The following is a 144,179-nucleotide window of genomic DNA, read 5'->3' on the forward strand; positions in this document are numbered from 1 at the left end:
GTCATTTCAATATGTATCCTTCTCACATATTGTAGGTACAACTACATTGCTAATACGGTGATCATGATCCTGATATAAAAACTTATTTTTCTATAAGTAGAACATACATGACTACCCAGAAATCATGATCCTGATCCTGATCCTGATCCATATAGTAATTTAATACTAAGAATAAATTAAACACAATCACCAACCTCTTGGTCAAGGCATTCAAATTTCCACACACTCTCACCCTCGTCCGTTATTTCATTCCACCACCTCAAACCAACCAAGATACGCCCGCTCACATTCTTGACTACCCAGAAATCAAGAGCAGCAAGAAGAACAGTGACCACAAAAATGATGACAAAGCTATCAACAAAGAGAGCTGAAAGTATGTAAAATGCCAAAGCTGCTGCCTGCCAAATCAACTAATTGTGATATTACAAAGAAAAATGGAATTACAATGTACACTAGTAAAAGACATAATTAAATAACCCACACCTTGAAGAGCACATGAAAGAAACATATTTGCGGGTTGGCATAGTTTTCCCCTGCATGCTGAGCACAGAAGTAAGGCAAAAATAAGCAATTAAAAAAATATCATAAAGTTCATACCCATTGCGAACAGAAGGGTCCAGGAGAGGTAATAAGAAAGCAACCATCTCCCCATTTAAATTATAAAATAAGAAAATCCATTCACAATAGATAGTTGTTATAGTCCATCGAAACAACCCACTTTAATGTAATGAAAAATCCAGTCCTTTGGACAGTGTAATTATTTTCTCAATACGAGTAAACAAAAAAAGCACCATTTTCCTTTAACTTGTCCCAAAAAAAAAAAAAAAAAAACATTTCCCTGTTTCCATCTCCTACACCACCATGCAAATCCAAAACCTAATTTATTGGCATGACAAGCTGATAGCCCATGCAAATGGAAAAGTAAATCTAAATATCCTTGGCTGAACTGCAATAAAGCAAGAGATGATCCACAAGTTCTTAATCAAAAAAATTTTGATCAAAAAAGAAAAGTTTGGTCAAGTTCCACCAATTCTTAATTACACTAACAAATAAAACATTTATTCAAAATCATCCAAATCATCTAGACATTTATCCACAACTCACTCAGCCCACATGGTACTCTCGGTAGCCAAACATCTAAATCAAGCCACCATCTAAACAGTGTAATCCACATTAGAAAAGAACCACGCATTTATATGAAAAAGACCAGAATCAAACCTATAAAATGATAATATAAAGAAGTGATGTAGAAATAAAACTCTCCAAAAGCCAAACATCATTAATTTGCCCAAGAATGTTATCAAAACAAATTGCATGACCATCTCTCACTTTGCCATTAGATTACTTGCAATATGAGGTTCCAGTACATATCCCACCCTCCTGACCACACAACACACTGACCACTCAGTTGTTATTATTAATTGCAATGGATTATATCTAGAAACTGATTGATGAACTTTTCACCCTCCACTCTCCTATAAAAGAATGTTGCAGAAAATGCCCATAGACTACCACCTAAAGTCACGGTCTACAAGTATAACAAGAATTTGAATAAAGAACATAAAGAAACATTACCTCAATTCCACCAACAAATATAAAGAAACATACACACATACACACATAAAGATGAGTAGATACACACATACATATATAAAGATGAAGAACTACCAGGTTTTTGTTGTTCGAGATGATTTTTTCTTTTCATTTTTGTTCATTCATTAAGGAGTAGATATTGGTTTTTAAAAAGATTACCTTAGAACAACGAAGTCGCATCCTGATTTTCAGAAACTGATGCAGTACCCTGAAATTCAGATTGAATAAAGAAAATGCAATGTAAACATTGAAATTATCACACAACCTAAATCAGTGAAATTAATTGAAATTCTAAAAAAAGCAGTATGAGATCCCAAGTCCAAGGAAAGATAATGAATTCCTTAACTAAGTCAAAATCCCAGAGGATATGTAATTACACAACTTTTCTGACAACAAATACATGTTTTTGAATTCAAATGCATAGAAAAGGATTACCTCAATTCCACTCTGTAATCGATTTACTTGACTGATTATTGACAATAATCAGTCTTTACCATTACCTCAAATTCCACCAACAAATATCGATTTACTTGAAGCATAGAGAAGCATAGAGAGAAAGAGAGAGAGAGGGAGAGAGGTACCGGAGAGCTCCCATGGGGGTTCGAAGCAGAGAGAGAAAGAGAAGACAGCGGCGTCAATGTAGAATTTGAGGAAGCTGATGATGATGACGGTGGCTGTGGTGGTGGAAACCCTAGCCTTCGGTGACCCAATCGAAGCACAGTGTCACGAATCACAATCGGAAACCCTACCTTGCGAGTGGGAGGATTGCGACTTGAAGACACTGAGAGAGAATGGAGGAGAGGCAGAAATTGAGGCCAGCGTCGGGAGCGAGCGCAAGAGGGAGGGTAGGAAAGAAGAACAGAGAGGGAGAGAGAGACAGAGAGAGAATGGGAGGAGACGAGTTAAACCAAATTACCCCAATCTGGGTTCGATTGATGCATCAACAGTGTGTGAAGTAGAAAATTACCCCAATCTGGAATTATTTTAGTGAAATTCAATTCCCGCCCCACGTTTCAAATTTCCCCCAAAATTTTTGGCGACCAAACTCTCAAATTAGTCGCAAAAATAGGTTCTTTTGCCGACAAATTTTTTTAGTCGCCAAATCTCAATCAACGGCGACTAAAATATTAGTCGCTAAAAGTACTAATTTGGCGACTAATTTTTTTTGGTTGCTAAAAATAAGTTTTTCGCGACCAAATTTTTGGTCGCCAAAAAATATGTGACCTTCCACGACCAAATTTGTAGTTGGTCGGCAAAAGTATACCACTTTCTGTGACCAACATATTTTTTGGTCGCCAAAATATAACCTTCTGCGACCAATAAAATTTGGTCGCCAAAATTAATGATCATTCGCGACTAATTAATATTTGGTCGCCAAACGTCATTTTTTTTGCGACCAAAATTTTTTTAGTCGGTAAAAGTGGTTGCAAAATGTGTAAATTCTTGTAGTGACATCATATATACTTATGGATGCATGCATTCAAGATTATGTAAAAATGTCTTTGTTCATGCATGTGTGCTAGTTAGAGTGACTTTGTGCATGAATCCCATTACACATTGAACCTATTATGTATGTTTAGACTTCAATTATCTAGGGAAATCCTACACCCTATCACAATTGACGTAATTTTATCATAAAAATTTGTAATATTAATTACAAAATGAGTAATTTTGCCACAATTGGCATAACAAAAAATATCGTAATTAAACCACAAACTTTTGTTACACGAATCACCAAATTTTGAACATTTTGTTACACTAATTTGTGATGGGATTACAGTTTTTGTAATTGATATTATAAAATTTTATGATAAAGTTATGTCAATTGTGATAAGGTGCATATGGTATACACCCTTAAAAGAGTATGTACAATAGCATTTTCTAATTTTCTATAATCAGGGTTCAATTCCCCTAATTGTGTGAGGTTGGACAAATCTTTTTTTAGTTTTTTCAAAAATCACAAAAAAAAAAAAAAAAAAATAGAGAGGAAAAATTAGGGATACTTACATCCCTCTCTACATGTTTGTATTAAAGTTTGATAATACTAACAATTTGTTTGCTAGTTAAAATTTGTAATTTTTCAAATTATAAAAGTAATAAATGAACCAAACTATCCCTATAGACATTAAAAAAAAATTAAAAAATTAAAAAATCATAAAGCACTTATTTTTTTTTATAGATTTTTCTCTTTCTACTATTTTCTTCTTTGCTCTCTTCTCTTTGTAGCGTTTTCCACCGGTGGCGCCTCAAACGCTATCCACCAATGTTTGATTGTTTCTATCTTTGCTTTTCTCTATGTACCTTTTGTGCTGCATCTACAACGTTTACCAACATCGCCTCAGCATCTACTACCACCACAATCAATCACATCCAGCGCCATTATCGTCTATTTCATTTCACTCAAAATCACCACCGCTCCGCGACCAATCTTTTAGCATTCACCATCATACATCACCAGATATATTCTCTTGAAATAATCATTGTCGTCACTGAGCTATTATATACCAATTCTATTTCTTTCTGTGACACATGTTACAAATCCAAATTCGGACATTGTTTGCCTTCAACGTCATTTCTCACTTCTTTTTTTTTTTCCTCTTTATTTCTCTATTTATTATTTTATATATTCCTTGTTGACAGAGATTTTTTTGTTATTTGTTTTGTTTCACTCTACTCTATATTCTCTCTCTACCCTATCTCATAGTCAATCAAATTTATCTAAGTTTAATCAATTAAGGCCATGTTTATTTGGGCGGACTGGATTAACATTCCCATGACTAATAGTCCTAAGACTACGAATCCGTTGGATTATGTATCCTATCTTAACTAATAGTCAAGTTTAAAATAATTAATCCGTACTTCAATTGTTTAACCAAACATCGGATTAATAATTTTATTGGACTATTAGTCCAATCCCAAGCTCATGTCCACCCAAACAAACATGGCCTAAATTTCTATAGTTAGTAATTTAAAATAAAGGTTAGTGAAATTTTACAGACCTTGTGCAATTTCACTAGTTTTGATTAGTAAAATTTTACAGACTTTGTATTGTTGACTGACCATATTTAATTTGACTGCATTTTGGTTAGTGAAATTTTACTAACTTTACTTTGTGAAATTTCATTTGGCTTTGGTTAGTGAAATTTCACTAACCACTTCCTAAGATAGTGAAAATTCAATTGACTTTCAATTTTGCAATTTTTAACCACTTAGTGAAATTTGATTATCTTCATCTAAAAGTAAAATTTCAATGTCCTAACATAGTAAAATTCAATTGAATTTCAATTTTTGAAAATTTAAGCAGTTAATTGAAAAATTTTCTGTTTTGGAAAATGAAATTTCTTTAGGTTAGCGTAATGAAATTTCACTTCTCTAGAGAGTTTCCAAAAACGATTGCCGAGAAATGTCATTGTGTTAAGTTAGTGAAAAATTTCTTTTTGCTAGAGAGTCGCTAGAAAATGGTTATCGCAACCAATAGTGGTCACTGAAAAGTTGTTGCCAACGACTAATAGGAGTACTGAAATAGTGAAACTAGACTAAGGGTAGTTTTATCTAGAAAAAAAAGTTATTAAGCCTTAAACTAACGTATTTTAGTTGTTTTTGAACTAACATACAATATTTTTGGACAAATTACACCGGTAGTCCTTACATTTTGCTCTGTATCATTTTGGTTTCTCAACTTTCAATTGACTCAATTTTCACCATTAATTTTAAATTTTGTGTCATTTTGAACCAATTGATAATGCCTTTAGTGTTTTTGGCGAAAAATAAGCACTGCTTTAGTTGATTTTTACTCTTTGAATTTAATAAATTTATAATTCTACACTAAAAAATATGACATGTGCCACTTATATGCATATTTTTCACAAAAAAAGTCAAGAATTGTAATAAATTGGATCAAATTGAAACAAAATCATAAACTCAAAGTCAAAATTGAACCAATTGAAATTATAGGGATCAAAATGACACAAAGACTAAAATATAGGGATTACTGTTGCAATTTACACTATTTTTTAGAGAGTTCAATAAAAAAAAATAAATAAATAACCATTTGAAAAAATGCCATGTCAAGCTCTCAAGCTTTAATTGTTTAAAAAAAAAAATATCGTCCAGAACTATCTGACATACCTCATGCCTCTGTTTCAACGCAGGTTAGATCGTTGGTAACTATTGTGACAAATGAATCAACAAGTAAATCAACAAGCAAATCAGCAAGCACATCAACAAGTGCTCAACAAGCAAGATGGTGGCCGGATCCCAGTGGTAAAGCAGACAAGAAGACATACAAATCAAGTTGGGCTGAAGGAAGGTAGGCGAGTAGGGATGTACACTCTTTTTGTGGATAACCTACCAGACTCAATGGATCCAAGGAGCATGTATGCTTTGTTCCTAAAATTTGGCGTAGTTAAGGATGTTTTCATTCCATAAAAGAGGAGGAAAACAACAAACACAAGATTTGGCTTTGTTCGCTTTAACTGTCCTGTTGCAGCCAGTGTAGCAGAACAAAAGGCAAACGGAATATGGGTAGATGACAAAGCCTTGATAGTCCATAGTGCAGTTTATGGAAAAGAAAAAGGAGACCAGATGAGGAGGAAACAAGTACAGAGGAGGCAACTGGAGTTAAGAAGACCATCAGATATAACTGGAGCAAAAAGGTGGAATCAAGGCATTGATGGCAGGTCGTATGTAGAGGTCATCAAAGGAGCCCAACCAAGAGGTCAACACGCTACTACAATCAAAGTCGAAGAAATAGGAAACGACTGGTTGTATGAGAGCATGATTATGAGGCTTAAACCCGATCACTCTGCTATGGAGGTACAAGAAAAACTCAAAGAACAAGGTATGAAGGATGTAAGAGTGAGAGCAGGAGGAGGGCGTGATGTAGTCCTATCTTTCAACTCTGTGGAGGCTCTGAAGAGTACAACCAGTAAGCTTAATGTTTGGTTCCAGCACTGGTGTAAGTACATCACAGAGTGGACAGTAGGTATGCAACTCCAACAAGAGAGGTCTGTTTGGATTAGCTGCTACGGTGTACCTCTGAATCTCTGGAGTTCCAATACCTTCACAAAGATTGGCCATCTTTGAGGGGAAGTGCTACAATTAGATGGAGATATTTGTAAGCCCTCATCTTTCTGTTGTGGGAAGATTAAAATAGTTACAGGTGCTATGGATCTGATCAATACATGTATCAATCTAGAATGCAAAGGTAAAGTATACCCCATAAGAGTTTGTGAGGAACATATTATCAATGAGGTATCATCCTGTGGTAAAGGAATCAACAATGAAGATGGTGAAGAGGGTGTTAGCTCCAATACTAAAAAGGTGTCACAGTCAACTGCAGAGAGCAAGAGGGAGGGAGAAGATGCTGACAAGGATGAGGAGGTGGAGGCTGACATGGCAAAAAAAAAAATCATACGGTAAAAGGTGTTTCTACCTCTAAGCTGAAAGAGGGAAATATGGGGGAGGTAGGTGACAGTTGTATTCAAATATCAGTGGTGAAAGAGACTGAAGAGTGCATAGGGAAATCAACTGAAACAGGTTCAGGCGTGGGTGAAACAATGATGGAAGTGGAAGGTCTACAGCAGCAACAGCTACAAGCGTGCAGTCATGCTTTGGAAAAAGGTGCTGAGATTCAAAAAGAGGAGGGGCAGGCAGCCACAAAAGGCTTTATCAGAAGCTTAAGTGAAACCCAAAAGTTAAGGCCTGGAATTCATTTGGAGGTTGCTTTGGGCCAAGAACATTTAAATTCCCAGCCCATTGAGCTAGTCCATTGCAAGTCCAGTAGTAATGAAGGTGGACTCAAAGGGGAGGGTTACAAATCAAACTCCAATGATACAATTAGTGATTCTATTGGTGGTTCCATCAACAACCAGACTAACCAAGGCCCAAGGTCAGTGACCACAAAAGGAGGGCCTAAATATCCTCTGGCAGTAGGTGGGTTCTCTGGGCTGATTCGGAGAATTGGGCAGAAAAGTGTTGGAGCAAGAAGAAGAAAGGTTCATCAGAAAAAGATGGTGCCCAGATCTAAAGCAGAGCCAAGGCCAAATGCAGTTATCTGTCAGCATTCTTGTGAATCAGATAAATTAATAGAAGCTCAGGCAACAGTACGTTTGGGGAAAAGCTTGGGGATTGACTTTAAAGGCCAAGAAGAAGAAATTATTAATAAAATTACACAACTAGAGGAGGAAGAAAGGGCAAGAGTAGGAGGAGGGACTGATGCAGCCTCGAAAGCAGATATGATGGGAGGCTACAGAGATGAAAAATGTTGCTATGAAGATACTAAGCTGGAATATTAGAGGAGTGGGTAGACTTGAGAAACGGAGAAAGATCAAGACTCTACTGTTTGATAGGAAAATTGATATGGTTTTGATGCAAGAAACAAAAAGGTCAAGCTTGAACAATCTGGTGGCTAGAAGTCTGTGGCCAAGAGAAAAGATGGAAATCATGGCAGTGGATACAATAGGTGTGGCAGGTGGATTGTTATGCATATGGGACCCTGATATTTTTCAACTTTCAGAATGCTGTAGCAACAAAAACTTCATCTTGCTTTCAGGTACCATTCTGAATTCCTTTGATTGTGTTATCTTAAATGTCTATGCCCCAAATGATATTATGAGGAGAGGTAAGTTATGGGAGTCCTTGTTGCATTTAAAGTCCATTTTCCCAAAACCATGGTGTCTTGGTGGTGATTTCAATGAGATCAGAAATTTGGGGGAAAGAATAGGAAGCTCAAGGAGGGATACGGGCATGAAAGAGTTTAATGAGTTCATAGATAGATATGAGGTGAATGATCTGCACATGGTAGGGAGAAAATTTACTTGGTGTAATGCTCATGATGGTCACAAATGGAGTAGAATTGATAGATTCCTTCTTAGCCCTGAGTGGGTTGAAAGATATAGATACAAACTGTGAGGACTGCCTAGGTTGGTTTCAGATCATTGCCCGATAGTGCTTATGGAAGATGAGAGGGACTGGGGTCCTAAACCTTTCAAATTCTTAAATGCCTGGTTATTGCACTCAAAATTTACATCTTTTGTGGAGAATACATGGAAGGAGTTACAAATTCAAGGGACTGCTGGGGTCACTCTGCTAAGGAAATTACAAGCTTTAAAGATGGTACTAAAACAATGGAATAAAGAAGTATATGGTAATACTGCAGCTCAACTAAAAGCATCAGAAGATGAACTGAATGCACTTGATTTAAGGGCTGAGGTAAGACCTCTGGAGGATGCTGAAATCAAACAAAAAAGTGAGGCAAGGAATGAGATGTGGAGATTAAGTAGAATGCTGGAATGGGAATGGCTTCAAAAGTCAAGGCTCGACTGGAATATGAAAGGGGATAGGAATACAAGATATTTTCATGTCATGGCTACTAGTAGACAAAATAGAAATGCCCTCAACTCCATTGTTGTAGGGGAGGTGGCAATTGAGGAACCAAATCAGGTCAAAATTGAGGTATGGTCACATTTTACAAACCAGTTTTCAAAAGAGTGGAGACTTAGACCTGTAATAGGTGGGGAGTTTAAAAGTGTGAGGCAAAGTGATTTATTTCATATACTAGAGTCAGAATTTTCAGCAGTGGAGGTTTGGGAAGCTGTCAAAGACTGTAATGGCAACAAAGCTCCGGGGCCAGATGGTTTCAACTTGCTATTTTTTCAGAAATTCTGGAAGGTGCTCAAAGAAGATGTGATGCTCTTTTTCGCAGATTTTCATGTCAGGGGCAGATTGGCTAGTGGCTTTAACAATTCTTTCATCACCCTTATACCTAAGAAAGTTGATGCAGCCAACTTAAGTGAGTTTAGACCCATTAGTCTTATAGGGAAATACTTTCCAAGGTTCTTGCTAGTAGACTAAAAAAAGTCATGGCAGATGTAATTGGTGAAGCACAATCAGCATTCCTTGGAGGTAGAAACATACTCGATGGGGTTTTGATTGCAAATGAAATAGTGGATGGGTAGAATAAAACCAAGAGAAAAGGGCTGATATTCAAGATTGATTTTGAGAAGGCTTATGATTCCCTCAATTGGGAATTCCTATTCTCAATGCTATTTAGCTTTGGCTTTGGAGCAAAGTGGATCTCTTGGATAAAAAGTTGTCTCTCTTCAGCTAGAATCTCCATCCTCGTTAATGGCTCACCAACTAAGGAGTTTAGTCCTGAAAAAGGTCTCAGACAAGGGGACCCACTATCCCCCTTCCTATTCAACTTGGCTGCAGAAGGATTGAACATGTTACTGATGAGAGCTAGGGAGTTGGGGCTGCTAAAAGGAGTAGTTTTTGGTGATAATAATGTGGTTGTGTCACATCTTCAATTTGCAAATGATTCTTTGTTGTTTTGTGATGCCGTATGGTCAGAAGTGCTTAATTTAAAAAGGATCCTTAGGTGTTTTGAAATTGTTTCAGGGCTTAAAATAAATTACCACAAAAGTGTAATTTGTGGGTTTGGTATCTCTGAATCTGTGCTCCATGAGTTTGCAGGTATGCTAAACTGTAAGGTTAAGTCAGCACCAATCAAGTATCTGGGGTTGCCATTGGGAGCAAGCCCCCATAGAAAGGTGATCTGGAAGCCTGTCTTGGACAGGATAAAGCACAGGCTTGCTGGTTGAAAGAGGAGATTTCTCTCCTTTGCAGGAAGATTAACACTAATTAAATCAGTGTTATCTAGTCTGCCGGTGTACTATCTCTCTCTGTTCAAAATTCCAGAAGGGATAGCAAAAGAAATAGAAAAGTTACAAGCCTCATTCCTGTGGGGTGGAGCTGAACTTAAGAGAAAAGTTCATCTAGTGAGATGGAATGAGGTAACTAAAAGTACTAAGCAAGGGGGATTGGGTGTTAGAAGAATCAGAGACATGAATGTTTGTTTATTAATGAAGTGGTGGTGGAGGTATGCCAATGAGGAACAAGCTCTGTGGAAGCAGGTGTTAGTCTGTAAATACAAAGCTGAAGGTGGAAATTGGCATCCAGATATTCATTCAGGAGTTAGAGTATCCAAGATTTGGGGTGATATATTGGTGACAGCAAATCAAAAAGTCAGCCTTCTGCAATTTTATATTAATAACCTTCAGATTAGAGTGGGTAATGGTTGTAGAGTTTCCTTCTGGCATGATTGCTGGACTGGTGGAGCTAGCCTTAAAGAATCTTTCCCTAGATTGTTTAGGTTGTCAAATGAGAAGGATGGGACTCTCAGGGATTATGCTGATAAAAGGGGTAACTCTGAAAATTGGGTGATTAGCTTTAGAAGGGCCTTATTTCAATGGAAACAAGAAGAGCTCCTCAATTTGAACCTCTATACCAGACCTGGTCCTGTCTTGAATCTGCTTGTGAAAGACAGAGTTTTGTGGTTAGCTTCCAAATCTGGTCAATCTTTTGTCTCAACCTTATACAAGCATACTGATTTTGAGCATGGTGAAGTCAATAACTCTAGCAGATTAGTGTGGATCAAGTACCTTCCACCTAAAGTTCAATTTTTTGGATGGCTCGCATGGAAGCATAAGGTAAAAACTTCAGTGTTCTTGCACAGAATTGGTGTGCTGGAGGATAGTGCTGCCACTGTATGTATTTTCTGCAAAGCTAAACAAGAAACAGTTGAACATGTGCTTATCCGGTGCCCTTCGATCTGGAGAGTCTGGACTGGTCGCCTGCAATGGTGGGGAGCCCTTTGGATAGTGCCTCAAACTGTTGAACGCTTACTGCAGTGGTGGGTTGGAAGCAAGGTCATGAAAGCTGAAAAAATAATTTGGAATGCTATCCCCTTGGTGGCTCTCTGGTCCATTTGGAAGCACCGGAACGAGTGCATCTTCCAAGATACTCAACCTAACATGGAAGAACTTCTTGAAGTTATCATTGTTAGGCTTGCAATTTGGTTAAAATCCACGTCCTCGGATCTTCTTTTTTCTGTAACTGATTTTCTACATAACCTGGAGCAAATCAGATTTTGTTTGGGTAGGAGAATGTAAGGTTGTATTATCTAAAGGGTCTGTTCTGTTCTATTATGATGGCTGCTGTTGGTGGCCTGAAATGGTTTGGTTTTGCCTGGTGCTGCTTTGATCAAGTATGTTATGGTTTGCCTGGGGTTTCTTGTCTGCTGTCTGTTTTGTTCTATTATTGTATGTTGTTATCTGCTAGTGCTTACTGCTGGCAACCTAGTGGTGCTCTGTATGCTCTGGTTGGTTGGTTGTTGTGTGCCCGTCTTGGGTAAATTGGGGAGTGGTCTTGCAGGTGGATGGGTATGGATGGCTGTTATGTCCTGCAGGAGGCTTTCTTATGCCAACTCAAGGAATGTGATGGTCTGAATTGGTGTGTGAGTCATGGGATTGTTTCAGGTAGAACAAAATTCTGTTGGTTGCTTAAGGAGCTCTGTTAATTGGTGATAATAGAGAGAGGTTCGAGAGTGTAATGCTGGGATTGGGTGCTTGCAGTGTCCTTTTTGTATTTTGGTTGTTTCTCGTTGGTCTCTCACCAACTCTAGGGGTGCTAGCAAATGATAGGATGAGCTAGTTGGTGCCAACCTCGTTGGGATGATCTAGCCCATTGTGATGCCTTTGCACCTCCCTCTTGTCTTTATTGATGTAATTCGCTTTGTACTATGTACTGGTTTTATTCCATCAATAAAGTCTTCTTTTTGCTGATCAAAAAACAAAAAAAGATCAACGCAGGTTAGGACCTTCCAGAAAGTAGACTTGCACTGGACTTCTATTCCCATAACACTAATCTTTTCACAGGAAATTTTCTTGAAATTTACTTGCATGTCTTATTAGTTCTGGATTCTATAGTTTGCATATCAGTGAATAATATTTTATTTTTAATTATGTTATTATCACAGCTCAAAGACCAACTTGCTAGTGTAAACAAAAAGGGCAGGCAGAGAGATAGGGAGAGAGCCATTCATAGGTTTGGTATATAAGTCCATGGAACCACAGATTGTCAAACACAAACAAAAGACGGGATTTAGAAAGTTGGTTTTGAAGGTAATAGCAACTATAAAGAGAGAGAGAAATTCTTGAAATATCATCTCTCTCTATCTTTTAGTAGTATGCCCGTTGGGCCGTTGAGGTAATTGTGCTCCACTGCTACCATCCTGCATGCATTAACAAGCAGATGATTAATGTTCAACACGTAAAGAGACAAGTGTTGGTCTCAAAAAAGTAGCCCTCTGGGGCATGTTCAGTGTGCGACATTCCAGATTTTCAAGGAAGACAGCCTATGAAGCACGGGTACTTTAAAAATGGTACCGTCCAAGTATCGAGTATTTACCGAGTGCAGATACGCATACCAGGTACGCCAACTTCATGCCAAGTATAGCAAATACATTTGGGTACGTTATGAGTACGACATGGGTATGGCAGGGTACGGCAAGGTGATTTTTTTTTTTTTTTTGTCAATTGCTAAAATTTATTATAGCCTTTATTATTATTCTTTCAATTTTGAAAATATTAAGTAATTTATTTCCAACACCCTTTACTCATGAGTTACGATTTTACTCTCTTTTGCATCCTGTTTTAGACAATCAAAAAAGAAAAAGAATGAATTATATAACTTTTTAAACAAGCTGTTCTCTTTTTAATTTTGATATTAAAATTTTGATTTGTATGTTAGATGTTTAGCTATAAATTTAAAAAAAATAAAATAAAATTGACATACCCCAGCCATACCTGTACCCTATTTTTTTAAGAATTTACCGTATCAACGTACCCCTTGTTGTATCCATACCAGTATCCGTATCCGCATCCGCACCCGTGCTTTATGGAAGACATCAATGTTAGATCAAGTATCAACCAAGACGGGGATCCCGCATCCGCACCCGTGCTTCATAGAAGACAACAATGTTAGATCAAGTATCAACCAAGACGGGGATCAAAGATCTAATAATTTAACCGGTCCATCACCCTTGCTACACTAAACAATTGTTTCGTCCAACCACAACTTCCAACTCGTAAATACTTATCAAGATCGGCCCAAATCACAAAGAGCCCACAATCAAGGACGTGAGCTCTTTTGCCTCGACAGATTAGTCATACATGTCCGCAGATGTGGATGTGTGTGTGTGTGTGTGTGCGTGTGTGTGTGTGTGTGAGAGAGAGAGAGAGAGAGAGACCTCATATACAGTATAGCTTGTGTAATTCAAAACATAGGAAGGTGGATGGGAACAATGGCGACTCTAGGAATTTAAGTCAGTGGTGTCAATTGAAAGACAAAAATATCTAACGAAAACAAAAAATATATATTGTATTTTATATTATAAAATATTTTAAAGAAAAAAATAAGCCAAGATTAATTTTTATGTAGGTTCAATGTCCCATTTGAAAAAAACATAAAAGTTAGCTTTTAAAATTATGGAGTTTTATATTAATGCTTAAAATGCTTTGAATAAGTTGTAATGCTTTATTTGATTTATTGGAATGAGATAAAATGGAATGTAATGATCATTCATTTAGCTTCCTTATGGAATGATCATCCCCTTACAATAGTGAATAATTATTCCATTTGTAATGTAATTTTCATTAATTATTTAGTCAACCAAACATAGTAATGAATATTTTGATAGAATAATCATTTCATTTCCTCTATGATAGTGTTTGATACAATGTGATAAGTTGAAATTGATTTGTAAATAATTAATAAGCCTAAAAATTTGGGGGTTCAAAGTCACTTTTTTAGTGGGGTCAGTTATGATAACACATTTCTAAAACAACAATTATATGCAAAGTAAAATAAATTTTTTCTTCTATTGAGGGGGTTCAAGTGACACCACAAGCTATGCTGTGGCGTCGCCCATGGGAAGATCTCACAGTAAAAAGATAAACTACCAGTAAAAATTGGAATTATCAGCATACAATACTAGCATTAGCATATATCATATGCCACTCAAATGAGAAAACACTAAAAATGCTGGAGAAACAGATCCACTCAGGCAGGCTAAACAGTAACACACCAGAAAGGGAAAAACCCATGCAAAACCCGAATAGAATGCCATGTAGAGACATTTGTTGTTTAAAGTCATCCGAAAGGAAAGATCACGAATAATAACTGTGCTCCAATTAGAATCCCTGATTGCATCAAACAAGTTCTAATCCAAATAAAAATCGATCTTTCAATTGTGAATTCAAACTTGAAATTCAAATCCTGGTGACCAAAATTTCTTGTGAAAACTCGGGTCCATGTGCTTTGGATGTCATCTTATAATGAATACAAAGTGATTGGTTTTGTCTATTTTCTTACATTATTACATATCTACTTCCCAATTAGGCATCATTTTAAACAAAATTATAAAGAATTATAACAGTAGAAGATAAATTTCTGGTTCTTCCACAGTAACCCCTAATTTTTAGTATTCCCTCCAATTTTTAAAAAGTTCCAACAGGCAAGCTTATGCTTTAGGCAAAAGTAATCATTTCAGGTAATTCAAATCTTACCACATCATTCACACTCCCCACAAAAATCGCTGCAAGCAAACTACTTACTGTTTGACGACTATAATAAAGAAAAAAAACCATTATGGTACTTCCAACTGCATTAAAATTTGACATCCATCAAGAAACTTGGGATCAGATTCTTTTTTCCTTTGTTTTATTTTCTTTTGGTTTTTATTTATATATGTACTTCTTTTGGCAGCTTTTGAGGCCTGAACAAATAAGTCAAGTGACAAATGGATTACCTGCCCCATAAGCAGAGTAACCACTGCCACGGAGATCATGTCCGCCAGCTCTGTCTACAAGACAAGTGACAAGTATATTGATCAAATTAATAAAATTGCAACTCAAAGCGGAACATGAAAATGTGTACGGAAAAAACCTTCTCAGTGCAACGTCATATGGATTGTGACTGTGTTTCCCAACAGACCATTCAAAATATGCTGCATGAGATTGACTTTGTCTTCCAATAGCAGGCTCAAGGTATCCAGCATGAGGTTGGCCACGTGTCCCAAGAGTAGGTTCAAGGTATCCTGCACTAGATATGTTGTGATTTCCTACAGCAGGTACATGGTATCCTGTGTGAGGTTGGCTTTGTGTCCCAACAACACTTTCAAGGTGTCCTGCATGAGGTTGATACTGCATTCCAACAGTAGGTTCAAGGTACCCTGAAAAACTTTGGCTTTGCTTACGAGCAACAGGATCAATATACCCAGCATGCGGCTCCTGGAAAGCAACCATTTCACATGATCAAAACAGAAAATGGATAATTACAAACTAGTGAATGAAAAAGAATGCTACCATATCTGCATGGGACCTTTTAGATCCAGATACAGTGTTGTATGCATGGCTCTGGCAACTAACAGCAGGTGCAGCATATCCTGGTGCATATGGATTTCTGTATTTAATGAAATCTGCACCATAGTTTGGTCCTTTTCTAATATGAGGATCTCTCTGTCTTCTTGAAATTATTGTTTTGCCTTCGCCGCATTTTGCCTGCATATTCATGAAAGAAAAATCTTTCTCCAGAACCTTGTATAAAAGTAGTCAAAAGGGTAACCAATTTAAGCCACTACAGGGTACTTTACTGTGTCTTTTCTTCGTTGGCATTTCATTATGACCATGCTCAGCTCCTATATTTCCATGACCTTTAGCCTTTAAATGTTGATTCTTTCCCTTGCAATTTGTCCTTTCCAACTTGGATGATGCTCGAACAGGTTGACCTTCAGTGACAGTTTTGGGTTTATTTGGTTTACCTCCACCAATTTCTGTCTCAGAAATAGTGTTCCCCTTTTCTTCTGTCACCCGCCCGTTTGGAGTTTGCGGGACCTTTCATCTTTGAAGGTGCAGCTATGTTTTCCGTTTCAGTCTCTTCTTTCATTGAAGGGACTTCACTCTTTTTCTTAACCTTAAATCCCCCACGAGTACCTTGCTTTTGAAGCCAACCCTTAAAATGAGGCTTTGCAATGTTAGCCTTAACCTGAGACTTTTATGACAGGTAAGAATATTGTTTCCCTAAGCAAAGAAAAGAAAGAGAAGGAAAAAAAATAACACTTTACTACCTTGACTTCTTGTCCAATATGAGCATTATTAATCCCCTCCACACAAGCTAGGGCACTTTCTTGAGAAGTAAAAGTAATAAAGCCAAAAATATTTGCGTTTGCTGCCTAGACTCTGAGGTAACTGAACTTCCACAACCTCACCATACTGTGTGCAGATTTCTTTTACTTTCTCTTTATTCCCAGCATCAGTTAAGCCTTCCACATAGACAGTCTTAACCTAACAACAGGAAAATTTAAATTTGTCATTTATACACTTTCAATGATGAAATCAAGTAACTTCAAGCACTATACAGTAGATTCAATGATCTGTTCAGCAAATACAGAAGGCATCTCTTTTGCTGGAAAAAACTGACAAATTTAAAAATATATCAGTTTCCCATACTTCAGTAAGACGCTTAAGAGGCATGAAAGAATTGGACCTAAAAGCTTAATTATCTTATGGAAGTATGCTATCATAATGACTTCTAGCAACCTCTCTAATATCACGAGTGTCACTACTATACACATAAATTCCGGGTCCTGCAACAAAGGCACAAAAAAGTAGCGCACATATTTGATTTTATTAATTAAAAGGTATAGATACAATCCTATATGATCTATCCTATTACAAAAGAACAAATCCTCTGATTTGATCTCGGAAAAGGGCTGCAACCCAACAACTACAGAAAGCTTGTTGAATCGAACCAATTGATGGATTTCTTTAAGTCTTCAAACTGAGAAGCTTGAGGGAAAAGAGACTTTATTGAGGGCTTGAATAGCTTGATCTCAGTCCAAACTTCAAAATAATCTCTAAAATAAGAACTTGAAGTTGTATCTTTGAGAGCCTTGATGCGTAGGGCGTACTTGATATTAGAGAACATGGAAGGATCAACATGTAGTTGAAATGCTTGATGATTCTTCAAGAAAGTATTGAGAATTTTTGGAGATAACTTTAAGAAAAAATATTGACAGAAAGAGTACTTGAGAACTCTTGGCCCAAAGGTACTTGAGAGCCTTGGCAGATAATTGGCCAAAAGGTCCCCTTCTCAATAATAAGAGCCTCTATTTATGGGCTCAAGGAAGGGATGTTAATTTTAGTAACCCCATTAAATTAGCATTTAATTAATTTAAATTTCTAGAAAATGATGAATCTGTACAATTTTGTATTTTGAATTCAAATTTCAACCCAATTTCCAACTTCGTAAAAAATTTTCACAAGTGTCCTTAAGGGACCAGCTTCTCTGGGTTGATTCAATTGTCCGACTCAACTGTCAAAACAGTTGACAATTGTATCTTGGTGTCGACCATATTTTGAAATGGGTTAAGTGCCACAATTTCGAAGGGACCCACATTTCTTAGAAGGCTTTGACCATCTTGACTTTAGTTAATCAAGTAAATTTTACTTATAGTGATTTCGGTTTTGACCTGACCCTTATTGTATTCTGGACTCGGGATTTCATGGCTTCGTATTGTTAGTCATATCTTGCTTCCTTTGTATTTCTTTAAATTTGGCTATTAGGTTGTTGTGGTTGCATTTGGAACAGGTTGGTTACTTAGTTTTCAAACTTTTGTTGTCTAGGATTTTGCTCCTCCGCTTAAGCGTCACTTTTTGCTCTCGAGCAGGCTTTGCAAACTCTCGGTACTTTTTCAGGTCTACAAAACTACTGGGAGAGTGTATTCTACGCTCGAGCGGTGCTTTCTGCGCTCGAATGGTCTTAGCTCGAGCGGCTTTTCTTGCGCTCGAGCGTTGGTTTGTTATCTACAAAACTACTGGAAGTGTGCATTCTGCGCTCAAGCGACACTTCTTGCGCTCAAGAGGATTGTGCATATATCAATTCGAGAAAGTGACATTTTACATCACTTTTTCATATTTTTTCACTCAAAACCCTAAAGTTGAGGCCCTCTCTCTCTAAAATCTACCTTCTCTCTACATTTTCATCTAGATCTAGTGGTTTCTCTACCCTACTCCCTTTGTTAAAAAGGTAAAGCACACCGTGAGCTCTCTTTTCATTCAAACAAAAGTGGTTTCCGTTCATTTATGGTTTCTCCACTCTCTCCTTGATCTCTCGCTTCGAGGTAGGGATTTTCTACATTCTTCTATGAATTTTAACATAGTTATTTGTTGATGTGTAAGAAATATTAGAACTTGAGGTGATTTTGAACAAACCTAGGGTTTTGGTTTAAAATCAAAAGATGAGTTTCCAAATGTATGTGTTGAAATTGGTTATGGGATTAGATGTGAGGTTGTGTTGTGATAAATATGTTGATTTGATACTCGGGATAGGTTTTGGAAGAAAATAGAGTTTTGCCCTAAAATATTTCAAATAGTTATTTTGTATAAATAAATAAAACTGGTATTAAAAATATGAAATTGGAGGAACGTTTATATCAATGGTGGAGTTGGATATATATTACCTCTCACCTATGGAAATTGGATAATTTATCTGTTTAGAAATAACTGTTTTGGGCTATCGGTTGAGGATATCTATGATTGTTGTAGAAATTGCATAAGGATTAGGTGAGTTGAAATTAATCTCTTATTGGTTGTTATTGAATATGACTGTGTTTTAATACATTGTATATGTATGATGTGTGGGAGGAGAAAAGGGGATGTACTCTATGTTTGAGAGGAGAAAGGGAATGGACTCTAGTAAATTAAGTTGGCCTATGTGTCCAGGTGAAAGTCTCAAAAACCACGCGTATGCATGGGTGCCGATTCCGGCAGACTAAATTTCCGTAAAATGGCAAATAGATGTGTTTGTATGATAACTATATGGATTTGAGACCCAATGAGTTGTATCCTTAGTTTGGTTGATTGAATGAAATAGACATGATTAATGAATTGAGACATGAAGCTTGGGATAGCGTAGTTTTGGAAAAGAGTTGTAAATGAGTTTAAATCACGAACATTGTATATGCATATTTGTAGACACCTCATTTTTTACTATCCTCAAGACTTGGACGTCATCGCTTGTGCACTCGATGATTATGATTGCATGTGTTCGTTTTAAGTGCTCAAAGTCCTCGGTGGAGTGCCTTGCCTTTGAACCTTGAAACCTTATCTGTTTTATGCCTTGTTTTGGACCAAAACCTTGGCTTTTGTTGCCTGGAACCTTTTGGTGACCTGTCAGCCACCACCATAGGCTATCGGCCATGGATAATGATTGTCGGCCAGAGGTGTGGTCGGTGTGGCCGACGGCCACTAATGCCTTTTTCCAGATATTTGTTGACAGCTGTGCCAGCTGTTGGCACAATGAGCTGCATCTCCCTACACTTATGTATGGTGGGATGTTTCTAAGCTCAAAGGGTGTTTTTTTTCTATATATAGGGGGGTTCCTCCCCCATTTTGGGAGGTTAGCAATTTTGGAACAAAATTCTCTCTCTCTCTTTAGATTTCTCTCTCTCTCTCTTACAATTTTGTGCTTTGTAGCTAGTTTTCTCTACACTTTTGCATACACTACCTTGATCAAAGTTACTTCTCTTTGAGCTAAGGTTTCTTGAGACTTATTTTGAGCTCTAGCAAGTGGTTTTAGCTTGGGTTTGTGCCTAGAGTTGCTCTTTGCTTCAAGAGGTAGTTTACGTGCTTTGTTCACTTGTTTAGTATACTTGTTTTCTCATCTTTTTAAACTGTTTTGAGGCTGGTTTTGAACTATAAAAACCTCTGTTTTTATGACCTAAAAATGTTAGTTTGAGGCCATTTTCAAGTGGGGGGTGGTTCACCCTTCTTGCTTACTAGTTTGCTAAGCTTTTGTGCCTTTATTCATCACTTTCAAATCAACTTTTTTGGGCCTTTTAAACACTGAATTTCAGAGGTTTTTCAGTGGTAAAAAACTTATTTTGAAGTCCAAAATTGGAGGGGTTAGCCTCCCCTCCTTGTGTCTTGCTTGCATGCCTAGTTAACTTTACATGTTAGCATGTTTTTTTAGCCTAACTTAGCTTAAGTTCAGCATGTTTTAGTCTCTGAAATAACCTGTTTTAGCTTTGTTTTGGGCTGGTTAGTTTGTTTGAGTCTTATTTTTCATAGTTGTAGTGCAACCCCATGCATTAGCTTAATGTTTTGGAATTTCGTGCCTTGAGTCCAGCATGATTTAGGCTATAATTAGGGCTGTTTTGCCTCTATTTTTGGTCATTTGTTTCATTTGAGCCTTGCATGGCATGGTTGTAGTGTCAATTCCTTCACTAGCTTAGCGTTTTAACGCTTTAATTCTCATTGGTTTGAGTTGGTTGCATGTTTTAGTGCTTTTTATCATTCATTTCCAGCACTTGATCACCTCTGCAATCCCCCTCAATTCTTTACTTTTGATTTGCTTTGAAAGTGGTTTCAAACCACTTATTTGCCTAAATATGAAATAGAGATGCTACACCTAATGGTTTAATCCCTTAGGGGGTTCATTACCAACAGTGTAATGCCTCTTTCATACCCAAAGCAACTTGGGGTTTGAGCCCTCTCTCCATTAGAGGACACTCACCAATGGACAATTGGATTAAGGAATGGTTTGGTAATTAAAATGAGTAAACAAAAATTGACAAGTAAAAGAGGCAAGATAAGCACCTTTCGTGTTGCATTGCATGTGCTCGAATCGGACGTTAATTCGAACACAAGGAAAATGGGATATTTCATACTCAAAAGTGATGAAATGTGCCACTTTCCTTGGTCTCCATTGCCCTTGATCATGCATGATAGGGTGATGGACATTTGAGTCTTGTTTTGCATTAATTAAACTTGTATAAACTTGGTTCCTTAGCCATCATGCATGGAAATTGCTTGATTGATGGTTTGAGGGTCAAGAGTTTCTCTCCTTTGAGCTTGTGTGATGATAAGGAAGGTAAACAATACAAACAACCTGTGAGAATACACTGTTTTGCTCTGTTTTGCTCTCTGTTGCAGCATGGAAATGTAAGCCAACAGTGGCCGATAGCCACCATTGGCGGCCGACCGGCCACCATTGGTAGCCGACAGGCCCCTTGTCGGCCATCGGTGATTTTTGCACACTATGATGGTAAGATGAAGCAGAGGTGTTCTGGAAGTTGGCAGGATTTTCAGTGATCAAATGTGCAACAGAGGCTTACAGCAGCGAGGCAGTGGCTTTTCGGGTGTAGAATCGAGCATGCGCATACATATCCATCACTTCCTAGGGGTAAGTAATTGATTACTTAGTTTACTTGCAATTGACTTGTAATCCATTAATTAGCTAAGCAGTTAATTAGATGTGATGTAATTATTTAATTAGTTAACTAGAATAGTTAATTAGTTTTGGTTTGTAATAATTAGTTAGCTTAAATTAGCGCAGCTAGTTAGTTAGCTCTTATTCATTCGGACCCTCCTTCGCGAGGGCGTAATGTTGTAATAAGTGTGCGTGCGTGTATGTCTTCCAACCCCACGTCTTTCTCCCTTTTATTTAATCGCTTTTGATGGTTAGATTAGGAACATCATATTTTAATTAGCATATCGCATGCTTGCATCCATTCATTTGTATTGCATGCACCGAGGCTCGGCGCATCATTCAAACTGCACTGTCATTTCAATAAATCTTTAAATACGTGTTTAATCGCATGTTATTTAAATTGATCCATATGCCATATTAGTAGCCGAGCCTATTAATTGCATATTGCATGTGTTGCATTAGACATCTTGTATAGTTAGGATCATGCATCTTTCTAACTAGTTTCTGTTTTGGCTTGGAGTAATCGGTAAGTCTTTACACTTTAACATACTTCCATGAATGTGAATGATGCCATGATTAGCATACTTGCCATGAGGCTATGTACTTAAATGCTAAACTTCTTGAATGCCTGTAGATGAAGGCTTGTTGTTTGAATTGGAACGATTCAACGAATGTAAGTTTTAAAGCCCATTTTGTTGAATAGCAAATCATGTTTTAAGCCCACTATGTTTGGTGGCAAATCCGCAATCTTTAAGCCCACTTGAGGCGGCAATTTCAAACCATTTTCTCAAAAACAAACATGAGTTGAATTGTTCCAAATTGAGCAAACTAGTTTATACTTGCTTGTGCGCATCACATAGTAAAGCTAGTTTAATAATCGGAACAAGAGCACATAATGTTTATAAAAAAATCATATCATGATTAGTAGAGGCCGATCTTCGATCGGGCGAGCGGGGGTGCCCAATTCATGACCTTCCCCTCTCGTACCTAAGTTCTCGAGCCGAGGCAACTTTGGTGAAGATGGACATGTGGCCTTTGGCACGAGTCAGGGTTTCCTAAATTTTCCCAAAAATGTAATAGTTAGGTGGCGACTCTGTATCTGGCAAAGCAGTCCAATTTTGGCATTATTTGATTTAAAATCGATTTTTCAAAAAGATTTGCTGGATTTGGACTCTTTAGTGTTTATCAATTTCACATTGCACTTGTGAGACTAGATTCAGAACCGCGGGAGTCCGAACTGTGAGACCTTTCTTTCAAACCTTTTCGAAAGGGGGGGGCATGGAAAAAGGCGAGCCCACAGTTTTTGGCGACTCCGTTGGGGACTTAGAGAACTTGACTCAAACTCATGATATGACATTTTATCTACACTTACGTGTTTCTTTGCATTTGCATTTGTATCGGTGCGCCTGAGTCAAAGTGTTTGCTATTTGCTATTCCTGAACGGTTTGCTGGAGGCTCGCTTGGAAAAGCTTGCCAAAAGACTGAACGGTTGTGGCTCTGCCACGATGGGAATCAACCCTTGGATCTGGACTACCGCTATACCGTTTGATCCTCCTTTCACTTCTTGGTGTTAGGTGTGAGAGGTATATTAAGTAGTCTTGTTGAGGTACCCTTTTTGACCAATCGACCTAGTTGCATATCGAAAACCATAGAGATTGTTCCAAACTATGACAAGTTGCTCACCCGAATGCAAGAATTGTGTGAAACCACTTGTTTTGTGTAGAGAACCCGTAGCTCTTGACGAAATTAGGACAGGGTAATCCTACCCCATCATAGGGGTGTTTTGGTTTTCATTTGCTTGATATGTGCTTTTAGAGTGAAACTCTGGAGGAATGTATGTATCAGTTGCAAGTCTGAGTATCATTTTTGAGGCAGAAATCAGTGTTGAGTACAGTTCTGCAGCTTATGATTGCAACTGCATATTGTTTGTGTCTGAGCCGAGGTGCTATACGGTTTCTGATTTTTGTTTCTTTTTGCTTTATTTTCTTTTTGCAATGTAGTTTTTCACCATTACTTTAGACGATTCTGCTACCCCCCAAGCACTTTGGACCCGAGTAAGGCGACTTTACCAATCTAGAGATCTTGTAAGAGGACAGCCAGTGTTTGTTTCCCTCCTACCAGTTACCAAACGGAGGAGGATTAGACAGAATTCGCCAATTCAGCAGTCACCTTTTACCTCGCCTGTGCCTAGTCAAGCCCAATCATCTACTTTTACTCCGGAAAGAGAGTATTCATCAGTTCTGATAACTCAACATCCCTCAGATAGCATGGAAGATATGCTTCGTCAACTCCAACAGACTATTGAGAATATGCAGCTAGATGTTGCCCGCTGAGCTGAGGTTGTAGCTCGCCAAGTAGAACTGATAGATAGGCTTCAGCAACAGCAACCACAACCGGCAGTAGCCTTTGCATCCCGTGCAACCCTAGCAGGAATTCCAACACCAGGGGTCATAATTAATGTCCAGGAAAATGCGGGCATCAGGCAGATCCGATTCGACCTCAGACCTCCAAGGCCCCAGCTTACCAAATGGAGGCGCCGCTTGAATTCGAGGTTGACCCCACTGCACTGAAGGTCAACAAACTAGAAAAGCTCTTCAAACGGGCCCAGGGCGTGAATTCAATCCCTGACATTGAGGATGGCTATACAGATTCCGCAGTAACTTTGTCGGATAGATTCAAGATGCCACACATAGACCGATTTGACGGTTTCGGGAATCCTATAGTCCATCTACAACTGTTCTCTGACATCTTACGATCAATGGGTCTCTCTAGACTACAAAAGTTATCACTTTTTGGCCGGACCTTGTTGGGTATAGCGGCCATCTGGTATGCCAAACTTGAAGACTCTGTGAAAAGAAACTGGGAGGAAATGGGTGAGGCCTTCATAGCACAGTACTCCTACAATACGCAAATCGAGGTCACTACTCATGATATCGAAGCAACTCGCCAGGAGCCAAAGGAGGGCTTCTCAGATTTTGTGACCCGGTGGAAGGCCAAGGCCTCTATGATGGCTACCCGGCCGTCTGAAAAGGACCAGATCAGAATCGTGGTCCGTAACTTGCAAGGAAGATTATTACAGAAGTTGATAGTCTTGCCTTTGTCTACTTTTGCTGAGTTCCACGAAATAGGGGTGCAAATAGAGGACGCGATGAAGTAGGGTTTGATAGACCACGAGAAGGAACAACCCAAAAGGCCTTTTACACACAGCTCTAATGTAGCCACGACTGGTGGCACTTCTGCGCGGCATTCAGATGTGAGCATGGTCACCACCACACCCAAGACTACCAATCCCTTTGCCGGCACATCCAATACAACTTCCCAAACCTCCAGCCATCAGGCCCGAGGGTCTTCACACCGCTCTATATGTCCTTATCTATGGCCCTGAGGGTCCTAATCAAGAAGGGGCATCTTAAGCCATTAGAACAACGCCCGCTACCTGATCCTCTCCCTCCGAAACACAACCCGGCCAAATACTGTGCTTTCCACCAACAGCATGGTCATGATACTGATCAGTGCTTCAGATTGCGTCATGAGCTTCAAGATCTCATTAATAATAAGGTGATAGCACCTCCTGAAAAACCCAATGTCACTACAAATCCTCTCCCACCACATAACCAAGCCCCTCCACCCCGGCAAATAAATCTCACCCACACACTAGCCGTCCCTTATGACTACGGTATATACATCACCCCCTTTCACTCACCTAAGTCGGCGTTGTTCATCCCTAAGAACACAGACTTGTGCATGATGAACGTGTCCTCACTCTAACCTGAACCTGTGGTGGTGACAATAGAAGATGAAGGGAGGTCAGCCTTAGTGGAGAATACCAGTCCATTGCCCGAGGGCTTTGAGGATTTATCTGGAGGGACATACGACCTAAGCTGCTATGTTGTGTCAATCAATCAAGCAAAGCCGGAAGTGGTACTACCGACTGGGATGGAGGTTAGTGTAGTCCAAGAAGATGGACCAAGCTAGGGATTAAATGATCTAGCTGACTTGGAGGAGGATATGGACAATTTACAGTTCTTTGATGAACATGATCAAGGGAATGTGCATATTAATTGGTTCGATCTGAACGGGTCAACCGATAATTCAGGGTGGCTAAGTGATGAGCCCGATATAGATAAGGGAGCTGAACCAAAGTTGGAAGAACAGAAGGTGGAAACCGCAACAATGGCCGGAACAGTCGATAGAAAGGGTAAACTGATGGAGAACACTAGTGCAAAACAAGTGGCTCAGGAACTGGGCATAGTTAGTACTGTACGTACAGAACAAGAAACCGCATTGGAGCGGTTTGGGCAGGAAATGAGTGAAAGTGATCAGAAAGCTAGAATAGTTCAACACTCGGTGGGGAATGTTTCTGCTGAGGGAACACTTAGACCGGAACTGGACAATTGCTTGTCGGTTGCCGGAGGGATGTGGTGGGAAGATGATGATCTGCATCTTGCCCACACCGATGAGGACTGGGGTGAGAGCTTTCCTGACAATACCTAGTATGCGGAGGAGGTTGAACACATGACAAGAAGTGGCCGATATTTCAAACCACCGCATTTAGACCAACCTGAGGCATCTAGGAAGGATAAGGAATCAGAGAAACAGAAGGAAAGGCAGTTAGAGGAAGAGGCTGTGCTGAAACAGTTGAAGAAGATTCAAGCTGACATATCTATCTGGGAGTTGCTTATGGCTTTGCGCGTGCACAGGCAAGCTGTACTATCGGCGATGGATAAAGCAAAGTTGTCTGTCAACGCCACCCCAGAACAACTAGTGAGATTAGTCTTCCCCGGAGGCGCTGCGCCAACTTTGACCTTTTCTGACAAGGAACTGCCGCTGGAAGGCTTTGCACACAATAAGCCTCTATACATATCCGTAGAGTGCCGGGAAAAGTGGGTGCCAGTCGTATTGGTTGACACTGGGTCAGCAATTAATGTCTGTCCTTGTCGCACGGCCTATGCTATTGGTTTGAAACCGGCAGAGTTTGTGCCTACGGCCCAAGTGATCCGGGCGTACGACAACACAAGCAGAGAGGTGATGGGAACAGTGCAAATTAGAGTATAGGTTGGATCGGCCCAACAGGATATCGAGTTCCACGTCCTGGATGTTCCGGCCACTTTCCATCTACTACTTGGGCGACCCTGGCTACATCAAGTAAGAGCTGTCTCTTCCACTCTCCACCAAATGCTGAAGTACCTCCATGAAAAAGGGATGGCCATAGTCTTTGGCAATTCATCTATACACCCTCCGCCAAAGGTCACTACACCTATACTGGAAATTGTGCATGGTGAAGAGGATGTCTTCATTTCGGGGTTTACCTTGGCTGAGGCCCGAGTGGTGCAAAATATCTTGGCTGTTGACGAGAGCTTATATGTCAGTGCCCAGTCTGTATACCTCATGAACAAACTACAGCACATACCCGGAATGGGATTAGGAAGAAGTGGCCGGAAAGGTGTTACTGCATTGGCCGACGTGCCATATAACCCTCATGCCTTTGGTCTTGGCTATGCGCCCACCAAAGAGGACTGGGTGAGAAAAGGTAAAGAAATGGCCGGAAGGGCCAGAGCAAAGCAAAGCGGGAAGCGCTATAAACTTGTGCATCGACCAATTCGAAGAACCCTGAATGGCTATTTTGTTCGGGAGGGAGAAGATTTCCCATTTTGTGGTTTCGCCGAACCTTGGTTCAACTCTGAGAAGCAGCGGGTTCCCGGCTTTGAGATTTTCTTCGACTTGCAGCTGCAAGAGAGTGACACAGAGGAACAGATTGAACTAACTGCTGAGGCTGCAAAGAGCACAGAAAGTGATTCCGACAGCAGTGAACTTGAGATAGGAGCAGCACTGGCATGTCTCCTTTCGGATCCTCAGATCAACCCGGAGAGCTTGGGGGATGACCTAACCATTTCCATGATCGGAGACCAATCAAGTGTGGACCCTTCCGGTGGTATCTTAGATGCATCTGACGCACTGTCCCCCATTTGGCAACTCGAGGAAGGCTTCCTGTAAAGTAGCTCTGAGTCAAGTAGTGAACCAGAATCTGATTCCACAGAGTCTGTGGAGTTGGAATCAGACTCCGGTTCGTCTGAGTCTGAGTCCGGTATTCCTGGGGTTGATAACTCGAATGCCGAGGTTTTGTCCAGGTCATCTTTTTCCTTTTCTTTTGAGTCGGTTATAACCAAGGAACTAGATGAATTGGACTTTGTGAATGAGAATGCCACTGCAGGTTTTGAGTACTTCTCTGTGCCACTTGTATATTGCATTGATCATGACTTTCAAAATTTTAGTGAAAATGACGAGGAAGGAATTCCTCTGGTTTTGAAACATTTGATTGATCGAGAGGAGAAGAGGTTTGTAAAACCCCTTGTTGATGAAATGATTCCAATTAATGTGGGTACTGAAGAGGATCCGCATTTGGTCTAGATCGGGTTCACGTTATTTTCGGAGGAACGCGAGCACTTAGTCGCTTTATTAAAATATTTCAAAGATGTTTTCGTGTGGTCCTACGAAGACATGCCTGGAATCGATCCTGAGATTGTACAGCATCAGATCCCTCTTGACCCCGAGGCTCGACCCGTCAAACAGAAGCTGTAGAGAATACGCCCAGATTGGGCTTTTAAGATTAAGGAAGAGGTCACCAAGCAGATAGACGCAAGGTTTTTGCTAGTATCTGAGTATCCGACTTGGTTGGCCAACATTGTTCCGGTGCCGAAGAAAGATGGTAGAATTTGGGTGTGTGTAGATTTCAGAAATCTGAATAAGGCCAGTCCGAAGGACGACTTTCCTCTACCGCACATCGACGAATTAGTGGACTTCACCGCAGACCATGCATTGCTCTCATTTATGGATGGATTTTCCGGGTATAACCAGATCTTGATAGCACCCGAGGATAGAGAGAAGACTGCCTTCACCACGCCATGGGGAACCTACTGTTACAAGGTGATGCCGTTCGGTCTGAAAAATGCTGGGGCTACTTATCAACGGGTTGCAACCACAATCTTACATGAAATGATCCATAAAGAGGTTGAGATGTACGTGGACGACATGATTGTCAAGTCCAAGGAAAAAGAGGGCCACTACACCGCCTTAAAGAAATTCTTTCAACGGATTAGAGAATATCGGTTGAGGCTGAATCCACAGAAGTGCACTTTTGGCATAACAGCAGAGAAAATGTTGGGTTTCTTGATCACACAGAGGGGCATCGAGGTAGATCTTTCCAAAATCAAGGTCATCATAGAAATGCCAGCACCAAGGACTAAAAAGGAAGTGCGATGCTTTCTAGGTAAAGTGCAATTCATAAGACAGTTTATTTCAAAATTAACCTTGACTTGTGAACCACTATTTGGTCTCCTGAAGAAAGGAAAAATATTCCAATGAGATGACCAATGTCAGTTTGCTTTTGAGCAGATCAAGCAGTACTTCCAGAACCCGCCCGTGTTGTCGCCGCCAGAGCTAGGGAAGCCGTTGATTTTGTATCTGTCAGTAACGGACACAACGATGGGATGCATGCTTGCTTAGGAATTTGAGGATAGAGTAGAGAAGGCCATCTATTACCTGAGTAAGAAGATGCTAGATTATGAGACCCGTTACACCCCGCTGGAGAACGTTTGCTTAGCCTTGGTATTGGTTACTAGGAAGTTGAGACACTACCTGTTAGCTCACTTCGTAATTCTGGTTTCGAGATTAGATCCTATCAAATATCTCTTTGAGAAACCAGCACTTACGGGTAGGTTAGCCCGTTGGTTGCTTCTTCTCTTCGAATTTGATTTGAAGTATGTTACTCGCAAGTCTGTTAAAGGGAAAGTGGTAACAGAGTTCCTGACAGATCACCCAGTGGAAGGGGATGAAGCAGTAGAATACCTATTCCCAGATGAAGCTATTTTGCAGGTTGAGGAATAGATTTGGACAATGTACTTTGATGAAGCGTCTAACCAATACGGTTATGGGATAGGGGTGTTGTTGATAGCACCCGACAATTCCCACATACCTTTAGCTTTCAAACTCCAGTTCAAATTATCCAACAACGAAGCAGAATACAAGGCGTGTATCGCTGGTTTGGAAGCCGCCTTAGAACGAGAGGCAAAAAGATTGGATGTCATCGGGGACTCAAACCTGGTTGTGTCTCAATCAAAAGGAGACTGGAAGGTCAAAGAAGAAAAGATGAAAATCTATCATCAGACTTTGGATGTTCTGATTCTTAGGTTTGAGAAGCTAACCTTCACTCATCTACTAAGAGAGAACAACAGGTTCGCTGACGCCTTATCAACTCTATCTTCTATGATAGATATCTCGTTTGGAGTCCGGATGGGTTTGATTATTATTGAGCAAAGATATACACCAGCCTACGGGATTATCGCCGAAATAGATGAAGTGCAAAATCAAAACCCCTGGTATTATGATATCTAAAACTTCTTGAAAAATGAGGTTTATCCACCAGAGGCAAATGCCAAAGACAAAAAGGCAATACGGCAAATGGCCGTTTAATTTATCATCTGCAGGGGTAAGTTGTATAAGAGGGGTTATCTGGGAATGCACAAGCTGTGTATTGACACAGAAGAGTCTAAGCGCCTAATGAAGGCCATCTATGGGGGAGAGTGTAGAGCGCACATTAGCGGAGTAATGCTAGCCCGGAAGATTCTCAGGCAAGGTTACTATTGGTCTACCATGGAGAAGGATTGTATTGGTTTTGTTCGGCGATGCCACAAATGCCAAATTCATGCAAATCGCATGAATATCCCGACGTCAAAGCTGTACAACATGATTTCACTATGACCTTTCTCAGTCTGGAGAATTGACGTCATTGGGGCAGTTACACCGAAAGGGTCAAATGAACACGAGTACATTCTGGTGGCAATTGATTATTTTACGAACTGGGTGGAAGCTCAGTCTTATGCAGTGTTAAAAGCAACGCATGTGGCTATGTTCATTCGAAACAACATCATTTGCCGTTATGGAGTCCCGAATGAGATCATTTCAGACAATGGCTCCCATGTCAAGAAAGAAGTGATCAACTTGTTGGAGAAATATGTGGCTTTTCACAAGTCATCTACATATCGGCCGCAAATCAACAGAGCTGTTGAGGCCGCCAACAAGAACATCAAGCACATTTTGCAGAAAATGGTTGAGACTTACAGGGATTGGCTAGACAAATTGCCATTTGCTCTTTGGGGCTACAGAACTTCGATTCAGACATCTACTGGGGCAACTCCGTACTCTCTTGTTTATGGGATGGAAGCTGTTCTGCCAATTGAAATAGAGGTTTCGTCGCTGCAGGTTATGGCTGAGTATTAGATAGCAAAGGCAGATTGGCAGCAGAGCAGGTTCGAGGAACTGATGCTATTCAATGAGAGAAGGCTGAAAGAACTGTACCATGTTCAAGGATATCAACGCAAGATTGCCAAGGCTTTTAACAAGAAATTTAAGTCTCGGAATCTTAAAGAAGGGAATTTGGTGCTGAAAAACAACCGAGCTTCCATCCATGACCCTAGGGGCAAGTTCAAACCTAATTGGGCTGGTCCTATTATTATCAAAACCATTTGGTCGGGTGGAGCTGTTATTCTTATAGAGCTGGATGGCCTAGAATTTTCCTAACCAATCAACATGGACAAGTTAGAGAAACATTACCCCTGAGAGGCTTGCTAGGCTGAAAATCTGGAAGGACGACCTAGGCAAAAGTTAGAGCACAAAAAATTGAAAATAAAAAAAACTGAGCTCGCAAGGTTAAAAACCCAGAACAGGCGACCTTGGCAAAAGTTAGAGCGCAAAAGGAGAGCGTTAATACCTGAGTGAACCCAAATCGAACTACGTAAGATCTGATTCTCATCTTCGGGATACGTAGGCAACTTCATTCTGAAGTCTGGCCGTAAACACTTCCAAATTAACTATGTCTATGTGTTTGATCAAGACATCTTTGTCTGTTCGTTATTTGGAAATTTGGTTGTGATCCTTACCCTGAAAGAAGAGCCGACTACAGTGCTGAATAGTGCTATTCAGTCTAGGGGCAATTTTCCATTTCTGGATTCGGGGTTTGTACGTCTTGAGGATAGATTCTATGTGTCAGGTGGTGATTCTTATCGAAAATGGTTTTGAAAAGTTTTGATAAAAGTTGATATTGTTCAAATTAATCTTTTTACAACTTAGACCATTTTTGGACCAAAAGAAAAATTTTCAGTGCTCACAACTTCAATTTCATTAATTTCAATACAAAGTTCTCCAACTCTCGATACAAATCAAAGTTATTTTCTTTATTACATTCAAAAGGAAAACTTGAAAAGTTAGATCAAAGCAATAAACTTGGAGCATAGATGAGTCAGGCGTTCCTGCGTCCCCTCCCTGCGCTTGTGGAAGCTTCCGATGCTAAAGTAGGCCCGGTCTGTGCTTCTTCTTCAAGCCAAGCCAGACATTCGCCAGAAAGGGTGCAACTGAAATTGGGAGCAGAAGCCGGAAGTTCTCTTGTCCTCCAAGCATTGAGGTATCGAGCCAAATGTGAACCTCGGATTGTGTATGAAGCCGGGTACTCTACCCCCTCTTCTGGGCAAGTCTGGTCATGTCCGAACTGACGCTTGAACCGGAAAGGAAATTAGAATACATAGTGTGTCAGGCCAATCAGTTGAATGCCGGGTTGCCGAGCTATGCTGTAGCCCATCTCGGGCAGATCAAACTAGGGATAACGCCAAGCAATGTCAACAACAGACTTGTTGCACATCTAATGGCACCACCACCCTTCGTTTGGAAAGTCAACTAGCTGTTGGCAAAAGAAATAGCCCCGGGCTGAGTATGCAGGGCAAAAGTCCCCTACCTTCAGCTTGTCCATGAGCCATATCTGGGGAGGGATGAAAGAAAAAAGAGATTAAAGAATAGAGAGGTGTTTGTTGAGAGAAAAAGTAAAAAAATGGCTTCGAGAGAAAAACAGAGCATGAGTGTCGAGTGATGTGAGAAACACATATGAGAAAGGTTGGGAAACATTACTTAAAGAAGTAGTGGACTTCCCGTGAATTTGTTTCTCTCTAGCCGATGAAAGGCATCTAAGCCCATCAAAGTCTCAGCCAGTACCAAGCCAATGCAACTCTTGCCCTCTTTCAAACCTTGGGCTACTTCAACTAGCCGAATGCTAGACCCGCCAAAACTAGGGGCAAGAAGGAAATGTGCTAACATGCACAAACAAAGGGCATGTTGTCAAAAACCTCGCCAAAGAAGATTACCCCAGTCACCGATGTCAGAAAACCAATGAATTAAACTGGGATATCTAGCTCTCCGTTGTGAACCAAGGATTAGGCATCGTGTAAAGTGAGCCCACACATCCTTCCCAAAGCTTGGATGTGAGTAAAACGGGGCTGAGGCAAGATTTCCTCATCGCGTCGGGATTCCATTAGCACTTGAAATTCTTCGATTGTCGGACATATCTCTTGTCCCCCGAAGCTAAAGACGTGCGTAATCGGGTTCCAACATCTAGCCACGGCATGTAGGAATGGAAAACAAAGCGAAGAACGACTCAGCAAGAATAGTGCATTTATGCTGAAACCCCGGAAATTCAACTTTTCTGAGCCATCTAAAGTTGCAATCCAATTCGAGAGTTTTTCAGCAAAGAATAGCTCTATTTGTGAAGAGTTTGCAACTGAAATGAAGAAAACACGAAGTCTGAATCTTTTGTAGAAGATAAGGCAGTAAGTGAAAGCCAGGTGTCAACATTCTGGAAGTTCCTCACATTGGTGGCTGACCGGCCACTGGTGATGGCTGACAGACCACCTTGGTAGCCGACCGGCCACCTCTAGTGGCCGACAGAATCAATTCATGGCCGACAGTCCTTTTGCAGACCTGCTATCCACTTTTGTGTTGAGAGTGCTAAGAACCTTTGTTTTGTTCTGCTCTTCGTATATGTTAAGGTCCTATTTTGAGTCTTTTTAGTTTTAGCAAGTTTGTTGTGTTGTATTTAAGTTGTTTAACGAGCTGTTTTGTTCATTGAGTTGTTTATCGAGCCGTTTTGTTGTATATCGGATTGTTCTGTTATTTATCGAGTTGTTATTTTGATTATCGAGTTGTATTACTTTGTTTATTTCAGTTGTTGGTCAGTTCGTTACCTGATTCAGACTGTTGTGACATTACAAGTATTTGATTTTCAATGTCAAATTCAATCTCATTTTCATGCAATGAGGTGCTTATGATGCAAAATACAACACTTTTTCAAAAAGCTTGGTTTTCATTCCGATCATGGTTGTTTTTACAAAAAGTGCAGTACAAGTTTTTAAAGCAAAATAATAAAAAAACTCGTCTGAAGCTATACAAAGTGCTAACACTACTAATAAGAGAAACTACGCAAAAATACAAATAGATCAACGCCAGCTATCTCAAGCTCGATAGGCCATTTTGGTCCTCTTCCTGGGCGAGGACTCAGAGTTGTCTCCATCTGTGCCGTTGTCTGAACCGGATGCTGAACCGGAACCGGAGCCACTGCTGCTCTCTGCCTCAGAACCTGGCTCAGTAGCATCGCTCCTAGCTCGGTCTCGACTGCGTGCTGGAGCCTGTCTCTCTCTCCCTGCTGTCGGAGGAGGTATTGATGGTCCTGGTGCTGCTGCCGTTGATGCTGTCGATAAGAGTGGAACCTGAAAAGGCAGTTGTCATATGTCAGCCACAGTATGTGTATCAGATGCAAGTATGGTATGTAGAATGAATATATGCAGAAGTCAGGTATAGTGTATGAATTTAGATGCAGTATATCAGTGCAGCGTGGAGAAATTTTCAATTGAAATGTCAGTTTCAGTGTGTCAATGGAAATGTGATGGCTGGAATGTAAGAAAACTGAAGAAATAACCTGAATGTCGTGGAAGCCGAGCAATGCCTCCCTCCTCAATATCATGCCCTCGAATGAGGCTAATAGCTCTAGCAGATCCTCGATGTATCTAGGAGGAGCCTACAAATGCATTGGGAATGATCAATGTCCAGAGCGAACAAATATCAGAAAGAGATGGGAAAACTAAAATGTGGTACATACCGGAGGTGCGTCCTGGGCTCTAGTGTATCTGTGTCCCGCTGCAGTAGGCTCAATCGGGATCTGATATGCCTCCCCAGTATACCGCCAACATGTGAGTGCAGTAGGCAACTCTGGCTAGCCGGTCCTCTGCCTCGTCTGGGTGGCCCCTCTACCACGCGCCCTGGTCGCCTTGGGGACTCCGACTCTCTCTCTCATAGCTGGAACTCTTATCCCCTCACCTCCGTGAATATCGGTCAAGGGAGGCATGAGGTGTGTCTCAATGAATGTCGCATAATCACCCTCCCCCAAGTAGTAATCGGCGTCCAAGCCTCTGGTAAACTGGATCATCTCCTGGGAAGTGAGCTGCTCTGTAGCTCTCATAGATGGTGGGGGCCCCATGGGAACTATCGGCTGCGACAAACCCAGGGTCTGGCGTACGAAACGCTCTCCTAAAAACCAGGCCCGGCAAATCGGACCCTCGAATAGAAGCCGAAAACGGGTGGCCCCCTGAGCTCCAGCAAACTGGTCCCCGACTCCCTCAGGCATCATCGCCCAAGGCTGCCACGTGATCTGTAAATAGAGAATGCACAACTTGTTAGTTGCCATTAGAATCTTACAATATAAATAAGAACTGAAGCAGAATAACATTAACTGTGAATTTTGAGTTACCTCTGCTGCAGTCACAGTGTCAAAGTACCGGCGGAAGAATGAAAAAGTCTTTCGGGTCCTCCGTAGACATCTCCCGTCATACCGGTGAGAGTACGGCACGACAGGAGGCATCTCCACCTCTGGCTCTGGGGCAAGGGCCGGGAAATAGGCATATACCCAAAGCTGTAAAAAGAAAAGGGCCATATTGAGTATACAGCAAAACACAGGGAATACAGAAAGCAGAATGTGTATGCAATGTCTAGAGAATGCAGAACACAGGGAATGCAGAAAGCAGAAAATGTAGAATACAGAATGCAGAAAGTAGAATGTGTGTGCAGTGTACAGAAAGTACAGGTGTGAGTATAGAAAGCAGAATATGTGTGCAGTGTACAGAAAGTACAAGTGCGAGTGCAGAAAGTAGAATGTGCAGTATATAGAAAGTACAAGGGCAAAGCAGAAACCATGACAGGAAATGCAAAGCAAAAAGATAAAACATACCTCCCAGGCTCTCCAATAGCCGCCGACCCTGTTCCCGCTCCTGCGGGATGTCGAGCTCATATATCCATATAATGTCGCAAGGCCAGCACCGGCCCAATCATAAATATGGACCTGAGACAAATCCACCAATGCACACAGGAGATACAACCCAACAGTGTTCGCTCTATCGGCGAACAAAGTGGTGCCGAAGAGGAACATCAAGAAGCCTCGGGCGTAGTGCGCGACCTCCTCTGGAGTCTCTGGCTCTCTCCCTCGAAACTGCTCTGCAAACCAGCTATATCGTACCATCCCCGATCGGAAGAGAGGTGGGTGTGCTCCTAGCAGGTAGATCTATGCAGCCTCCCATTCACCCATATCTGTATCATAAGGGATCGGACGACCCCCTACCTCTATGCCAGTAAGCATAGAGAAATCATATGGAGTCATCGTCATCTCTCCCGCGGTAGAGAAGTGGAAAGAGTTGGTGGTATCCCACCACCTCTCTACCAATGCTCCAAGTAGAGGTCGACTCGCTATGAGGTGTGATAGCCCCATGCAGAACAAGCCGAAGCCAGCCTCGTCAACAATGTGGCGGACACCATCGGGGAGCTCCATATACCACTCCCTCGCGGATGTGGCTCCATAGCCTGTGATAGACCGCGAATCCTCCTGTGATCAGAACGAGCAGGTGAAAGGCAGTGTAAGAAATACAATGCAAGAATATGTTTGAAACCAACAAGTGAAAAGTAGTGTAAAAAATACAGTGCAAGAGTGTGGTTTAAGCAATAAATGCAAGGTGCAGTGAAGAAAACATGAGAATACTGTGTATACCTCAGTGGCGCCGTAAGATAAATGGGAGGCCGGCTCTCGTAACAAAAGATCATCTTGTGCATCTCGCTCAAACCCTTTGAAATGCCGGACACTCTCAGGTGGTAGCACATACGTCTGAGGATCATATGTCGTCGGGTCGAAGCGTCAAACCTTGGGTGGAAGTAGCACAGGCCCGAGCTCTGCCTCCATCTCTGGGAAAAATTGGGGTGGAATCTCTGGGGAAGCTCCGTCATGAGGAACATCGTCCGCCATCTGGAAAGAAGATGAGAAAGTGGTAGAAAATGAGCAAGATAGGTGGAAAATGCCAAAAGTCAACTCAAGTCAACCCTACGAGAGAGAAAAGGGAAGAAAAGGTCAAAGCCTGGGAAAAGGCACAGAACCCAAAGAGGATTTAGCAAATCAAACATCTGTGGGACGTTGGAAAACGCATATAAAGCACAGATCTAGAGGGGAAAACTATCTAGAGAGAGAAAGAGAGGGTTTTCGAGTTTGGAGAAGTGTAGAAATGAAGTTTGGGTGTGTTTACTTAAAGACCCGTGGTGAAAAGACCCATTTGGCCCCGATCTGTCATCGGTGGCCGACAGTGCTTAGGGGTGGCCGACACCCTCCTCTGGTGGCCGTCCAGTGCCCAATGCTCCTAAATTAAATTTTGATGCTGTTTTGTGTCCTTGTTTCTCAAGAAGTGTAAGGAAAGTTTACTTTTACTATATCTTTGTTAAGATTTATAGATTGTGTTAGATTGTTTCTACTGGGCTTTGGCTCACCCTATGTGGGCAAAACATTTCAGGTACTGGTGATATATTTCTGCCAAGGCAATGACTTGGAAGGATTGGGAGCAAGAGCTTCTCTTTTGTTGTAATTATTTTGTATAGTCAAGGGCTTTAAATGTATTGGACTTAAAGTCTATTTTTATTGTAACTAAGAACCTACTTTGGAAAGTTGTAAACATTTAGGGCATTTATTATTTGTTTTTCTTCCAGTTTCTATCTCATACTGTGTTATATGCTGTAGATTCAGGGATAGGCTCGTGAATGTATAATTGCATATGCCACTCTCTTGTATAACTGGATCTCATGTAATAGGACTTTATACTCTGATTCTAATTGTCATTTACTTATCGTCTTGGTTGGTTTATTGTTTTATTTCGAGGCCTTACATTACTAGTACCGATGAAGCATGGGCACTTCCGGGTATTGATACTTTGGATGGTTACTTTTGTATACGTATCGAGTACATGAAACATGTCAAATTTTGTCTTCTTAAATTCTAGATATACCTATTATACACACAAGCCGTATCTTAACCTAAATAATACTTTCTTCTATACAAAGGTGAAGTTAGTTTCGTTGAATTTTTTTTTATGTATTGCATGATTTTAAATTAAAACTTTGGTTTGTAAGTTATTTAATATAATGACATTTAATTTTGATTTATACCTAACTTTTGGCATTAAATGTTAATTGTAGGTTGAATCTTAACAAACTAAACCACTTAACTAATTTTTGCATTACTCCAAATAAAAAATATATATATATATATATTTTACGAACGCACCCCGCCATACCCGTATCCTATTTTTTTTTAAAATTTACCATACCAACATACTCGTATTGTACCAATACCAATACATGTACACGTGCTTCATAGGTTTTAACCAATTGGACGATGATTAAGCCATGTCAAAATTTAGGTGTCTACTGTCACAACACAGAACACTAATTAAAACACATGACTAAGATGTCACAATTTTTGACCTAATATTAAAAATCCTAGTAGATGGAGCACCTTTCACGACGACACACCTTTGGGCTAAGTACCTCCCAAAAATGACTTTCAGGTCCAAATGCACAAGTTTTATATAATTCATCATCAAGAATTAAAGTATTTTTGTTACCAACATATTTTTCTCAATTTATGACTTTCCACAAACACTAGCAGGACTCAGATTTCTAACCTGAGACCGAATTTCTTGATTTGGGTGCATTGGGGTTTGTGCAAAAGCAACCTTAGCACTTCTATCACGACCAAAGACAGCATCCGGCTTTCTTAGTCTTTGAAATGCTGCCATTGCATCCGAGTGGGTGCTGAACTCCAAAAGAGCAAAACCTTTGATCTTCCCTTCTTTTTGAGGATCAGCTGGCAAATATATCTCTTCAATATTTTCAATTCCATAGCTTTTCAATGTTCCCAGCACCTTCAGAGGGAAAGAAACAAACGATGTCAGATCATCAATGCAAGGGTGACCTTCAGTAACAATGCAAGGATGTGTGTATCAAAAGCTTACACGCTCTTTTGTCCATAATTTGCAGATGTTGCCCATATAAAGAGTATCATTATCCTGGCTTGCTGATATTATAATGTGTTTGCCTCTCACCTTGCCAGAAGAAAAGACCACATTATTGCCATCTTAAATTAACATTTTGAAAATTATGCTTTTATTTTTCCTTTGCAAAGAAAATTTCATATTAAAAGTCAATATATAAAACCTGGATCCCTTCGTTCAATGCAGAAAGAGCATTCTTTGCTTGCTCAACAGTCATGTATTGAATAAAGGCAAATCCTCTACTCTTATTTGTAGTTGGATTCCTTACTATCCTAGCGGCTTTTAATTCCCCAAACTTTCCAAACACTTCAATCAGATAGTCCTCAACGGCCCCTTTATCCAGTCTTCCAATAAAAATTTCGAAATCCTTTTTTTTCTTCCTGTCAGTGATGTGATTATTGACAAATTCAGCAGGCTGTTCCTCATCTTCATTATCTTCTTCATTGTCCCCGATATCTTCCTCATCCTTTGCACCCACTTCACCCCCTTCTTGCCCATCACTACCGTCATTGAGAACAGGAAAATTGTCATTGTCTACAAATGCCTCAGCATCATCAATTTGAGCAGCAGCAGTTCCTTCTTCAGATGAGTTCTGTTCTGCCACTATAACAATTACTTACTGTCAACTGATGACCCTGATCATAGTAACACCAAGGAATTGCATACAGATACACAAGTAGTTCAAAATAGAAATGAGAAAAACAGTGCCAATAGGGAAAACAAGGACAAACGTGGATACACATCAGAGAAACCACATGAAGTTAAACAGATAGGATTAGAATGGGCACCTAATGAGTCTGAGAAACATAGTCAGGTGCTCAAACTTCGGATAAACAATATAATAATAGCTGAGTGCAGAGGGTAAGTTATCACAACACCTTTATTGAATTCACCATAATTATGTCATTTGTTGTAAACACTGTAAAAAATATATTTTTATCTTTCTCATCTCTCTTCTACTGATAACACAATTTAAGAGAAGTGGCGCGAAGGCAAAAAACAAAAGGACTCAACTCAAAAAGCCATGGACTGAGTTCCCCCCAGTGGTGCCTCAATTGCCAATGCATGCTCTTATTTGTATCGAAACTGTAACGGTTCATCGTTATTTTTCTTTAGTTCCAGACAGTGGCAAATTCAATAACAACAAAGCACATGTTCTTTCCATTCATTCATTAGAAGAGGCCATTGTGCAGAATAGTTCAATCAATCTAGGGTGTTGGAAGTGGTGGACTAGTTACGAAACTGACGACTGGCTTTAATTGCACAAAATAACATCCATAGCCTCAAATTCACATTTTCACACTCAACAGCCCAAGTCTCATACCACCACCAAGAAATAACCCCAATTTATACATTCATATAGTGTTCTTCAGCAAAGGGAGGGAAAAGAGTAGATTGGGAATTCAGAAGATGTGGAGAAATTATGGATAGTGCTTTCATCCATTCTTATTCTTGTTATAGAGCCTCACTCAACCAAGAATTCAAATAATTGCTGGGTGAAATTGCAGCCCAAGGTACAAATCATTGAGCAAGGAGAAGGAAACACAATGAAGTTAAGATAGCAGCAATTGAGTGACTCAAGCCTTCATGTGGTTCACTTCTTCTTTAGTGTAGTCAAAATTTACTCTCCCCCGAGGATAAAAGACATCTTATCTACATATATATATATATATATATATAATCATATTTATAAGTATCTGAGCAAAGACTGCCCACTCTTAATCGCAAATCAATGATCTGGAACCAAAAGAAAAATCTGTGAACACTTCAAACCATTTGTTTTGTTACATATTTGTTTTCTTAATTTAAAAGCTACCTCTTGACACCCTTTTGCTTGACTAGTATAGTGCCTCCAAATTGAGATTTTAGGTCATGTTTGATTCAAAAGACTAATAGTGAAGTATTAATAATCCTATTAAATTAGTGTAGGATTCACTATCCAATTGGATTAATATCCATTGGATTAATAATCCCACCCCTACCCCATTACTAATAATCCTACAAATTTGTTGGATTAATTATCCATTGGATTAATAATCCTAAACCAAAATGTTAAAACAAACATGAGATAATTGGGCCTACGAATTAATAATCCTAATCCCATGCTCTAATCCACCCAATCAAACATGCTGTTAAGGTATTAGTGCTACCTGAAATCTCAGCCAGAGATTAACAGAGTTTTCAGGCAAAATTAACAGCCTCAGGCCTTGAAAACATTATTATCATGATAAATTAGGCGAATGACCTTGTCAAATTATCCATGAATCATCTTTTATTTGCTTTTAAAGTTGATTGTGTATCAATAACATTTCCTAGGCCCACTAAAATCTTTAAATTGACGGGGATCTTCAAAATTAATCCTCAGTGGAAAGAAGATGACAATCATCTGATAATAATATATTTATCTTTACTCAAAAATGAAATTTAAGTTTCGGAAAACATCAAAATAAATGATAATTTATATACGAACACCATCATCCCTTAATCTCTCTTTTCATTTGACTTAATTCTTTGTAGTATGTGGAGCATTTCCAATCCTTACTCTCTTCTTTTATCAAACTTGAGTGAAAATTTGGTTAAAAGTTTGATCCGGTAAGGAACACTCCAATCTTTACTATAAAAAAAAAATCGTCCATTATTTGCGAAAGAAAATAATTTAAAATCTTTATCATTTTTAAAATTTCATCAAATTTGAGTAGCCTTGCGCTTTGAACAGGTCGAGACAAGGCGCAGCTTAGGCACTGAGGGCGAGGGTTTTTTTTCAAGGCGCGAAGCGTGGGCTTCATGGGCTTTACCTATTTGTCTACTCCAACTGTTGATTAAGTGCCTTTTGTGGGCATACACAGGAATTCAAAACTCCTTAATATAAAATGACTAAACGTGGTCAAAAGAGAGCAAAAAGTGATAAAAGATTGAGTATTATGCTTTATATCTTTTGTTGGATATTTCTAATTTTTAAAAGATTAAATGTTATGTTTAAATATTATCAAAAATAGTTATAATTTTTGAAATTTTACATATATTTGTAATGTTGAAAAGTTTGCCTATTTTATAATTTTGCTTTTCTTTTATTACTTGTTCTGCGCGCACCTCGCCTTGCACTTAGGCGATAGGATAACTTATCGCCTCGGTGCACCTAGAGCCTTTTAAAACACTGGAATTGGTGAAGGATTGGAGATGCTTTTATACAATATAATGCAATTGAATTCAGCTCAACTCTAATTTAAGAACAATCAATCAGACGCTAAGAAAAAGTTATAACCATTACCAACATGTATTCCTTCATTCTGTTTACCCTCTACTTCTTCTTCCTCAGCTGCATTGTCAAACTTGTCATGATCACCCTCCATTCTTTCTCCATCCTCCATAAAGCTCACAGTATTGACATTGACGTTCCTCTCCTCCTCCTTAACCTTCGTTTCCACTGCTGTACTCATTACAGCCTCGTTTGCATAATTTGAGTCTAAAACCCTAAGTTCTTGCTTGATTTCCACTCCGGCGATCACCAGCGGCGCCACCTGTTCGCCGCCTTCGTCCTTCACCGCAGCAGATAGAGCTTCTTGGCCTTTGTTCTCCGACTCCGGCACTGTGTTGCTCTGGTCGGCCAGACTCAATTCGAGCACCGATTGTTTCGATTTCCATGTCGACTTCCTACGAGTTGGCAATCGAGGGGGCATGGTCTGGTCTGCTTGTCTCTCTCTCTCTCTCTCTCTCTCTCTCTCTAAATTCTCTCTTTCTATATGTGGAGAATGTACAAAATGTAAATATTAGCTATTGAAAATGAAGAACAAACAATGTAGGTAGGGTTTTACAGAGAAATTGAGAGAGTGCAGAGCCTACCCAAAAAAAGAAAAATTACTGATGGAGGAAACCTCTCTTGATTTGTTTAAATATAAATTGTTTTTTATAATTTAGAAAATTATAAATATTTTTTTGTCAGAATTTTTTATTTAACAGAATTAATTAAAAAAGTAAAATTTCTAACTGTTCACCAATACAATAATAAAATTATCTGAATTATTAACTGAAATAAAATTTTAATATTATTAAAACTGTTAATTAACTTAATGATTTATTAATAAAATGACCTATTTATTATGAAATTAAAAACCTTAAGGGGTATAATGTAATTTTTAGAATCACACGACATAAATTGTAATTTAAATAAATCTCAAGATATGTATTTGTAATTTATTCAAAAAAATTATTGTTTTGATTTCATTTAAATGAAATTTGATGTGAAAGGATAGTTGTTTAAAAAAAAAATTATTAATTTAAGTTTATAGTAACAGAATGTTAAGAAAATACTATAATTTTTTATTTTTTTATTTGAATGAGAATTTTTTTTTTTTTTTTTTTGCCTAAGGTCCCTCCTCTACTTTTGATAGGAGGAGAGGTCCTTTATAATATGTTTTGATGGCTAAGGTCCCTCAAATTTATTTTAGGTTGTAAAGTACCTAAATTACCCTTCCTTTATAACATAAATTTGTTTGAATATTATATTGTTGACTTAACTGATTGATTTTGGAAAACAAATTTGAAGTGGAGATTTTGTCGGAGTTTTCATCGGAGATTTCAGTGGAGATTTCATGGTGGAGATTTCAGTGGAGTTGACGAGAAAGATTGGTACGATCGTGTAGATTTCGTTGGAGATTTCGTCGGAGATTTCAGTGGTGTTACAGTGTGTTGATCACGTAGTGTAGACGCGCCCGCGTGGGGCCCCGCTACTACAGTTCGGACTCGATTTGTTGTCACGGTTCTAAGTCTGAACCAAAGAGTCCAAATCCGGCAAATCGTTTTGAGAAACAGATTTTTTTGAAAAGAAGTGTCAAACATGGACTGCTTTGCCAGATACAGAGTCGCCACCTAAATATTTTAAAATGGGGAAATTTAGGAAACCCTGACTCGGTGCCGAAAGCCACGTGTCCGTCATCACCAAAGTTGCCTTGGCTCGGGAGCTTGGGTACGATTGGGGAAGGTCAGCTATGAGCACCCCCTCTCGCCCGATCCGAAGATCGGCCTCTACTAACCGTGATATCCATTTTTGAAAACGTTATGTGTTCTTATTCCATTTATTAGCCTAGAATTACTATGTTATGTGCACAACAAACAAGTATACACTAGATTGCCTAATTCGGAAATAAGCATTGCCTATTCGTTTGTTTCGGAAAAATGTTTTGGAATTTGCTACCCGCAAGTAGGCTAAAACATGGATTTCAACGAGTATTTCCGACTTAGACAATCCAACCTTCACCCACAAGCATTCAAACAGTTTATCACATAAATATCTAGCCACATGGTAAGCATGCTGTCATGGTAGCATTCACACGCATACTGTATGCTAAAGCATAAATGCTTACCTAGTACTCCAAGCCAAAACAATAAACTCGTTAGTAAACAATGCATGATCCAAGTCCATGTTTAAATGTCTAATGCAACACATACAGGATGCAATTAGAGTAGGCTCGGCTAACCTAAGCATGGGATGTGAAATGCAATCAATTGACGCACGTATTCAATTTGGAATTGAAATACAAATGTAGTTAGCATGATGTACCGAGCCCGGTGCGTGCGAGACAAATGCATGGATGCACGCATGCGCAGCATAAGGTATGCTAATTTAAACATGACCTATTACTAACCATTAAAGCAGGTAAGTAAAAGGGAGAAAGAAGTGGGGGTTGGAAGTCATGCACACACTCACCCACACTTATTACAAGTTTACCCTCGCTCGGAGGGACCGAAAGAATAATACAGTTCGAATAATGAATTAACTATCCTAGCTAATTAATTATTACAAATTACCTAATTAGTTAACAAATTAACTAAACTAGGAAAGAAAAACAGATAAGCCGCCTCGGGAAAAGAGCCCAATGCGATGCATGCTCGGTTCTGCTTGGAAGTACACTGCCATACATGAGCTGCCTCTGTTTCCGCTTTTATACTTCTCTGAAGACTTTCAAAGTCTCAGGATTGCTTCCCTGGACACTGGGAGACACCACCGACTGAGTAGGATATCCACCGGCAGTGGTATATGGTCACCGGCTGTTGGTGAAGATATCGGCCTAGGAGGGATTGCTGGTCGGCACTGAACACTGCCGGTCGGCAGGGAATGCCTGCAGAACCTGCAATCGACAACAGCAGAGGACAAGGCAGAGTATGGCAATGCAATTCACACAATGTATGCACCAATCATGTTCCTTATCATGTGAGTGAGTCAAAGGGACATGTTCCTTGGTCCTCGGATCACCAATCGCGCATTTCCATGCGTGATGGCCCAAGAGACCAAGTGTGCACATTTTGATGTTAAGTGCAATGCAAACCAACAAACCAAAGGGGTCCAATCCCTATCACTAAATCAAGGGACAAGATATGCATGTTCAATGCAACCTAAGCATGTTAGTTAGGGATGCAACATGGCAATGCAAACAAGCAAGCAATGAACAAGCATGCAAGCTAGTGGACATGCAAGACATGGTGCAATCAAAGCATGCAAAGTGTAAGACATATAACAACATGTAAAGATTGGACTTAAACATGATTTGGGCAGCTCTAATTAGGCCCAAAACAGTGGCCATAAGTGCCCAAAATGAAGGACTAATGGCATGCAAACATGCATGTATACAAGGACCAACACTTAGGCATAAAGGGACAATTCTCAAGCACACTTGAAAGAGGCCTAACATGGACTAATGGCATGCAAGGTAAGCATTGAAAAACATGTTACAAAAGGTGCTAAGCCAATTAAACAAGACAAACATTAGCATGCAAACAAAGCCAAAAACCCAAGGCAAGCCAAGAGGCTTAAACCAAGTCTAAATCAACCAAGCCTCACAAGGCTAAGAGGATTTAAAACAGGTCTAAGGCAGGCCTAAACAACACCCAAGGGGCACCTAGATGGCATCTAAGTGGCTCAAACTCAGAAGCATGCACAATGACCAAAACATGGAGCATGCAAGACAAGCTTTCAAAGCTTCAAAGAGGCACCCAAGGCAAGCATACAAGCATGTTAAAGGGACTGAAATAGCATGGCAAATGGTCCCACCCACTAAATTAAGGTAAGGATGCATGCTATACATTCACACACTTAAGGCCAACAAGCCAAAAATGCAAAGGGACTATACTAAGCATGCCAAAGCCGACCCAACCAACTATGGACAGACCTTAAACATGGCAAAATAAGCATGAAAGATTCACAAGGCTAAGCCTAAAACATGCTAGAACAAGGGTTTACAACCTAAGGCATGTTAAGGCAACAAAGTGGCATTACAAGGTAGGTATGCTAAGCATGCATGGTGTACCAAAACCAATTAAAAACAGAGGCATATTATGACATAATAAGCACAAAAAATAGCCAAGGCATGGTCAACAAAAAGCTTAGCTAGGTGCTCCCTCAAGAGGTCAAAAATGGTCCATTTCAAGGACAACAAGGAGAGGGGGTGGCCCTCTCCTTCTTGGGACTTCAAGGCACCATCCTTACCACTGAAATCTTGAGGGATTTCAGTGGTGAGGAGGCCCAAACACCAAAGTCTCGGAGCTCACTCAAAATAGCACAAAATGGGGCCTCTCAAGGCCTAAGAGGGGTCAAACACCTCCAATCCACAAAACACTCTAAACAAACTACTTAGAGGGCCTAAAAAAAGAACTTTTTTGTATTATACACTAAGCTCAAAAACAGTTTTAAGATAGGCAAAAATAGTATGCAAAAATGGGGAATAAAGGGACAACTTCTTACCCTTGAAGACCCTCTTCACCAATGAAGCTCCGGCAGCTTCTTTGTGCTCAAAACAGCCCAAGAACCTCAAGAACAACCTCTGGTCCTTCAAGAAACCAAGGAAATGTGTAACACTATGTGTTTGTGTGCAATAGTAAGACACAAACACACTTATACACACACAAAGGCCAAATGAGAGAGAGGTATAGAGATAGAATATATGAATGGAACCCTAAACCTAAAACCAGAGCTCTCACACAACTTTTCTCTCTAAAATGTCTAACCTAGAGCCAAGAGGGGAGGGCTCCTCTTATAGAGGAGCCAATCTTGTAAAGCTTACAAGGTTAGCTAACAAGAAGTCCATCCCTCCATACACGTGTATGGAGGGGAACAAAATGCCATACAGCTGCATTAAAATATCTGCAAAAGCAGATGAACAGTAATCGGCTGCTCAAAAATGCCATTTTGTCAAAATGGAGTGCCGACCGGCAACAAAGAATGCCGACCGGCAATATACATTGCCGATGGCATCAAAACACCAGCCGGTGGCCTCTGGCCATGGCCGGTGATGTGTGGGGATGCCTCAAAAGGCATTCCCTGCCCCTCCAAGGCAAAACACAAGTGTTTGGTGCCAAACCAGACACTAAATAGTCGAGTTCGGAGATCCTGAGGCAAGACGCGTAGCCGAGACCTCCAGGAACTCCAAACCAACACAAACATGGATGATCACCGGGTGTTTAAATGGTGACGTCCAAGTCTTGAGGACGGTCAAAAATGAGGTGTCTACACGTAAATTTTCAGTGGAGTTGAATCAGGTTTGTTTCGATGGAGATACCACATGCATTTTGATTTTTGTTTTGAATTTTTGTTTAGAGAGAGGCCAACTTGATAGAGTTGATTTTTATTTTTTGAATTAATTTTTTATTATTTGTTTTTTAATCAATTTCAAAGAGTGTTGACAGTGTGTTGATCGCGTAGGTTTTTGAGTGGAGTTGAATTAGGTTTGTTTTCGATTTAGATTCCACATGGATTTTGATTGTTGTTTTGAATTTTTGTTTAGAGAGAGGCCAGTTTGATAGAGTTGATTTTTATTTTTGGAATTAATTTTTCATTCTTTGTTTTTTGATCAATTTCAAATAGTGTTGACAGTGTAGGTGATTTTGATGTTTAGAGTTCATTTTTGGTGCTCTGTTTTTTATTAACATGCTGATCAATGATAAGTTTTGTTCTATGTTTTTTCAAACCACAGAAATTTCATTTTCTGCACTTTTGTTTGTGTAGTCCAGAGGAAATTATAAGTGCATATGAACATATTATTAGAAGTTTCTAATGCAGATAGAATATGAGAAAGTGAATGTAAGTTCATAAATTTCTCTGGACTTGTATTTGTAGTTCAGAGAAAATTGTAAGTTTGTTACTCACTTTCAGTTTGTAGTTCAGAGAAAAGTATATGTTTGTAGAAGATGAATAGAAGTTTTTGTTTCTCTAAGAAAAAGTTATTTTTTGTGTTTTTTCTTTTAGTTTAGATGGACAATGCAGTGTTTTTTGTTATCTTGAAGGTGTATATAAGTTTGTAAATTTCTCTGAATTTTTCTATGAGTGCAATATTACAGAATGACGCATAGAAAATTGTTAGCTTGTAGTGAGGTGAAAATCATGTTGAAGCCTATAATTTCATAACAGATATTCTATGTGATTTTTTTTCTATAATTGTGTTTAATAGTTAGCAGTAAATTTCTCTGTGATTCATTAAGTTTCTATGATTTTGTTTTTTATCATCTTGAAGGTGAATATCAGTTTGTAGATGTCTTTGGACTTTTATTTTAAGTTCAGAGAAAATTATAATTTTTAGAAATTTCTCTGGACTTTTATATTGTTCTTGTGAAGTGTTTCTATGTTAAACAAATTATCTTTGTTGTTTTTTGTTTCAGTTTCAATAGACAGTGCAGTGTTGTTACTGTGCAAATATGGGAATGATACTATTGTCATTAATGTTTCATGCGAATTGAATTTTGAGGAATTGGTTGGCACTTTGTGTAAAACATGGGAGAATTTGAAACCTGAGACTATGTGTATTTCATATTCTATTTTGGGCCATCCGAATTGTATGGTTCGAAATAATATTGATTTTCTGGATATGTTGAGGGTTGTTTGTGCACGCGGTGTTGATATAGTTGATGTTTCAGTTAGTAGATGTAGTACTTCTGATGAAGAGGATGAAGTGGGGTCTAATTGGGTAGATGTTGTGGATGGTGAGTGTGATAGGCTAGTGGATGTTGAAAGGAATTCACTCTCTAAGTTTTGTTCTCACCAAGAAAAGGTGTTATTGTCGGTTAGTCGGCGGAATAATATTACGAGTGTTGGACAAAAGTTTGAGGGTGGTGTGGTTGAGTTTCGTACTTTTTTATGCAAGTATGCTATTGAGGTTGGTTTTTAGTTTACGTATGTTAAAAATGACAAGCTGAGGGTTACGGCAGAATGTGCATATAAGGAATCAAGGGGATGTATGTGGCGTGTACATGCTTCTATTGAAAAAACAAATGGGTTCTTCTACATAAGGACTTTGAACAATGAACATACGTGTGGTGTGGCGGTTCATACGAGTAAACATTCGAGGATGACTTCCAGCTTAGTTTTTGGGCTGATACTTGAAGAGGTAAGTGCAAAACCTTTAACTCGTCCAGTGGATGTTGTGAAAGAAATGAAAGACAAGTATGGGGTCTCAATCAGTTATAACTGTGGTTGGTTGGGTGTTGAACAAGCAAAATATAATACATATGGGGATTCTTGTTTGTCATTTGATCAATTACGGTGGTATTTTGATGAGGCATTGAAGAACAATCTAGGTAGTCGTTTTGAGTTAGATTTTGAAGATAACAAGCATTTCAAAAGAGTGTTTGTGGCTTTTCATGCATGCATTGCTGGTTTCAAATATTATCGGTCATTGCTTTTTCTTGATGGAACATTTTTGAAAGGACGATACAAAGGAGTTATACTTGCTGCAACGGGGAAAGATGGGAATGAAGGTAATTGTAAATATATCTAATTTTATCTAAGTATGTAAATTTTCTATACATGTAGGAATTGAGTGAATGTGAATTTTCTCTAGTTTTGGCCACTGCGTGGATTTTCTATTGTTGTGGCCACTGTGAGAATTTTCACTGGATTTTGGTCAGTGTATGAATTTTCTCTGGATGTTGTCATTGTGTGAATTGTATCTGTAGGTGGTCACTAAGTGAATTTTCTCTGTATATTATGATTGTGTGAATTTTCTCTGTAGCTGGTCACTAAGTCAATTTTCTCTGGATGTTGCCAATGTGTGAATTTTCTCTGGAGTTGGGCACTAAGTGAATTTTCTCTGGATGTTGGCAGTGTCAAACTTCTCTGGTTGTTTATTGTTCTATTTTTCTCTACATGTGTATATCTAATATGCTTGTTCCTATTTGTTTTGTAGGTTTTTTTCCTGGAGCTTTTGCTATTATTGATGCTGAGAATAAAGACAATTGGTGTTGGTTTCTTGAACATTTATGTGGAGTATTAGGATCAGAAAGGGTGATAAGTTTCATATCAGATCGACATTGTGGAATTGTGGAGGGAATTGCTAGGTTTTTCCCTAACTGCTTTCATGGATTTTGTTTGGAATATCTAAAGAGAAATTTGAGGGATAAGTTGTCATGTGGAAACACAAATTTGGTTAGGGAGACGATTGTGTCCAAGTTTTCAGAATGTGCATATGCTCCAACAAAGGCATCATTTCATTTCAAGTTAAATGAATTAAAAAGTGAGGGAGGAGACATTGTGAGTGTTTTCTTGAGAAGTTTACCATATGAAAATTGGAGTGATGCATATTTTGCGGGGAAACGTTATGGTGAGATGTATTCAAATGTTGCTGAGTCATTCAATTCATGGATACGAGAAGCTCGGCACTTGCCAATAACAAATTTGGTGGACATGATACGGTTGCAAATCATGAATATGAGGTCTAATAGGAGGCTGCTCTCTAGTAAATGGAATAAAATTCTGTGTCCTCATATGGATAGTGTGTTGGAGAAGTCTTTTTTGGATGGGAGGACATGGAATGTGAGTTTATCATCTGATAATGTCTTTGAAGTGCATTGTTTTCCTTCGGTTATGGTTGATCTTAGGTTGAGAACTTGTTCATGTCGAAAATGGGAAATAAATGGGTATCCATGTCAACATGCTGTTGCTACAATTTTTAGGAGTGGAAAGAATTTGAATTCATTTGTTGAACCATTTTTTCATGCTGATATGTATCGTCAAGCATACTCGTTTTCGATTGGCCTAGTTCCAACTGTTGAAAAACCTATGTGTAGCATTGAAGATGCTATGATTTTACCTCCATTGAGCAAGAGACCTGCTGGGAGGCCGAAGAAGAACAGAATTGCTTCTGCTGGAGAGTTTAACAGGGTGATTAAGTGTAGTCGTTGTGAGAGTATTGGTCACCATAATAAGAGGACATGCAAGGAACCTTTGTTAAATAGTTGAGGATTATATATTTTATTAATTGAATAATATATTTGATGATTACTTTGTCTATTTTGTTTTGTGAAATGTATTTTTTAGACAGTGTATATAATAATATCAATCAAATTCATCCAGAGAAATTTTCCAATATCAGTTAAAGTGTGTTTGTTGATATATACTATAGGCAGTGGGTTTGTAATACCTGTCAAATTCATCTAGAGAAATTTTCCTATGGCAGAGAAAATTCTGTGTGTTGTGTTTTGAAGCTTCATATTCATCCACATAAATTTGACAATGGCAGACTAAAGTACTGTGTAGATTGTGTTTTTTGAATTTGATAATTGTTTTGCACTAACACAGTGCATTAGAGATTGAATGATCATATAGGCACCTTCTTTGGCGAGATATGAGTTAAATTTATCTATAAATTTCTGGTAGCTTCATATCAGTCATTTCAAGTAATGTGCACATCAGACAGAGCATACAAAAAATTATTGTACAACCAAGAAACAAAATTAAGCTCTTTTGGAATTTCTCTGAGTTGAGAATTTTTCTGGACCAGGGAAGAATTTCTCTGGACTCACTTCAACTAAGAAATTTGTGTCAAAACCAGAGAAATTTTCCTCACCAACTCGGAGAAATTCCTCCTTTCCAAATCACTCAACCCAGAGAAATTGATAACTCAGAAATTCCATTTTCTATCAAATTCATCCAGAGAAATTTTCCACCATCAGAGAAAACTATCTGGGCATTGTGTTCTGAAATTTGAAATTCATGCAATGAAATTTTCCAGTGGCAGATAAAATTACTGTGTGCTTTGTGTTTTGTTGAGTTTGATGATTGTTTTGTACCAACACAAAGTATTACAGATTACATGATCATATAAGCATCCCCTTGGGACGATACAAGTTAAATTTCTCTGTGAATTTCTGGTAGTTCATACCATTGAAATTTCTGCAGACAATTTTCTCTGTGAATGACAATAAAATATATATATATATATATTTAACCATCGATAGGTATGAAATTTACATTAGTCGAAATAAAAAAAAAATGAAATTTAGATTAGTCAAGAAAGGATATATACATATATGTCAAGGATCATCATTCCTTCAATGTATCAACAAGAAAGGATATATACATATATGTGAGACAATTTTCTCTGTGTGGATATGTACATTGTCTTCCTTTCACTAGTTTCACTATTACATTTGTGGTTCTTCTGGAGGTATTTCAATTGGTTCAGTCTATGACCGGCCAACTTCGGTCACAAATCTCTCTATGAGTTCTGCCCTCATCAACCTTATCTCTTGTGTGGACAATTTGGAGCTGATAGGTTCATGCTTGCTATATTGTTTCATTATATAGCAGACAAAGAGGCCACAATCCAGACTGCATACAAATTATAGGTATAGTTAGTTTTAAGAAACATGCAAATCAGATTATCTTATTTATAGATGTATGAAACTTACGAATCGCTTTCTTGTTGTGGAGCATTGTTGACATACTCAAAGTCGTAACTTGTGTTTTGTGAGTTTATTAATTTGAAAGAGGGTTGTGATTGAGCGTCTCTTTCAAGGCAAGCATTCAAAAAATTCTCCACGTAATCTTGCTGCAAATTTTTTTTTTTAAATAATAGAGAAATTTACGAACAAGTCAATGGGATTCTATGAAAATTACCATCACATAAAGATGATGATGGATCAGAGAAATTTGCACTCGTTACCAATTGTTTTGCATCTTTGACATATTTGTCTTCTGCATCATTCCTCCTTGGCGTCAGTGAGTTGTAGAACCTCCATAAATTGTCTTGTTTGTCCAGGACAAGTAAGGTCCAGTGATTTCCATGTGTGGACTTCTCATTACCTCCAGTATTTATTGGGAAATGGAGGAACCTGTAGTTCTTCCATGCTATTTCAATATGCTTGTCAAATAAGGACACTCGAAAAGTTTGATTTTTTGTCATCTTGATGAAATTCTGTGTTCAGAGAAAATCAATGGTTTTGTTATGACTAGTGACACAACTGGCTTCAAGAAGTATATTAAGAAGAGAAAGTAGTAAGTAAATTCCAGAGAAAATCAAATAAAATAGTAGTAACATACTAAGCACATGGATGTGAAAAAAAATGAGGTTGGTTGTTGTCTCTCTCTCATTTGGTCAGCCAAAAGGATCTCTCCATAGCCATCAATGACCTGAAAAAAATGATTTATAATTGTAATATTGTTTTATAAAGGCTGATGGAACATTGCAGAGAAATTTTGATGAAAGGGAAAGACTTACATTGTTAGCAGTTTCTTTTTGCTTTATTAGGTTTCCAATGTCTTCAAAGGTAATGAGATTCAACTCACTTGTCCAAATTAAAGCTCTACAAGATGACAAAGAAGGGATTGAATTGTTATTAATGTAACATAAGTTTGTAATTTGTTGTTTGTTATGTTCTATTTTGTTTGTTGTACTTACTCAAGCCCAGACACATTTGATATGTGCTGCAAGATGTCTTTTATATGATCTTTTATCAATCTTGAAATTGGAAGAGTTTGAGGAAAGACCCAAGATTTTCTGATATTTATAGGTTGAGGCAAGACGTACGCATCAGCATCAAGCACTTCTTTGTCCTTCGTGCTTTGCTCAACTTGCTTTGCAGCTTGTTTTGAAGCTCTAGTCACTTTCGCAACTTTGGGATATTGGAATTCTGGATCATGCTGCTTTTCCTTTCTTTCTTTTGCCTTTAAATTTTTTTATCATTGACGTCGGATCTTTTTTGACTGTAGACAGTGAAAATATTAGGAAAAGTGAAATTTCTCTGAAGTAACAGATGATATTTCAATATGTAAATTTATTTAATTCAATATTTTGCAGTTACCATAGAGTTTTGTCTTTTGTTTCGGTTGTTCTTTGTGTGCCATTTGTTCTTGTTGGGTTGTTGGTTGTTGTTCCACTTGCATTCTAACTATACACAGTGAAAATCAAACAAGCCCCAAAAATGGAATAAGAAAATATACATAGAAATGAAATGAGCAGTAGAAATATAACTAATGTGTTCAGAGAGATATAACTTCCAGAGAAAATTACCAATGACAGAGAAAATTATAATAAATAGAAATTTCTCTGAGTTATGTTGACACAAAGATATAACTTTTTGTGGCTCAAGATTTTCACTGACCTTGTGGTTGAAGTTGTGTTGGTGTTCGGTATGGTTGTGTTGCTAGTTGGATGGATAGTTCTTGAACTTGTTCATGCAATTTAGCATTTTCAGTTTCAAGCTCCGAATTTGAACACCTTAACTGTTGAATTGTTTTTGTATCGTCTGCTTTTTCAACCTCCAACATCCTTAGTTTCATTTGGATTGTGCTTTCTTTTTCTTGAAGTTCTGAGTTATGTGATGTCAGGATTCTTATTGAAATATCCTTTTCAACAAGTAATTCAGTCCAATTTCTGTCTTCTTCTTTTTTAGATTGAGAAAGTGCCTTCAGTCTTTGACGTAGATCAGCAATTTGGGCATCCTTGATTCCTCAAATTCTTCAGGCTGATGCATTGTTGAGCCACAAATGCCATCATGTTGTTGGTCCATCGGCTCATTATTTTCTTCTTCATCACTTTCATCCTTGTTTTCTTCTTGCTGTTCATCTTCTTCTTCATCTTCTTGTTCACTGTCTTCTTCTTTCTTTTCATTTTGTTCTTTGTCTTCTGGTTCTATTTCTTCACTTTCTTCGCTGGTTTCTTCTTCTGTGCTGCTTGCTTGATGTTCTTGTCCATTGCTGGCTTCGTATTCTTCTGTGTTGCCTTCTGCTTGTTCATTCCCTCCATCTTCAGATGGATCTTGTAATGTCTCCTTGAATTTGACAATTGCCTTTTTTAATTCTTTCTAATTCTTTCTTCGTCTTTTTGCCAAGACAGAACTCCTCTGATGGGTTTTTGACTAGCTGCTTGTTATCAATCTGTAACAGGAGACTCTTTTATTAGAGAAATGTTACAAAATTCACTGAGAGAAAAAATTCAAATAAGAAAAATAAAATTCATCTAAATGATACTAATGGGAAACAAACTTCAGAGAAAATTGTATGGGCCAGACAAAATTAGAGACATGGAGTTAATTTTATGAGGCAGAGAAAATTATGAAACAAGCAACATAATTTAGATATCAGAGAAAATCAATCAAGGCATATAAGTTAATGTTTTACTATAATTGTGTCAGAGAAATTTGAATTCCAGTGAAAATTCATTAGAAGGGTAGAAATAAACAGTGTTTATCAAAGATGCAAGGCACATAAGTTATGGGCAGAGAAAATTACACACAAGGAGATAAAATTTGATGGGCCAGAGAAAATTATGAAACAACCAACATAATTCAGATATTAGAGAAAATCAATCAGGGCATATAAGTTAATGTGTTACAATTGTGGTCAGAGAAATTTGGATGGCAGAGAAAATTGATTACAATGGCAGAAATAGACCAGTGGTAAGCAAAGAAGAAAACATAAATTGATAGTTCAGAGAAAATTGATCTTAATCAATCAATGCACAAAGAGGGAAACAAAGCAGTGGTCAGAGAAATTTTGGAATTTCACTGAGATTTCAGTAGCAATAGGAATCTAACCTGTCGAGGTGCAAGAGAGTGGACTGGTGTCTTCTGCAGATGTTTCGTCAAGGTTTGCAGGTTCCACTTGGCACATCTTGGGAAGTCAGTTATGTTACTGTCTTCCGAGTCAATGATAGTTGCATGTTCACATAGCCAATACTGTGATGAAAATGAAAGTAAATAAAATTTTGTAAACGCACAAATTTGTAAGTATGATAACTGCAAATTTGAATGGATATTATACTTACCAGCAATGCAATGACACACCCCGTAACTTTTTTTGGAGTTTTGTGCAATGCCATGATAGAATCAATCAATGTTGATGTAATTGCTTCCGGCCAATCATACTGTTTCATTGATTCAAGAGGTTCCACATACTTTATAAAAACCCAACCTATTGAATTCCCACTTGTTGCAAAAAATAGGGTGAGACACAAGTACAATGTAACAATGATTGCTACATCTTTGAAGTCAGTTGGTTGCTTGCCTTTCATTGCTTTGACCAAGGCATTTTTAAGAACAGGACCAGCGAGCCTTGTGTCCTTTTGGAATCTTCTCCTGAGGAATGCAGATTTTGGCTTTTTAGAGTATCTTAATGACGTGGCTCCTTTACCTCCTTCCAAACCAAAAATCAAGGTCATGTCATTTGTTGTAAAGGTCAGGTTCTTCTTCCCAACTGTGAATGCTTTTGTTTTTTCATTGTAACATTGGATTTTGGCAACTACATCATCATCGGATTTCCTAGGTTTCTTTGGATCCATCCTTCCAGTGGTTAGAGCTTGGATCAAATACCAGAATGAGGTCTTTTGAAGGTCTAGAAGATGTTTTGAATTGAATTTAAGTGTTTGAAAAAAGGAGACGACAAATGAGAGGTTGGATCAGAATTGAATGCTGTAGTGAGCTCTCTTTCTGTGGAGTTTAACAGGTTTTTTCCCCCTTGAGCTTGAGTCTTTTGAAGTTGGGGTACTCATCTGGATGCTTGTTGCTTCATCAGCTTGGACTTATGTGTTTTGGAGAGGAGTTTGTGGTGTTTTGGTGCTGGTTTTTGATCTTAGATGATAAGAAGACTGAGATAGTTGTTCTTTCTTGCTTGGTGTTTCTAGTGTTTTGCTGCTGGTTTTTGATCCTAGTCCATAAGAAGACTGAGAGAGTTTCTGTTTTTTGCTTGGTGTTTCCGGTGTTTCGCTGCTTTTACGTTTTGCCATTTCTAGACAATGATTAAAACATAAAGATGTCAACATTAAATCCCAGAGAAAAATGGACATGTCAGAGAAAATTACAGATATGGGAGAAAATTACAAAAAAAGAGAAAATTGGAGATGCTAGAGAAAATTACAGATAAGGAAAAATTACAGAAAATTGGACATGCCAGAGAAAATTTGACATACCAGAGAAAATTGGACATTAAAAATTAAATGTCAGAGAAAATCAACACAGCATCATAAACATGGGAGAGAAATTTTTAATAATTGTTTAAATTACATATAGAAGTACACATACCAGAGAAAATAAATGATAGAAAAAAGTAAATATGGTAAGCGAAAGAAAATTTGCATTCCACAATTAGCAAAGATAAAATAAACAAAGTAATGTAAACATGCCACTGAGAATTACACTATATTGAAATCAAGAATTGAACAAAATAAACATACCAGAGAAAAATGCACATTCTGGAGAAAATTACACATTCTTGAGGAAATTTCCATTCCAGAGAAAATTTCAATTCATAATATTAAAATGCAAGAGAAATTTACATACACAACCAGAGAAAATTAATCATGATAGAGACACTCAAGGGAGGAAAGTGGTGCGATGTGGTCAGAGAAAATTATAAATACCAGAGAAACTTAGACAGGGGCAAGAGTGTAATAGACATTGCAGAGAAAAATACATATTCCAGAGAAATTTACAAAGCAGAGAAATTCATAGACAAAATCACAGAAACATGTTCAAGAATAAGATCAAAATTCAGAGAAATAACTTTTTCTCAAAATACACATGGCAGAGAAAATTCAAAGAAGAAACATTCATTTCAGTCCATAATATTAAAATTCCAGAGAAAATTAAAAATGACAAAGACACACAAGGGAGGAAAGTGATGTGATGTGGTCAGAGAAAATTATAAATACCAGAGAAACTTAAGACAGAGGCAAGAAAGCAATAGACATTCCAGAGAAAGATAGACATTCCAATTAAAAATACATATTACAGAGAAATTTACGGAGCAGGAAAATTTATAGACAAAATTGCAGAAACATGTTCAAGAATATGATAAAAACACAGAAAATTATTTTTGTGAAAATAAACATGCTAGAGAAAATTGAAAGAAGAAACGTACATTAATAAAAAATCAGAGAAATTCAAATGCCAGAGAAATTTACAGATAAAATCACACAAACATGTTGAAGAATAAGTTCAAAACACACAGAAATAACTTTTTCCAAATTCAGGTAGCTTTTTATTACGAAATTGAAACCCTAATTTATGGAAGGTTATTATAAAATGCTATTAACTATGTTTCAAGAGAAAATCTAGTTGTATTGTAGAAAATCTGACCAGAGTTAGGATGAAACTTGAATGACGAGCTGATATGGCCCGAGATGAAGATGCGACGTGACGAAGATGGACTGAGATGATGATGAGCAGTGAAAACGAAGCTTTAACCTAGGCCAGAGAAATTTGTGAGGAAGGAATGAGAATGATTTTTCGAGAAGATAACGAAGTTCTAATGCCGATGGTGCAGATGATGTTGAAACCCTAATTCTGCTGTTCTCCTGTTCGTGAAGATGCTGGATGTTTGGAATGTAACTCAGACGTCGGAATGAGTTTGTTTCTGTGTTGATTTTGGCAAGGGTATTTTGGTCCACAAAATAATTAAGAACGCGCGCCAAGTTGTTTCAGGGACCTGATGCATCACTATCTTTTTGGGTGTCATTTATCCTCTAAATTGTTATTATTAGGTACCTTAAAAAAAATTCCCCCAAAATTATCTGTGTGGTAATTTAAAAGAATTATTACATAGGAGTATGTACAAAAAAAATTATCATTTTAATTATTAATATCAATAAAATTTATCATTAATTTATAATCATTTTCAAATTTTACACTCTGAAATTCACCAGTTTCTCAGGCTATTTTATCAAATAAATTGTTAGAGTTGAGTTTAAAAATTATATATTTTTTAATTGCTTATGATTATTGGTCAACATATTTATATAGAAGATAAAATATCTTGTTACTTATCCAAATATTAACAAAAACATCTTGTCCAACATTTTTAATTGAGAAACTGTAATCTTGTTACAGCTTTTTTTCAAATGTTTTTCTTCTTCTTATTAGGAAAGGATACAACGAAGTGTGCATTTAAGACTATTTGGTGTTATTTTTAGCACTGTCATGGCCGGCTACTTTAGAGGCGCAACGAAACGTATTGGCTCTGTTGGGAAGAGTTTTGAAAATGTAATTTTACTTCTTAATTTGTCCGTGACGTTTGGTTACAGTTTTTAAAAATTAATTTCACATATACTTTTGAAAAAAAATTTCAAGGTGGAAAAATTTATACTAACTAGTCGTCCCTCCGGATGTCCGGTTAGTTGACCGGAACAGTGCACAATTTATTTTTATTTTATTTTTAATTTTTACAATTAACACCTGTTATTTTTTATATTTTAAATAAAAAAAATTTGGAATTTTTTAAAAAATTTTATGAGTTTTGAATAGAATTTTGAATTGTGTGTTTGGTTATGAATTGTAAATTTTTGTATCAAATATCATATGTCACATCAAAAATTTATCATTCAATTCAAAAGTCATTTACCAAATAAATTTTTCACACTCAAATCATAATTTCAAAACTCACAAACTCAAAATACAACTCATATTCTCAAATCATATTTAGGGATGACAATGGATAACCTACCATGTGGGTATCCATGGAGACCCAACCCAAATACATGGGTTTTCTCGCTTTTTTCTTATCCATTGGGTAGGGTAAGTGATATTTTTTTAAATATTCATAGGGGATGGGTCGGGGATGGATACCTACTAATTTCCCCATATGTTTGTTTTGTTTTGTTTTGTTTTGTGTTTTGTGTTTGGAAAAGTCTACAATGTACACCTTCTAAAAGGACATATGATATGCACTTATTGTGTGGTTCATATTGTGCCACGTCATAAAAAGTAACTTGCTAAACAGGTCATTTAACAGGTCACATGAAAGAATCATAACGTTTTTCAAATATCATAACAACACTACAATGAATCATAACAATGTCATAATATTCACCAAAGTATCATAACAAAGACACTATATATCATAACAATATAATGACAAGTCATAACAAATATAGTTATTTCAAATTAATTATCATAACATTTGAATCGTAACATTTTTTATTATGATTCACTATGACAAATCATAACTTTTGGTGGTACAAGTCATAACTTTTACTGATGAATCATAACCATAACACATTGAGTATAATTTTTTTTCCCACAATCATAACAACATTAACAAACTATCATAACTTTTATCAATGAATCATAACATATCATGTTGATTGTAATTTTGTCCAGAAAATCATAACAACATTAACAAAACATCATAACTTTTAAAATTTGAAACACAATTGATTGTGTAATCAATTAGTATAGCATATTGGAGTGAATGGAAAATCATAATTGATTACAAAATCGATTGGTTTGAAAGACCACAATTGATTATACAATCGATTAGTGGCCAGAGTTTTGAACTATCACAACTGATTGTACAATCCATTAAAATATAAGGGATATTCAAATGTCACAATTGATTGTAGGGATCCTTTATATAATAAACCTAATTGATTCAATAATCAATTAGTTTTCATAAGCCAAACTAAACCAATTAATTCCCAACTTATTCATAGTTCCCAATCAATTAGTAAAAGCCTAATCATTAATATCAATTTAGTCAATATTCGAACAGTAATTGATCGGTTGATCGGTTGCCATTTATATGTAATTTTGTTGTTGTGTTTTCATTACCTCAAACATTATCACTGACAAAAATGCATGACACTCTAACTACGTTTCTCGTTTTACAATTCTCTCTCTCTCTCTCTCTCTCTCTCTCTCTCTCTCTCTCACATACACACACACAGAGTCATTATCGTCAATGTTAATGTTACCTGAAATGTTGTTGCTATGACTATCTCATCGACTCTCACTCTTTCTTTCCTTGTCATTATTAGTGAATTAGACAACAATGTTATTGCTACCAACTTCAATTAGTCATGCCCTTTGATCCACTGAAACACAACCATCATCATCGACTTAGGCCATTATAATAGCATTGTTGCCACTACTAGTGTCATGTTATCATTATGTCCAAATGATGACGTCGGGTATAAATGACTTTGACACATTTATAACTGTAGCAAGTACCAGTATTAGTCCTTGCCTATTATTTTGTAGTCGATCACTACCTTTTTACCATCACTCATTTTATTCTTAGATATATATTGTTTGTCATTGTACCCACCTTAGTCCCTATATTATTTGTCTTTTCTTTTTTTTTTGGTTCGATTTGCTAACTTCTGAAGATAACTGTAGAATTTTAAAAAATAACTTTCCTACTTTGATCACTTAGAAAACTTTGTTTTCCCACTTCAAAATAGATACACTACAACAAATTACACTTTTGGTGACTAAATTTTTAGTCGCCAAAAGTCATTTTTTAAGTCGCTGAAGATTTTTGCCGACTAAATTTTTTGGTCGCCAGCTTTGTCGCAAGATGATTGTCGGGAAAGGTATTGGCGACTAAATTTTTTTTAGTCGCCAAAAGTCACAAATTGACCACTAAAAATTTAGTCGCCCAAAAGAAAATATTTAGTCACCAAAAAGAAAATATTTTTCATCTTCAGTTTTTTGGCTACCAATTTTTTAGTCGCTAAAAACGTGACACTACTTTTTGGCTATCAATTTTTTAGTCGCCAAAAACTTCTAATTTTTTGGCTACTAACTGTTTAGTCGCCAATAAGTTCCTTTTTATTTTTTGGCTACTAAATGTTTAGTAGCCAGAAGCTCAAGCTTTACTTATTAATTTTTTTAAAATGCACAAATTGAATATTTTTCATTAATTTTTAAATTATATACATTTCATTATCAATGCAACCTGCAACCTGTACGTATATAGAATAATACATCTATCAATTATAATCTAAATCCATTATCAATAATACTCATTTCATTATCAACTATTCAAAAACTTTAACTTGTGACATGGATAGCCCCACAAGGCTTACGGCTCACAGCAAACAACCCCAAACCCATCACTAGGGACCCATAGCATAACCCGGTTGGCAAAGCTCGAAACAGCTGGAGGCCAACCGGACGTGGAGGACCAATAGCATTCGGACATATGGCAGATGAAACACAGGCCACATCAGCAGACAAAGATCTGCGGAGTTATTGCCACAACACATCACCATTAAATGCAGCCCATCACAGCATTTATTACGACAACACCTCCCCGTCGGAACAGAGCCCCCTCACCCTGTACAAGGTAAGGTACGGCACAGGCTTTCGGCGGAAGGAGGCACGTCACGAGAGACAGTGAAATGATTACAAAAGGACAAAAGGATATAAGCAAGAATGGAAGACAGGAGGAAGGTTAAGCTTTTATCTCTCTCTCTCTCTCTATACCATCATCTTCCTCTACTAATTCTCTCGCCGGAGGGTTCACTGGGGGATTGCCCCGTTCCCCTTTGGACTTGCTTGCAGGTCATTCGGTGGAATCATCACCTTGAACCAGAACCTGAAGAGCCTGGATCAGCCCGACCCATCCACCTGGGACGAACTGTTTTATCAACTTGTAACATCATATTCCAAATATCATATAAATCCATACAAAGCAAGTATAATCCATCTAAATTAAATATTACATACAAAAACACTGGATTTTCAAAATAGAGAATTGTTTCAAAATAAATGTCTTCCATATACAGAACAAATGCTCTTCGTACACATCCACAATAGCCCATGTAAAAGCAATCTGTAAAAAAAGAAAAAAAAATTTACCATTAGCACTTATTCAATAAAATTGATGTTTCAATTTATAACAATTATAACATTAATGATTTAGATATATTAATGTACCAGAAAATTCTACAAAAAAAATGTAGGTGAAGGAAATTCAGAAGTGTACAAATAAACTAATAGGAGGCAGCCATTAGGATAACAAGAAAAAAGCAAAATAAAGATAACAATACTACCCACAAAAGCATTAACTAGAAAAAGCCCCAGGATTTTTAATGGCCCTTTCGCATTAACTAAAGCATTTGAAGCTCAAACTCAAAAATCTAAAATGAGGCTATTAGGGGGACAAAACAAAAGGGGCCATTTGCAAGTATAATGACATGATTTTGTTCTAGGATTATCTGTTATGGACTAAGTTGGCAGGAAAGCCCGAAAATGCTCACAATCTCTGAAGTAGAGGAAAGCCCAAAAAGTTAGCAAGAATAGGTCTAGTAAGATTGTTGCCTGATAAATCACTGCACATTTTTTATCAATGATTGGTTCAAAAGTCCAGAAAATTGTTAGTATCATGGATAACTAGAATTTTCAAGGATACAGTAACTGCTGGAAATTGGAGTTTTAGAGGCGTTTAAAAAACGCCACTATAGGTCCCAAAAACGCCGTTAAATCCTTTTGTGACATTTAGTACCAAACATCGAAGATGCGGACGTCGCTATATTACTATAGGCGGCATTTCAGAAAAACGCCGCTAAAATTCCTTCTAACAGTAACGTCACCATGCTATTTAGCGACGTTTTTAAAACGCCGCCGTATCTCTTTTTCAAAACTCCAACTGTTGGTATGCTATTTAGCGACGTTTTTAGAAACGCCGTGATAGCCCTTTCTTCTTCTTTTTTTTTTTTTTTTTTTTTTTTAAATTGTGCTAATTTTATCTTATTGAACTAAAAAAATACCTATAAAAAAACTGAAAAATAGCGATAAATTTTTCGTTGGCAGCCATATTCGATATAAGCATAGGCCCATAAGAACCAAATTGGAGATGGAAACAACCAAAGTGTCTGTTTGCGATAGGCTCACAATACCAAACCAGTGGCTCAAAACCCATCTTTAAGCAAGCATTAGTGTCTACAGGTTTGTCTATGGTTCTATCCACTTCCACTACAAAAACATTACAGACTGTATGCTCTTTTTGAACTCATAAAGAGTTGTAGTTCACAACTGAGATGAGTCAACTGCTTAGGATACATAATATTCCTGCAAAAACAGATCGAACCAACTTCAATTATAGAGATCATATGTAACATATCTAAAGCTGTTATAGAAAATAGATTTAACAAAAGTCAACCCTTTTTGATTCAACACAGTTCTTCATCCACTACTACAAGTTGGGTCTTGAATGACGATTTTTTTTTGTCTCCAAGGAGCTAATTTGGTCACTATAGATATTTGTGAGGAAATATTTTCGTCACCGGTTTTGTCATTGAATGTTTGTCACTAAAAATCGCCACGAGGAAAAATAATTTCGTCACTAATGAAATTACTTTAGTGGCAAAATTTTTTGTCACCAATAAGACAACATTTTATCACCAAAAATCGTCATTTTCATCACCAAATAGTTATTTAGTACCGTATATATAACTTTAGTTGACGAATAAATTTGTCACACATGTTGATCATTGATGAGGAAATAATTTCGTCACGGTAAGATGTAAAGTTGACGAAATTTTTCGTCTCCAAAAATCAGACATGGGTGACAAAATATATTTCGTGGCAAAAATATATATACGTGACGAATTTTTTAGTCACCAAACAACAAAATCAATGAAAACTCACATATAAGTAATGATAAATTTTGTCACAAAAAATATTTATTAGCGACAAATAATCACTTTGTCATAATAACAAGTACATATGACGAAAAAATTCGTCCCTAAACTTGTTCCATATTTTATATTTCAATTTAAATTATTATTTCACAAATATCCCTGCTCATATCCCAATAACCTTCTAAATGTACTAAGAAATCCACTAACTATTATACACCGCTCCACAAAAAAATTCACTAAACAATTTATATTATAAATCAAAATACATCCATCAAACAAATTTAATAACAATTCATTAACTATAACAAAGACCAAATCACAGCAAATCCCAAAATGAACTAAGTATCAGTCCACAAAAAAAATCAACACTTGATCTTGAGCTGCAAGTAGAACTAAGTATCAGCCCAAAAAAAAAAATTAACACTTGATCTTGATTTGCAAGTATGCTTCCAAATGTCATCAAAAATCAATCTGTGAAGAAAATAAAAAAAGAAAACATTAATATATTATCAATTACATCTAAACTTATATATAAATAATTTTATATATGAGTAAACCAATTTAGCAAAAATGCATTTTCTACCGAAACTTGACTTTCATCTGTACTAAATCACAAAACAACAGCTAATCTAATTGGGGGCAAGTTCTTGCAAGTTATATGAACACCTATGAACCTGCCAATATTGAAAACAATCAAGCAACATGATGACTTTTATTGTCATATAGAATGATTCAATGAAACTTGGATCTCTCTTGTACTGACTCCAGTTTTCTCCACAAATTTCACTATCTACCAGTGGATGTCCCTTTGATACAACTTCACTATCTCAATCACTGTTTCTCTAACTTTGCTTAGAAAGAAATGAGAAATACTGATATGGTTTGATTGTTTTTAATGGGTTTTCAATTTCACAAAATTCGAACTAGGATAGATCGACATAAACAATATAAAATTAAGCATTTCAGTATCCTATCTTATGATCATTTTCAATGTTTCAATGTTTGTACTAGCAATTAAACAATGTTGCAAAGTTTCTCTTGATTTTAGACACTTCAGCAAGTGTTGATCTGGCTATGTCGTTAATGCAAGAGGGATTGGCACATAGGTTCCTTATTGGTAAAAGGTAGCCTAATTGAGTTTGACAGTGTAACTTTCTTAAACATATGTGCTTCAACCAATATATACTAACCAACACGAGAAAAATGAAAAAGTAAAGCAAGATAGACTTACCAAAAAGGCGATCTACGAGTTCATAGGATGCCCCCTCCCCTAAATTGTCCGTTGAAACCTTGTTTCTTAAGAAACTCCATGATGCTTGACGTCATCTCCAAATGCTCCTCACTCGACTCATTCATCTTCACTATCACATTATTCTCTGCTTGAATTTTCTCTTTTTGTGATTGAATTTCATGTTTCTGTGCTGTAATTTCCTTCTTTAAATACAAAATACAATCCAAAGAATCACATATAGGACACTGCATATCTCATTAGTTTTGAAAAATTAGGGAAAACATTAATTCTAAAAATTAAAAAAAAAATCATGTAACTATAGATATCATGAGCCAATAAAACCTGTGATAACATCATAAATGATGATCAAGTCACATTGCAATAAGAAACAAGAAGAGAAGCTTCAAGGAACTACAAATGAAGATGACAAGTTTGCACTTCACATAAATATAAGAAAGGTGAAGTAAAACACCTTAGTTTGGGTTTGGGAACTTGTGTACGGTTTTGAGACCTCTTATTTCCAATCCATTGCTGTCTTGTCTGATTCTGAAGAACAAGACCTGGACAAATGAAGGATTAAATTTAGTAGACAAAGAAGCACACTACTGAAGAAGTCTCATACGAGAGTCCCGTTAAAATCTCTTTGTGGCCTAGGGGAGATGCAAAGCATTCAACTTAACATATCAGTAATATAAAACATGTATTATGGAAGTTACTACATGCTTGTTAAATCAAAGCAGCATGGATATTGGGGCATTTTCAAAATTTGATCAAATGCCCAGTCTCCAGAGTCCACAGACCAAAAATAGAAAAAAAAAAAAAAAATTAGTGGTTCCAACCATACATTTATCCAAAGAACCACCACTAATCTAAATAAAGATTGATAATCATCTAGTTCACAGTTTTGGGGCCTAGAAGATATCTTAAGAGGATGAGTAGAGGTGATTTGTTAGAAACAATGGCTAAGCAAAGCAACACGTCGATTGATATTATGGGGAATGCAAGCAACCATTCTGGTAAGCAGTTAACAATAGAAAGAATTAACTTATTTTTTGAATTTGCCATGATTTACAAATTCAGTAGGATTACTCGTGCTTCCAGCACTGCTGTGGGGATCTAAGGGTAGATTTGATGTGCTCATTGATGATCCACTTCTGTGGGACTGAACAATACTATTGTCCATCTCATAAGTGCTGGTGCTCCAAAAATCCTCTGAAATGCTTGATTTCTTGACTGTTCGGCCTCAAATTCTCAGTCTCTTGGATGGCTTGTCAGCAGCAATTATCAGAGGGGGCTTAGTACAACATCCAAGACAACCTCTGCTCTGTTGCAAATCAAATCTATAACCATAAAATGATTAGTACAAAAGAAAATGGGAAAAAAACAATGCTTTCACATTTTTGACAAACACCTATGTTATTATTTATAACTAATTATTATTTGGTGCGTCTTAAAGTAATCTAGGCTTAATTCCTCTGCTTTTCTTTTCTTTTCTTTTCTTCCAGCAGCAATCTCAGTTAAGTCATGTCTTCAAAAAGTAGCATCCATGAATTAACTAATAACACCATGATATTGAAAAATAAGACAAGATCTCTCAATCAAGTTAAACTAAAGAAATTTGGCCATGTGGTATCTACTTATCGGCAAACAATCCTGTGACGGCATGATATATGCCAATTAAACATTTTGCAGAAAATTTACAAACAATACAATCCACTTATAAATGGGGCATTGGGGATATATAAATATATATAATCTATTTTCCCATTTAAAAATAATGCACAGTAATTGATCACTATGTCATAGAATAACCAGCTTAAAATTCCGGAAAACATGGAGATCAATATATCATGTTGAAAGAAGCTTGGTTTAGGAATGCATAGCATCCATATCAAACAATATTGACAATGTATCCAAACTATTAGCAACAGATATAATTTAAAAAAAAAAACAAAAGCCAAGTATTATAGCTTTAAACTACTTTAATGTTAAACTAATGACACAATTAGATTATATGATGCACATGGAGCCACACATGCACAAGATAAAATGTGGTAACAAGGAAACTAAATTATAAATCACCCACTTTATTCATCAAGTTGAATAGATAACACGCTTGACATCAAGAGAAAGAACAATAAATGAACATGAAGGAATTACAATAACATAATTAAACAAATAGAATACCCCACATCCAACAAGTTCTTATTTGTTTGTCCTAGGGAGAAATATTTGTAATAGTCAACTAGCAGTTTGAAAGTATGGGCTAGCCACGGGGTATTAAGGACATTGGGTGAGCTCATCATTAGCTTCATTTAGAAGAGTTAAACACAATCCCATGCATGGGTAAAACTGAAAACGATAATTGGAATTCCAAAAAATGATTATATCAGAAGGAAAATGTGAATGCAATTTCAAAATGGAGGGTTATATATGGAAAATAGAACTATGGAGACAAGATGCTTTACAAACCTTTCGAAATACTATTCATTGTTGCCAGAATCCAACATGAGTATTGAGTTCTTCCAACTATTTGGTTCTCTCAGTGAATCCTGTCATACAGTTACTTCCTTTTCCATGGCCATATCATCCAGTCATCCACTATAAGATGTGAAATCATATTACTGATTGTGGCTTCAATCAGTTTTATATAAACCTTCTTCCAACACTCCTCTTTTTCAAACAATTCAGACTCAATAATTTAAGTTTACCTTTCCAAATTATTGCAAGTGTCTCTACCTCAAAGTTTAAGATGCCATAGATTCTAACAATGTCTTCCCCAAATGTGCCACAAATTCCTTGAAATGTTCTCAAGCACATTTGTGTTATTATGTAAATAATAAGATTAAAAAAAATGGGATACCTACAAAATCTTCCAACTGTTTCTATCATAGAGATTAAGATGCCTTCTAACAATATGGTCTCTAAGTATGCCAAAAATTCCTTGAAATGTTCTCAAGCTATAGGTATGTCATTATGTAAATAATAACACACAAAAAAAAAGAGGGGGATACCTACATAATCCTACAAGAACCAACAATATAAAAGCAAAATACTAAAACATCCTATGAAGGATCATGTTCAAAAAATAGTTTGCTCTAATTCAAATCACCTAATCAAAAACTCTACCCAGCCTACAATGCTTATTTGTATATACTTGCAAATTAGAAAAATCATTCTTTTTACAGCTTGAGCAAATAAGATGCCTCGTTTTTCAAGAAATCATTTGGAAAACAGTCTCTCAAAATGCCAGGAAAAATATTTTTTTTCCACACCATAGTACTTTTTATCATTGAAAACATAATCAGTTCTTAGGGATAATGCCAAACAGACCATCGCCAACCAAACCCCATCTGAACAATGCTTTGCAGATCATCTTCACACAATGTTGGAAACTGAGGATTTCAAGTTGAGAAAAGCATAATTAGATGATGAAAAACTTAAAAGGGCTGTGTAGTTGTATTTTAATTTCTATTTCAATGCTAAAAAACACAGAATTGTTTCAGAAAACTCTTTTCAGATTTTTATTTTATTTTGGGTATTTCCAACTTTTCTTTGTTTTCCTTACTGAAACACAAAAAATGAAAATGGAGAAAACAAAGACAACACCAAATTCTTCAGGAATGGGCCAGCATTTGAATACCTATGGAATACCTTGGCCGAATTCATCGACCGGAGGTAATTGCATGCCGTTGTTTTGGCATAATGTGGTGCTTGTATGGTCCCCATTGGAAAGATTAGTATGTACTGGTGGAAATTCCTGGGTCTGTTGTCCAAAGAAAGTAGAAGCAGAGGAATCTAATGGGTATGTTTGATGAGGGAAAGAGCCATTAGGCTGAAATACCTGGAATTTTACAACCAATTTTAGAAAAAAAAAAAACATCACAATAGATAAAAGAAATTGATTTTACAAGTTTCTATACTCACATCTTTTGACAAGAGACTATCCATGTTAAATTCCAACCTTGGATTCACAGAAGCTAACTTCATTGACAGAAACTACAAAATACAAAATGAATACACAATACCCATTAAGTCATAGAACTCAATTATGCAATCAAAATGAAACCCCATGGTACAGAACAAGTCCTAATTTACCTCGACTTGTCGTTGCAGTGATTGCACATAGTTTATAATTTCATCAAGCATAAGTGCTTTTCCATTCACCTACAAGTACAATGGAAAGAAAATTTCCAAGGCCAATTTAGTCATTGCCCAACAATGAATTCAAGCTCTACTATGGCTTAAATTTGTTGCAAAGCATTTTGTTACACACATCTTATTGCAACCTGGCAGGAGGTCTTGGAGAAGCTTCATTCTTTCACTGATCTTCTCCTTTTGAACCTGCCCAAATACCCGAAAATCGCAACGTTAATGCTAAGCTTGCCGTGGAAGAATTGGAGTGAATGATGAGAGAATTGGGCTGTGATTCTTACTCTTTCAGCAAGGCTATGGCTATCAGTAGCTTGACCTCTTCTTGCTCTTACATGAATGTAGTCCTTTGGGGGCTCGGGAGGCTTCTGGTTAGACTTTGTTTGTTTCTCATCCTCATCCCCTATTTTAACACTATCATTTTCGCTCCCACTGCCTTCATTGGGTTTGAATCGCTTGGTGTTCGGGTCATCCTTTGCCTCTGCTGCCTGGAAGAACAGAATTGTTAGAATTCTCGACTGAATCAAAGAAAAAAGAAGTTAAAAGAGTGTGTTTTTAATTTTTCTTGGTAATTCATATACCATTGTGGCATTGACAGAATTGGATTTTCCCCTCAAACCTTCTTTTCTTTTCCCGGAATTAGAAGAAATTGGATTTTTCAACACCGCTTCGCCATTTGGGATTTTCTCAGAAACAGGGGAACCCTCATTAGTACTTGCAAATTCAGTTCGATCTGAGGTAGCAGACTCCAGAACTTTCCTGAATTTTGTGTCTGAGCCAATTGACGACCTCATTTCCATTTGGGTTTGTGTTGAATTCTTGTTTTCTTGAGCACCCACGGAAGATACAGCTGCCTTGATAGAAGGACTTCTCGAAACTCTCGGCAACTTCACACTTGCCATCAATGGACTCAATCTGTAGGGCAATTCACCATTGTTCAAACCTAATTGGCTTGTTCTTCCATTGAAACTCCGACTTCAATATTTTCTTAAAAGAGGTAACCGGTGAACAAAATTGTAACCGGTTGAGAGGGTATTCAATATTTTCAATCAAATTATTTGATGGTTGAGATTAATTTATAAATATCTAATGGTTTAAAATAAATGTGTATATGATGTGCACTATTTTATAAGGTGCACATCTTAACAGCTCCCTTTGTGTTTTTTAAAGATTCACAACCAAAATTAAATATACATTCAATTTTTTTTCTTTTATTTATTTATTTATTTATCTATTCAGGTTCACAACCAATTTTTATTTTATTTTATTTATTTATTTATTATTTTTTTTAAGATTCACAACCAAACTAAATATACATTCAATGTTTTTTCTTTTATTTATTTATTTATTTATTTTTTCAGGTTCACAAGCAATTTTTTTTTTAAGATTCACAACCAAAACTAAATATACATTCAATTTTTTTTTTCTTTTGTTTTTTTATTTATTTATTCAGGTTCAAAACCATTTTTTTTAAAGATTCACAACCAAAACAAAATATACATTCAATCTTTTTTCTTTTATTTATTTATTTAAGGTTCACAACCATTTTTTTTTATAAGATTCACAACCAAATTTAAATATACATTCAATCTCTTTTTTGTTTTTTTGTTTTTTAAGGTTCACAACCATTTTTTTTTTAATTTTTAAGATTCACAGCCAAACCTAAATATACATTCAATCTTATTTTATTTTATTTGGCTCAACAACAAAATAAAATACACATTAATTAACATTGTCACATTATGCTTGTCAAATTTTATGCATATCTAGAATTTTTTAAATTTATTTAGAAAAATTCTATTCTTACAAAAAAATTTCATCTTCTTTTTTATTTTAATTTTAATTTTATATATCTCCTTCTCTTCTCTATTAATTGATCTTCGATAATCTGATGGTGAGTTATTGCTCTCGTTTCCATCTTCTTCTTCGTCTTCTTTTTAAAATTTTTTATTTGCATTTATAGAATGAATATTCTTGTTTTAATATCTCCTGCAATTGTTTTATTGGATTTCTCTCTGATTTGATGGTAGCCTAAGATTGAATTTTTCAATTTTCATCTTAACTAGCGATCACCTTAATTGAAATTTTACACATTTTTGTCTTTAATTTTCATGTTTTGGTTATGATTAATTGTGCGTTTTTGATCGATAGTCACAATCTTGTCACTGCTAGATTGTCGCCATCGCAAATCATCATTGTTGTAGTGAGAGGATGAGAGAGAGTGAGAATTAGAACTCTAATTGTCAACAGAGTAGTGAAAACATATGGAGAAATTATTTTTTGATGTACCCCAAAAAAAAAATATGGGAAAATTAGTGGGTACCCATCCCTAGTTGAGATTTAAAAAATATCACTTACCCAACCTGACGAACAAGAAAAAAAGGGAAACCCAAGTATTTCGGTTGGGTCTCCATGGATACCCACATGGTAGGTTATCCATTGCCATCCTAACTCTATTCACAATAAGAGTTCTAATTCTCACTCTCTCTCATCCTCTCACTACAACAATGACGATTTGCGATGACGACAATCTAGCGGTGGCAAGATTGTGACTGTCGATCAAAAACGTGCAATTAATCATAACCAAAACATGAAAATTTAAGACAAAATTGAACAAAATTTCAATTAAGATGATCAGTAGTTAAGATGAAAATTGAAAAATTCAATCCAAGGTTACCATCAAATCAGAAAGAAATCCGATAAAGAAATTGCAGGAAATATTGAAACAAGAAAATTCATTATATAAATGTAAATAAAAATTTAAAAAAGAAAAAGACAAAGAAGAAGATGAAAACGAGAGCAATAACTCACCTTCAGATTATCGAAGATCAATTATTAGAGAGGAGAAGGAGATACATAAAATTAAAAAAAAAATTAAAAAAAAGATGTAATTTTTTTTTTGTAGGAATAGAATTTTTCTAAATAAATTAAAAAAATTCTAGATATACATAAATTTGACAATAATATTGTGACAATGTTAATTAATTTGTATTTGGTTTTGTTGTTGAGTCAAATAAAATAAAATAAGATTGAATGTATATTTAGCTTTGGTTGTGAATTTAAAAAACCAAATAAAATAAAATAAGATTGAATGTATATATAGGTTTGGTTGTGAATCTTTAAAAAAAAAGAAAAATTGGTTGCGAACCTTAAAAAAAAAAAAAAAGATTGAATGTATATTTAGTTTTGGTTGTGAATCTTACCCAAAATATATATATATATATATATATGAATGTATATTTAGCTTTAGTTGTAAATCTTTAAAAAAAAAAGAAAAAAGATTGAATGTATATTTAGTTTTGGTTGTGAATCTTACCCAATATATATATATATATATATATATGAATGTATATTTAGCTTTAGTTGTAAATCTTTAAAAAAAAAAAAAAAGATTGAATGTATATTTAGTTTTGGTTGTGAATCTTACCCCAAAAAAATTAAAAAAATTGAATGTATATTTAGCTCTAGTTGTGAATCTTACCAAAAAAAAAAAAAGAAGAAATTGTGAACCTTAAAAAAAATAAAAAAATAAAAATTGAATGTATATTTAGTTTTGGTTGTGAATCTTATCCCCCAAAAAAAAGAAAGTTGTGAACCTTAAAAAAAAAAAAAAAAAAAAAAAAAAACCGGGGAGTCAAGTTAGGTTGGGAAATATCAAAACTCATTAGGAGATGGAGAGGGTAGTATCCATGGGAAATGGAGAATGAAAAATGAAAAAAAATAATTATAAAGAAATAGAAATGGAGAATTAATATTTGCCCTATTAACCTCCATTATCATCCCTAATTATATTTATAAAATTCTACCTAACATTTTGTCTGCGCAGTGCTTGAACTCTACCATGTGTCAAGTCTGCCGAAACCCTCCTTAATCATCAAGAACTAACTCCGACAAGGAAGTTCTAGCTTTTCTGCCACAAGTGAACTCAACGTCCGCAACTGTATCATGCACGTCTCATGTTGGTTCATGGCACCAAACTTGTCCTCGAACAAGGCGCTTACCCAACTGAGGTCTAACTCAATCAAAGCATCACGTGTCAGTGTTATTTATAATTGACCCAACGCAATTCACACCAACAAGTGGCCCTATTCAAGAAAAGAAGTTTTGAAATATCATGTCACATTACGTATTGTGTTCCAAAACTAATGAAGTTACAAAACATTTTTATTGATGAAATATACTGATTCACTTTTACTCTTTTACTAGATAGTTGAAAGACAAAAACTTACGTATCTATGTATATCGTAATTTTTCATTTATTAATAGTAACACGTGGCATTTTGAAAGTATCAAGTAATTATTAACAAATAGATATTGGTTATAAAATAAATTGTGATTTTGATTGTGACTCAAAATGATCTTCCTTTTTTTTTTTTCTAAATATATATATACAGTTCTTGTTAAGACATCTACAGTTCTTGTTGCACCTCTTAAATTTAAAATTGAATAAAAATCACTCAAAGTAACCATATATTTATTAACCCAAGTTTATACCAAAATTAAGTTCTACTTAAATTTTAACTCAAATAAAGGGGAACTCAAATATCTACTTAAATTTCAAGGCTATGTTTTGTCTCTCAATTTTAATATTGTGCCATTAGTGAATCTGTAGTTGAATTTATGTTTAAGTTTAAGTTTATCTTTACGACGATTTATATGAAATTAAGCTTTTATCCAATTTCTTTGTTTAAAAATAATAAAAATTCAAATAAAAACTTGGAGTTCACCTTTTGATACACAAATGTTGAATAAATTATTTATTTACTTGGATTAGTACACGAATGTGAAAGTTTTTATTTTTTTTTTTACTTTCTCCAAAATTTTGAAAAAAATATAATATTTCTTATAGTTTTTACATAATTATATTTGATTTTTTCAAAATTTTAATTCAGACAACAGTTGATCTTTTTTTCATCAATAATTAATTTTTCATATATATGAAAAAAAATAATATTGTCATATTTTTTTATACTAAAATATATATTTTTCTTGTTTACCCTTGTGTTTTCACAACATTTGTGTTATTTTTTACCCCTTTAATTTTACTGAAAGAAAGATATCGGTGTAATTATACTAAAATTATGAGACCTGTTGTATTTACTTAAAACTTTAAGGAAGTCAATGTAATTTATTTTTTTGTTTTGTGGTCTAAGATTTTTATTTATTAATTTATTTTTTTGAGTGAGAATGTTGAACTTGTAAATGGGGCACTATCATGTAGGTTCTATCTACACAATTCAAAATTCATCTAGTCTCAAAACAAAATACTTGCACCAATTAATGCAACAAATTTTTAATTGTTACCAAAAAAATCTTACTTTTAAATTTTTTTTTTTTTAAGGATGCTACACATCTCACTATCGTCGGACTTCTGCTAGACCTCCGCCAGATAGTCACTGGAGGCTCATCGAAATGTTCAACATCGTCGGGAAGTCTTTGGAATATTGCTGGAGCGTTCTAGACGTCAAGAATGTCCTCGAAGACTTATTGGAATGTCTAGAATATTGTCAAAAAAAAAGGAATAAATGGAGAAATTAGAGCCAAAAAAAAAAAAACATAGCAAAATATGCTAAATTTGACAACCGAAAAAAAAAAATAAAATAGAGAGAAGAGTAACAACAAGAAACCACAACAATAGGAAAAAAAACATAAATTATTTTTCAATTTTTGTAGGGTTCAAACAAATAATTTCCAAATTGAAAAGTATTCTTTGAAATTGTAAAATTTTGCAATAAAAGCATGTTATGAAACTGTAAACTTTTACAGTTTTAAAACATGCTATGAAACTACACAAAATTTGCAATTTTAAAGCATGTCATATTAGTACCCAAAAATTGTAACGGGAAAGTTTTATAGTTTTCACCATCTGTAAGTAAAGCTCGAAAAAAATTGTTCCTAACTTGAAAATTTTCTCCGTTAAAACAAGAAAATAGAAGTATATAGTAGAGAAAAGAAGAAAAATGAGAGACTGAAGGAGAGAGATAGATATAGAGCCATGATTGTACTCTGACAACCAATTTTTATTAATATCTAGTTAGATTTGATGCAAATCTACTCCAAATCTGAACAATTCGGTGAGTTTTATCTCGTGATCTTGGCCAGATATGAGTAGATCTATGTTAAGAATATTGTTGGAAACATCTCATTCGCTCTCAGTGAGGGGGAACCAAGGAGTCAATGGTTGCCGATGAACCTTAATCGATGGTGGTCACTAGTGAGTATAGAAAGAGAGAGAAGAAAAAGGGCGTGGTCGCCCGTCGCTGGTGAGTATACCAGAAAAAGAAAAAGAAAGAGAAAGAGAAAGAAATGAACAAAGACGGATCTCAAGATTTTTTGGACTACAAAAAAGATTGTGGAACTCAATAGACTACACATATTTAAAAGGGGATACGCGGGTAATTTTTTTCTTTTGGGTTTGGATTTAGCGTGGTTTATTAATGGGCCTTGTGTTTTGAATCTATTTAAGCCAGAGAGAACCATTCGTAACGCAGGCCCGGTCTGTTCCAAATCAGGTTGGGTGACATAAAGTTTGGAATAATAAATACGTATTTATGGGCCTAACATGCCACCAAAAAAATAAATAAATAAAGATAGGCACGATTTCTTATTTTCCATTCAGATTATTCTGCACCTAAAATTGACAGACTCAAGAGAGAAATAATGAGTCTCCAAAAAATTTGTCAACTAGAAAAGTAAGTGCCAAAGAAAACCGATCATTTTTTTTTTGTCAGTATGTTTTTCATGCCGTATTGTTTGTTTTGATTTTGAAATTTTTTATACTGATTGTGGAATCAAAAATTGTCCCACATATATTAATTGAGAGATCAACAAAGAATTGATCCACACCGTTCCGAATCTACAAAAGAATATATAGTTAATGCCTTCTGACTTAATGCCTCCCGACCGGCGATTACCAGTCAGGGGGAAATTCGACGATCAAGTTAGATAGCATATATCTAAATGAAATTGAATAAGAAAAAAAGATTGGTTTTGGCATACCTCTCTTGGAGTTGAAGATTACATTCCTTTGTATAGGCTAACTTGCTACTCATTTTGCCTAATGAGCTTAAGCCACTAATTTAGTCCAATGAAAATGAGCCACTTGTATGGCCTAAAACCCATCTAATGCATGTACGCCATAGCAATTTGGCAAGTTGTATTACAATGTATTATTTTATTACCTTAATTCTATTTCCATGTAGGCATTTAGTGGGCCCACCTCATATGGGTTAATTTTTATTCCTCCACAATTGGCCCCAAGTTTTCTCTTCAGTCAATCGAAGTGAGAAGAAGTGGAAACTTCTCTTATATCTGATAGACTCCTTTATCTTTGTTACTTCTATAATCGAAACAGTGTTTTTTCCATGAACTTCTCATAAACTGACTTTATTTGCCTTTGACTTGTATAATCTAAACATTTTTCACGCGTCCTTCGATCTTTGTATGTGATGCCTCTAATTTTGCAATCATTTTGACATTGTGTAGACACCACATTTTCGACCGTCCTCAAGACTTGGATGTCATCGTTTGAACACTCGATGATCATCCATGTTCGTATTTGTTTTGAGTTCTCGAAGGCCTCGGCCGCGTGCCTTGCCTCAAGATCTCTTAACTTGCCTGTTCTGTACTTGGTTGTGGACCAAGAACTTGTTTGTTTTTGCTTCTGAGGGCAAATAATGGCTTGTTGGTCATCCCCATACCTCATCGGCCTTGGCTTGAGGCCACCAGCCCTGTTTTGTTGCTACCGGCCATTGGTGATGGCCGGTCGGCATTGTTTTTGGTCGGCTGGCCGTTTGTTTGGTCAATCGGCCATATTTTCTGGCCGGGACTTCTTTTTTGCCTTTTTTAGGCATTGTGCATGCTATCTGTGCCAGCTGGAGCACACATACCTGTCCTCCATACACATATATGGAGGATTTGCACCATTTTCACCCTTTTGCTCTAGCTTCTTGAGGAAGCTTGAACCCTTTGCTATAGCTTCCTCAAGAAGCTTGAACCTTTGTCTTAGCTTCCCCAAGAAGCTTGAACCTTTGTTCTAGCTTTTTGAGGAAGCATGACCCCTTTGTCTTAGCTTCCCCAAGAAGCTTGAACCTTTGTTCTAGCTTCTTGAGGAAGCTTGACCCCTTTGTCTTAGCTTCTCCAAGAAGCTTAGGCCCTTGTTTTGTTCTATAAAAGAGGGCCTCCCTTCTCCTTTAGAGGGGTTGAGAAAATCAAAGATATATATCAGAGATATATATCACATATATATCACTCCCTCTCTATATCTTCCTCTCTCTCTCTCCATTTGTGTGTGTAATAGTGTTCAAAAGGTGCTTTTGTTCTTAGCTTTGCACTAAAACACCTAGTGTTACACTATACTTCGGTTACTAAGGTGTTGAGGGACTGGTTTCAGAGTTTTTAAGTTGGTTTTGATCAGAGAAAGGGGCTGGGGTTGGTGTTCTTGAAGTGTTCTTCAAGGGTGAGCACTATTACTTTATATTCCCCATTTTTGTACAAGCTTTTAACCTATCTTGCATGCTGTTTTGAGCTTTATGTATAACTGATAAAAGTTCTAATTTTTCATGTTTAAGATGTTTCATTAGGGTCTCTTTTGTGTTTGGGGTTGTCCACCCCCTCTTAGGCCTTGTTTGGCCTTTTTTTTGTGCCTTTCTCTTTGAGCTTTAGGACCCCTTTATTTCGACCTTCTCACCACTGAAATCCAGAGGATTTTTAGTGGTGGAGAAGTGGTTTTGAGGTCATGTATAAGGGAGGGACACCCCTCTCCCTTTGTGTCTCCTTTGCTTATGTTTTTGGCTCATAAAGGTAGCATGCATGCTTAGTCGATTTTGGCTCCATCTCAGTGGGTATTTAGTGATATTTTGTCATGTTATACCTCTGTTTTAAGTTGGTTTAGTGGCCTCTTGCATGCATCATATGCTTGTCTTGTAATCCTATGTTTTGGCCTAACATGCATCATGTTGTAAGGTGGCATTTTAGCATGATTTTGGTTTGGTTCCAAGAACATTTTAGCTCTGTTTTGCCATGCTTAAGGTTTGTTTGGTGTCCTTTTGGTCATGCTCACATCACTTTGTATAGCCACCATGCATTCTAGTTTGTTAGCCTCGGGTGTGTGAGTCATTAGCATGCATTACTTTGACCTTTCTCATGATTTGGCATCACTTGAGATCATATTTCAGTCCATAATCCATACTTGTATACTTGCATTTACCATTCTTGCAATGCTTTGAAGAGTTGATCTTTGGTGCCTTAAAATGGGTCATTGTGCATGCCTATCTGTTTAAGTCCTTGGGCTGCCATATCAGTGGATTTTGGGGGTCCTTTTGTCATATTATAGCTCTATTTTTCTTTGAATAATCCATGCCATGTGCGGTTGGGGTAGTTGTAGTTCAAGTACTCTCTTTACGGCCAAGAATGCCCTTTGTTTTGCCTCTTTTCTTAGCATGTTTTGGCCATGATCCATACATGCTCTAGCCTTGTTTTGGTCTGCTCGGGGACTGTTTTAAGTCATTTTGACCCTTTGAGGCTTGGTTGGTATGGCTATGGTTCGAACCCCTTTGTTAGTTTTGGGATTTAAGCTTTGTTGCATGCCTTACTTGCATGGTTAGGTTGATTTGGCATCATCCTTCATACATTTTCAGAGCTTGTCATGCTTGTGATTTGTCCATGTTTGCCTCTTCTTAATGTGTTTAAGAGTCGACTCCTTTTTATGCCTAAGCGTTGGATCTTTGCATGTGCATGTTTGAAGGTGTTTTGTCCATCATTTCCATGCACTTTGGCCACTATTTTGGGACATGGCTGAGGCCTATCCATCCTTAGTATAAGTCCATGGATCATGTATTAGTGTATCGTTGTAGGTGTACCGTATTGTATGTTGTCGCATCCTTGTGGCTAGTGTCGTTATTGCATGCCTATACCTTGATATACTCGCATACTTAGGTCACATTATAATATTACATACTCATTGCATTGCCATGCTGTTTGCATATTAGGTTGCATTACATTGTAGTTGACATACTCATGTTACATTGTCTTACACTCCCATGTTGCATTGTGTTGGTTATATGCTTTGCATTGTATTTGGCATACACACATTGCATTACGTTTGGTTTGGGGTGTCAAACCAAACACGAGAGGCGAGGGACGTTCGTACTTAAAGTGATGAAACGTCCCTCAAATCCTTAGTCGCCGACGCTCTTGATCCAAGCATGATAGAGTTCTAGGCTTTCATATGTTTTGTTGCATTCATTTTACATTAATATGCACCTTTGACACCTTTGGCCATCATGCATTGAAATGCGTGATTGGTGGCCCAAGGGCCGAGAGCCATGCTCCCTTGAGTTCATTGCATGATAGGGAGAGTGGCTATGTACACATTGCCTTGAAAATACCTTGCCATGCACTGTCTGTCCTCTGCTGCAGCAAAACCAGTGTTCTGCAGGAAGTAATGGCCGGTCGGCCACTTTCAGTGCCGGTCGGCTACCAATGTCTAGCTAGTGGTTCCACTTTTGGTCGATAACTGTATTCCAGTGGCCGGTGGACTTGAATTATGGCCGGTGACATCCTACGGTGCTATGGGAGTGTTCCAAAAGCATCACAAGTATTTTCACAGTTCTCAAAGGTGCAGAACAGTGCTAACAGAGGCAACAGTGGCATGGCGACGGGTTTCCGAGCGAGGCGAATCGAGCATACATCATCCAAGCATTCCAAGGCGGGGCTGCAGCGGCCTCCCTTTGTAACTAATTTGTTAATTAATTTAGGGTTTTGTAATATTTAATTAGCTAGAGTAGTTAATTATTTATTTGTTTTGTATTATTTATTCGGACCCTCTGCGGGAGGGCAATGTTGTAATAAGCGTGTGTGCGTGTGATGTATGTCTTCCAACCCCATATTTTTCTCCCTTTTATTTACTAGCTTATGATGGTTAGTTTAGGGCATGTTTTAATTAGCATACTTATGTTCGCATGTTTGCATTCATTCATCTGTCTTGCATGCACCAGGCTCGGCGCATCATACTAACTGCATTGTATTTCAATTCCAAGTTGAATACATGTATCGATTGTTGCATCTCATATGCCATCTTAGAATACCCGAGCCTATCTTAGTTGCATTCTTTCATGTGTTGCATTAGGCATCTCGTATAGTTAAGACTCATGCATGTTTTCTAACTAGTTTCTTGTTTTGGCTCAGAGTACACTGTGCGTGTTTATGCTTTAGCATCTTGCATGTATGTGAATGTTAACATGATAGCATGCTTGCCATGATGCTATTTGCTTATGTGATATAATTGCCTGAATGCCTGTGGGTGAAGGTTGGGTTGCTTGAATTGGAATAATTCGTCGAAACCCGTGTTTTAGCCTACTTGCGAGTAGCAAACTTCAAACCATTTTCAAAACAAACGGATATGCGATGCTTTGTTCCAAATTAGGTGACCTAGTCTATACTTGTGTGTTGTGCGCATCACATAGTAAATTCTAGCTAATTAACTGGAATAAGAACACATATGTTTTCAAAACTTGATATCACGCTTAGTACAGGCCGATCTTCGGATCGGGCGAGCGGGGGTGCTCATAGCTGACCTTCCCCAATCGTACCCAAGTTCCCGAGCCGAGGCAACTTTGGTGATGATGGACACGTGACCTTAGGCACGAGTCAGGGTTTCCTAAATTCTCCAAAACAAAATATTTAGGTGGCGACTCTGTATCTGGGAAAGCAGTCCATGTTTGGCACTTCTTTCTAAAAATCTGTTGTCCAAAACGATTTTCCGTACTTGGACTCTTTGGTGATTTATCAATCTTGCATTGCACTTTGCGAGATTAGATACAAGACCGTGACATTGAGTCCAAATTGTAGTAAGCCCCAATGAAGAAAACGGGATTCCCTCCCGGGACGTTCGGGGACGTCCACACATTGTCACTTATTTTTTGTATGTTATCTTTCTTGTTTTACTGATATACTGCTTTTGAAAATTATGTTGCTAAGACCATCCCGGGTCTTTCTTTCCCCAGGCTAGATAAGTTGACGACCTAGTCACTAAATTATTGGCCTTAAGCAGGCTTTAAAAGTAGACCCTCATAGGCTTTCCTTTGCTCTAGGAAAGATAAGCTGACGTCTTAGTCGTCAAATTGTTACCTTTAAGCAGGCTTTGAGAGTAGACCCCCGTAGGCATTTTCTTGCTTTTAGCAAGATTGATTTTGTTCGATTGTTGGCTTTGATGTATTATTTAGTTTCCCATCACCCTTGATATTATATCTCGTCTTTTTCATTTTCTATTCTTAAAAATCCATTTGGTGTGCCTCAAATAGGTTGCAAAAGGCTGAGCTAGATCGATATGCTATGTTTTACAGTTGGTTCATTTGCTTTTATCAAACACATGAGTTATGAATCTTTGAGGCTTCAAGCAAACAATACTTGCAAGATAATAAATTTACGGTCCTTCATCAGCAAGCTACAAGCACTAATAGATTGAGTTGAATGGGTTGATGGCTTTCTATGAGAGATGAGCATGCTTCTTTGATCCTGGTGTTGATAACATTGCTCAATGTCCCTAGCCTGGCTCGAGCTTTAGTGTTTGATGCCTAGTAAGACCAGGGCTTACTAATTTTTCCATGCTTAGCTCAACTAAGGCTTTCTGAATTTTCGATGCCTAATATGTCTAGGGCTTACTCATTTTTTGATGCCTTGCTAAGCTAGGGCTTACTCAATTTCTGATGCTTAGCTTGGCCAAGGTTTACTCAATTTCTAATGCTTAGCTCAGCTAAGGCTTACTCAATTTCTGATGCCTAGCTCGGTTAGGGTTTACTCAATTTTATGATACTTAGCTTGGCTAAGGCTTATTTAATTTCTGATGTGTAGTCCAACTAAGCCTTAATTTCTGATGCCTTGCTCGGCTAGAACTTACTCAATTTCTGATGTTTAGCTCGGCTAAGGCTTACTCAATTTCTGATGCCTAGTAAGACTAGGGTTTACTCATTTTTCGATGCTTATCTAGGCTAAGGCTTACTCAATTTCTGATACTTAGCTCGGCTAAGACTTACTCAATTTCTAATGCTAGCTTGGCTAAGGCTTACTTAATTTCCAATGCCTAGCTCGGTTAGGGCTTACTCAATTTCTGATGCTTAGCTTGGCTAAGGCTTATTCAATTTTGATGCCTAGTAAGACAAGGACTTACTCATTTTCCAATGCCTAGTTCGACTAGGGCTTACTCGATTTCTGATGCTTAGCTCGGCTAAGGCTTACTCAATTTCTAATACCTAGTAAGGCTTAGCTAGGGCTTACTCAATTTCTGATGCTTAGCCCGGCTAAGGCGTACTTAATTTTTGATGCCTAGTATGACTAGGGCTTACTCAATTTCCGGTGCCTAGCAAGACTAGGGCTTACTTAATTTTCAATGCTTAATATAACCAAGGCTTACTCAATTTCCGATGCCTAGCTCAATTAGGGCTTACTCAATGTCTGATGCCTAGCAAGACTAGGGATTACCTAATTTTCGATGCTTCACTAAAGCTTACTCAATTTTTGTGTGCCTAGTCTGACTAGGGCTTATTCACTTTTTACTTTTCATGTGTAGTAGAGCTAGGGCTTATCTGTTCTTGCCCTCAAGTTCAAGAAGACCATCACCTATGGCAGCCTCTGCTGAGTGATGCAAATGATGAGTTGTATTGAGTACAAGCAAATAGCAAACTATGCCATGACACAATTACTTTCTCCATGGTGTAACGACTTCGACGAGTTGTATTGGGACGAGCTTTGATTGTCTTAAGAATATGGAGTCACCACATAAGGGTTATCATTGAATGTTCAAGTTTGGCAACCTTCGTTCTATCTTGGCGAAGCTTATTTTTGACATGTAAAGTTTATTCTTTCTAGTCAATATTTGTGCTCTTAGTTATGTACACCATATTGTTCTCAAGCTCTTGATCTTCGTCACTTGGTGCTGATGTAATCACAGAACTTATTGAGTCAAGGTTGATAGCTGAGATATTCTATTACTTCTTGGATTTTGGCACATAGTGCATTGAAATAAAGACTGGGCTAGTGAAAGTCCACTTCTTTATTAACTCAGCTAGATCAAGTAGGTTATTGTCAATAATTTCGTTAGGTGAGAGGAATTGCTCGAATCATGCTTCCACTATTTCTTATGGACGACTCTCCTTGAGATGGCCTTGCTTTATATGTCCTTGTGGCCAACGATCCTAGGTTAGCTCAACCACAATGTCAAATAGCTTCTTAGAGGTGAGAACTTTATCAAGTGATGTAAATGATTGCCTTAGCATATTGGTTGTTGCATGACGTTGTAGCTTGCTTCTTGTGCTCCTTTCGGATACGACTTGCCCTACAGTTCGGACTCCTGTGGTTCTGAATCTGATTCTACAAGTGCAATGTGAAATAGATAAACACAAATGAGTCTAAATCTGGCAAATCTTTTGAAAAATGGATTTTGAATCAAAATGCCAAAAATGGACTGCTTTGCCAGATACAGAGTTGCCACCGAAATATTTTTGAAAAATTTAGGAAACTTGAGACTCATGCTAAAGGCCACTTATCCGTCATCACCAAAATGTCTTGGCTCAGGAACTTAGGTACGAGAGGAGAAGGTCATGAACTGAGCACCCCACTCGCCCGATCAAAGATCAGCCTCTATTAATCATGATGTGATTTTTATGTACCTTATATGCTCTTGTTCCGATTATTATGATATTTTTACTATGTGACGCACACAAGTATAGACCACTTTAAAAAATTTGGAACCCACTGACTTTACGTTTGTTTTGAAAAAACGTTTTGCATACATGTCACTTGAAAAAGCGAGCTTGTATTGACATTAATCAACTTATTCCAACTTAAGTGAAAAGGCCTTCATCCACAGGCATTCAAACATGTATATCACTTAAGCACTTAGCCTCATGAATATGCTCGATATAGCAACACAAACATTCAATGCAAGATGCTAAAACAATAAACGCTCACCTAGTACTCCAAGGAAAGCCAAACAAAGTAAAATAGTTTGAAAACATGCATGCTCTTAACTTATGCAAAATGAGTAATGTGACACATACAATTCGGACTCCACTAATGTGACACATACAATTCGGACTCCACTTGTGTGACACATACAATTCGGACTCCACTTGTGCAAAATGACTAATATGATTCCATTCAAGATATGTGTGTGGCCCGACTTTTTGTGCTCCTTTTAGAAGATGAATAGTCCTACAGTTCGGACTCCACTTGTGGTTCTGAATCTGATTTCACAAGTGCAATGTGAAATAATGAAAACATGAAAAGAGTCCAAATCCGACAATTCTTTTTGGAAAATCAATGTTTGAATCAAATGCCAAAAATGGACTGCTTTATCAGATTACAGAGTTGTCACCTAAATATTTTTGGAAAACTTAGGAAGCCCGAGACTCGTGACAAAGGTCATTAGTCCGTCATCACCAAAGTGTCTCGGCTCTGGAACTTAGGTACGAGAGGGGAAGGTCATGAATTGGGCACCTGCTCGCTCGATCAAAGATCGGCCTCTACTAATCATGATATGTTTTTTTATTTCCATTATATGTTCTTGTTCTAATTTATTAGCTATTTTACTATGTGATGTGCACAAAAGGTATAGACTAGTTTGCAAGAATTGGAACACTTGATCTCATGTTTTGTTTTGAAATTGTTTTGTGATTTTGCCACTTGAAAAGGTGGGCTAAAATGGACATTAATCAAGCAATCCCAATTCAAGCAACTAGCATTCATCCACAGGCATTCAAGAAATTATATCATTTAAGCAATTAGCCTTATGGTATTCATGCTTTGGATATGGCAATACAAACATCCGATGCAAGATGCTAAGACATAAAAGCTCACCTAGTACTCCGAGCCAAAATTGGGGTAAGAGTTAGAAAAATATGCATGTTCCTAATTAAATGCAACATGATTAAATGTAACGCACATGTTATGTATTTTATAGGTTCGACTATAAGCATGACATATGATTTCATCCAAGACATACGATAAAGCACGTATTCAAGTAATGAGTTTGAACAATTTGATATTGGGTTAGCATGATGAGCTGAACCTTGGATGCATGTAAGACAATGGATGCAAATGCTAATGAAACGTGATGCCGTATACTAACCATTATAAGTGAGTAAGTAAAAGGGAGAAAGACGTGGGGTTGGAAGACATACAACTTATTACAACATTGCCCTCGCTCAAGACAGTGCGAATCAAAGTCTGAAAGTCCGAATTAAACTAATTATTACAAAACCGAATGAATAAATAAGCGAGGCTAATTACCTAGCTAACTATGCTATTACAACAAGGATAATCACGATAAATAAACTCACTATTTAAACTAATTAATTACAACAATTACAAAGAGACAATAATAATAATTACAACACATAATAATTAACGAAACTAATTACAATAAGCAATATTAAATTAATTAATTACAACAATGATCATAATGTAAGCGAGGATGCACAAGGATTGCATGCATGCACATGCACAATGTTCGAGAACAGCTTTGTCTACCCCAGGCTTGCTCTGTTTCACCTTAGTCACTATCCTCTGTTTTCTACAAAAATACACTGCTAACCAAACATTGAGGACCTGCTGGCCTTCAATGAAGCCTGGCCAGGCCTAAAGAAGGCCGTCCGTGCCTCAATTTTGTACAAAACTCTATTTTGTGTTCTGAAATGAAAACAGTGCAGACAAAATTGTTTAAGCTCTTGTTTGTCCTTTCCTTCCTTCTCTATCATGGAAAAGCCTTGAGAGAAGGTTAGAATTGTTTCCAAAACCATCAATGAGCAAATTGATTGCTTAATGATTTCGGATACAATTTTAGACAAAAATCAATGAATGTAATGAATATGACCACTCCTCCCTTTTTATCATGGAATGAGCTCAAAAAAGGGGAAGTAGAGACGCTTCAAGAATTATCAAAATGCCATGAATTATCGTATGACCACTCTTGACTCAATAAACTTGGCATAATGTCCGGCCAAGCCCAAGCACGATGACTCATTTTCTTTATGTATGTTAGTTGCTTTTAAACCAATTCTTTTAGTCATTTCCATTCTTTAGTCCTTTCCATTCTTTAGTCCATTTGTTTAAAGTGATGATTAAGTCCTCCAAAAGGAGAGAAGCGTCAAACGGGAAGTAATTCTCAACATGAAAGAGAGATCATGCCGTTGACAATGAATCTTCGTAGAGATTAAGCCATTAAGCATGATTCTCTAGTTCATGTGTTGAATAACCATCAATCGATTGAAACAACTCTCAAATGAAAGAAAGGAGTGGCAATTTGATTCTTAAAATGAGGTCATTACCATGAAAGTTAGGCAAAGAAAGACTAAGAACAACATAATACAAGGTATGTACAAAGACCAATGCTACAACAAATGAACTAATAAAAGCCAAATCAATTAAATAGATTAAGACAGCCCTAAAATAGCCTCTAATAAGCCAAAACAGTGGCTGAAAATGCAAGAAAAGAACTCAAAAAGCTAAACAAAAGTAAAGATACTAAAGCTATGTAAACAAAAACAAGGAGAGGTAGCCAACCCTTCCAATTTCAAGACTTCAAACCATGTTTTTTGGCCTTAGTACAACTCTAAAAATTAGTTCAAAAATCAAAGGAAAAAGAGTGTAAAGGAACCAAGGGTTGAGCTATGAAAATAGGTGCAAGTAAGGGTGCTAACCTTACCACCTTTGGTAGCTTATCCAAACCCAAGTTCCAACACTAAAAATGGGTGCAAAACAACCCAAGAATACAAGAAATAATTAGAAATGAAGTAAGCAAAGGCAAGAACAAAAGTTACAAGCTTATACCTCTCAAAATGGAGTAAGCTTTGGTTGATGATCAAACTCACTCTTGATACGCTTTCAAGCTTGAATTATGATTCTCAAAGGTCAACCAAGGCTCTAAGATGATGAGTCAAGGTTGTGTATGGTGTATATAGATTATATAAGGAAGGTAGGTTAACTCAAAGGTAGCTTGCAATGGAAGAAGAAGGAAGAAGGAGCTCTCTCTATGTGTATAGGCTTTCTCTCAACTGTTTAACCCCCAAAACAGAGGTATATGGTCATATTTATAGAATTTGAGCAACAATCATCATAAATATCTTCAAAAATTGCCAGCTGGCGGCCTCCCGCCCAGAACAGTATTTCTTGCTACTGAAGCCCGACCAGCCCTTAATAGGCGCTGCCGGCCCTTAATGAATTCCCCTATTTTCTGTTTCAGGCTCAACACAAGGTGGCACAAGGTGTAAAAATGAATTTCTTGGGTATGATCAGTGGGAAAATGGAAGCTTTGGGGTTGTTTTGAATCTTAAATAAGGCTCTTTCGTTGAGACCTCGAACCATGCACAATACCACTTTCATCATTGAGTGTTCCGAGTAAAGCACTCGAGCCTTGCAGGCGGTCAAAAATGAGGTGTCCACAATGTGATAAATCATGTATTCATGCAATGAATTTGAAATTGACATTGGTTAGTATGATGAGCCAAACCCAAATGCATGTGAGACGAGTGCATGCGAACATAAGAAATGCTAAAGAAACATGATGCTCTACACTACCATTATAAGCAGGTAAATAAAAGGGAGAAAAATATGGGGTTGGAAAACATACACCGTTATTACATATTTGCCCTCATACAATAGGGTTCGTATGGGTGTCCAAGTGTCCGGATTAATAGCTAACTATTACAACAACAAATGAATAAATTGAACTAAACTAGTTACTTATTACATATTCGAATAAATTCTGAATTAACTATCTATCTAGCTCTATTTACAACAAGGGTATGATGACAATACTAATCATAACAACAATACATGAAATTGCAATAACAATAATATTTACATCAATGACAATTATAATGATATTATTAATACAAACAACAAGGAGGCACAATGATCGCATGCACAGTGCCCAGAAGTTGCTCTGTCTACCCAGATTGCTCTGCCTTACCCTCAGCCATTGCCCTCTGTTTCTGCCAAAAGGTTTCTGCTTACCAAACATTAGGAGCCGGCCGACCCCAAACGAGACCCGGCTGGGTCAAAAAAGTGCGGGTCATGCCCTAATTTTATGCCAAAAAATGTTTTGTACTCTGAGATGAGGTCAGTGCAAACAGAGCCTTTCTAGGCCCTGTTTGTCCCTTTTGCTCTCCTCTATCATGAAACTCAAGAGAATAGTGAATTCGAGTCTGAAACCATCAATTGGCACAAGTTGATGGCTTGATGATTTTAAACACAATTTGGACAAAACAATTAATAAATGCAATGAAGACGACCACCCCTCTCTCTCATCGTGGAGGCTCAAAGAGGGAGATAGACACGCTTTAAGTTTCTTCAAAATATCATGGATTGATAAATGACAATTCTCGAAGCGATGGAATCGACATAACATCTGGCCGAATCCAACCAATTTTATTCATCTTCTTTATGTTGGTTTCATTGATTTTAGGTCAATTTTTATTAGTCCTTTCCATTACTTAATCAATTTGTCTTAAGTGATGTTTAAGTCCACTAAATGAGAAGAAATGTCAAACGAGAAGTGATCCATAGCATGAAAGAGAGACTATACATTGACGATGAATCTTTGTAAAGATTAAGCCATTGAGCATAGATCCCTTTCTCATGCCTGGAACAACAAGCACTTGTTTGAAATAGCTCTCGAACAAAAGAAAAGAAGAAATGAGGGAGGGTGCATAAATGATTATGTGAAGTTGATTATTTAAAATGAAACTCTTCGCATGAAAACTAAGTAAATAAAGCTATCAACTCAAATGACTTGGTGTTTAAGGCCTAAACAACCGAAGCCATGAGGACTTACAACACAACAAGTATGATATTCAAAGCATAAGCTATTTAAATGAATTAAAAAGCCCATAACAGCCCCTAAAATGTAAAATATAGTAGCTAAAAGCAATAGAAAGTAAGTAAAAAGAGTAGAGAAAAAGCTATGGAACAAAGCCTAAGGAAGGGTGGCTAACCCCTTTACTTTTTGCAATTTTAAATCACATATTTTAGTCCAAAAACAGTCCAAGAATAGTCCCAAAACAGCCCAAAAATAGTGGTTAAAAGTGTGTTTAAAGAGCACAAAAAGATAGACAAAAGCAAGAGATATAAAGTTAGTAAGCAAAATCAAGGAGAGGTGGCTAACCCCTCCACTTTTGAGACTTTTAAACCATGTTTTTCAGCCTTTTTAAACTCTGAAAATCAGTGTAAAAAACAAAGAAAAGAGTGCAAGAACAAAGGGTATGAGCTATGAAATAAGGTGCAAGAAAGGGTGTTAAACCTTTCTACCTTTGGTAGCTATTCAACCCCAAATTCCTACACTTAGAATGGATCCAAAATAGTAGGGAAACAAAAGAAAAAGATAAAAAAAGATTGAAATGAAAACAAGGAAAAAGGTGACAAGCTTATACCTCTTAAAAGAGATGATGCTTCTTAGTTAACAAACTTGATTCAAAACACAATCAAGGTTCTGAAATTTAGTTTGAAATCTCAACAAAACGCTCCAAGAACAAGCTCTGATGGTGTATGTATTGTTGAAAAAGGTTTGAAGGTGAAGAAAGGTGTTGAAGATGAAAGGGGGTCTTTTTAGCTCTTCAAAGCCGTTGAAAAATTTGCTAACCCTCAATTCTAAATGCAGGGGCTCTATTTATAGAATTTGAGCCAATTTGGTCAAAAATATCTTCAAACAAAGCCAGCTGTCCAATTCCCGCCAGTTGTCTGCTTGGCACTATTGAGAGCCAGCCGACCCGCTAAACACACGGCCGGGCCCAAAAATGAAAGGTCGGCTCTAAAAGCACAAATTCACTATTTTTCATTGAAAGTGGGCCGGCTCTAAATGAGCCACAGCTGGATCTAAATGGACCTGATCGACTCCAAAAATCTACATTTTAGGCCCGATTTCAAATGGGCATATCTCCTTCATTCGGACTCGATTTTAGGTGATTCTTGAGTCTAAATTGAAGTCCCAGAAGTTTAATTTTCAATGGTGGTTGCCTCACATCTAAATTCTATGTGTACAAAGAGATGTGCCTAATTTAGTAAAGGTTGCTCATTTCTCCTATTTCCTTCAACTCCAAACCTATAAATAAGATGTTTTTTTTAAAAACATTTTTCAAATAGTTCACCTCCCTTCCATTTATTTCCACTTTGTCCTTACTCGATTTACCGAAAAGTGTAAATTTTTAAACGAAATGCGAGCCTTGGAACATCGTAGAAACATTTGGAAAAATATTTTAAAAAAGAGGGTTTTAAGGTCTAAAATAGTTTGGCCAAAATGGGGTGTAAGGTTTGGGATTAGAGCTTGAATCCAAATTCTTTTGCTGAGAATTCAAAAGATTGCACAGTGTAACTTTCATCATCGGGTGTTTGGAATAAAATGCCCAAGTCTTACGGGCGGTCAAAAATCGGGTGTCTACAGTTGCCTCCCTTTGACAAAGCTCAAATAGTCATGAAATGACGTGAATGAATGTCAAAGCCTGAAGACGACCCATTTTGACAAGGCCGTAAGACTTCGACGAACAAACAAAATGCAGATGTAGTTGGTTGAACCCGAGGGTTGCCTACGTATTCCTTTGCAAGGAATCAAACCAACGTAGTTCAGGGGCAGGATGCAAATGATACACAATGCAACGAAACAATGCAAATGATATACAATGTATATATAATAATCTAACCACGAGCAGTTCTTACTACACAAATATCATAAAGGAATGGAGATGCAAATCAAACTATGTTTTATATAGAAAAGAAGTAGGCACAAGGCAAACGACGCCTAACACAGGCTAAGTGCCTACATCCTCAATACTGGCCTTGGCGCAGCATGGATGCTTACACATAATAGAACCATGTTTTAACGTGAAAGGGGTGCGAGCACATGCAAAACTATGTTTTTCATAGAAAGAGAAATAGTACAAGTAATTGGGTGGTATGATATAAGTGAGGAGTGATCTGCAGGGGAAAGATAATGATCCTAAGTGCTGAATGCAACAAGACAAAGTACGATACAATGAATGCAGTGGGTGAAGTGAATAAGGGGTGTAGGCTAAACTACGTCTTACCTAGAAAGGGCATGGACACAAAACAGACCACGTCTAACACAGAAAAGGTGCCGACACCCTCAATACTGGCCTCAGCGCAACATCGGTACTTACACATGACATAACCAGGTTTCAATGAGGGAAAGATATGAGCACATGCCAAACTAAGCTTAACATGGAAAGGATGCAATGGTATGATGTAATGCGATAGACGCTATATGCAATGCGATAGAGGTAATAGATAATAAAATGTGATGTAGTAGCCAGGAAACGGTGCCTTAGAAAGAACCTTACATGGGGAAGACTCACCTTATGCTGCTAGGGATCTTCCTCTTCTTCTTCATCTACTTTTCTCCCTGGCTATGTTTGTAACTTTCCCTATTCTCCAACAGGGTGACAGAGTAGGTTGGTTCAGTATCCAGAATTGAGGCACGTACAAGCAACTCAACCTATGGGTTGCCATATAAATTTCAAGCCGATGATACAGCCCTCTGGGTATTTAAACCAAACTTTAGTCTCAGAAATTCCAAACCTTTGCGTTCTAAGCATCGCCATTCGAACTCTAGTTTCCACCGTCTTAGTTGATCTCCTAGGAACTCACTACAAACACAATCAGGTAGCTATACCAGACTGCTTGAAGCTGTTCGGGCACAATAACCACCAAAGGAATTGCACCTCTAGAGGATTTAAGGTCTCCTAGACCCAGTGAGTGCACAAGATAGTGCAGGTGAGGTGCAAAAAACAGTGCGAGTAAGGTGCACAAAATAGTGTGATGTGGGGTGCACAAAATAGTGCGATACAGGGTGCATAAAACAGTGTGATACAGGGTACACAAAACAGTGTTGTGGGTGCACAAAACGGTGCAATATAAGATGAATGCACAAAACAGTTCTATGTGGGTGCACAAAACAGTGCAATATAAGTTGAATGCACAAAACAGTGCAATGTAAGGTACACAAAATAGTGCAATACAAGGTGAACGCACAAAACAGTGCGATACAAGGTGCACAAAATAGTGCGATGCAAGGTGAATGCACAAAACAGTGCGATACAAGGTGAATGCATACAAAGTGCACAAAACAGTGCGATGCAAAGTGAATGCATAAAATAGTGCGATGCAAGGTGCACAAAATAATGCGATACAAGGTGAATGCACAAAACAGTGCGATCTCAAGGTGCATAAAATAGTGCGATACAAAGTGCACAAAATAGTGCAAACTCAAGGTGCACAAAATAATACGATACAAGGGACAGATGTACAAATGTAGAAAGCAGTGCAATGCAATATGCACAAAATAGTGCGATACAAGATGCACAGAATAGTGAGAGATAGGGTGCACAAAACAGTGCGATACAAAGTGAAGATGTATGAATGCACAAAACAGTGCAAACTCAAGGTGCACAAAATAGTGCGATACAAATTGAAAGATGCATGGTATGTAGAGGGAAATGAGCAGTACTCAGAGTAATGCGTCATGTGCCTTATGAAATAAGTGTAGGGCAACTTGCCACAATTTATTTGAAATAAACTTGCCACAACTTATTGAAATGTAATTGAAAAACACTACAGAAGGCAACTCGACGAAACAGGAGCAACCAATCATGCTATTCAAATCACCCAGAATGTATGAGCATGTATACATAATCCAAAGCACATGTATTAATCAAAGGAGAAAATGGAAATCCCAAGAGAGTTTTGAAATCGTCGAAGATAACTTTCGAAAGTTGAATCACATCAAAATCATCATGGGGGTGAGCTCACCCAAATCCAGGGGAAAGGACCCAATAAATGGCTCTGAGCGGATTGAGAGAAAGGTTAGGTGCATGCCCCTTATTTAATGGATGATCTGATCAGATGTACTGAAAATTGCCCCTAGTGTCTAGTCATTGGCCACCGGTTGGGTTCATGCCCCTTGTTCGATGGATGGCGCGGTCAGATGTACTAAAAAGTGCCCCTAGTGTCTAGTCATTGGCACCTTTTTAACATTATACAGGCACGTGTGATGGGGATCATCAGATCCTAGAATGGTTGCCAACCAATGAAACTGATGCTTCTCTTCTGTCCCAGCATGTTGAGAATATACTCCATTTCCCCCCAAAGTAGTGACGGATTCCTCACATACACTTTGCAATGATCATGAATGCGATGCCCCTTGTATGGGCACTCTCAGTTTGTTTATAAATTCCACACATGGACTTGTTTTTGAGTTTGGAGAGAACATTCGTGTATGGAGTTTTGGCGATGCCACTCTGTTGAACTTTGAGCGACAATCACACTATAGTGACTCAATGAAGAGCGCTTTTAAGCGACAAACACGTTATGGTGACTTGATGAATAGTGTAGACCGAAACAAACACCAGACACGACACAACAGAACTCACAACTGACCCAAAAGAAGAAAAAGACTCAAGGTAACGGATCATTGATAGTGCCCCAAGTATTACTTATGTTCCCTTTAAAACTCAATTTCGCAATACCCGAGTTTTGATTCATTTTTTGCTCAAGTTAGAGATTCAACTGATAAGTTCAAGTATTGAAAATTTTCCACTTGTTGATTCAAGCTAGTTCTTTCTTACCTAATGCAAGTATGATATGTGCAGCAATTGGTGTAGCTGATGGATTGATGTGAAGCTGACGACGTGAATCGGGCAAGATAATTAGGTCAAGACAAACAAGATGGATATGGTTGAGACCAAACTTCAGGATAAAGTTGGCTACGTATCCCAAGAATGGGAATTAGGTCAACGTAGTTCATGGCTAACATTCACTCAAGTTTTGACACTCTCCTTTTGCGCTCTAGCTTTTGCCAAAGTTGCCCCTTTGGAGTTTTCAACCTTGCGAGCTCTATTTGTTTGATTTCTCATTTTTTATGCTCTAACTTTTACCTAGGTCGCCCTTTCGGATTTTTGGCCTAGCAAGCCTCTCAAGGATAGTGTTACAACATTTGCAGTGAATTTGATGAATAGTCATCCTTGCCTTGACACAGGAATTGGCTTCACCTTTATTTGAGCTTTGTTCTCCATTCTCTTATGTATGTCTTCCTCCTTTCTTTTGCTCCATTTTCAGAGTTGGTTCTTTTCATGGTACTTCCTCGTATTGGTTTCCCCGAATTTAGACAACAGTTCATTTCTTCATAGTTGATTGGATTTCATTCCAATGAATACCCCTGGCTTGATGGTTGACTTGTTTTCCCTTTGCTTTTTTCTTTTTTCTTTTCTTTTTTTCCCTTTCTTTTTTGGCCTCACTTATCCATTTCTTTCTAAAATAATGAAAGCACCAGGGGGAGAAATTCTATGATTGTGAGATCTAAAAGCCGTCTTCTGCTTGCCAAAATGATCGTCTAAAGGTGAAGAGCATCCCCAGGACAATGCAGAATACCACGCACAATTCCGAATCTATCTTCACAAGTTTTGTAGAAGAAACAGCTTAAAGTTTTGAGATCATAAAGAACTTTGCGCCAATGAGTCAGACTTCACTCAAGCCATTTGGGGGATCCTTCTCAACACTCGCACTTATTAACAGAATCTCATTAAATTTTTTTTTTTTTTGTGGAAGCTTGTTTATTTTTCAAAAGGTCACACATGCATTACTGTAGGCACGACAAAACGATCAAAAACTTAACTCTCGCTTTCTTATAAAGACAAAGACCTGAGGGTACACGAAAGTGACTTAACTGATGCAACAACGCGAGAAAAGACAAAGAAAATAAAACTCATAACTCAACTATTTACAGGACACAACTAAAAAAAAATCAGCACCCTGGAGACAAAAGGGGTTTTCATTCTCCAAGTCCATTTGTAGAATTCAAAAACAACTTCAAGCAGCCCACGGGAGGGTTCAAACCAGCCTTCAATTCAGCAATACTAACATCCACACCCAGTAGGATTTATTTCAAGCTTTCGAACTGAGTCTCACATATTGAGCCTCATAATTATCCTAGGTGTCCCCACACATCTCCTTGGCCGTGCTGGTTGGGGTCAATGTTGGTTGTTGGCAAACCATGGATGGGATTTATGTTATGGGGTGGCAATCTATTGCAGTTAGGGAGAGGTTTATTGACAACTTTGGGTTTTGGTGGGGTGATGACCTTATTGTCAATCAAGTCTTGAATTTCATAGCGAAGGCGAAGGCGAAAGCAGCGGTCAGTATGATGACCGTACTGTTGATGGAGTGCAATATTGGGTAGGGTCATGTCTAGGTGGGAGAAGGTTAGGGAGAGGTCGAAGATTGAGTAGTTTGAGATACCCTTTCTCCATCAGTACCTTCAAGGCAAGGGTTGGGCTCATATGGAGATGGGTGAAGGTTCTTTTTTGAGAGGATGAAGCATCAGGTTTAGAAACATTAGCAAATGGGTTGGCGAGTGTTGGATGGGTTTTCATGGGCTTGGAACGAGAATCAGGATGAGTGTTTTTGGTAAAGCATCCATTTTCATTGCTTGCCCCCTGATTCAAAATGCTCTCAACCTAAGCGATAAAAGTGTCATCCACAGTCTTTGCAACGACTGCGAGCACTTACTGCTTGTTCAACCCTTTGACTTTTAAAGGTTCAATAACCCACCGAAGATGTGCATAGGGATCAATGCTTGCCTTGGCTTTATTCTTGCCACTTACTTCAGCTTGGCCAAGGGATTGGGTGGCTATATCGAAGCGAGGCCTATTTGTTGTTGGTATGTCTTCACCCAGACTTGAGATAGCTTCGGGTTGGCCCTTTCCAACTGTAGCTCACCCCAAGATTAGAGAGGTTTTTGATGTGAACCTTTTGGCATATGATGTGGTCAATGATGGGGCCATGACCCCAAAGGCTAAATCTGCCATAGTTCTCTGAAGATCTTCAATCATGCCCAACAACTCAAGAGTATCGGGTTTGGTCATTGGTGCCTGCAGTGTATTTGAACTGACTTGGTCTTGATGAATTGGTTAGGTTAGACTCTTTGGAGTAGGTTGGACTGGTTCAAGTTTAAGTTTTGGGTTTTGAGATGATTGGGGTTCAAGTGCATCCATCATGCACAAGTCCGTGCTTTCTAGAATGAACACCTCAGGCTTGGATAAATGGGCCGGGGTGATGTATATGCTGGGTTTGAAGGTAGAATGTAGTGTATGGAAGAGGTTAAGGTAATGATGAAGTACTTGGTCATGGTTGGGAAGTGGGTTGGTGGTAGCATTGGGTTCTTGAGGTGGAGCTATTGTCTGGTTGTCGATGAGATTCTGAACCTCATGATGAAGGTGGTAGCAACGATCAGTGCCATGACCGTGTTGTTGATGGTACGCACAGTATTTCGTGGGGTTATGTCTAGCAAGGAGTGGGTCAGGAAGAAGTTGGGGATAAAGGGGTTTGAGATACCCTCTTTCCATACCGCTCGTTAGGCTCATATGGAGGGGGTGAAAGTTCTTCCTTTAACTGGGGTTGGGCTAGCTGTTTGTGGGTTGGTATTGGCAAAAGGGTTGGCAGTTTGTGGGTTGGTGGCGACGGTATTGATTTCAATGGGTTTGGGAATAGTGCTACTGCTAGCATTGGTACTCTCGAAAAGCACCCTCCTTTTTGGTTTGCTTGTTCTGGGAATAATCCCTTTGTTGAATGTACTCTCAATCTGAATCCCTAACTCATGCAAAATTTTGAAAGTGAACAATGAAGGGATTATTAACTTTTGCAACATATTTGGCTCAAGGTTCTGCACCACTATTCGCACTTGGTCTCTCTCAGAAGGTCGATTTGTCATTTGTGCTGCCTTTGCTCTCCACCTTGCAACAAATTCCACAAAAGGTTCTTTAGGATTCTGATGGGTTGTTTCAAGCTCTTGGGTGGTCATTTCAATTTGGGTATTGTAAGAATACTGATTGACAAATGCCTCAGCCAAATCTTCCCAGTTCTGCTTCACTTTATCCTCCAACTTGGCGTACCAAATGGCTGCTATAAGCGACAGGGTTCTTCCATACAGAGAGAGAGTTTCTGATGCTTAGTCAGACCCATCGGTTTCAGGACGTCCAAGAAAGGCCGGATATGTACCATAGGATCTCCAGACCCGTTGAAACGGTCAATGGATGGCATTTTGAATCTATTTGGGAGTCGTACGGCAACCTCGGTGTACCCATTCTCAATGTCAGGTATAGAGCTAATTCCCTGTGCCTTTTTGAATTGTTTCTCAAGGCTAGCAATTTTTAACAAGGTCAGGTCGAGATCATTAATATCAAGGGGAAAAAGGCCCTCATTAGGTTGCACCAAGGGTCTGGAAACCAGAGCTTGAGCTAACATTTCTCGAGGATTTGGACCTTGCAAATCTTCAGCTAGTAGAGGTGGGTCAAAGTTCGGCTGGGGGCTCGGGATTGGATGTGTGGTAGATGCCCCAAATGGGAGTTGTATTTCAGCATTGGTCTCATCCTGTTTGGTAATTCCCTGGTTTAGGGCCGTTATCATGGCCATAACTTCTTCTGGATTCTGTGCCATTGCGGGTCTACTGAGTTAATAATCGGGGAAATGGATGGGTGTAAGTTGAGAGTTGACTACGAAGGATTTTGACCTAGTTATACTCGACGTATCTCATTTGGATTAGTCTAGACAGGTTTGACTGGATTGGGCTTTTTTAGAATGGGTCTTTTGGAATTGGATGTATCTTTTCTGAGTTGGCCTTTGGGGATTAGATGAATTGGACCTTTGTTGAGTGGTTTTTTTTTTTTGTGGATGGATTGGGCCTTTGTTGAATGGGTTTTTTTCCAGGATTGGATGGATTGGGCCTTTGCTGAATTGGGTATGGTTCCTTTTTTGGCTCAAACAAACCTAGCATTAAAAACAAATGCTCCATTAGGTCAGGATACCGGGTATGCTGGTCAAAACAAAGCAAGATACAATTTTTAGCCCTGGTTATGGTCTTGTTGACAATTCACCCATATCAAACACAAACCCCTAGATTTTGACCCAAATTCTGATTCTGATATGACCCTCAAGTTTGAAAGGAATCGCCTCAAGATTAAGACTCTCCCAGGATTGCATAACATAATTCCAAAGATTTCACATTTTGCACAAAAGCACTCAAAACACCCCTATAAGAGGTTAGAGTTTCCCTATCCTAGCTTTTGGAGTGATCTATAGCTTTACTATTCAAGCAAACGGTATCACAATAGCCTAGTAAATAGGAGGGTATCCTGTCCTATGTTTGAAAAGTCACTAAGGCTGACTATATACAATTAGGTCGATTGGTCAAAAGGATAATCTCGGCAAGACTACCTAATATACCTCTCACACCTAACACCGAGAAGTGAAAAGAGGATCAAACGGTACAGCGGTAATCCAGATCTAAGGGTTGTGTTTCCAACATGGCAGAGCCCATGACCGGTCAGCCTTTTGGCAAGCTTGTGGGCAAGCCTTCGGCAAACCGTCCAGGAATAGTAGATGGAAAACACAGTGACTTAAAGTAACAATGCAAATGCAATGCAAAGAACATATATAGGTAGATAAAATTTCATATCATGAATTTCAAGTCAAATTCTCTAAATCCCCTGCAGAGTCGCCAGAAACTATAACTTTCTTTTTGTGCTCCTTTCAGATACGACTAGCCCTACAGCTCGGACTCCCGTGGTTTTGAATTTGAATCTACAAGTGGAATGTGAAATAGATAAACACAAATGAGTCCAAATCTAACAAATCTTTTGAAAAATTAATTTTGAATCAAAATGCCAAAAATGGACTACTTTGCCAGATACAGAGTCGCCACCTAAATGTTTTTGGGAAATTTAAGAAACCTGAGACTCTTGCCAAAGGCCACTTATCCGTTACCACCCATGTGTCTCGGCTCGGGAACTTAGGTACGAGAAGGGAAGGTCATGAATTGAGCACCCCACTCGCCCGATCAAAGATCAGCCTCTATTAATCATGATGTGATTTTTATTTACCTTATATGCTCTTGTTTTGGTTATTATGCTATTTTTACTATGTGACAGACATAAGTATAGACCACTTTACAAAATTTGGAACTCACTGATTTTATGTTTGTTTTGAAAAAAATGTTTTGCATACATGTCACTTGAAAAAGCGAGCTTGTATTGACTTTAATCAACTTATTCCAACTTAAGTAAAAAGGCCTTATCCATAGACATTCAAACAAGTATGTCACTTAAGCACTTAGCCTCATAGAATATGCTCAATATGGCAACACAAACATTCAATGCAAGATGCTAAAATAATACATACAATCATACAAGAAAAGAGGCTTGGCTACTAGCATGGTATATGATTCTATTCAAGACATGTGATGAACCACGTATTCATGCAATGAATTTGAAATCGACATTGGTTAGCATGATGAGCCGAACCCAAATGCATGTGAGACGAGTGTATGTGAACATGAGAAATGCTAAAGAAACATGATGCTCTACACTACCATTATAAGCGAGTAAATAAAAGGGAGAAAGAAATGGGGTTGGACGACATACACCATTATTACATATTTGCCCTCATGCAAGAGGGTTTTGAAATTCACATGCATGGTCTCCAATGCCAAACCATTCTTTAGAGTTGAGAAATAATTTTTTAAGTCTCTCAATGTTATGCTCAAAGCAATGAGCTAAGTTTGTATAGAAAATATTGTTTTGCTACAATGTTAGTTGCTTAACTATTCACTTAGAAAACATCTCACCAAATTCATGGATTTATATATATATATATGCATATATTTAGAGAGATGAAGAGAGAGAAATGGACTATCCAGAACCATGATAAATTTTGCGGCCAAGATAGGTGGGTTGACAAGTCTTTGGTTTGTCAAAACACATGGGCTAGTAGCTCACTTGATTTTTTCTCTTGTCGAAACACTTGGTTAGCAACTCCTCACGGTTGTTGTGCTTGCCAAAATGCTTGGTCGAAAACTTCTCTTAGCTTCTTAGTTTGCCATAACTTTCTTGATTTTTTTTTTATTTTTTATTTTTATCTTTGGCTTGTTGACACCTCTTGGTCGACAAGTCGACAACTTGATTGGCTCGCCAAAAAATATCTTCAACACTTCCTCTTGGTTCTTTGGCATAGCATCACTTCAACAGAGTTGCGTTGCCATCGAGGTTCACATTGGTTTGGATTATATGGAAGAAATTTCATACATTCATTGGTAGTTTGGTTTCTGAGTTATCTTTGTACAAAGAGAGTTTTCAAACCCATTCGATTCTTCTTAGCAATATCTTTGTGTTTGTGTAGCCAGATCGGTGAGTCTAGCTTTATATGCATGATCAGTGTTACGGTGTTTGGCGGCGCTTGTGTTTCGTAAACCCACTGCATTTTACATGACCTATTGTTGTCGAGTGTGTGACCAACAAAAAGTATAAGGTACGATTTGTTGGGTAGACTTCTTAGTTTTTGCAATCAAAATCATGACCATTGGCTCAACTTCGACATCTGGAAGAGGTGGTTCTTGCTTAGCCATGATTTGGACCATTGTTAACAAGTATGGCAGCTTCTTCCTTCATGGTCGAAGGCACAAACATTCATTTGTCGAGAACCTGTGCTCTTATTAAGAATAATAGCAAAAAACATTTCGATTTCAAAAGTTCAAAATCTTCTTCGGCCCATGATTGCACTTCTTGATAACCAACAAGACTTGTTCAAATGGTTCAAGCCCATCTAATGGACTTGGTTGCATCTGCTCATTACTTTGTTTTTGGCTCAACAATTCCTTTTAGTCTTTTCTTGCCGAGATGATGCCGAGGTGCTGGTGCTATACTAAGGAGTGATGTCCAACTTTGCTGAATAATATTCTAGAGAGAGAGTCAACTTAGTGGTCGACGAATATTCCAAGTTTGTTTATCCAAGAACCTTTCTACAGTGTTCATAAATTCAATTATAAAATATTAGACAGAGAAAGTTACACAAAGTCCATGCTCTGTATATACATGTATATATTAGCATATATTTGAGAAAGAGACGAAGATGGTGTTCAAGCTTGGTGGTAATTCATCTCAATATTTGGGAGCTAGTGATGGGTGTTTTCTCCATTTGTGCTCAGTGCCGAGAGGAGGCTAGCTCGTTATGGGTGCTGATCAATTTCTTCTTGGGGAGGAGGGGCTTTTCGATGTGCCGAAACTCTTGGTCGGCAACTTCTTTGGGTTTTTGGTGTCGAACAATAAAGTTAACTTAATCAAAGTGTATCAAGACATCTTCATATATGCAAACTAAAAATTTGTGAATTTATATTAGAGATATAGAGTTAGAAGCTAAAAATAGTGAACTTCATGATTCACCAATGATAATTAAAGTTGCCTCCAGATCATGTTATTAAGTTTGGACTTTCTCTTCATTTTTATTTATTTATTTATTTTGCTTCACGTATAGCCGATCAAAACATTACCACAAATTACTATAATAACTCATGGTCTAACTTTGTCAATTTCTCTTCCTGAGAATTTTTTTAGAGAGAGAGTGAACATCGAGCCATGGGTCTAAAAGGGTGTTTGGGAAGAGAGTTTGGTTAAAATAGTCTACTAAAAGACAAAATAGGCTAAAATAGCCAATATGAGAAAATTTTATATCCAACCCATAATCATTTCACTTTTTCTCTCACAACTATCAAATCAACCACAAAGAAAAAGCCAACCAACTTCCACAACACAACTATTTTAGTCAGTTTAAAATAGTCAAAAAGTTAAATAGCCAACTTCCCAAACAAGGTCTAACTATAATGTCTGGCTCCTAAGCCAAACAAGTCATATAGCTTCTTATGAAATCTTGTACATAATGATATAAATGCATGCAAATATTATTATCTTGCAACAATGATTATTATTATTGTACTCATTATACTGATGGCAGAAATTTAGAACGGTATTTTATCATATTCTTAGTTAATATCTTTCATTTTCACAGACGATGCTAATTGTGAAAGAAAAAATTGTCCCACTTATTAATTGAGAGATCAACGAAAATTGAGCCACACCATTCCAAATCTACAAAAGAATAAATAGTTAGTGTCTCTCGATCGGCGGTTGTCAGCCGGAGGGCATTCTGACGATCAAGTTAGATAGCATATTTCTAAATGAAAGTAAATGTCACGCCCCACTTTTTATTACTCGAATAACATTACCATTTCCATTAACATAAATCCATTTCCATTAAGAATATGTAGAACTATACATACATCACACCCAAAGTTTTCTCAATCGTACATATATGGAATGCAACAGAAATTACATTTAAACAAAATGCCCATAAGCTTACATCTTTACATTAAAGTAATGGTTTAACCCTTTTACAACAATGGTGTTCCGCTTACAAGTATAGGCCCCGTGGCCAACAATTTAAGAAAGATCACCGATCTTGAATCATCTCTCAATTTACACCTGAAAAATAATTAGCAACGTGGGATGAACATAAAATCCAGTAGAGATCCCAACATAATCCTAAACAATAACAACATACAAATATCTATGATCGCGAATGCATCATGATGTACAATATAAATAATGTGACAGTTTAATATTCAAAATATACTTATATAAGTACATTTTCTAAAAAAACATTCATTTGAACACCACAAGGTGTAAAACCATTTGTTTTCTTTTCAATTATTCAGTTTAGTTTCAAAAGCATTCCTTCACAACACAACCTTGTTTTTTTAAACCTCCACGTTAATATAAAATAATTTTGTCTCCACATTTGTTTTGAAAGCACGTTCACGTATACGAGTCATAACCTGATTCCATAACTCAACCCACTACACACACTTATGTAATAACACATCTACTATCTTTCTTGGCCATAGGCCCAAGGGCAAGGAACACCCATAATAGAACACCCATATATTTCTAAATATAAATAACTTAATGTAATATATACTTCCATTTCCACCAGCCTACAACACGGATGTCAAATAATACAACCCACATAACACATAACGCTTTACTGACCTTATCCAGACGGTTTTCCCCAAGGTCACACTTTACCGTGCACAAAGCGAAATGAAGAGGAACCTATCTTAAAGCACCATGCTTTACCGGCCTCCTAGAGAGAAACAGACCTCAATTTCATACTTTACCGGGCACAAACCAGAAGGAAGAGGAACTTCTAGCAAGCCATGCTTTACCAACTTAACCGAGGAGAAATGGACCTCCCAAACAACATCCAAGCAATAGCACAACATGCTAAACTAAATAAATACTATACATGCGTAATACATACACATAATTTATTCAACAACAACAATGCCACCCTCCACTGATGACCAAGACAAAACCTCTAAATAGATAAATAAATGACTCTCATGAATTAGATTTGTAATTTCAAAACATCAACATTACAAACAACCACATTCACATTTCATTTCATAAAAGAGTTAAACTCATCGTTTTATGTTCAAAACCAAACCGGTTATTCCAAACCCTCTTTTTGTTTAACAAAAATCTCATTTTTAGTATACACAACTACTAATCGACTGAACACAACATTAATCAAAACAATCACAAAACCCAATTAAATCTCATTTTTAGTAACCAAGCATTAATTCAATCTCATAACTCATAACCTAATTATTACCCAACTTTACCCCTTTTTCCATCTTTATCCATTTTATAATATTAAACTCTTAATAACAATTTAGGGTCTTTCACCACAATCAACATAGACATGATTAACTACCCTCCAACATACCAAATCAACCAACAATCATACAATTCTAACTCCCCAAAACTCAAACCCCAAATCCCCTTTTTATGCTTTTGGAAAATCCTTAACAAACATATTTTTAAATGTAATAAAACTATCACATGTCTATTTATAAAGAGGTATTGAAGAGGAGCAAAAGAATTTCGACCTTTTGAAGCAAAGAGGGGATAACCTAAAAATCACTAGTGACAAAACAACGATCCACTCAGATTAAATGGATGCCCTCATCGAGCTCTATGTTTTGGTATATGGAACTACGGGTCAAATATGTTTAGAAATAGATGAAATCAAGGTTAAAAAGCTTAAAAACTCAAAAATGGCAGAAAGAGAGAGAAGAGAGTGAAAAGTGAAGAGATTTGACTTAAAAAGTAACTTTAAAAGATTTGATTCTGGACAGACCGCTAGATCGGTCAAAAGTGCGCTCGAGCGGTGAATCGAGGGTTCTAGTATCTTAAACAATTTTGAAAAATAGAGTTGGAAGGGTTGATGGACTACTCGAGTGGTGAAAGTTGCGCTCGAGCAAACTATGCACACGTCACAGATTCGTAAATTTCAAACAGGCATAACTCTCTTGTCCAGACTCCATTTACAGTCGTTCTTGTGTCCAAATTGAAGCCCCGAAAGTAAGATTTCCAATGGTTCTAGCCTCACATCAAGATTCAAAATTTGGAGAGAGAAAAGGATAAAAGAGTGAAGACTACTCACTTACAACTATTCGAATTTAGAAGTTTTGATCTAATCTCACCCAACCACTATGTTAACACCTCAACCAAGGCTCAAAAATCAACTAAGAAGGTTCTCAACTATGATAATGAAAGAATGAAATATAATTCCATTATACTAGGTGTCGCTTGCTTTTTGTGCTCCTTAGAGGGGTTTAGTCTCCTTGGATACGATAACCCTACAGTTCAGACTCCCGTGGTTCTGAATCTGGTTTCACAAGTGCAATGTGAAATAGATTTAAACAAATGAGAGTCCAAGTCCAGCAAGTCTTAGAAAATCTATTTATCATCAGAGATGCCAAAAATGAACTGCATTACCAGATTTCAGAGTCACCAGCTAAATATTTTTTTGGGAAATTTAGGAAACTTGTGACTCGTGCTGAAGGCCACTTGTCCGTCATCAGCAAAGTGTCTCGGCTCGGGAACTTAGGTGTGAGAGGGGAAGGTCATAAATTGAGCACCCCACTCACACGATCAAAGATCGGCCTCTACTAATCATGATGTGATTTTTAGGTACAGTATATGCTCTTGTTTCGATTATTATACTATTGTTACTATGTGATGTCAAACAAATATAGACCACTTCGCCTGATTTAGAACTTTAATTTCAATGTAATTTTTGAAAGTGTTTTTGAAATATGCAACTCAAAGAAAATGAGTCAGTATATACAATAATCAAAGTCGTCCTAATTTAGGCAAAATAACCTTCTTCCACTGTCATTTAGAGAGTTATTTCAAATAAGCACGTAGCCTCATGATAGTTATGCTTGACATGCCAACAATCGCATGCATGCAATATGCTAAAAAAAAATGCTTACCTCAAATATCTGAGGTGAGCCAAAAGAAAGAAAATAGTTAGAAAAAAAAAATGCATGATCCTAAACAATGCAACATGACTAATGCAACACATACAACATGTAATTAATAGGTTTGGCTACTAGCATGACATGTGAGTCAATTCAAGGCATGGATAAGGCACGTATTCGAGCAAGGAATTTGAAATTGACATTGGTTAGTAAAACGAATGGATACGAGTGATGGAAAATGCTAAGGGAAATATGATGCTATACAACCACGGTAAGCATGTAAATAAAAGGGAGAAAGAAATAGGGGTTGTAAGACATACACAAATTATTACATATTTTCCCTCGCGCAAGATGGCCCATATAAATGTCCAAATTAAACTATCTATTACAACACCAAATTAATTAGCTAAGTTAACTAAAGGAAAACTAATTAATTACTACACATTAATCTAAGAGCTATTTAAGATAATTAATTTGAACGGGAGTCAAAGAACCACGCGCGCAACCGAGAACATCCTCCCAGAAACTCCTCTATTTTGCTACCAGATTTTGTTCTGTTTGTAGTCAGAAAATACTTTTGTTTTTGCCCCAGCTTTTGCTCTTTCTGTCATGAAAATGACACTACTTGGCTAAAATGAGGTGGCCGGTCGGCCTTGGAAAGTGGTCGGCCAGATGGTAGGGTGGCTGGCCGGCCACTATTTTTAGGTGCTGCCCTGCTGCAGTAGAATAGAAATAGAGCAAAAACAGAGTGTTTCCTGGGGATGTTTATCCTCTCTGCCTCTTCCTATCATGAAACTGATCAAGGGAGGGATAGATTCGATTCGTAAACCATCAATTTGCGTGATGATCTATGAACCGATAGGACAAAGGCTCAATGAATGAAAATAAAAGACTAACAAAACCTCCTCCCTATCATGGAGTTATCTCAAGGGAAGTGATAGGCATTGCTTTTTGAACCATTGAATGTCACTAGAGTACGCAATGAGTCAAGATGCAATAGGTTCAATTAACATCTGATTGAACCCGGTTTGATTTTGTTACATTTTCACCACTTTTACTCCAATTTTATTAGCCTCTTTTGACATTATCCTTTCATTAGTTAATCATTTTAGTCCAAAAGTGAGAGTTATGTCCACTAATGAAGAGAAGTGTCAAACGAGAAGTTGTTTTTAGCATGAGAGAGATGTAATGCCTTGGTAATGAACCTCTGAAGAGATTAAACCATTAAGCATAGAAGGTCTCTTTCTCATGCCTTAAACAACAATCAATTTTTTGAAACAACTCTTAAAATAAGAAAGAAAATCAAGAAAGGAGGGAGGTTGCAGAGATGATTATTACAAGTGTGAGTATGAAAACTATGAAATAAAAGCTATCAACTCAAATAGGTTGGTGTCTAAGGCCTAAACCACCAAACCTATGAGAACTTACAACAAGACAAGCATACTATGCAAAGTATAAACTAAGTAAACACACTAAAATAGCCCCAAAACTCACAAAACAATGCTGGAAATTGCCTTGGAAAGCTAGAAAAAGTAAGCAAAAATGAAATAGAACAAAAAGTAGTAAGCAAGCCTAAGGAGGGGTGGCTAACCCCTCCACTTTTTGGACCTTAAAACTATACATTTTAGCCTTTGAAAACTCTGAAAATGAATGGTCGAAAGTAGGGAAATAAGTGGGAAACATAAGGATAAAAGCTTATGAAATAAGGTTCAAGAAAGGGTGGTTAACCCCTTCACCTTTGGTAGCTTTAAATCACAAGTTTTAGTTTTAGCCCACAAAAACAGTCCAAAGACAGTATGGAAAACCAATAAAAAGATGGAAAAAAGAAAGGCAAAAGATGGCAAGAGTTATACCTTTGAAGAGAAGGCACTATTTTGTTTACAAACCACAAGATGCTCACTCTTAAGGGCTGATATTTTGGCTTAATAACCTCAGCAAGGAGCCTCAAAATATTGGTTTAGGAAGTGTATGTATGTTACAAGATAGAAAGGGATAGTGCTGAGCAAGTTTTTGTGCTTTGAAAAAATTTTCTAACCTAAAACCAAGAGGGATAGTCAAGTATATATAGAAAAAATAGGTTCCTATCTCGAAAATATCTATATTGAGCTAGCTAGTGGAGTGCACGCACATGGGGGGGGGGACAACTGGCAGCAAATATCTTCCTATTGGGAAAACTGGTCGGCCGGCCAGGTAGGAAGAGGGCCGACCACTAAGTTTTGGCTAGACGACCACCTGTTGGCCAGCATGCCTCTAAGTGATCAGGCTAGGAAAAATCAAGGTTTGGTCCAAAGGGGGTGCAAGGTTCTAGGCTTTGAAGCTCAAAATCGAGGCTTCTTGTTGAAGAAATTAAGCGGTTGTACATCGTACTCATTCCTCATTGAGTGTTCATCGTGAGGCATGCAAGTCTTAAGGGCAGTCAAAAATGGGGTGTCTAAGTTGTCCCTCTTTGACAGAGCTCGAAGTCATGAAATGACGTAAGTGAATGTCAAAGTCCAAAGACGACCCATTTTGACAAGGCTGTAAGCCTTGGGCAAGCAATCAAAACATTGATGCAATTGGTTGAACCCGAGGGTTGCCTACATATACCTTTGCAAGGAATCAAACCAGCGTAGTTCATGGGGCGGAATGTGAAATGATATATAATACGATACAATAGTTAAGAACACAGACGAGCATACCGCCCGAAAATTATGAAAATGAGATTCAATGTAATGTAATAATTGAAACCATAAATGAGCATACTGCCCGAAAATTAAGAAATGGGCATATGCCACAATACGTATTGCACAGAAAGGTTGTAGAGAAAAAAATCTTAACTAAACAATCCTAACTACACTTCTGCGTAGAAAGGTTAACAAGAAACAATTCTAACTACACTTCTGCGTAGAGAGGTTGATAAGAAATGATCCCCACTACACTTCTATGTAGAGAGGTTGACAAGAAACAATCCCCACTACCCTTTCGCATTGAGAGGTTGGCAAGAAACAGGGGTTGGGAAAAAACAATCCTCACTACAATTCTGCGTAGAGAGGAATAAGAAACAATCCAAACTACACTTCTACGTAGAGAGGAACAAGAAACAATCCTAACTACACTTCTACGTAGAGAGGAACAAGAAACAATCTTAACTACACTTCCACGTAGAGAGGAACAAGAAACAATCCTAACTACACTTTTGTGTAGAAAGGGACAAAAAACAATCCTAACTACACTTCCGCTAGAGAGGAACAAGAAACAATCATAACTACACTTCCGTGTAGAGACGGGGTGAGACAAGAGGTTCAAGCCAAATTACGCTTCACGTAGAAAGGGAAAGGGGTACAAGCTGCATCACACTCGTGTGACAAGGATGAACACAAGAAATGAAAAGCTTGACACTTATGAATGCAACATAATGCGGCATAATTGATGCGAAATACAAGACGATGCATGTTTTAAGCGATAATAGGCAACAAAATTAAAAACGGTATTTTGAAAACACCTCCTAAAGATCTCTGGCTTACCGCTCGGAGGTCTTCAAATGCTCAAAAAGGATACAACTTGCTCAAACTTGATGTTGGAGCACTTTCTTCTTCAGAGAAACGATGGGACTTGAAACAGCATATCCAGAATCACATTTTAGAATTTTTTGTAACCGAGACGAACCCGAATTCTTCAATTCTTCACTTTAGGATGAACACAAGACTCTCCATACACAGTAAAGACAAGGCCTTTGCAAAAACCAGGTTTGGACCGGCTGCAGAGCCGGCAGGCCACAAGACCTAGACGACTGGCCACATAACTAGCCAGCCGGCCACCCGATACGGCACCGGGGGTAGAATCGACATTTCATGTTTGAGGGGATTTAAAACACAACCAAGGCTTCATTTTTCACACTCTTGACCACCGAAAATCATAACCCTCCCTCTCTAGGCTTTCTCTCTCTCTCTAGATTTGCACTTTACTCGTGTTGCCCAACGCCACATGCAAACTTTTTTCGTAAAACACTTTTGGCCCTCTACGTTTTGAACAAATTGGATTTTGTTTTGGTTGAGTTTTTGGGTTTTTCATTACTTTGGGTATATTTCCCTTGTGTATGTCTTGGGTTTCGCATTTTTTTTTGGGTTTTGACTTTTTCTCTATTTTTCTTTCTCCTAGGGTTTGACTTTTTGGGTTTTCCCTATTTTTCTTATTTTTCACCGTTTTCACCCACTACTGACTATCTTCACATGGCGGATGACTTTCCACATGATAGTGCCCCTCTTGATGTACCCGTGCTTCCACCTTTTGCAGAGATCAAGGAGCCTATAGCCGATGAGGTTGATGGGGCGGCGGAGGACATCGCCGCTAACATTAAGGCGGAGGAGATATACCCTCATGATCAGTAGCTGGATTTGCCACCGCTGAGGGTGATACCCTACTCGGCCACTTATCATTCCTGGACCCATGTGATGGCCCCCGGGGAGATGCTGCGGTTCAAGAATTTTGCCATGGGCTTGCCTAAGGATGTCTTGTTCAAGGAGTGGGCCTCCCATCATTCTCATGATGCCGTTGAGGTAAAAACTTTACTTTCCTGCACTTTACTCATTTTGCCATTTAATTATTATCTTTCATTCTATTATGCATCTGACATACTCATCTTTCCTTTACGACATAGGGTGTCGCTCTTTCCTGGAGAGGATATGGGGCCGTTACAGTGAGGGACTGGTACCATGAGCTCCCCGCTCGGGTTTGCGAGCTAGTTGACAAGGCAGGCTTCAGCCTATTGTACTCCGGGCTCTCACGACTGTTGGCCAGTCGGGCCTTACTTGGAGCTTTGGTGGAGAGGTTGTGGGATACCACCAACTCTTTCCACTTCTCCTTCACTGGGGAGATGACAATGACTCCTTACGACTTCTCGATAAAAAACTAGCTTGAGAGTAGGGGTGATTCGATCCTTTTCGACCTCGACATGGGCTAGTGGGAGGCCGCTTGGATCTACTTGCTCGGCGTACGCCCTCCTCTGGACAGGTTGGCTATGGTCAGATGTAGATGGTTCTACGATCACTTCCACGGGAGTTAGCCAAAGATGCAAAGGGAGATTGATAAGTACTCCCGGGGCTTCTTGGGCTATCTCCTTGGTACCACCTTGTTTGCAAACAGGTGAAATACCGTGGGTCTATACCTATTGAGTGCTCTTGTTGTGTTGCCTCGGGTTCAGTTCTACGATTGGGGTAGTGTTGGCCTTGCCACCTTTTACGCCTATATGAGCCCTGGTTCCCGCCAGAAGGGGAACATGGTTAGAGGCTACTGGCGAGCTTTGGAGGTACACACTACACTTTTATTTTCAGTTTTTTGTTTGTTCCTTATGCTTTCTGCTTTGCACTTTCTGTCCTTACCTCTGTTCATACATTGTGCTTTTTACTTTGCACTTTCTGTCTTTATCTCTGTTCATACACTGTGCTTTCTGCTTTGCATTTTCTGTCATGACTCACACAAATTGATCTCTTATTGCAGTTATGGGTCTACGCATATTTCCTTGGCCTTGCCCCGGTTTCGAGGGATGAGGGATGAGGTAAAGTTGGCCGTGCCTTACCCTCGGCGATACGACAGGAGATGCCATCCCCAGCCTCGCGACAACACCACCTTCGCCTACTACCGTCAGTTCTTCGACACGGTAATGGCTCGCAAGGTAGTTTGAAATGCATACCGACTCCATTCTGTTATACTACTTTGATCCATTTTGTGACAACTGACGACAACTAACAACTGTGAATTCTGTATTTGCAGATGACGTGGTAACCATGGGCGATGATGCCAGCTGGGATACGAGATCAGTACGTCGGGTTCTGGGCCACCTCTCAGTTTCGGCTCTTGTTGGAGGGTCCATTCTGCCGAACCTGGTATTTAGGAGAGCAATTTGTGCTCCAAACCCTAAGCCTACCTGCTCCGGTTGTTCCTGCTCCACCTTCGGCATTGATCAGTACAACTGATAGCCTCTCAGTTGAGGATATCATATAGTTCATGGCCAGACAAAATGCTGATTTCTTCCACGGAGTTGGGGATTATGCAAACTTTATCAGGACTCATCTTATGTCGCCCCTATCTAGAGCGCATGCGGGAGGTGCTGCTCGTGCAGCCGAGGCTGATGCTTGTGAAGCTCTCCCTACTGTACACATAGCCGGTTTACCAGCGATTCTGACTGCGATCCAGTTCTGGTGGCCGAGTGGGACGGCTTATCAGATTCTGATAGAGCCACTGGATGAGGGGCACGGGTATGTTTGAGATCCTAACGTGCAACAGGTATGAACCTTGCCTTACACTTTGCATTTCACATTCCTCTTTTAGATACTAATTGTTCAAGTTCACTTGCAGGTTCCTCTAGAGTATGTAGACGACCTTCTCAGGTTGGTCACTTCACTGGTCCAGATGGTACAGAGGAGAGAGACATTGTTGGCTCTTCACGGTTACCAGGTACCCTTTCTTTTCTCATTCATTTAATTGCTTACACATTTTTTTCTACGCCACACTGTATCGATATGCCATACTCATACTAAATCTGCACCATACTGCACTGATATGCCATACTCATACTGAATCTGCATCATACTCATACTGAATCTGCATCATACTCATACTGATATGCCACATTCATACTGAATCTGCATCATACCCATACTGTATCTTGATACTCTGACTTTTGTTTTCAGTCCCACCTGTACCAATAGTAACAGTGACACCAGTGGCACCTCCTCCGGCTGTAGAGAGGAAAGACAGACAGGCCCCAAAACGCGGAAGGAGTAAGGGCAGAGGATGAGGCCGGAAAGGGGGCACCCGTAGTCAGAGTAGAGAGTCTGAGGGAGAGGAGACTTCCTCCTCCTCAGAGACAATTCTAAGTGGAGACGTCACCGAAACCAGCAACACTGAGGAGGGAATAAGCGGCTACTTTGAGTCTGAGAGCGAGGATGATGATGCTCAGGGTCAGAGAGTAGAGATGATGGTGTAAGTTCCTGGTCAGGGAGTGGAGGGGATGATGACAGCTCTGCATCCCACTCTATTGATGACAGTAGCACTGACGGCGATAGTGACCTTGAGTCCCCCCCCGTGGAAGAGGACGAAGAGGGCTTGTCGAGCTATTTGATGTGACCGGCGCATATTTTTGTACTCTTTTTGCTTATTTTCTTTTGTTTTCGTAATTAGCACTTGTATAGCTTCAGATAGGACTGTTACTTTTTTTTTTGAAATACTTGTACTTCCTTTTTTGTAAAAACTATGATCGGGGTAAAACCCTGCAATTTTATAAAAGGAGTTTTATTTTGCATCTCGAGCATGGCACCACACTTGCATAAAATTGGAACTAACGTTTGTATTGGAATGATGTTCATAACCAGATATTGAGCCGACAACCGACCCAAAATGCAAAATACAACTCGATAAATGAAAAACAAACTAAAAACAACCTGAACACAACTATTTACACTTGTTGAAAACAAAAGACTCAAAACAGACCTCAAAGAAAAAAAGACCAGAACAAAACACTACTGCCCAACTGCCAAGCCAACATAGTTGGTTCGTCGGCCAAGTACAACTATCAGCTACTTACACAACCTTATCCTCTATAAAAGATCTTTCTTCGCTATTTCTTCGATAGAACTTCATCTTTGCGGTTGTTTTCTCTGAAAATTGAGATATTTTTTTCTGAGATACTTAAGGATTGGATAGCCACTTTAGACGACACGAAAAAAGGTAAATTTTTGAGGTTTCGACATAAACGCTCTTTTTTCATTGAGCCATACTTCACTTTGTTTTCCATTCCTTCACGCTGTAGTCCGATGCTAGAACCCTGTTACACACATGTTTTGCCTCAAAGCGCAAGAGATGTGCCTTACGCTTGAAGAATTTTAAGCATTGATGGAGTCTTAGTGCAATGAAAAGATTATGCCTCGACCCGTTTTGGCCATGCATGGGCTTTGAAATGGATGTGTGGGCTTACTTTACACGAGGCTCAGTCCTTGGCTCATGATGAGGAGTTGCATATACCAGGCTTGATTCATCGGTTTTCCAGCATTAAAGACAGAGGTGACCTTCTCTGGCGAGGTTATCATCAACATGCCCTCTGCTTATGTTTGGTTGCACACTTCTTTCTTTCTCCTAGTTGCGGCGGAGCTAGCATTAGGTTAATCGAAGTGGCCCAACATCTGAACGAGGGTAAGAGTTGCATTAGTTTGGCACTGGTTGAGACCCTGATGGGTTTAGATGCCTTTTATTGGTGAGAGAATACTTGGTTTGCGAGGAGCCCATTACTTCTCCAGGTATTGTTTCCCCAATTCTTTCTTATTTCTAATTTCTCACATCACTCGACACTCACTCTCTATTTTCTCTTAAAGCCTTTTCTTTACTTTTCTCTCAACGTACATCTCTCTATTTTTTAATCTATCTTATTTTTCATCCCTTCCTAGGTGTGGTTGATGGATAAGCTGAAAGTGGTGGACCCTTGCCTCGAGTATGTGGCCAGAGCCTACTTCTTTCGTCCAAGGCTAGTGGATTTTCCCTCAGAGGGATTATGGTGCGACTAGATGTGCAGCAGATCTGCGGCTGGCATCGCTTGGCGTTGCCCCTGGCTTAACTTGTTTGAGATGGGCTACAGCATGTCCCGACAACTGGTTATACAGTTGATTGACCTTACGCATTGTGTGTTCTATTTTCCATTCAGGTTTAGATGCCAGTTTAGACATGATCAAACCTGTCCAGAGGAAGGGACGACTCTATTTCCAGTTTGTGCTTCGCACTTGGCCCGGTACCTCACTGCTTGGAGGACGAGAGAGACTCTGAGTCCTGCCACTAGCTTCAGTTACACCCTTTCTGGCGAATGCTATGCTTGGCTTGGCTTGGCATGGCTTGAGGACGAGGCACAGGTTGGGCCATCCTTGGCTGCAGAGACTTCTGCGAGCACGAGCAAAAGAAATAGAACCACCTGACTTATCTATGCCCCTATTTTATTGCTTTAACTTTTCTTTTCAAGTTTTATGATGTAAAAGCAACTTTGATTTAACCAGAGAGTTGGAGAATGCACTTGTGTTTGTGTTGAAATCAATGGAATTAAAGTTGTGAGTACGAAAAGTTTTTCTCTTTGGTCCAAAGAAAGCTCTGTATTGAAAAAGGTAAAATTTGAGAAAATCAGCGTTATTAAAACTTTTCAAAACAATTTTCGGAAACAGTCACTACTTGACACACACAAAATCAGTCCTTAAGATGTACAACCCCAAATCAGAAGATCATAACTGCTTATAACTGCATGCACCATCACCACTTTGTCTTGCAATTGACCCTTCTGCTAAATCAAGGTAACACAACCAAGCTAACATATGATGGAAAAAATGGATTAATCAAATAGAATGGATAGGACAGTTGAGTTGGAGATGATTATGGCCGAACTTTGAGATGAAGTTGCTTACGTATCCCATAGATGGGAATCAAGCCTTACGTAGTTCGGTTCGGGTTCACTAAAGTATTAACTATCTTCTTTTGCACTCTAACTTTTGCCAAAGTCTCCATTTCAAGTTTTCAACGTTGCGAGCTCTGTTTTTCTTATTTCTCATTTTTCATGCTCTAACATTTGCCTAGGTCGCCCTTTCGGGTTTTTGGCCTAGCGAGCCTATCAGGGATAGTATTTCTTCAACTTGTCCATGTTGATTGGTTGCGAGAACTCCAGGCCATCTAAATCCATAAGGATAATCGTTCCCACCGACCAAATAGATTTGATGATGTAAGGACCAATCCAATTGGGTCTAAACTTGCCCTTAGGGTCATGTATAGGAGCTCGATTGTCTTTCAGCACCATTTCTCCCTCTTTGAGGTTTTTGGATTTGACTTTCTTGTTGAAGGCCCTGGAAATTTTGCACTGATATCCTTGAATGTGATATAACGCCTTCAACCTCCTTTCATCAAACAACATCAATTCTTCGAACCTGCTCTACTGCCAATCAGCCTAAGCTATTTGACACTCGGCCACAATTCTTTGCGACGATACCTCAATCTCAATCGGTAGAACAACTTCCATCCCATACACTAGAGAATAGGGGGTTGCCCTTGTAGATGTTCGAATTAACGTTCTATAACCCCAAAGTGCAAATGGTAGTCTATTTGGCCAGTCTTTGTAAGTTTCCATCATCTTCCGCAAGATATTCTTGACATTCTTGTTAGCGGCCTCAATAGCTCCATTGGTCTGTGGTCTATACGTTGATGACTTGTGAAAAGCCACGTTGTATTTCTCGAGCAAATCGACCACCTATTTTTCTTGAAGTGTGTGTCGTTGTCTGAGATGATCTCATTTAGTACCCTGTACCTGTAGATGATGTTGTTTCTGATGAACTTGGCCACATGTGACGCTTTCAATACAGAATAAGTGTCATGACCCGAACCCGCCCTTATGGGTTAGGACAAAACTGGCCAGTAATCATGAGATTACCTACGGCCTCAGACCAATCAAAACGCATTTCAACAAAGTAAAGGGGCCAAAACGGAAGCAATTTAAAACTTTGTCCATAGAGCTGTGCTTACATGGCATAACAAAATCATTCTAAAAGTATTCTATAATAACTCACACAGAGGAAGTTAACATATGAGCTTTACACAATAGGATCATTCAGGTCATGGTCAGCCAAACGAAAAGCTTATATACAAAGGTGATCCAAAGTTCTCGCCAACATACGAAAATGTAACAAAAGAACAAAAAGGGCGAAAACAAGTCTCATGCATGAGACGTATGGGCTGACTCCTCAAAACTTGACTGTCTCTCACGTACTTCACTGAGGCTGGGTTTGGACATCTCTTGGCTCACCTACAGACACATGAATGAGAGTGAGCGAAAGCCCAGTGAATAATATCAAGTAAAGAAGATGCATGAACGAACTTTGAAACAGTTATATCAAACGGCCTTGGGCCTAATTCATGTTTCTATCTAATATCAAACGACAAGAGTTCTAGACGTATCAAACGGCCTCGGGCCCAATTTACTCATATCCGACGGCCTTTGGCCCATTCATTCATATCCAACGGCCTTTAGCCCAATCATTCATATCAAACGGCCTTTGGCCCAATTCATTCATGTCAAACGGTCTTTGGCCCAATTCAGTCATGTCAAACGGCCTTAGGCCCAATCGTTCATGTCAAACGGCCTTTGGCCCAACCATTCATGTCGAACGGCCTTTGGCCCAATCATATGGCATAACAGATATTCGTCCACAATTCAAATTAACAGGCTTACAAAACTTTTATAGGAATAAGCAATAGGACAAATAACATACTTCAAAATATCTCTACTAAAATATTACTCACAGTGATCTGCCGGATGGTTTGCCCTTGTGCTTGACCCTACACATTTCATGAACATAATGGGTCACAAACGATTCAATCCGTTCTTAATTCATATATCCCTCTTAGGCTTCATTCTTATCTTTTTAATACATTTACAATGTTCAATGCATGCCTAAGAATGCTTAGAAATAAAAGAGAAAGGAAAATGAAGCACAAAACATTTTTTACAAAATTCCTGAAACTGAGCTCCCCGCTCGAGCGGACCCCTTTTGTCTGCAAAAGTGCTGGTTACCTCATTAATACGCTCGAGCGTGACTTCGGACGCTCGAGCTAAATGTCAAACTACATGGCTTGACGCTCGAGCGTGAATCTTCCCGCTCGAGCAGACACCAATGTCTGCAAAAGTTTTGGAAACCAACATTCCACGCTCGAGCGGCCCTTTCCCCGCTCGAGCGGACATGCCAAAATTCTGGAATTTCCAGAACTGGTTTTGAAGTTCAAACTCGACATTCAAAGGCCCAAAACTCATGTTCTTGGTTCAAAAACGTGGAAATGCATTATATATCATGAAGACGTAAGCAATATGAGACCAATTGTTCAAAATCATGATCTAATTCCCAAATTAATCAACATTTCTCTTGCATGACCAAAATTCATGCATTCAAACATCACACAAGCTTCATATCTCCATCAATCAAGCATGCATGTAGATTTTTGACTCCAATTCAATTTCAATTGGCACTAATGATGCTTATAATCATGAAACTCATGAGAATTATGCATGCATGTGAGATTTGGTGCCCAATTCATCATGTTTGACATGCTCCATGCTTGAATGTGTAAAATCATGGCAATTCTATGCATGCATGTGCATATAGGTTCCCAATTCATCATAATCAATACAACTCATGCTCTTGATTGCCATCTAACTTGAATTCACAGAATTACAAACTTATACACATGAATTTATACTCAAATGCTTACGTAGGAGCTCTAATCACTCAAATTATGGTTAATTCTTGAATTGGTCTTCAAGATCTTCAAGCTTCTTGATTAATTCTTCAACTTGAGCTCCCTCTCTTTCTCTAACTGGCACACACTCTCTCTCTAGAGTGTAATCTCAGCAAAATGAACTCAAAGGAGAGGAATTAAGTGTATATAGAGGCCTATTTATAGGCTCTCTTAATCAAATTGATTAAGGCTAAGCAATTGGGCTTAATTTAATCATTTTGAATCTAATTATTTTGATCCAAATCAATTTCTAATTAAATTTCACCGTAGGTTCTAAAAATTATGTTGATCACAATGGCGTAATCAATTTTGGTTTCTGACGCTTCTAGGGCCTTCAATCAAAATTTTAAAGTAGAAATTTCAAACAGATTTTTCTTACAGTGAACAGATAGATATACAAAAACATATATAATCATGTAATTATCACACAAGACCATATCAAGCACATAATCACAATCATAGTTAAGATCAATTAGCATAACACGGAATAGGGTTATCACAATAAGACTGAGCTTCCACCCATTTGGTAAAATAGTCGATTGCCAGCAAGATGAATTGATGTCCATTTGAGCTATTTGGCGAGACTGCCCCGATGATGTCAATTCCCCAGATTGAGAAAGGCCATGATGAAGTCATGTTGTAAAGTTTTGACGGCGGTATGTTCATACGATTAGCATGAATTTGACATTTGTGGCATCGCCAAACAAAGTTAATAGAATCATCCTCCATAGTTGACCAATAATAGCCTTGTCTGAGGATCTTCCTAGCCAGCATCACACCATTCATGTGTGCTCCACACTCTCCTCCATGGATGGCCTCCATGAGATGCTTCGACTCCTCTCTTCAACGCAGAGTTTGTCCCAGATGGCCTTTTTTATACAACTTATTTTTGGAGATAATGAATGGGCGGCCAGACGCCGTATTCCTTATTTATCTTTGGCATTTGCCCTTAGTAGATACGTATCCTTCTCCAGAAAATTCCAAATGTCGTAATACCAGGGGTTTTTGTCTTGGACCTTATCTATCGCGGAAATGGTCTCATAAGTAGGTGTATACTTCTATTCAATGATAATCGGACACATCTTGACTCCAAGCGGGATATCTACTATGGAAGATAGAGTTGCTAATACATCAAAGAATCGGTTGTTCTCTCTTATCAGATGTGTAAATGTCAGTTTTTTAAACCTCGGAATAAGAACATCTAGGGTCTGATGATAAACTTTCATTTTTTCTTCTTTGACCTTCCAGTCTCCGTTAGCTTCAGAAATAACCAAGTTCGAGTCTCCGATGACGTCCAACCTTATTTCTCCTCTCCACGTTTCGTATTCTGCTTTATTATTGGACACTTTGAACTAGAGTTTGAAGGCTAGGGGTATATAGGAATCATCGGGTACTATCAACAACACACCTATACCATAACCGTATTGATTAGCGGCTCCATCAAAGTACATTGTCCATGTTTCCTCTTCTATCTACAGAATGTCTTCATCTGGGAATAGATACTTGATTGCTTCATCTCCTTCCACTGGGTGGTCTACCAGAAATTCCGCTATGACTCTTCCTTTGACGGACTTGTGCATGACATATTTAAGGTCTAACTCTGAGAGAAGAAGTAACCAACGAGCTAGCCTACCCGTAACTGCTGGTTTCTTAAAGAGATATTTGATGGGATCTAATCTCGAAACCAAAATTACGGAGTGAGTGTAGACACCCCATTTTTGACCGACCTTCAGACTCAGATGTCATCGATTGAGCACTCGGTGATTGTGCATGTTGTGCTTGTTTCGAGGTTTCAGAGTTTTGGCTGAGAGCCTTGACTTCGGGCCTCTGAACTCTTTGTGCTTTGGCTCGGTTTGCGCACCAAGCCTTGTTTCTCTTTCTTGGAGGGAGGGAGTGGTTTGTAGACCACCTTTTTGTGGTGGTAGACCACTTTTCGCGTTTGGAGACCAGTTTTCGATTTTCGGAGTCTTCGGCCGTGTGCCTTGTCTCGGGACCGGTTAATGTTCTCTGTTTGGCGTGGTTTTTGAACCACACCTTGTTGCCTCTTCCTAGAGGAACACTGTGGTCCGGGAGACCACTTTTGTGGTCGCAGACTAGTTTTTGAGGCTTCCGGCCGCGTGCCTTGCCTCCCGAACTTTCGTCTTGCATCCATTTTGGTTTATTTTTGGTACAAACATTGTTTTCCTTGTTTGGAAGGTGGTACAAGGGTGGGAGACCACTTCTTTCCCTGGGAGACCACTTCTTCCCCATAGAGACCACTTTTCCTCCTGCCAGCCAGTTTTCTGGTCGGCTAACTGGTCTCCTTGGTCTTTGGGCCATCTTTTCTGGTCGGCCACCACACCACTGCATTGTTTTCATGCTCTAGACTCTCTCCCACCATGGCCGACCAGTTGTTGTCTTGGGTGACCACTTGTAGTGGTCGGCCGACCACCTTAAGTAGCTGGCTAACCACTTTAAGTGGTCGGCTGCTTTTTGTCACCTTTTTTGGAGATATTTTCTTCTAGCTGGCATAGCTGGAAGGCACTAAAACCCTCCTCCATACACGTGTATGGAGGGATGGCCTTGAACCCTTAGCTTCCTCAAGAAGCTTGACCTTTGGTTCTCTATAAGAGAGAACCACGTCCTCCCTCCTCTAGGTTCAGAAAAAAAGGGTTAGAGAGTTATACATACACATTTATCTCTATCTTCCCCTTTGCTTTTGTTTTGTGCTTCAAAAGTTTTATTTTACCACACTTTAACACGAAAACACACACTCAAACACCTTACTATTGTTACTGAGGCTTCTTGAAGTTGTTTTTGAAGTTTTTGGACTAGTTTTGGTTCAAGAAGAGTGCTAGAGTTGCAGTCTTGAAGGTGTTCATCAAGGGTGAGAAACTAACCCTTCAATCCCTGGATCTTGCTTAAGCTTTTAGACCTGTTTTCATGTTGTTTTAAGATTAACTCTTAACTGCAAAAAGTTCTAATTTTTGGTCCTTAAAATGTTTGTTTAAGGTCACTTTTTTGTTGGGGGTGGTCTACCCCCTCTTAGGCCTTGTTAGGCCTTATTTTGAGCCATCCCTTTTGGTGCTTGTTCTAGCCTTTGCATGACCTTTCCACCACTGAAATTCTACTACTGAAATCCAAAGGATTTTCAGTGGTGGAAAGGTGGTTTTGAGGTCCCAAATAGAAGAGGGTCATCCCCTCTCCTTGTGTCTTGTTTCCTTGCTTCATATGCCTCATGTTTGAGCATGTTTGTTAAGCTTATGTTGGCCATATCTTAGCATGTATTTGGGGTTATTTTGGCATGGCACACCACTTTTTTTACTTGGTTTTGTCAACCCTTACATGCCTAATACACTTGTAGTGTAAATCTCACAAACTAGTCTTGTATGCTTCATGAAGTAGCATGTCACTCTAGCTTGTTTCGAGTCCATTTCAGCATGTTTTTGGTGATGTTTTACCATGTCATACCTCTGTTAAGGTTTGGTTTGGTTGGTCCTTGCATGCTCCATGCACTTGTAGTGCATTTCCATGAACTAGCCTAATGTGTATCATGCTTTAATATGTCATTCTAGCATGCTTTTGGCTTAACTCTAAGAAGATTTTGTCCATGTTTTAGCATGCTCTAGCTCTGATTTGTGTTGTTTTGGTCATGCATGCCATGCTTTGTATAGCTATAATGCATTCTAGCTTGTTAGTTTTGTGTATCAAGTCCCCTAGCATGCATTGCTTGGCCTATTTGAATGATTTGGCATCATTTGAAATGTGATTTCAGTCCATGTAGTGTGGTCATACACTTGCATCTTTCACTTATTCCATGCTTTGGAGAGTTGGTGTTTTATGCTCTTAACATGAATCATTGCGTATGCCTTCATGCCTAAGCTTGCGAGCTATCATTTTAGTGTGTTTTTTGGGTTATTTTGCCATGATATAACTCTAATTTTTGTTGGCAAAGCCATCTCATGCTTGGTCTTAATAGGTGTAGTGTAATCCACCTTATTTGCCTTGCATTCATCATGACTTATGCCCTTCATGCTAGCTTTTTTTGGCTTCCTTCCATACATGTTTTAGTATCATTTTGACATGTTCTAGGACTATTTTGGGTTGCCTTTGCCATATGCTTCATGCTTTGTATAGCTGTAGTGCAATTAGCCTTGCTAGCTTTGTGTTTTGATGACTCATGCATGCTATCTTTGAGCTATTTAGATGATTTGGCATCATTTAATACTTCATTTCAAAGCATTTAGCATTGCCATGTTCCCACTTCATTCACTCTTTGGTTGCCTTTGAGTGTTGTGCACTGTTGCCTAGTTTGTGGCCTAGCATGTATGCCATCTTGCCTAGGTCCTTGAGCCTTCATCTTCGCATGTTTTGGTCTTTGTTTAGACCTATTTAAGCTTTGTCCATGATTGGTTCATGCATTTGTGCCATGTATTGCATGCCCCCTCTGTAATCCTCTTTACTAGCTTCATGCTTTAAGGACCTTTGCATGCTATGCTTGCTTTGTTTGAATAATTTGACATCATTTCATACCTTATTTCAGTGCATTTAGTGTTGTTACACTTCCATGTTTATCACTTCTTGAGCACTCTTGAGAGTTGTACCCTTTGGCCTAGTTGATGGGCTAATGCATGTGCATGTTTGCCTTGTTCTTCATGCCTTTGTTTTGGTGTTATGGCCACTGATTTGGCCATGGCTGAGGTCTGTCCACTTTTGGTTTAAGTCCATTTAGCATTGTGTATGCCATGTAGTTCATCGCATTGAGTATGCCATGTTATTTGCATGTTGATTCATCGCATTGTATATGCCATGTTCTTTGCATTGTGTATGCTTATATTACATTGCATTGTGTATGCATGGCATTAGCCTTGTTAGGTTGTTCATGTTGCATTGCATGTTTTCATGCTTAAGTCATATTGCATATTTGCATGCTTGTGTTGCATTGGATTTTCGCATGCTCCATGTTACATAGCATTGTGCATGCAATGTTATTTGTTGCATTTTGTTTGGAATAGGTGTTAGTCCAAACACGAGAAACGAGAGACGTTTCATACTTGAAGTGATGAAATGTGCCTCAATTCTCGGTCACTGACACTCTTGATCGATCATGATAGAGTTCTAGGCCTTATGCGTTTATTTGTGCATTCATTTCATATTGAATTGTGCAACTTCGCCTCTCGGCCATCACGCATCGAGATGCGTGATTGGTGGCCTGAGGGTGGAGAACCACACTCCCTTGAGCTCATGAAATGATAGGGAGGGTGGTTGTGCACACATATGTTGCAAATACATTGCCATGCCATTTCTTGCTCTCTGTTGCAGCAAACTAGAGTCTGGCAACAACAACTGGTCGGCCAGCCAGAAAAACTAGCTGGCCGACCACTTTTTCTTGTTTTCAACAAAGAAAAGTGGTCGCCAGGTGGCCTCCCACAGCAACAACTGGTCGGCCACCCTCCCACAGGTTCCCATGGTGGAGTTGAAGCTTTCTGGAGCTTGGTGCAAGGTTCTGAGGACAATTGCAAACAGAGGCAAGTTGGGGCATCGTGATGGATTTTCGAACAAGGTGACCGGGCATGCATGCACTCTTCTCCCTCTGAGGATCCTGATTTACTGCTTTACTTAGCTAGTTTATGCTTTGATTTGTACCTTAATTAGTTAATGCGTTAACTATTCAATTTGTGTTGTAATAATTAGTTAGCTTGTTAGTTAATTAGTTGGTTTGTAATAATTAGTTTAATTAGCTTAGATTAGCTAGTTAGCTTCTTATTCGGACCCTCTGTCGAGAGGGCCAACTGTTGTAATAAACGTGCGTGTGTGTGATGTATGTCTTCCAAACTCCATTTCTTTCTCCCTTTTACTAAACCGCTTACGATGGTTAGTTTTAGGGCATATTTCGTTTATCATACCTTATGCTCACATGTGTGCATCCATTCATCTGTATTGCATGCACCGGGCTCGGCGCATCATACTAACTGCATTGTATTTCAATTCCAAGTTGAATACATGTATCAAGTTGTATTTCATACGCCATTCTAGAATAGCCGAGCCTATTTTAGTTGCATTTTTGCATGTGTTGCATTGCCATTCTAACATGAACTAGGATCATGCATGATTTCTAACTAGTTCTTTGTTTTGGCTCGGAGTACACTGTGAGTGTTTTCGCTTTAGCATACTGCATGTGTGTTAATGTTGCCATGTTAGCATGATTGCCATGAGGCTAACTGCTTAGTTGATCAACTGCCTGAATGCCTGTGGGTGAAGGTTGGATTGCTTGAATTGGAACAATTAATTGAAATCCCCGATTTAGCCTACTTGCGAGTAGTAAACTTCAAACTGTTTTCAAACAAACGAACATGTAATGTTTTGTTCCAACTTAGGCGATCTAGTCTATACTTGTATGCTGTGCACATCACATAGTAATTCTAGGTCAATAACCGGAATAAGAATACATGTGTTTTCAAAAACAAAATATCATGCATAGTGCAGGCCGATCTTTGATCGGGCGAGCGGGGGTGCTCATTGCATGACCTTCCTCTCTCGTACCCAAGTTCTCGAGCCGATGCAACTTTGGTGATGACAGACACGTGGCCTTAGGCACGAGTCAGGGTTTCTTAACTTTTTCCAAAATAAAATATTTAGGTGGCGACTCTTTATCTAGCAAAACAGTCCATGTTTGGCACTTCTTTGTAAAAAGCTGTTTTCCAAAACGATTTGCCGGATTTGGACTCTTTGGTGATTTATCAATCTCACATTGTACTTTGTGAGATCAGATTAAGAACCGTGACATTGAGTCCGAACTGTAGTAGCTAGAGAACAAAACAGAATTCGCGCCCTCGCAGGCGCAGAGCCCGGAGAGTTCTCGGGGCGCGTCTACAGTGAGCTAACAAGTAGTGGCTTAACTTCTTGGTAGCCCATACCAAAGCTAAACAAGCTTTCTCGAGGGAAGTGTAGCGGGTCTCGTAATCCAGCATCTTCTTGCTCAGATAGTACATGGCATTCTCCACCTTAGCTTCTGATTCTTAAGCTAGCATGCACCCTATGGTCGAATCTGTTACTGACAAATACAAGATTAGTGGCTTCCCTAGCTCTAGCGGTGACAATATAGCTGGATTCTGCAAGTATTGCTTGACCTATTCAAAGGTGAACTGACATCGATCATCCCATTGGAATTTCCTCCCTTTCTTTAAGAGACCAAATAGTGGCTCACAAGTCAAGGTTAATTTTTGAGATAAACCGTCTTATGAATTGCACTTTACCCAGAAAGCTGCTCACCTCCTTTTCAGTCCTCGGTGGTGGCATTTTTAAGATGGCCTTGATTTTGGAGGGATCTACTTCAATTCCGCTCTATGTAATTAGAAATTCTAGCATTTTCCCTGCAATCACCCCAAAAGTGCATTTTTGTGCGTTCAACCTCAGTCTGTACTCCTTGATCCGTTCAAAGAATTTTTCTAGTGCGGTGTAGTGGTCTTCTTGCTCCTTAGACTTGACAATCATGTCGCCCACATACACCTCAACTTCTTTATGGATCATGTCATGCAAGATGGTGGTTGCAGCCCTCTGATATGTAGCCCCGACATTTTTCAACCCAAAAGACATAACTCTGTAGCAGTAGGTACTCCACGGTGTAGTGAATACAGTCTTCTCTCTATCCTTAGGTGCCATTACAATCTAATTATACCTGGAAAACCCATCCATAAATGATAGCAACACATGGCCGGCAGTGAAGTCTACCAACTCATCGATGTGCAGTAGTGGAAAGTCGTCTTCTGGACTAGCTTTGTTCAGATCCCGGGATTTGACATAGACCCTGATTCCACCGTCTTTCTTCGGAACTGGGACAATATTGGCCAACCAGGTCAAGTACTCGGACACCATCAAGAAACCCGTATCAATCTTCTTAGTGATTTCCTCTTTAATCTTCAATGCCCAATCTGGACAGATTCTGTGCAATTTCTACTTGACCGGTCAGGCCTCGGGGTCAAGAGGGATCTGGTGTTGTACAATTTTATGATCTATTCCAGGCATGTCTTTGTAGGACCACGCGAAAACATCTTTGAAATCTTTTAATAAAGTGATTAAACGCTCGAGTTCCTCCAAAGACAACGTGGACTCGATCTAGACTAAGTGGGGATCCTTCTCAGTACCCACGTTAATTGCAATGATCTCATCTATGCGGGGCTTAGCATGCCACTTCTCTTCTCAGTCAATTAACTTTTTCAAAGCCTAAGAAATTTCTTCTTCTTCGTTTTCATTAAAATTTTGAAAATCTTGGTCAATGTAATAAATCAATGGCATAGAGAAGTAAACAAAATCTGTCGTGTTCTTATTCATAAGTTTCAGCTCTTCGGTTACAACAGACTTGAAAGAGAAAGCAAAAAAGGACCTAGATAAGACCTTAGCATCCAGGTTACCACTCCCAGAAATGCCAGACTCAGACTCCTCGAACTGACTCGAATCTGATTCTGACTCAACAAACTCAGTGGAATTAGATTCTGGCTCATCATTCGATTTAGAACTGAAAATGAGGCCCTTCTCCAACTGCCAAGTGAGGCATGGTGCCCTTGATGCATCCAAAATACCACTGGTGGAGTCTACAACTGGTTTCTCTCCGATCATAAAGATAGTAAAGGTATCCCCTAAGTTCTTTGTGTCAGTTGTGGGATCTGTCAAGAGATTGGCCAGTGTTGCCCCTACTCCGGCCTTATTGTTGTCTGAGTCATCCTCTTTACTCTAGCTAGCGTTGATGCTTGGTTTCGCCCTTTCTTCATCACTATCTTACAGCTGGTGGTCAAAGAAGATCTCAAATTTGAGGATATGTTTCTTTGTTAAGGAGTCTACCTAACGCTCAAGAAAGCCACAAAAGGGGAAATCCTCACCTTCTTTGATAAAGCGCCCATATAACGTTCCCCAGATTGGCCTGTGGACCAGTTTATAGAGCTTCCTGGATCTTTTGGCCTTGGCTTTGTCTATCATTTCTTCTCCAGTCCTTTTTGGTGGGCACATAGCCCAACCCAAAGGCATGCTAATTATGTAGCACCTCAGCTAGTGCCGTAACACCTTTTCGCTTGCTCCTTTCGAGCCCCATTCCTAGAATATGCTATAGCGTGTTCATGAAATAGATGGACTGAGCATTGACATACATGTCTTTGTCCACGACCAAGATTGTTTGCACCACTCGAGTTTCCACCAGAGTGAACCCCGAGAGAAATACATCCTCGTCGCCGTGTGTAAGCACCCTATTTTTGACGGCCCTTATGACTTGGACGTCCTTGCATGCACACCTAATGATGAGTTTATATGCTCGCCAAGTGCTTGAAGTCCTCTGCGGCATGCCATAACTTTGGGCCTTTCAAACCTTGTGCCTTTGTTGCCTCAGTTTTGGACCAGGCCTAGCTTTTTCAGCCTGCAGCCTCTTTTGGGTTGCCGGCCACCAGTGTATTTTGCAGATATTTTATGCCAACTATGCCAGCTATTTGCATAGATGCATGCATCTATCCCCACATGTAGGGCTAGATCTTCTTGGTGGAATTTCATGTTTTTTACATATAGGAGGCCCCTCTCTCATGTTTTAAGGTTAGAAAATTTTGAGAAAAAACTTTTTTCTCTCTCTACAATTCTTTCTCTCTCTGCCAAATCTCTACACTTTTGCCTACAAATCTTCAACCTTTGCCTATCCACCCTTAACAAAATCTTCTCATCTTTGAGCTAAGGTATGCTTGAGCTTGGTTTGAGCTCTAGAGGGTGTGTTTACTTGGTTTGGTTACTTGGAATTGCTTCATCTATTCAAGAGGTATAAGACTTTGCTTGTAGCTTTGTTTTATTTGCTTTTATTTCTACTATTTTTCCATTGTTTTGGGCTATCAAAAATCTAGGGTTTTTGGGCTTAAGCTTGGGTTTACAGCCATTAAAGGTTGAGGGGTTGATGGCCCTTCTTTATACCTTGTTTAGAAGGCCTTTGCCCTTGTGTTTTCCACCCTTTTACTATCTTTTTCCAAGCTTTTAAACACTAATTTCTAGAGCTTTTTCAGTGGCCAAAATCAAGTTTTGAAGTTCAAATTTGGAGGGGTTAGCCTCCCCTCCTTGTGTCTTGCTTACTAGCCTAGCTGGTGCCATGTTTTAGCATTTTAATCTAGCTATTTTTAGCTCAATTCCAGCATGTTTAGGACTTATTTTAGACTATTTTAGCACTGTTTTGGGCTGTTGTTTGCATTTGAGCTTTGCTTTGCATGCTTGTAGTGTAATAGTCCTCATAAGCTTGATGTTTTAGGTCTTAGACATCACTTATTTGAGTTGATAAAACTTATTTTGGGCTTTTTCATACCTCATTTCAGCACTAATCATGCTTTTCATTTTGCTTTGAAAGTGATTTCAAGTCACCTGCATGCCCAAGTATGAAATTGAGGTTTCATACTTAATGGTTTAATCCCTTAGGGGGTTCATTACCAACGGTATGATGCTTTTTTAATACCCAAATAAACTTGTGTTTTGATCCCTCTTTCCATTAGAGGACTCAATCTCACCCTTTGGACTTAATTGGATTAAAGAATGGTTGGTAAACTAAAATGAGTAACTAAAACTTGGGACTAAAAGTGAGCGAGATAATAATTTGATTGTGTTCAATCGAACGTTAATTGAACACATGGAAGCTTCAACCATTTCATACTTGCTAGTGATGAAATGATTCAAGTCTCCAAGGTCAACTTCTTCCCTTGATAATTCATGAAAGGGGGGAGGTTTGTGTCTTGTTTTATTGCATTTATTGAGCTTGCACACTTGGTTTCATGAGCCATCATGCAATGAAATTGCATCCATTGATGGTTTGTGAACCAAACTTACTTCTCCTTTGATTTGCTCATGAAAATGAGGGGTAAGTTGTGCAAACAAACCCTTGAAATACCCTGTATATGCTCTGTTTGTCCTCTGTTGCAGCAAGATGAACCTAGGCAGTAGTGGCCGGCAGGTGGCCGACAGACCACCTTTGATGGCCGGCCAGCCATCCTTGGTGGCCGGCAACCCTCACCACTGGCCGGCCGGCCACTGGTGCAAAGTCCAACAGTGAGTTTGTAAGGCAGAGCAAAGTGGGCAGTAGTGTTGGTGTTCAACTGTGCAAATAGAGGCATTTAGAAGCAAAACGGTGGTCTTTTCAGGTGGAAACCGAGCATGCGCATGAACGTTCCTCATTTCTAGAGGCGTAGTAGTTAGTTGTGTAGTTTAATTATTCATTTTAATTGCACTTGTGTTGTAATTATTTAATTAGTTAGTTAACTAATTAAATCATTTGTTGTAATAACTAGTTAAGTAGTTTAGCTAGTTTATTCGTTTTGGTTTGTAATAATTAGCTTTAGCTTAGCTTAGTTTATTCATTCAGACTCTCCTTCATGAGAGCGCAATGTAATAATGTGTATGTCTTCCAAACCCACGTATTTCTCCTTTTTATTTAACTGCTTATGATGGTTAGTTTAGGGACATCATGTTTCAATTAGCATTCTCCATGTTTACATCCATTTGTATTGCATGCATCGAGACTCGGCTCATCATTCTAACTACATTGTTAGTTCAATTCTTCTTGAATACGTGCTTAGACCACATGCTATCAAATGTTTCATATGTCATATTAAGGAGCCGAGCCTATTAATTGCATATCGCATGTGTTGCATTAGTCATATTACATAGTTAGGAATCATGTATTTTTTCTAACTTATTTCTCTTTTGGCTTGGAGTACTAGGTGAGCCTTTACTCGCTTTAGCATAATTGCATGAGTGTTGATGTTGCCATGTTTTAGCATGCTTGCCATGAGGCTAAGTGCTTAAGTCCTATAACTGCTTGAATGCTTGTGGATGAATGCTATTTTCTTAAACTGAAATAATTTGAGTAATGTTCATATGCGATCACTTTTTCAAGTGATATATATTCGAAACAATTTTCAAAACGAACATGACTCGAGATGTTTCAATTCTTGCAAAGTTAGTCTATACTTGTGTGTGCGCATCACATAGTAATGTAGCCTAATAAACTGGAACAAGAGCATATAATGTACATAAAAATCATATCATGATTAGTAGAGGGGTGTAGCTCAGGTTTTTCGCATCCCCTTTCGGAAGTTTGAAAGAAGCCCTACAGTTCGGACTCCTACGGTTCTGAATCTAATCTCATAACTGCAATGTGAAACTGAGAAACACCAAAGAGTCCAAATCTAGCGAATCTTTTGGAAAATTGATTTTGGATTAAATTGTCAAAAATGGATTATTTTGCCAGGTATAGAGTCGCCACCTAAATATTTTTATTTTAGGAAATCTAGGAAACCCATGACTTGTGCCAAAGGCCACGTGTCCGTGATCACCAAAGCTGCCTTAGCTCAGGAACTTACGTACGAGAGGGAAAGGTCATGAATTGAGCACCCTCGCTCGCCTGATCAAAAATCGGCCTCTACTAATCATGATATGATTTTTATCGACATTATATGCTCTTGTTCTGGTTTATTAGGCTAGCATTTACTATGTGATGCGCGCACACAAGGTATAGACTTGTTTTGCCCGAATTGGAACAATTCAATTTCCTGTTTGTTTTTTGAAAAGGGTTTGATTTTGCCACTTAACAAGGTGGGCTTAAAGTTTGTGAATTTGTTACTTGACAAAGTGGGCTTAAACGTACATTCATTAAATCATTCCAATTCAAGCAATAAGCCTTCATTCACAGGCATTCAAACAGTTTAACAAGTAAGCACTTAGCCTCATGGCAAGCATGCTAGCCATGGAAATCACTAACACTCACGCAAGTATGCTAAAGAACTAAAAACTCACCTAGTACCCTAAGCTAAGATAAAACAAAAAAAGTTAGAAAAATATGCGTGATACCTAACTATACAAGATGGCTAATGCAACGCATGCAAAAATGCAACTAAAATAGGCTCGGCTACTTAACATGTTATTTGCAACAATTTCATAGCATGCATTTAAACACGTATTCAACGAGGTAATAAATGACAATGCAAGTTTGAATGATGAATCGAGCCTCAATGTATGCAAGACAAATGAATGGATTAAAACGTGTGATATGCTAATTGAAACGTGATGAACCGAGCCTCAATGTATGCAAGACGTGGGGTTGGAAGGCATACACATTATTATAACATTATTGCCGTCGCGCAGGAGGATTTGCATGAATAAACTAGATAAGCTAAACTACTTGACTAATTATTGCAAAACTTGAATGAATTAAATTAACTAACCATTCTAAGCTAATTAATTAAGAATTTAACTAGGCTTAATTAAATATTTACAACACAAACTAATTTAATTAATCGATCTAAGTAAATAAGTACTAAACAAACTATTTAGCTACAACTAATTAAGTACAACAAATAAATGGATAAATGCTAATTAAACTAATTAACTATTCCCGTGAAGTGAGGGAGGCCCATGCATGCTCGGTTTCCACCCAAAGAACATCCATTGTTTGCCTTCGGAAGCCTCTGTTGCACAACCCTTGCACTGATTTTCCACTTCCATATCAAAGCTGCTCTGCTTCATGAACATTTTGCTCAAAATTCACTGGTGGCCGGCCGACCACCATTGGGGGGTTGAAATCCAACATTGATGTCCTACCGGCCACTGATGATGCACTATTCCTTGCTGCAATAGAGAGCAAACATGGCAAAGAGAGGGCATTCTCACATATTGGTTGTACTGTGTATCCCTCTTTATCATCAAAACATCTCAAAGGAGTGATACACTTGGTCCTCAAACCATCAATCAAGCAATTTCATTGCATGATGGCTAACGAACCAACGTGTACAAGTTTAATAAATGTACAAACAAGACCAAAAACCATCACCCTATCATGCATGATCAAGAGCAATGGAGACCTTAGAAAAATTGGCACATTTCATCACTTTGAGTATGAAATGCCCCAATTTTTCTTATGTTCAATTAACGTTCGATTGAACACATCAACACACAACCAAATCTTTGCACAATTTTAGTTTCTATTTTTTTGTTTACCCATTTTAAATGACCATTCCATTCTTTAACCAATTAAGTCCATTGGTGAGTTAATCCTCTAAAAGAAAAGGAAGTGTTAAACAAGGGGTAGTTTAAGGCAAGAGAGAGGTGTCATGTTGTTGATAATGAACCCCCGAAATAGGGTTAAACCATTAAGCATGGACCTCAATCTCAAGCTTAAACAATCCTAAGGTTGAAACAACCCACAAAGCAAACAAAAAGGTCAAGAAATAAGGGAGGTTGCAGAGATTAATGAGTGCTGAAAATAAGTGAGAAAAGCACTAAAACATGCAATCAACTTAAACAAGTAGTGTCTAAAGGCCTAAAACACCAAGCTTGTGAGGACACTTACACTACAAGCATGCAATACAAGACTCAAATGACTTAACCAATGCAAAACAAGAGTTAAAACAATCCAAAATAGAGCCTAAAACATGCTGGAATTAATCTACAAAAGGCTAGAAAAATAAGCTAACACATAGAGCTATCTAAACTAGCAAACAAGACACAAGGAGGAGAGGCTAACCCCTCCAAATTTAGACCTCAAAACATGATTTTTATTAGTGAAAATACTATAAAATTCAGTGTTCAAAAGCCCAAAAAAAGATAGTTTGAAAGTGGGAAACAAAGGTGGAAAGGCCTTACAAACAAGGAATAAACATGGATGAATCACCCCCTAACCTTAAATAGCCTAAGAACACCAATTTCAGCCCACCAAAACAGAGTTTTTTATAGCCCAAAACAGCCTAAAAATCAGTGGGAAAAAGATAGAAAAACAAGTATGCAAAACAAGTTAAGAAGGCAAGTATTATACTTCATGAAGTAAAAATCAACTTTAGCCAACAATTCAATCCAAAACCACCTTCTAGAGCTCTAAGAAGGCCTCAAGGAACCTCAGCTCAAAGATGATCAAGTTTGGTTAAGGAGGTGTAGGCAAAAGTGTGGTGTATGTAGACTAATATGCACAAATTTGCAAGAGAGAGAGAGAGAGAGAGAGAGAGAGAGAGAGAGAGAGAGAGATTTGCTCCAAAATTTCTAACCCTCAAAAATGGGGGAGGAGACCCCATATATATAGAAAAACATGCGTTTGGCTGAGATAAATCCCTCCATACACGTGTAGGGAGATGAAGCTCATTGTGCCAATAGTTGGAACAGCTGTCAACAAAATATCTGTAAAAAAGACGGCCACCAATGATGGCCGGCAGGCCACACCATTGGCCGGCAAGGCACAAGGGTGGCCGGTAGGGCACAATTGGTGGCTGAAAGCCCACCAGAGGAGGCCTACAGGTTCCAGGGTCTTGTGGTTTGAAGCACTAAGGTTTTGGTCTAAAACAAGGCACAAAATGGACAGGGTTTAAAGGCTCAAAGGTAGGGCATTCAGCCGAGGTCTTCGGGCACTAAAAACGAGCACATGCAATCATAATCATCGAGTGCACAAGCGATAACATCTGAGTCTTGAGGACAGTAAAAAATAGAGTGTCTATAGTTGCCCTTCTTTGACAGAACTCGGAAGTCATGAAATGATGTGTGTGAATGTCAAAGCCCGAAGACGACCCATTTTGACAAGGTCAAAAGACTTGGACAAACAAACAAGACAAAAAATAAATGGTTGCGCCCGTAGGCTGCCTACATATCTCTTTGCAAGGAATCAAACCAGCGTAGTTCTGGGGTAAGATGCAAATGATATGCGTGCAAGCAATTTGAAGGTTGGACTTATACGCTTCGCGAAGCTGACCATGTTGAAAACTCATGATCATGCGAGATGATGCATTTAGTAATAACAAAATGCGATAAGCAAGAATGAATACAATAAGCAAGATAACAACATATGAATGAGTAGCTTCAAGCTTAAAACCAACACAGGTTTTGATACAAGAGATAAAACACATTCTAACCTTGCCAAAACAAGAGACGAGAAAAGAAAACACCGCTTAGGGTTGCATTTTGCGCATCCTGAGAGACTGAGAACAAAACTGCTCGGGGTCGTGGTTCACATGTCCTGAGAAATTAAAAACCACCCAGGGCTACATTTCACGCGTCTTGAGAAACAAGGAAGACCATTTGGGTCCGTGTTTCACGCATCCCAAGACACAACACAAAAATCGCTTGGGCTCGGGCTTCGCACGTCTTGAGATGAAACACACCTAGGGCTGTGTTTCATGCATCCTAAGAAAAACAACTGCTCGGGGTCATGTTTCACACGTCCCGAGATGAAACCCGCCCAGGGCTGCGTTTCACGCATCTTGAGAAACAACCACTCGGACGCATACTTTGTACGTCCCGAGGTAAAACCCACCCAAGTGAGAAACAACCACTCGGGCGCATACTTCGTACGTCCCTAGGTAAAACCCACCCAGGGCCGCGTTTTACGCGTCCTGAGAAATAACGATTAGGGCGCGTACTTTGTACATCCTGAGGTAAAACCCGCCCAAGGCCGCGTTTCACGCATCTGGAGAAACAACCACTTGGGCGCGTACTTCGTACATCCCAAGGTGAAACAACAGAGAGGTGTGCGATAGATGCACTAAAGCGAAAAAGTGTAATAGATGCATAAGATGAAAATGTGCGATAGGTGTGTTATGCACAAAATGAACAGGTGTATGTGTGTGATAAATGCACTAAGCAAGTGAATGTGTGCGATAGATGCACTCATGATGCTAGCTATAAAGCTATGCAGTTTCTCCTACCGAGACACGAATGACTTATCCAGAACTCCTCTGAATGAACCGTACATATAATATCATGCATTTCTTCGAATGAACCGTACATACAATATCGTTGGCCTGTGTAAGAAACAAACTTAACAAGTGTGATACAGTAAGAATGCATGTTCTATGCAAGACAAACAACCGAGATACAATGTTAATTGAAAGCATGTTCTACATGCAACAAGAACGAAAGCATATTCTATGCGTGATTAATAACGGATGCTAGACGCGCATGCAATATTCGTGAAATGCATATCTTATGCAACAACGTATGTGAGATGCATATTCTATGCAGCAAAGTGAAATGCATATTCTATGCAAGGAGCAAAGGCATAATTTGAGAAAAACAAATTCAATAGCAAATCCTGATTTACCTCTTGGAAGAGTTACAATATGTTAAAGGATACACCTCGTTCATGTTGACAAGTGACGAACATCGTGCACCGAAAACATAGTTTTGAGCTTCCGTAGAGACAATCTAAACTCCACAGTGAATCTCCCTTGCACTTCTTAGGAACCAAGGACACAAAACAACATCAGGACTTAGAGGGAGACCGTAGACCACCTGCCGGCCACTAGAGGAGGTTGTTGGCCACCTGTCGGCCACCAAATACTGTTGTCGGCCACAAAAGTGGTCTACCGGCCCCCCGTGGCAGATTCGGGCATTTTGGTCTTTTCACCCATGGGTCTTTAAATATAGCACACAAGGGCTCATTTCCTCACTTTCTCATGTCCGAAATTCCTCCTCTCTCTAGACACTTCTTCTCTCTAGATTTGCATTTTCTACGCGTTTTCCAACGCCCCACGCGAAGTTTATTCGCTAAACCCTCTTTGTTTCCTCTGTTTTGAACCGATTGAAACTTGATTTCAGTGCTTTTTCTTGGAGTTTCACCACTTGAGGCTTATTCCCCTCAAGTTTCCCTTGGGTTTTGTGCCTTTTCTCGGGCTTTAGCTTTTTCTTTCAATAGGGTTGACTTTTTTCTAAGTTTACCTTATATCCTCTATTTTTCTTCATTTTTCAACCACTTTCTCATCTTCTTTCTAGATGGCGGACGATATTCCTCATGACAAAGCTCCCCTCAAAATTCCACCCCAGTTATCACCTCTGGCAGAGATAGATGTCGAGTCTGAGCCTGAGATATTACCGCTGGGAGTAGGCCCCTTCGATCCGGCGACATACCATTCTCAGACACATGTATTACCACCCAGGGGTATTAGGCATTTCAGAGAGTTCACATGACGCGCACTGGAGGACCTCTTACTGTGGGAGCCGGACTCCCATTTGTCCCACGGTGCCACCAAGGTATACACTGTATTCTCATGCTTTTCCCACTTTGCATTACATTTCTTGCTTACTGTATTCTTTGCTTCAACTGTATGCTTACATTGTATTTCTTGCCGTAATCACACTCTTGCACTGTATATCTTACACTACCCTTCATCTTCCTGTTCTCGTATCACTGTATATCACTGTTCTGATCACAGCAGGACTCTCGCTCCATCAGGGGCTACAGAGCCACGTTAGCAAGGGACTGGTATCTGGAGCTCCCCGCTGGCGTATGCTACATCATCGACGAGGCTGGCTTCGTCTTGTTCTGCATTGGGCGATCGTGCCATATCACGAGTCGACCACTTCTTGGTGCATTGGTGGCGCAGTGGTGGGATACCACCAACTCCTTCCACTTCTCCATTGCCGGGGGGATTACAATGACTCCCTACGATTTCTCCATGCTCACGGGCATAGGAGTAGGGGGTGATCTGATCCCTTACGACATGGACATGGGCGAGTGAAAGGTCGTCTGGCTACACTTACTGGAAGCGCGCCAACCTCTCTTCAGGCCAGCCATGGTCCGATAGAGTTGGTTCGCCGAGCACTTCTGTGAGAGAGAGCCAGAGACCCCAGAGGAGACTGAGCATTACGCCCAGGGCTTTTTGATGTTCCTCTTCGATACCACCTTGTTTGCAAAAGGATGGAGCACCGTAGGGCTATGTCTACTAAGCACTCTGGTGACCCTGCCTCAGGTCCGGCTCTATGACTGGAGAGGACCTGGCCTCGCCACACTAGATGTCTATATAAGCTCGACATTCTGCAGGCGGGGAGATAGGGTTGGAGGCTATTAGAGAGCTTAGGAGGTATGTTTTACATTTTCCATCTTTTATTTCTGCACTTTCTGGTTTGCACTTTTTGTACACTGCATACTGCATTCTTTACATCTATACACTACACTTTCTGCATTCTGCACTCTGCATTTTTTGTGTCTATACATTGTATTTATGTATTTTGTACTCTGTATTCTCGGTATCTGTACTTTGTATACACTCACTGGTGCCTTTTTCTTTCTTCACTCTGCATTCTCGGTATCTATACTTTGTATATTCACTGTTGCCTTTTGCTTTTAGCTTTGGGTATATGCATATTTCCCGACCCTTGCTCCAGAGTCGGAGGTGGAGATGCCCCCCGTTGTATTGTACTCTCATTGGTGTGATGGCAGATGCCTGCGGAGGACCTGAGAGACCTTCTCATTCTTCCGCCGGTACTTCGACACAGTGACTGCGGAGGAGGTAACCTAAATTCACAGTTATTTTTGCTTTATCAACAACTGATGACGACTAACAATCTATATATTCCCTATTCACAAATCGCTTGGCAGCCTTGGGCGACGATGCCGACTGGAGTTAGAGACCAGTACGCAGGAGCTTGGGGGACCTCTTGTTTTCGGCTTCTGTTAGAGGACCCAGTTTGCGAAGCCTGGTTTTTAGGCGAGCGATTCATTCGCCAGATTATTGGTTTGCCAAAGCCGGTAGTTCTCATGACGCCTCCAGCATTTATGAGGACTACAGAGAGCCTCTCCTTCCAGGAGATGATTCAGTTCACCGGGGGCTTGGACACTAACTACTTCCTCGAGAAAGGAGATTATTCGACATTCATCCAAACATACCTCATGCCTCCCTTAACGAGTGCTCGTGCAGGCAAAGCAGCAGGTGCCCCCATGGCAAGTAGGACTCGGGCAGCGAGGGCCAGGACTGGTGGGGCCCCTCCCGTTAGACAGGTTACTGATTGGCCAGAGATCTCGACCATGCTGACATATTGGAGGTCGGCCGGGACATCCTACCAGATTCCGATTGAGCCGGCGGAGGCTGGGCATAGATACGTCCGAGCTCCCAACGCACCTTCGGTATGTACCACATTTTCTTCAGCTTTCTGTTTTCTGTATGATATTTGTTCCTTTCGAATACTAATCATTTCCAATACATTTACAGGCACCCTCGAAGTATACCGAGGGACTACTCGAGCTAGTAGCTTCGTTCGAGAGCATGATACTGAGGAGGGAGGCATTACTCAGTCTCCACGGTATCCAGGTATTTTCCCCTATTCTCTACCCACATTTTAGTATTTTCCACACTGTTGTGCACATCATTCTCACTGAAGCATTGATACTCCTATCACAACATGCATTTTGTCATTTGTCACATCATACCGATATGATGCACTGACACATTATATTGTATTTGTACTGTATCTGGCTCATTGCATTCCTTCACTTTCATCATCCTACATCTACAACTATACATTACATCTGATATGTCAACACTGTATCTTTTCAGGTTCCAGCCGTACCGAGAGCACCAGCGGCGGCAACTGCGCCTGCACCATCACCACCTCCTCCAATAGCAGAGGGGAGGGAGAGACCGGCCCCAGTACGCAGCCGAGAGGAGCATTGTGGTTGAGGTCGGAGGAGCCCCTGAGTCAGACAACAACGCTGATGGAGACAGCTCTGAGTCTCTACCCAGGAAAAGGACGAAGAGGGCCTCTCGAGCCTGAGATAACTGGCGCTAGTTTATTTGTACTTTTGCTTAGTTTCTTTTTGTTAGTAGCATTATCACATTTATAGCTTTAGGAAGTTCTGTTTTGCTTTAAAATTTGTATTCCTCTTTTGTAAAAAAGCCATGATCGAAATAAAAACTCGCAGTTTTTATAAAAAAAATGTTGTATTTTTGCATCATGAGCACCATATATGCATGAAATGGACATGGAATGAAATGGCCCAGAGCACTTGATTGAAACAAAATGCTTAATCGGGTAATGAACTGACCAACAACCAAAATACAAAATGCAATATATAACTCGATAAACAAAACAACTCAATACAATTCGATACACAGAATAACAATAATTCAAATACAAATACAAGCAAAGACTAAAACAAAAGGACAAAAGACCATCCAAAACACACAAAAAAAAAAACAAACAAACAAACAAACAAAACAAAACACAAGCTACCCACACCTTTCAACACACAGGGGGACAGTAGGCCAAAAGGGAGGCTGCTGGCCAAAGGAGAAAGGCTGCCGACCACCAACAGTGGCCTGTCAGCCATCAATGTGCAGAACCTCCATATTGTTGACAGCTGGCTTCCACTCACTGCCTTATCTTCTACAAAGGCTTCAACTTCGTCATTTCTTCTCCAGAACTCATTTTAGCAACTATTTTTGCCACAAATGGAGCTATTTCTTGCCCAAAACCTTGCGGATTGGATTGCGACTTTGGATGGCTCAAAAAAGGTGAATTTTCGGGGTTTCGGCTTAAGTGCACTTTTTCTATTGAGTCGGACTCCACTTTGTTTTCCATTGCTTCATGTCACGGCAAGATGTTGGAACCCGATTACACACGTCTTTAGCTTCGGGGGACAAGAAATGTGCCCGACAATTAAAGAATTTCAAGTGCTAATGGAATCCCGGTACGACGAGGAGATCATGCCCCAGCTTCGTTTTGGTCATGCCCAAGCTTTGGGACGAATGTGTGGGCTTACTTTGCACGAGGCTCGATCTCTGGCCCACAACGGAGAACTAGGCATTCCCAGTTTGATTCGTCGATTTTTCGACGCCAGTGACCGCGGCGATCGCCTTTGGCGGGGTTTTTGGCAACATGCCCTATGCTTATGTATGCTAGCTCATTTCCTTGCCCTTAGTTTTAGCGGATCTAGCATTTGCTTGATCGAAGTAGCGCAAGGCCTGAAAGAAGGCGAGAGTTGCATTGGCTTGGCAATGGCCGAGACTTTGATGGGCTTGGACGCCTTCCATCAATGGGAGACTACCAGATTCGCAAGAAGTCCACTACTTCATCAGGTAATGTTTCCCACCCTTTCTAATATGTGTTTCTCACATCATTCAGCACTCATGCTCTGTTTTTCTCTCAAAACCCTTTTCTCACTTTTCTCTCAACATACATCTCTCTATCCTTTAATCTCTCCTTTCGTTCATCCCTTCCTAGGTATAGCTTATGGATAAGCTGAAGGTAGTGGATTCTTGCCCTGAGTACTCAGCTCGAGGCTACTTCTTACGCCACCGACTAGTGGATTTCTCAAATGAAGGGTGGTGGTGCGAGTGGATGTGCAACATATTTGCTATTGACATAGCTTGGCGCTGCCCCTAGCTTAATCTAACCGAGATGAGCTACAACATGGCTCGATAGCCTAGTATACAACTGATCGGCCTGACTCACTATGTATTCTACTTCCTGTTCAGGTTCAGACGTTAGTTTGGGCATAATCAGATCCGCCCAGAGGAGGGGGTAAAATACCCTGTTTCATTCCCAATCTGAGGTTCACACTTGGCTAGGTACCTTATTGCTTACAAGACGAGAGTGCTTCTGGCCCCTGCCCCTAGTTTCAATTGCGCCCTTTCTGGCAAGTGCTTGGCTTGGCTCGAGGATGAGGTATAAATCGGGCCCACTTTGGCATCAGAAGCTTCCATAAGCACGAGCGGAGGACGCAAGAGCACCTGACTTATCTATGCCCCTAGTTTATTGCTTTGATTTTTCTTTTCAAGTTTTTTTAATGTAATAAAAGAAACTTTGATTTGTATCGAGAGTTAGAGAATTTTGTATTGAAATCAATGAAAATAAAGTTGTGAGCACTGAAAATTTTCTTTTTGGTCCAAAAATGGTCTAAGTTGTAAAAGGCAAAATTTGAACAAAATCAACTTTCATCAAAACTTTCCAAAACCATTTTCGAAAAGGATCACCACTTGACACGCATAGAATCAATCCTCGAGATGTACAACCCTGAATCCAAAGATCATAAATTGCCCCTTGACTAAATAACACTACTCAGCACTGTAACTAGCTCTCAGAGTAAAGATCATAATCAAACTCTCAGATAAAGAATAGACAAATATGACCTGATCAAACACATGGATAGGACAGTTAAGTTGGAGGTGTTTAAAGCCGAACTTCGGGATGAAGTTACCTATGCATCCCGAAGATGGAAATCAGGCCTTTTGTAGTTTGGTTCAAGTTCACTAGAGTATTAACTCTCTCATTTTGCGCTCTAACTTTTGCCTAGGGTTTTCAACCTTGCGAGCTCAGTTTTTCTTTATTTCTAATGTTTTTTTGTGCTCTAACTTTTGCCTAGATCACCCTTCTGAATCTTCGGCCTAGCGAGTCTCTCAGGGATAGTATTTCTTCAACTTATCCATGTTGATCAGTTGGGAAAATTCTAGGCCATCCAGGTCTATGAGAATGACAGCTCCACCTAACCAGATAGTTTTGATGATGTAAAGACCAGTCCAATTGGGTCTGAACTTGCCCCTAGGGTCATGGATAGGAGCTCGGTTGTCTTTCAGCACCAAATCCTCCTCTTTGAGATTCCGAGACTTAACCTTCTTGTTAAAAGCCTTGGCAATCCTGCATTGATAGCCCTGAACATGGTACAATGCTTTCAGCCTTCTCTCATCAAACAACATTAGTTTTTCAAACCTACTCTGCTGCCAGTCTGCCTCTGCTATTTGACACTCAGCCATAACTCGCAGCGACTGAACTTCTATTTCGATTGGAAGAACAACTTCCATCCCATAGACAAGAGAATAAAGAGTTGTCCCTGTAGACGTCCGGATTGAAGTTTTGTAGCCCCAGAGTGCAAATGGAAATTTATCTGGCCAGTCCCTATAGGTTTTAACCATTTTCTGTAGAATATGCTTGATGTTCTTGTTGGCGACCTCAATAGCTCCGTTGGTTTGTGGCCTATATGTAGATGACTTGTGAAAAACCACATTGTATTTCTCTAACAAGTTGATCATTTCTTTCTTGAAATAGGAACCAGTATCTGAAATGATCTCGTTTGGGACTCCATATCAGCAAATGATGTTGTTTCGGATGAACTTAGCCACATGCGCTGCTTTCAACACTGCGTAGGACTAAGCTTCCACCCACTTTGTGAAGTAATCAATTGCCACCATAATGTATTTATGCCCATTCGACCCTTTTGCTGTGACTGCGCCGATAACATCGATTCCCCAGACTGAAAAAGGCCATGGTGAAGCCATGTTGTACAGCTTCGACGGCGGGATATTCATGCGGTTGGCATGAGTTTGGCATTTGTGGCATCGCCAAACAAAACCAATACAATCATCCTCCGTGGTGGACCAGTAGTAACCTTGCTTGAGAATCTTCCGGGCTAACATTACACCGTTCATGTGCGCTTCGCACTCTCCCCCGTGGATAGCCTCCATCAGGCACTTTGACTCATCTACTTCGACACACAACTTGTGCATTCCCAGATGACCTCTCTTATACAGTTTACCTTCGCAAATGATAAATTGAACGGCCATCCGTCGTATTTCCCTCTTGTCCTTGGCATTTGCCCCTTGTGGATAAACCTCATTTTCCAAGAAGTTCCAGATATCGTAGTACCAAGGGTTTTGATCTTGTGCTTCATCTATTACAGCGATAGTCTCGTAGGCCGGCGTATATCTCTGCTCAATGATGGTCGGACGCATCCGGACTTCAAGCGGGATGTCTATCAAGGATGATAGAGTTGATAAAGCGTTAGCGAACTTGTTATTCTCTCTTAGTAGATGCGTGAAAGTTAGCTTCTCAAGCCTAGGAATGATAACGTCCAGGGTCTGATGATAGATCTTCATCTTTTCTTTTTTGACTTTCCTGCCTCCATTGGCTTGAGAAACAACTAGGTTTGAGTCCCCGATAACATCCAACCTTTTTGCCCCTAGTTCTAGGGCGTCTTTTAAACCAGCGATACATGCCTCATATTCTGCTTCATTATTGGATACCTTGAACCGAAGTTTGAAGGCTAAAGGTATATGGAAATTGTCGGGTGCTATTAGCAACACACCTATCTCGTAGCCGTATTGATTGGACGCTCCGTCAAAGTACATTATCCAAGTCTCTTCCTCAACCTGCAGAATAGCTTCATCTGGAAACAAGTATTCTACCGCTTCATCCCCTTCTACTGGGTGATCTACCAAGAACCCCGCTGTTGCTCTTCCCCTAACCGACTTGTGAGTAACATACTTTAGATCAAATTCGGAGAGAAAAAGCAACCAATGGGCTAGCTTACCCGTAAGCGTTGATTTCTCAAAAAGATATTTGATGGGATCTAATTTCGAAACTAGAATTATAGATTGAGCTAACAAGTAGTGCCTCAACTTTCTGGTAGCCCATACCAAGGCCAAGCAAGCTTTCTCCAACGGAGTGTAGCGGGTCTCATAATCTAGCATTTTCTTGCTCAAGTAGTAGATGGCTTTCTCTACCCTATCCTCAGATTCCTAAGCAAGCATGCATTCCATTGTTGTGTCTGTGACTGACAGATACAGAATCAAAGGCCTCCCCGGCTCTGGCGACGACAACACAGGTGGATTCTGAAGGTACTGCTTGATCTGCTCAAAAGCGAATTGACACCAATCATCCCATCGGAATTTCTTTCCTTTCTTCAGGTGACCAAAAAGTGGTTCACAAGTCAAGGTTAATTTAGAAATAAACCATCTTATGAATTGCACTTTACCTAGAAAGCCTCGCACCTCCTTTTCAGTCTTTGGTGGTGGCATTTCTAGGATGGCCTTGATTTTGGAAGGATCTACCTTGATGCCTCTCTGTGTGATCAAGAAACCGAGCATTTTTCCTGCTATTACATCGAAAGTACACTTCTGTGGATTCAACCTCAGTCTGTATTCTCTGATCTGTTGGAAGAATTTTTTCAAGGTGGTGTAGTGGCCCTCTCTTTCCTTGGGCTTGATAATCATGTCATCCACGTACTC

The 144,179-nt window shown here is 38.7% G+C and overlaps 5 protein-coding genes and 2 long non-coding RNA genes across 8 annotated transcripts in view; 1 reads left to right on the top strand and 6 right to left on the bottom strand.

The window, feature by feature from the left end:
* Nucleotides 1–2,188, bottom strand: part of LOC114314548 (uncharacterized) — an 11,972-nt gene extending 9,784 nt beyond the window's left edge. Inside the window, exons 1-6 of the mRNA XM_082899404.1 lie at nt 2,175–2,188; nt 1,753–1,801; nt 1,446–1,528; nt 1,161–1,218; nt 484–540; nt 195–398 (exon numbers count right to left, since the gene is read on the bottom strand). Of these exons, the coding sequence (XP_082755530.1) occupies nt 195–398; nt 484–540; nt 1,161–1,218; nt 1,446–1,528; nt 1,753–1,801; nt 2,175–2,188 (465 nt within the window). The remainder of the gene's footprint in view (nt 1–194; nt 399–483; nt 541–1,160; nt 1,219–1,445; nt 1,529–1,752; nt 1,802–2,174) is intronic.
* An 8,251-nt stretch (nt 2,189–10,439) lies between these two features.
* LOC145804708 (uncharacterized) lies at nt 10,440–11,546 on the top strand. Its single transcript, XM_082899584.1, has one exon. The coding sequence runs from the start codon at nt 10,440–10,442 to the stop codon at nt 11,544–11,546; it is 1,107 nt and encodes a 368-aa protein (XP_082755710.1).
* Nucleotides 11,547–12,607: 1,061 nt separating this feature from the next.
* On the bottom strand, nt 12,608–16,812 carry LOC145804720 (uncharacterized). The gene is made up of 6 exons (XM_082899637.1): nt 16,562–16,812; nt 15,801–16,479; nt 15,382–15,725; nt 15,245–15,294; nt 15,003–15,097; nt 12,608–12,667 (listed from the first exon to the last, which is right to left on the bottom strand). The coding sequence occupies exons 2-6, from the start codon at nt 16,005–16,007 to the stop codon at nt 12,608–12,610; spliced, it is 756 nt and encodes a 251-aa protein (XP_082755763.1). The 5' UTR covers nt 16,008–16,479; nt 16,562–16,812.
* Nucleotides 16,813–33,866: 17,054 nt separating this feature from the next.
* LOC114278480 (uncharacterized) lies at nt 33,867–42,799 on the bottom strand. Of its 2 annotated transcripts, XM_082880422.1 has the most exons (10): nt 42,205–42,799; nt 39,100–39,539; nt 38,898–38,987; nt 38,568–38,807; nt 36,614–36,865; nt 35,804–36,451; nt 35,327–35,488; nt 34,679–35,227; nt 34,499–34,597; nt 33,867–34,289 (listed from the first exon to the last, which is right to left on the bottom strand). In XM_082880422.1, the coding sequence occupies exons 1-5, from the start codon at nt 42,611–42,613 to the stop codon at nt 36,758–36,760; spliced, it is 1,287 nt and encodes a 428-aa protein (XP_082736548.1). In that variant the 5' UTR covers nt 42,614–42,799; the 3' UTR covers nt 33,867–34,289; nt 34,499–34,597; nt 34,679–35,227; nt 35,327–35,488; nt 35,804–36,451; nt 36,614–36,757. The 2 variants fall into 2 exon arrangements, with proteins under 2 accessions (XP_082736548.1, XP_082736545.1); XM_082880419.1 differs by lacking the exons at nt 35,804–36,451; nt 36,614–36,865.
* Nucleotides 42,800–52,178: 9,379 nt separating this feature from the next.
* On the bottom strand, nt 52,179–53,354 carry LOC145789817 (uncharacterized). The gene is made up of 4 exons (XR_014328201.1): nt 53,239–53,354; nt 52,862–53,113; nt 52,608–52,747; nt 52,179–52,527 (listed from the first exon to the last, which is right to left on the bottom strand). It is a non-coding gene; the product is annotated as an uncharacterized LOC145789817 (long non-coding RNA).
* Nucleotides 53,355–64,790: 11,436 nt separating this feature from the next.
* Nucleotides 64,791–68,992, bottom strand: LOC145795563 (uncharacterized). Its single transcript, XR_014336678.1, has 4 exons — nt 68,262–68,992; nt 66,262–67,113; nt 65,790–65,992; nt 64,791–65,029 (listed from the first exon to the last, which is right to left on the bottom strand). It is a non-coding gene; the product is annotated as an uncharacterized LOC145795563 (long non-coding RNA).
* Nucleotides 68,993–69,016: 24 nt separating this feature from the next.
* LOC114307373 (transcription factor bHLH62) lies at nt 69,017–70,960 on the bottom strand. Its single transcript, XM_082880371.1, is given in 7 exon segments — nt 69,017–69,184; nt 69,433–69,633; nt 69,717–69,788; nt 69,888–69,956; nt 70,062–70,133; nt 70,226–70,429; nt 70,523–70,960. Coding segments are annotated over 7 exon segments (1,023 nt in total). The 5' UTR covers nt 70,844–70,960; the 3' UTR covers nt 69,017–69,100.
* Nucleotides 70,961–144,179: the final 73,219 nt, after the last annotated feature.

The sequence above is a fragment of the Camellia sinensis genome, chromosome 1 (genome assembly GCF_055761805.1).
Source record: "Camellia sinensis isolate YWXY chromosome 1, ASM5576180v1, whole genome shotgun sequence".
NCBI classification, from domain to species: Eukaryota; Viridiplantae; Streptophyta; class Magnoliopsida; order Ericales; family Theaceae; genus Camellia; species Camellia sinensis.

Excerpts from the sequence above, each read along its gene's own strand:
- LOC145804708 (XM_082899584.1), top strand. The coding sequence starts at position 10,440 with ATGAATGTTTGTTTATTAATGAAGTGGTGGTGGAGGTATGCCAATGAG.
- LOC145804720 (XM_082899637.1), bottom strand. The coding sequence starts at position 16,007 with ATGAATATGCAGGCAAAATGCGGCGAAGGCAAAACAATAATTTCAAGA. Across the intron at positions 15,726-15,800 it reads AAAGGTCCCATGCAGATATG|GAGCCGCATGCTGGGTATAT; the intron begins GTAGCATTCTTT and ends GTTGCTTTCCAG. Across the intron at positions 12,668-15,002 it reads TGGGGAGTGTGAATGATGTG|GATGGTAGCAGTGGAGCACA; the intron begins GTAAGATTTGAA and ends TAATGCATGCAG.
- LOC114278480 (XM_082880419.1), bottom strand. The coding sequence starts at position 42,613 with ATGCCCCCTCGATTGCCAACTCGTAGGAAGTCGACATGGAAATCGAAA. Across the intron at positions 38,988-39,099 it reads CATTGAACGAAGGGATCCAG|GTGAGAGGCAAACACATTAT; the intron begins GTTTTATATATT and ends TCTTCTGGCAAG. Across the intron at positions 38,808-38,897 it reads AATTATGGACAAAAGAGCGT|GTGCTGGGAACATTGAAAAG; the intron begins GTAAGCTTTTGA and ends TTCCCTCTGAAG.